This window comes from Chlorocebus sabaeus, chromosome 24 (assembly GCF_047675955.1).
Source record: "Chlorocebus sabaeus isolate Y175 chromosome 24, mChlSab1.0.hap1, whole genome shotgun sequence".
NCBI lineage: Eukaryota > Metazoa > Chordata > Mammalia > Primates > Cercopithecidae > Chlorocebus > Chlorocebus sabaeus.
The window spans coordinates 45,654,582-45,772,302 of record NC_132927.1 but is presented as its reverse complement, the minus strand read 5'-3'; the positions used below and the strand labels follow the sequence as shown (position 1 = coordinate 45,772,302).

The following is a 117,721-nucleotide window of genomic DNA, read 5'->3' as shown; positions in this document are numbered from 1 at the left end:
TGCCTTAGCCTTTCAACAAATCCATTAGTATGGAAGGCAGCTTTCTAACAAGGTAGGTGCATCCCCATCTGTATGTACTGCATCATCTCTGCTGTATAATCTTTATTCTCACATTCATTGTCTGTTTAATCAAGCACTGATTGGCATCCACTTGCAAATGCTGCGTCTCCTATGCCTGATGAAAAAGAATTTTCAGTGGGTCAAACCTCACCTAATTTCATGAAAACGCAAGTCAACAGCCAAATTAAAAGAGGAAACAGAGAACAAACTGACAAAGAACAAACCCCCAAGACTCTCAGAATTGAGGGAGAACAGTAGGTTTATTGTACTGATCGCCACTTGTTCATTCATTCAAGAAACACTTACTGCAAGCACCCACTATGCACAGGGTACTATACTAAGTGCAACAGACAAGTCTTCGTCTTCATGCAGTCTGCAATCCAATTGGAGTACAGAAAAGCACAGGTCATTCCAATGCAACCCTGATTCAAGGTAAAAGCAGGGAAGTACAGGCACTCAGGGAACCTCTAAGGGGGCCCCTCATCCAGTGGCTAGGGATATGGGTGGAGAATCTCAAGGAAGCTCCTGGCATTGTCTCCCTTGAATTGCATCCATTTGTCCAATCCATCCCTGACAGGATTCCTCTGTCTGCAGGGTTAACAAGCTCGGCATGCCTCTGTCTTGAATGCGTGCCCCCTTTTAGAGCCGGGGAACCAGGGCTAGGACTGGGGTTGGAGTCAGCGCCTTCCAGGAGAGGCCCATCTTGCCTCAACAGAGCCTCACTCATTCATTCATTCATTCATTCATTCATTCATTCATTAGCAAACACTTACTGACCACGTCTTCTGTACCAAGCTCTGGCAGGCCAGCCGTGACAGGACAGATACTTTTTCCTCAGGGAGCTGGGGCACTCTTTTGGGCACCATGCCTCTTTTTCTTTATTTACTTCAGCTCATTGAAAAATGTTATTTAAATCTCACAGCACCCCTAAGAAGTAGTTATTATTACCGCTGCTTTGCTGGTGAGGGGACCGAGTTTCAGAAAGTTCGAGTAACTAGCTACAGGTTGCCCAGCTAGGAAGAGAAAGGCTACAACTCTAGGTTAGACTCCCAGCCTCTTCTCTTTCTCCTCTGCCGGGCAGACAGAATCCTGGGCTGGGAAGGGGCCTTCTGACAGCAGCTTTCTCTGTGTTGTTGATAAATATCTGTGGATCCTTCTCGGCAGCATGACTGCCATCCTCCCTCAGGCCTGGTGATGGCAGCAAGGCCATGCGCTGCATGGCCCCCACAAGCAGAGGGCACCGGCCGAGGACTGTCTCCGCAGCCTGCATCTTTTCTGCTCCACGAGGCAGGCCCAGGGAGCCCTAAATCCTGTCAGGCAGGGATGCAGACAAGGGTGGGACAGCTATGCTCTGAAGACCCCAAACAGAACCACTCTTCCTGCCTCATAACCTTCCCTCCCGGCCCCAATATTCAGAAGGTTTTCAAAGCCTTGTTGGAACATCAAGTCCCCTGTGGAACTCACTTTCCTTTCTTCACAAGGTAAAAGCAAGTGCCATGAAACAAGGTTTCAAAGCCAGACCAGCAGTCTTCCACTCAGGAACTAAGTGGGTGCCGGGACTCCCCAGCCTCCTCTCTCTGGTTAACTTCCCACCATTTCAGGCCACCATGTCTGAGCTGAAAAGTCTTGCCCTGATGGCTGGAGAAAGTCCTGACCAGCTGGAAAATTCAAAACTTTAGGGGCTAGCAGCTCTGGCCTGCCCAGGGTCGCATAAACATAACCCCAGGATTCCCAGACTGTTTCCAGTGTACAAGGCCTGACGACGGAAATTTTCCTCTTTGATCTGCCCCCACATCATACCCATTTTTCGGCTGAGAACAGTGAGGCTCAGGATGCCTAAGTGGTTGGCTGAAAGTCTCCCAGCTCAGAAATAGCTGGGCCAGGCTGGGCGCAGTGGCTTACGCCTGTAATCCCAGTACTTTGGGAGGCCAAGTTGGGCGGATCACGAGGTCAGGAGATCGAGACCATCCTGGCTAACACAGTGAAACTCCGTCTCTACTAAAAAATACAAAAATTTAGCCGGGCGTGGTGGCGGATGCCTGTAGTCCCAGCTACTCAGGAGGCTGAGGTAGGAGAATGGCGTGAACCTGGGAGGCAGAGCTTGCGATGAGCTGAGATCATGCCACTGCACTCCAGCCTGGGCAACAGAGCGAGACTCCGTCTCTAAATAAAGAAAGAAAAGAAATAGCTGGGCCAGAGCTACAGCAATTATTCTCTTACTGTAAGGCTGAACTCTCCTCTCCATCCCTGCTGTCCAACACAGAAAAGCAGCCAAGAAATAACTGAGATGGACACATTAGGTTATAATAATTTTAAATAAGCCTCACTGCTTAATGAGCATGCAGAGATCCAGGCACTTGGTGGAAGCTGTGGGGTTCCACAAAGCACCCTGGAGTCTCCACCTCAAGTGGACAAAGCCACAAGGCAGGGTACACACGGGTCTGAACAAGCACAAGATGTTTGAGGACAAATAAGGCACAGCAGAGAACCTTGAGGCCAGAGGGACATTGGGAACAAACAGTCCTGGCCAGGAGGCAGGAAGAAAACAGGCCATGCTGGTCATAGCCCTGGGCCCTGAGCCAGCTCAGTCAGGGGGCTCACCCTCCCCAGCCCCAGAGAAGATGCCTGGCCCCAGGCAGACCATTCGCAATCGCCTCCAGAGCTGCGTCACAGGACATTGTATTCTCGGGTCTACCGTGTTCTGTACTCCCAATTTCCTGCCCTGTGACTTTATTATTTATTTATTTATTTATTTAGAGATGGAGTCCCCTTCTGTCACCCAGGCTGGAGTGCAGTGGTGTGATTTCAGTTCACTGCAATCTCTGCCTCCTGGGTTCAAGTGATTTTCCTGCCTCAGCCTCCTGAGTAGCTGGGATTATAGGTGCGCGCCACCATGCCTGGCTAATTATTGTTTTTTTAGTAGAGACAGGGTTTTGCCATCCATGCCAGGCTGGTCTTGAACTCCTGAACTCAGGTGATCCACACACCTCAGCCTCCCAAAGTGCTGGGATTACAGGCATGAGCCACTGCACCGGGCCCCCTGTGACTTTAGGTGCTTCGGCCTCTCATCCTGTTTCTACATCTGCAAAATGATGACTGTGGAAACAACCTTGGCCCACCCTACCTCTGTTCTAAGAATCAGCCATGTAAGGATATGGGATGTGGGGACAAGAGCTCTCAGCCTGTTAGAGCTTTGCACAGGGCCTCAGTGTCCTCAAGTGCAACATGGGGATAACAGCACATACACGTCGATGTTCTATGAATATACAAACAGATGCGTGAAAGGCAATAAGGAGCAGCAAGGAGCATGGACCCTGGATCAGACTTCATAATTTTAAATCCTGGCCCTCCATCCTGCTAGATGGGCAATCTTGGGCAGATAGTTAACTTCTCTGGGCTTTAATATCTAGTTTGTAAATGGGGTGGTATTGAAAATACCTGTCTGATAGAGTTGTAAAGATCAAAAAAGATAAAACGTGTGTCTCAGTGTTTGGTCAGTGACTGACAGGACCAGTTATAAATGTCATTGAATGGAGTACTCATAGAAAGGACTTTGCCATGTAACTCATGGTAAAATGTATGCCCATCCTGCAGACTGGAGGATGCAGCACCGATTCCTTGATTAATCGATCTTCTGAGGCAGAAGCTCTTCTAGAATGAAGTCAGCCATATGTGGCTGGTATTGGGGAAGAAATTCATAAATCATGCAAAGCGAGCCTGGCACGTGGCAGCTGGTTCAGTGGCAACCCTCAGCCCAGCCCAGTGCCCACTCTCCCTCCGCCTCAGAGGGATCCATCACTGCCCAGAGCTCTGTGGCAGGCATTTTGCTTAGCAGAGGCAAGGCCCGCAGCACCCAGCTCTCTGAGCCTTCTGCACCACGTGCTAACATGTGGCCCCCATCAGGGAACCAGAACCCATCTCAGTCACCAAAACAGTGGCTCTCAAACCTGAGCATGCATCGGAATCCCCGGGAGGCTTGTTAAACTCAGAGGGCTGGCCTTACCCCCAGAGTTTCTGATTCAGTAGGTCTAAGTGGGGCCCAACGGTTTGCATTTCATTTCTTTCCTTTTGTATTTTTTCTTTTCTTTTTCTTTCCTCTCCCTCCTCCTCCTCCTCCTCCCTCCTCCTCCTCTTCTTCTTCTTCCTCCACCTCCTGGGTTCAAGGGATTCTCCTGCCCCAACCTCCCAAATAGCTGGGACTACAGGCACTTGGCACCATGCCTGGCTAATTTTTGTATTTTTAGTAGAGACGCGGTTTCACCATGTTGGCCAGGCTGCTCTTGAACTCCTGGCCCCAAGTGATCCATCTGCCTCAGTCTCCCAACCAGCCTCTTTTTTTTCTTTTCTTTTTGAGATAGGGTCTCGCTCTGCTGCCCAAGCTGGAAGTGCAGTGCTGCAATCATAACTCACTGCAGCCTCAATCTTCTGGGATCAAGTGATCCTCTCACCTCAGCCTTCTGAGTAGCTGGGACTACAGGCAGGCACCACCACACCTGGCTAATTTTTAAATTTATAGTATAGATGAGGTCTCACTATTTTGCCCAGGCTGGTTTCAAACTTCTGAGCTCAAGTGGTCCTCCCACCTTGGCCTCCCAAAGTGCTGGGATTATAGGCAAGAATCACTGTGCCTGCTGGCCAAGAGTTTGCATTTCTTTCTTTCTTTTCTCTCTCTCTTTTTTTTTTTTTTCCGAGACGGATTCTCACTCTGTCGTCTGGGCTGGAGTGCAATGGCACAATCTCAGCTCACTGCAACCTCTGCCTCCTGGGTTCAAGCGATTCTCCTGCCTGAGCCTCCTGAGTAGCTGGGACTACAGGTATGTGCCACTACACCCGGATAATTTTTTGTATTTTTAGTAGAGACGAGGTTTCACCGTGTTAGCCAGGAAGGTCTCGATCTCCTGATCTTGTGATTGCCTGCCTCGGCCTCCCAAAGTGCTGGGATTACAGGCGTGAGCCATCGTGCAAGGCCAAGAGTTTGCATTTCTCATAAGTTCCCAGCTGAAGGGGCTGGTCTGTGGGACCATTGACAGATGCTCCTGTGGGAGTGAGTTTAAACCTAGCTGTTTATCCTTGGGCAAATTTCTTCTCTCAACTGAGCCTCCCCTCCTCATACATAAAGTGAGTGTATCAGAACCTACCTCGTTGGGGTGCCTATGGTAGCCTTACTACGATTCTGGGTACCCAAAAAGTGCTCAATCTGTGTCAGTCCTCAGCATCACCAACATGTTGAGACAACTAATGAATAGGGAGGGTGGAGTTGTGACGATATCAAACTTGTAAGAAGTGAGAGGAGGCCGGGCGCGGTGGCTCACGCCTGTAATCCCAGCACTTTGGGAGGCTGAGGCGGGCAGATCACAAGGTCAGGAGATCAAGACCACGGTGAAACCCCGTCTCTACTAAAAATACAAAAATGAGCCGGGCGCGGTGGCGGGCGCCTGTAGTCCCAGCTACTCGGGAGGCTGAGGCAGAAGAATGGTGTGAACCTGGGAGGCGGAGCTTTCAGTGAGCCAGGATCGCGCCACTGCACTCCAGTCTGGGCGACAGAGCGAGACTCCGTCTCAAAAAAAAAAAAAAAAAGAAGTGAGAGGAAAAATGGACAAATCTATATTCCGTGCTTTCTGTATGCAATGTACTAATTCCTAAATGCCAAAATGCTTTATCATTAAAAGACAAAACAAAAACCCAGTTAGAATGCTTTATCTTTAATTAATTCATTCAGGAAACAAACATTTGCTGTAAGTCTGAGAAGCAGGCTCTGTGCTATAGCAGTGGGAGGTATGAAGCTGGAGCAGGCATGGTTCCTGTCAGCAAGGAGCCACAATCTAACAGAAAAAAGAGGATGAGACGAGAGAAGACGGGAACATGCCACAGCGTACGGAGGAAGGTGATGACAGGCTGGGAAGGAACACTCAGCACCCTGAAGAAGCAAGCTGGAGAGGTTCTTTTCAGACAGGTGGGGGACCAGGAAGGGGTTCCTTGTGGAACCAGCATTTATTTGTCTGGAATGGGTAGCATTTAACCCATGGAGTTAACAAAGTATGAGGCAGAAGAAACAGCAAAAGCACAAACAAGAGAAAGCAGAAAGCAACTTCACACTACATGACTCAGGTCAGTTTGGCTGACTGTAGGGTGAGGAAGAGAGAGTGGGAGCTGAGGTTGGCCTGGCTGTCTGCTGTCAGGCATTGGATAGTTGTGACCATCAGTGGTTCACGGGGTCCTCTGAGAGCATTCCACGTCCTTTGTGGGGCAGGTGTTCAGCACACCACTGTGGGCTTGATGATGGGCGTGATGATGATGCACAGGTGTGAGAGCTTGCGTGGTCTAGGAGGGGGAACCCCCAGGAGCTCTAAGCACTGCCAAAGCCAGCTCAGCTTCCCAGCATCCTTCAGAAGGAGAAGTCAGTCCCAAGCCCCCACCTGATGGCTGCAGGACCAAGGCCACACCGCACACCCAAGAGAAAGCCTCCAGTGCCACTCTGCTGCTCCACCTGCTGTCCCCACAAATTACTGTGACCTGATTTAACCTTAGCATCCCCCCACTCTCCCACCCCCATGGAGACCAAGGCTCTGGAAGGCAGAGTCATCTTGGGCGAGGGGCAGCCCCTGCCCTTGTGAGCAACCTGGGGCTCTGCAGCTGCCCGACAGAGTTGTGGGACCTGAAGTCCACCCATGGGGAGAGCCGCAAGCCTCCTGCCATGCTGAGAGCAGTCTCTGACTCAAAATGTGGGGAGGGGCCCAGAGACCTCATTGAAGTGGCCCTACAGTAACTGTCTCCAGAGACTCTTACCTCCTGGTTCTCCTGCCAGAGAGTCCCTCAGACTCTACCGCCATCCCTGGTTTCCCATCCAATTGAGGGTCTCCCAGCTGGGGACTTTCTCCACCACTGCTGGGCTCAGACCTTCAGGTCCAAGATGTGGTCCCTACATTCTTCTGGCTCCTGGGGAATTACAGTAAGGAGTACAAGGGTAGCCTTCTTTCCTCTTGACTTCTCCCTCTTGTGGTGAGTCCAGTGCTGAGTGCCAGGGTACTCAATCCGGGGCCCAGCTCTTCTTGACTCTCTCCTGCACAGCTGCCCCTCCCTGGGCCTCCAGCTCTCCTTCCTGGTGCATGGGAGTTGAAGACTTAAATGTGCAAATGCATCACTTGGGCCGCTCAATACAAACGCAGGAATTTTGAGCCTCCCAGTCTTGGTCACACCCAGGAGCATACAGGTCTACAATCCCTCCAGGGATACTGAGCAGGTTATCTGGACCACATCTTGAGACACATATTTGAAAGACAAATCGTTGAAAGACAGGCTTTGTTTTCAGATGGCTTGAGGGGATCAGAAGCAACCTGAGAGCATGGCAAAAACAAGTCTTTCCTGGATCACCTCCACTATGAGTATCGTTCTCTCCAGACAAGCCTCACTCATTCCCATGACGAGTCCCACCTTCCCGAAGGAAGAATACTGAGCCCTGGAGGAATGGTCCCTAGCTCAAGAAGCACAGGCTGTGTCTGTTGGGGTTGAAATGGCTCCCATAGCTTCCTTCTAGAATTCTCCTGTTGTGAAGGCTAGTCTACATCACCATGATGCTGCCTGCAGGGTAAAAAGCCCAGGCCACCCAGCAAGGTGCCACCTGAATTGCCAACTCTGCTAGTGTGGCCAGTGGACTTCACCGGACCTTATCCAGCCCAACCTTTATCCAGCCCTGAGGCAGACATTGCCTGGAATGTCATTTCAAGCTGTCCTGGAAGCATTGTCTTCTGGGAAGAGAGCACCAGCTCACTGACACCCTGCATGAGAGCTCCCTCTCCTTGCTCCCATAGCTCCTGCCTTCCCCTGCAGCTTTTATCATGTGGTATCACAGTTGCTGCTGATTGGTCCATCTCCTCTGCTAGAATATTCGTTCTCGAGGGCAGGGACCATTTCTGTCTTGTTTACATTTGTGTCATCCCCCCTAGCAAAGTGTTTGGCATGTAGCAGGCACTCAGAAAATGTTTATTAATAACAGTAATAACATTTTGATTAAGCATTTGGAAAGGGCCAGAGGCTTTGCGATCAGGCTTCACAAAAAAAATCCTTTAGGGCTATGAGTACCCCATTTAACAGGTAAAGAAATCAAGGCTGAGAGATGAAATAACTCATTCAAGAGCTTGGCCGGTGCGCGGTGGCTCACGCCTGTAATCCCAGCACTTTGGGAGGCTGAGGCGAGCGGATCACAAGGTCAGCAGATCGAGACCATCCTGGCTAATACGGTGAAACCCCGTCTCTACTAAAAAGACAAAAAAATTAGCCAGATGTGGTGGTGGGTGCCTGTAGTCCCAGCTACTCGGGAGGCTGAGGCAGGATAATGGCGTGAACCCGGGAGGTAGAGCTTGCAGTGAGTGGAGATTGCGCCACTACACTCCAGCCTGGGTGACAGAGTGAGACTCCCTCTCAAAAAAAAAAAAAAAAAAAAAAAAAAAAAGGAGCTCACAGCTGATAAATGGCAGAGTAGTGAGGGATCCAGATGACTGGGTATTTTTTTAAAATTTAATTGAATTTTTATTTATTTGTAGAGATAGGGTCTCGCTATGTTGCCCAGGTTGGTCTTGAACTCCTGGGTTCAAAGGACTCTCCCAACTCAGCCTCCTGAATAGCTGGGACTACAGGTGTGAGCCTCTGCGTCTGGCTTGAATGGGTCTTTAGAGTCCACGCCCCTAGTACACTCTTCTCCACGCTTCACAGGGCTGTATTCAGCAGGAGAAGGTGTCCTCAGATGGCTCTGGAGCCTCAGTCCAGGTCAGCTACTCAGCCCAGCTGCCAGGCCAGGAGAGAGTAGGCCCTCCCCTGCTCCATCTCCAGGTCTTTCCTAAGTGCCTGGCAGTGAAGACCTCTTCCCATTAGAGAAGCTGGCTGGGTCGCCCCCTCCTTCTGGAGGAGCACTGACTCAGACCATCACAGGGACACACAAATACCAAACACACTGAGAACATTGTTGGCAATGAAATTACAGACATTATAAATGCCAGCCTTTCCCTTCCAGGTTTCCTTTCCTGTTCCCTGGTGGGAGAGGACCACACCCCATGCAGTGCTGGGAGACACCCCCTGCAGGCCTTGGGGTGCTGGAACCCTGGGAGGACAGTCATATTGTCCAGGTTGTTTCTCCCAGCTGCAAATGGAGACAGCCTTCCTGAGGGGCCAGGGGGAAGAGCCCTTATAAAAACTGAAGCCAAGTCACAGAGGGCCAGGGATCCAGGAACTGCTCCCTGCTGTACAAATGGGAGTCTGGCCCTGGTGCAGAAGTCCCTCCTGCCGCCCCGCCCATAGGCTCTCGTCGGACTCTCCTGCCAGTGACTCAACTGTTAATACTGAGCCTGGGGCTTTTGCTGATTCCTCTGGGGGCTGGCTAAAGGCTGACAGCCTTAGCTCCCAGGAAAATAACTGGGTGGCACAGAAAATGGCCTTTGGGAGAGGTAGGTTTGGAGGAGAGAAGGCAAGAGGAGAGAGCCTGACTCAGGAGGAACAAGAACCAGAGCCCTCCAAGGCTGAGAGTGAAAATAGATGGAGAGTAGAAATGGGGCTCAGTACGCCAGGAGGGAGCCCTGAGTAGGCGGTGGGTGGTGGGCTGTGCTCCCTGAGAAGATGGAGGGATGGATGGGGAGATGGAGACTGCAGCCAGGGTCTTTTACGGTGACTTGCCTCCCAAGCCCAGACCAAGCTGGACATTGTAGCCAAGGCGTATTCTCTGCAGCCAGCGAGGGCTTTGCTCCAGGCTCTTCAGGCCCAGGGGTCAGAAGTTCTGGGTAACTCCAGATCAGCAGCCCTACGGCAAAGTGGGGCTGAGGGCAGAAATGGCTGTGTCCAGGAGAAGCTAGTGGTGTGCTGGCCTGCCAACCGCAGTTCATATGTGTGTCGTAGCAGCGTTTATTTTTACCTGGGTAGGTTCAGCTTCTGATCACAGACATGGTGGGGGTTTTCCATTGGTTCCCATGGGAACATCAGGCAGAGCATCTGCTACCCAATCACGCAAAGCTGGTCTGGTAAGACTCTTTTCAGAATTATTTTGCTGTTTTACCCAGGAAGTGTGTCCTGCCTGAATTTGTACCACTGCCTTCTTGTGTGGTAGAGCAGGGGAGGGCAGCTCCAAGGGGACAGGGCTGGCTCTCAGGGAAGGAGAGAGGGCTGGCTAAAGGCAAGCATGGCGGCAGGGCCATACCAATTTGGAGAAGCAATTTGCTGTCCAATTTGCCCCAAGTAGGATCCTGTGATGAGGCCACAGGTGCCTGGACTCCGCCCGACCTGAGCTGGTTCCTGGTTTTGGTCCAAGGCCTGCCCTGGCAGTAGGGCCACCTGTTGGCCCCCACCAACAGGAGCAGTCAGGAGTTCCTGGGGCACCACAGGGCATGGAGGCCGACGAGCAAGCTACCAGGTGCAGCAGAGGGCTAGACTTGAGCATGTACAGTTTCACTTTTACAGAAAGGAGGCCCTGACTTCCCCCACGCGGCAGGGGAGGGTGGTGCTGAAGGGCTAGGCCTGGAGGCAGAAAGGAAGGCGCTGGTGCGTGTGGACATGTAAGAAGTGGTTTTATTCCAGGTGTGTGTTTCATAAAGACGAGGTCCTCAAGGACAGCTAGTGGCACATGCTTTGGTCAAGAAGAGGAAAAGCAAAAACAGAATAGGGCTGAGTTGCCACAAAGGACTGGCTGATAAGTGCAGAGCCTGATCTGACCACAGCAAAGGAGAGACCCTTTTGAAGGCCCCCTGGCCAGCAGTCCTCTTACATTCAAGAGGAGAAGCCCCCACTCCCCAGCCCCAAAGGTCCATGCCCGAGTGTGGCCCAGGCCTTCTAGTCCATCCTCTGGGGAGAGGCCTTTGCCCTGGGCCCGGTTCTGTCCTAAGCTGTGGCTGGAGGCTTCCCAGATGAACAGGGGATCTGAGGCTGCACCTGGCTGTGGAAGAAACATCACGACAAAGGACGGGCAAAGCGTGGCCCTGGGGGCGAAGGGCCCTGCACTGGCAAGTCCAGGGGTGTGCACTCGGGCATGGGAGCGCTGCTGAGAGGACGCTGGTGAGAGTCAGGAGGCGAAACTGCTGGAGAGCCCTCCAGAGCAGGTGCTGCGGACCACAGACACTCGGCTGCTGACCCCAAGGGCCGCGTGGAGGGAGCAGGCGATGGCAGTTTGAGCACACCAGGGAGGAAGATTAGGGGGTGGCAGCTTGGGCAAGCAGTGGCTTCAATCCAGAGCAGAGGTTCAGGCCCCTTGGGGATCAGGGACCTCTTTTAGAAGCCATGGACTTTCCCCAGGAAAATGCATGTATGCACACACATGCAGTATTTTAGGGACAATTTCAGGAGATTCCTAGACCTTCTGGAATCCATGAACTCTACAGGTGTGTGGATCCTTGGCCTATGAAAGACAGGGGGCTCCTGTGGTAGGTATATCTGCCCCAGGCTGGTCTGCTTTGTAGGGGAGACCCCCAGGGTCCTGGTACCAACAATCCTTTGCCCAAGAGCCAGTGGGGCAAGGGAAGCAGGGCACAGGGATAGCAGGAGCAGTTCCAAGACTAGGCCATGGGGTAGATGTGTGAATGTGTTCTCAGCGGCTGTGAAAAGGAACTGGGAGTTCTCTACACAAACAGGAGCCACAGCCAGCCTCCCAGCCCAGTGCAATAGCTGACACTTCAAGAAAATCCCTCCTGTAGCGGGGAGGGGAATAAGGGTGATGTTGAGCCCTAATGACTTAGGGGCTGTTCATGGTCCAGAAAGGAGGTTCCCTTCTTTCCGACCACCCTGACCCATGATGCTGTATTGACAGAGGCCAAAATCTTTGAGAAAGCAGGAGTCAAAAATGACAAACAAGGCTGGGGCTACTCGGGGGTGTGTGTGGCTACCCGTCCTCTCAGTGGGTCCTGGCCGCAGGGACAGGGCACTAGCTGTTCCAAGAGAGAGGTCTCAGCCTGACACATGGCCAAACAGAAGCGGAGTCTGTTTAATAAACTATGCCCGAATCTTCCCCTAGAGATCCCTCTGCAGCCTTTTGCTAATGTGGGCACCCTCAGGCACAGGACCGGAGGCAGTGTCGGGCTCAGACCCCGGGGCTGGTAAAGTGTGGAAGGGACTGCGTCCTGGGTAAGAGACCTTGTTCTTTTGGTGCTTTGCTGCTCTTCCATCCATGTTCATTTGCAAATTACCCATCCTTTGCTGCCAAGATACCATCCGTCCCCACCCAACCCAGTGCCACCCTGGGCTTGGCATCTCTGACAGGTCACCAGGCTTCTCACCTCCTTCCTGTTCTTTACCTGCTCCTGCAGGCTGCCCCTCTCCCTTCAGCCTCTCCATCCACACTGCCCAATTCCCCCGGCCCTGCCTGCCCGCACAGCTGGGCCTCATGACCCAACAGACCCCTGTGTGGGCTTCTGTCCTTGCTCTCTCCAGGCAACGAGGGGAGAGACCACATACTATTGTCCTGGCCCCAAGAAGCGCCAAGGGAGAGGACAAAGAGCCAGGGGCACCTACTCAGTCTCTACCCAGCAACAGTCCAGCACCCTGACCATCTCCTCTCCCGGGGCACGGCCAGGACAGCACTGAGGGCATCGGGGCGTGCCCGCCTGCGCCCTCCTGGAACAAGCTTTGGAGAACGTGTGTTGTGGTGGGTATTTGCTGATGGTCCTGGCAGAAATGTGGGAGATGGGAACAGCCCGCTTTGCACTCCCCCACCCTAACCCCCTTCCAGTCCCAAAGTCTCATGCAAAAGGTACAGGAGGCCCCGGGGCTACCGTCATGTGTGTGGCAACAGCTGCCACTGCTGGGCCTGGGCGTCAGCCTGACACTTGCTGGTCACCAGCTGGGCAGGCTTCGTCTCCAGGCAGAGGCCACTGACTGAATGCTGGATGAAAGATCCTTTTCTCCTCCATTTCTAGGAGGAACGGAGATGGGTTAAGAGAGGAAGGAAAAAACAATGATTTAAAACAATAATGTTGTACTTTCATTTCACATGCATGTACTCAACCCTTGTATATAATTAGGACACATCCCCCTCCTTTTTTTTTTTAGGCATGATCTTGTTCTTGCAGTGGTGCCACCATAGCTCACTGCAGCCTCGAACTCCTGGGCTCAAGCAATCCTCTTGCCTCAGCCTCTGAGTAGCTAGGACGATACATGCACACCACCATACCCAGCTAATTTTTAATTTTTTGCAGAGACCGGGTCTCGCTATGTTGCCCAGGCTGGTCTAGATAGATCCACCTGTCTTGGCCTTCCAAAGCACTGGGATTACAGGCATGAGCTACCATGCCCAGTCATGCCCCTCATTTAAATCAGGCTGTGTATTCCTACGTAAGAGGCTGCCCCCATCCTATCCTAACACCAGCTTTAAGCCCTGCCCTTCCCAGCAGGGGTCTTGCTTCTGTAGTTTGCAGAAGTTCCTGTCCAGATCAGAGGAGGCAAAGTTCCTGTGTTTATTTACAATTTAGCTTGGTTGCCACGTGCAAATCTCCTTTTCTAGCTTCTGTGTAGTTATTGGGCCCAGTTTCTTACATGGCATCAGTTGCTGGGGCTGAGGATTTGCCCTCTGCTTTAGATGGGCTCTTGTTCTTCAGGTCACCATAGATCCTGCCTGGTCCCGACTTTTCTCCTATGGGGGTTTTCCCAGCAGCTCCCTGTAGGCACTCGAGCTTGTCAGTCCTGGCCTAGGTAAATCTTTTACTTCTGCAAACATGATTTCTTCTTCCTACAGTCCTAAGCTTCTGACCTGTGAGGCCAGTTATCTACACCCCGTAGTGGGAAGCTGCCTTCTTTGTAGGGATGAAGTGTGGGGCCAGCACGGTGGTGGGAGACTGGAGGTCTCGCATCAGAGTCATGCAGGGGCTCCTGGTCAGTGCCTTCACCTCCTGGTGCCTCCCCGTCCCCGGGTTTGACAAGGGGGAGAAGAGTTGCTCCTGTAGAACATTAGGGAAGTGCCTGGATGGAGGATGGAGTGTTGCTTGGAACATTTATGAGAAGGGATGAGAGGCAGAGACCTAGGTCTCAAGGCTCAGGGAAAAATAATAGTAAGATAGGTCCATTTTGGGTTTCTCTCCTATTTGCCTCCCATGCAACCACCTCCCCTCTTCCTTCTCCTCTCATTCACCGTGTCTTTGATTAGAGGCAGGAGTGCTCATGACCATGTGGAGGGAGCCCAGAGGGCTCTGAGGGCAGTGGGTGGACAGGGAGCAGCTGGGGGGAGAGAGATGAACCCACCTGGCTGCAGGGATAGGACTAGGGCTGCAGGGATAGGGCTAGGGCTGCAGGGATAGGGCTAGGGCTGCAGGGGGTTGTGCACATAGGGTGGAAGGCAGGTGCGGAGCCTGGGCTCCCAGTGGGAATGCAGGGATGTGAGGGGTAGGGCCAAGACTCAGTCTCTCTGGGCCCACATGGTCTCCGCAGGAAGCTTAAAGGTCAAGAGCCTTTGGATCCCCCCCTCCTATTTCTTCATGCTCTTCTAGTCCTTGACATTTACCTCACGTAGGCCAAACCTCCAGCAACGCCCAGCTGGAGAGAGTATGGCCATCCTCACCCCAGGGAGTCTTGGTGCTTAGTGCCACCTCAGCATCTAGCCTTCTGTAATATAGTGGCTCACTCCCTTCTTTCTCTTCCACTAAAGTGCAAATTCCCTGGGGGTCAAGGACCATGTCCTTTCATCCTTGTGGCCAACATGATCTGTACATTCTCTGGTACAAGGTAGGCACCCAACGTCATTTTGTTTTGTTTGTTTGTTTGTTTGTTTGAGACCAAGTCTCACTCTGTCGCCCAGGCTGGAGTGCAGTGACACGATCTCGGCTCACTGCAAGCTCCGCCTCCTGGGTTCAAGCGATTCTCCTCCCTCAGCCTCCTGAGTAGCTGGGATTACAGATGCGTGCTACCACGCCCGGCTAATTTTTGTGTTTTTAGTAGAGACGGGGTTTCACCATTTTGGTCAGGCTGGTCTCGAACTCCTGACCTCATGATCTGCCCACCTGAGCCTCCCAAAGTGCTGGGATTACAGGTGTGAGCCACCGCACCTGGCTGTCATTTTGTTTTAAGATGAATGAATGACTGAATCACCCAATCATTAGGAAGTGCTCCCTAAACAGCAAGATTCTCATTTTCACTATCAGTGCTATTAGGCACAATCTCAGGGTTTCCTGACTCTCCAGGCCGCTCAATTCTGGGCTTGTCTGAGAAACAATATCACATCACCCACTGTCCCATCTCCACATCTTGGTTCTTACAGATTCATTGTGAGGTAGGCAGGGGAGGGAGCCTCTTATTTTGTAAGTGAGGAGACTGAGTGAAGGGAGGGGGAGGGAAGACTGAGCTGGGGCCTGCTGACTCCATTACACCAGGTCTGAGGTACAGGAGCCTCTCGGATACAGGAAACCCAGCTAGCCTTGGAAACAGGACCAGCAGGGGACCAAGAAAGACGGCTGGATTCCAGAAGGCATTGGCAGTGGGATAGCTGCTCATCCTGTCCTCCTGGGAGAAGAGGGGCACAGGTACCCAGAGTGCCATCAGGAGCCTGGCAGGACTTGCAGGGGCAGAATGAATGGGGCCAGGGAGATTCCTACACACCCCATAGGCTGCGTCAGCACAAAGGGGGAAATGGGTGATTCAGCCCCAGAGGGGCAATTGAGTGGAGGTTTGCTCGGAGATAATTCCTCAGTGGGAGAGGGTGGGCGTGGGCTCAAGGATTTGCCCTCAGAGAGGTGGGTGCTCTAGATGCAGGGGACACTGCAACAGTGTGTGCCCACTGCAGGGCAGGGCCGAGGGTGGACTGCATCCCCCCACCATCCAAATGTGCTTCAAGTGTCCCACAGGTCCAGCAAGTGGGCTAGGCACACAGATCCTTCAGACACACACAGGCTAGAGGGAGAGGATGTGGCTGCTTTCCAGAATGGCACAGCAAACTGCTGTTCATCCTTTAAAAAACGTGCCGACTCAAGCAAAGAACGGGGGGTAGGTGGAAAACCCTGCAGGCCAAATCAGAGAGGGAGCACCCTCCTCACTGCCTGCACCGACGGAGGCGGGCACAGGGAGGGCTTCCGAGGAGGAGCGTGAGCAGGGGAAGCGCCGGAGCAGCCTCTGAGCCGTGGGTCCCATTCCCTGGGCGGCAAGGGAGCCCTCCAAGACAGGAAGGGGCAGCACAGAAGGGAGCTGGCTGGCTCTGGAAATCCAGCCTTTGGTTCCACTGTCACTGGTTGCTGTGTACCCTGAGCGAGTGACTTCACCTCTCTGTGCATCAGTTTCTTCCCTGACCCTGACCTGTCTCCCAGGATTAGTGGTGACAGTGTGGGTGAGAGTATCGGACGAATGGAAAAGGCAGTGCTCACGTGAGGCTGGTCATGCCAGCTTGGACATCACTGTGTCTGGATCTCAGTTTCCCTAGTCTGCCAGCAGTCAAGAAATACTTATTGAACATCTACTATGTGCTGGGTTAAGACTATGTGCCTAGAAGTCACACTGACCTGGGTCTGAATCCCAGCTCCACCCCTTCTCAGCAGTGTGATCCGACTTATATTCTTTAGATTCAGTGAGCCTCAACTTACTCACGTATAAAATGGAGGTAGTACTAGAACCCACGCCACTGGGTGGCTGGGAGGATTAGATGAGATGATCTATTTCAAATTTCTAGCACAGGCTGTCAGTAAAAGCTAACACTTATTTGAACTGTGGTGGTTGTCAGGAGCCAGGCATACAGTGTTAACAAGACAAGTGGTCCCTGCCTTCACGGAGCTCACAGCCTGGCAGGATGGCATTAAACGAATAATTACCCAAAGAAGTATTTCCTCATGGGCAGAATAATTGGCTTGACCTAGACGCTGACTTTGCTCCCCACCCTCCAGATCCTCCTCTGAAGGGCTTATTTGAGTCAACCAGGGGCTCCCCTGCCAAGGTCTGCCACCCTGAAGCACGGTCCCCTGGGGCTGCTGGGCCTCTGTGCTGCAGGCAAGGAGACTCACCTGCTTGCCTTCTCTAGGGTTGCACATCTGCAGTATGACCGGGGATCCGGGGGAAGACATTAAGGTGGAGGTGGCAGCCAGGCACTTCCCCTGCTGCTGGATGAGGTGGTCACTGAACAGCCACGCCTGCAAGGCAGGGAGCAGAAAGCCCAAGTCAAAAAGTACAGCGATGGGTGGGGAGATGGGAAGATAGGGAATAAATCAAACACACGGCATGTTTTTGTAAGATTTCTACAAATAATTGTAGGAGCTAGGGTGGTTGTATGGGTATTCACTGTACAATTCTTATTATTTTTCTATATGTTTGAATTTTTTGATAAAATATTGGGTTGGGGGAGCTTAGCTGGAGCTGGCCAGAGGGCAATCAGGGCTGTGCCAAGGGACTGTGGGGGATGAGAGAGAATGACAAGACATGGAACCAGGGCAGCCGAGAGCTGCTCCTCACTGGAGTCTCCATGACCTGCTTTAGTTTCGATGTGGGTGCAACACTCATATGTTGGACCCAGGTGTGCACAGGAGTCTTGAACATTGTCTGTCGCATGAGCTGAACCCAGCTGGATCTCAGGAGAGAACTGGGCACTATCTGGGCAGCACTTCTCCCTCGGCAAGCACAAAGCAGGTGGTGCACACGAGTGACAGGCTGGAAAGGGGATACGAATGTGTAGGACCAGAGTCTAGGGGCCCCTGGCAAAGTGGGTTTGTGTAAGGTGTAGACAGAGGAGGAGAATGAGTAGGGGGAAGTCCCTCACCCCACGCCTGGGCAATGTCCCCAGCTCTCTCCCACTCCCATTCCTACCTGAGGTCCTAAGCAGCTTACCTGGGCGGGCTGGGGGTTCTTGGCAGACCCTCTGCAGATCCCCATGCCAAGCAGGAAGTCACCAGCTGTGTTCTGGCCCTGAGATTCTAAGCAGTTCAGCCCCTGCTTAATGATGCCAGGGAGTGCTTCCTTCACAGGGATCCTGAGAGAAAAGACAGCAGTCAGGCTTGTTCTCTGCACCCCGAGGCTTACCTTCACCCTCTGCCAGACGCCAGCATCCCATCAGCTCCGGGAGCGCCGAGGTGTCTGAGGGAAGGGGCCTGGGAGCAGCCTGGCCAGCAGGGGAGGGGAGGAGCAGGAGTGGCCTCTGGGAAGGCTGGGCCTGGGCCCCAGGAATTCTTCCAAGTGGCTCTGGGAGCCTGTGCCCTGGAGGCTGGGCCTGAGACATAGAGGATGGGGGAGCCATGGGTGGAGCTCAGGCTGGAAAAACAGAGCCCCTCAGTCCAGAAAGAGGAAAGCCTCAGGAGAGCCTGGGGCCGAAATGTATGCTCAATAATCAATCCCAAAATGACAGGGAAGGGAGCGCTTTGAAGGGGCAAATTAAACACAAATATGAAAATGTGTTTAATCTCAGTAATGATTAAAGAGCTACATATCAGAGTCACCAATGTTTATTTACCGTGCATGTACATTTGTACACACACACACACACACACACACACACACACATTCTTAATGACAATGCCCAGTGTTGGAAACAGCTGTGAGATTGAATCTTCTCACACCTTCCTGGTAAGAGCGTTGATTAGCACAGCTTCTCAGGAGGGCAGTGTGCTATTACATCTCAAAGCCCTTAAAAATGCAAACACCTTTGACCAATATTGCCCCTTGTAGAAACATATCCTACAGAAATAATTATAAATGTTGTAAAAGATATTCATCTCAGAGTGGTTGATTATATTGAAAACACCAGAAATTTCTAGATATCTAACAACAGGAGCTGGGCTCTAAATAAATTTGGATTCATCCATAGGATGGAAAACTCTGTAGCCATTAAAAATGACTTATGGCTGGGCATGGTGGCTCACACCTGTAATCCCAGCACTTTGGAAGGCCAAAGCAGGAGGATCACTTGAGGCCACGAGTTCAAGACCAACCTGGGCAACACAGAAAGACCCCATCTCTACAAAAGTAAAAAAAAAAAAGTATCCAGGCACAGTGGCACATGACTGTAGTCCCAAGTACTTGTGGGGCTAAGGTTGGAGGGTCACTTGAGCACAGGTGGTTGACGCTGCAGTGAGCCATAATGCCACCACTGCACTTCAGTCTGGGCTTCAGAGTGAGACCCTGTCTCAAAGTACATAAATAAAATAAAATTTTAAAAAATAACTTTGTGAAATAATACTTGCTAGTATGGAAAAATGTTCACAGCACACTATTAAGTAAAACAGGCAAGTTTTAAAATATTATATTATTATTATTATTATTTTTATTTTTTAGATGGAGTCTCGCTCTGTCGCCCAGGCTGGAGTGCAGTGGCGCGATCTCAGCTCACTGCAAGCTCCGCCTTCCAGGTTCACACCATTCTTCTGACTCAGCCTCCTGAGTAGCTGGGACTACAGGTGCCTGCCACCACGCCTGGCTAATTTTTTTTGTATTTTTAGTAGAGACGGGGTTTCACTGTGTTAGCCGGGATGGTCTCAATCTCCTGACCTTGTGATCCACCCGCCTCAGCCTCCCAAAGTGCTGGGATTACAGGCATGAGCCACTGCACCCGGCCAAAATATTATATTATTAAAACACTGGTTTTAATAATATAAATCTGGCTGTCCTTCTTGGTCCCCTGCTGGTCCTGTTTCCAAGGCAAGCTGAGTTTCCTGTATCCAAGAGGCTCCTGTGTCTCAGACCTGGTGTGATGGAGTCAGCAGGCCCCAGCTCAGTCTTTCCTCCCTCTCCCTTCACTCAGTCTCCTCACTTATAAAATAAGGGGCTCCCTCCCCTGCCTGCCTCACATATGCACAGGAAAATAGGCTTACACACACACACACACACACACCTTATAGGTAATAAGCCTGAGGACGCTGCTGGCCCCAGCTGCTGCAGGCTTGCATACCTGAGTTCAGGTTATGTTCGTTCTTGGATTAAGGACTCATCAGGCCTGGGAGTTATGGGGAAGCAGGAGGGGTTACAGTCTAACTGTGTGCCTTCTCTGCCTCCTGTTACCTCTGTCGGTGAAATAATCTGGGCCTGGGGGGTTGGGCCATTATAATATGTTTGGCATTCTTTGATGTGGACATCTGTAGGATCTAGACCGAACCAGGTCTTCCTTCCTCAGGGCTGGCTAGAAGCCGCAAAGTTCCAGAACTGATCAGCTCACAAAAGGCTCAGAGAGACCCTTTCAATTCCTCTCCCACACCCCTGGCAGCAGCCTGTGCCTCTCCAGACTCCCTTTGGGAGGCCGTGCAACTTTCTAGCAGAGGTGGCAAACCGCCGACTGCCAAGCTGAACCTGGACCCTGGACATGGTCTGGCCTGCATAGCGTGGTGGTTGTTGCTTTTAATTAGTTGGCAATACTGAATGATTTTAAGGTTACATAGAAACCTTCAAATCTGAATCTAGCTTCTCTTGAAAAAACTGGAAGATCAGGCCACAAGGAGCTTGCATTCCAGCATGGCACTAATCCGCTGCGGTGAGTAGCTGCTGCCCCTCTGAGTGGGGCTTTTGCATCACAGTTTGCCACAGTCCCCACAACTCTCTATTGTCTCATCCCTACCCATTTGACTTATTGACATCACCTGCCTGACCACTGTAAGAATTTGTAAGAACCCTGCCACGTGCAAGCATGTTGAAGGGCAGGAGCTCCACACTCTCAGCCTCATCTAGGAGCAATGTGTTACATTTCCCTTCTCTGTAGCGACAAGACGGGTACTGAGACCTCTTTTATAACTGCTCAGGGGGAATACAGCACGAGGGCCAGGGGTTGTTCCAGACCTTGCTACTCCCCTGTTGCTTAGAGTGTTGTGCAAGCTGATCAGCTTTCAGAGGTGAGGTGGACACTGACCAAGGTTGGTAATGCCCAGTGATGCTTACGGAAGAAACCCTAGGCTTGGGAACAATCTCAAGATCAGATGCAGCTCCTAAGCTGTCACTGTGGTAGCAGTTGTGGAACAGCTGGGACAGCAGTCATCGCCACCCTTCCCCAGCTCCCCAGCAGTGACAGGCTAAGCTGTCCTGTTTGTCAGCAGCCCTCTAAACTCTGCATCCACTTTCTTCTCTATGGGTCTCTTCCCTGTACACAGGCTGCCATTAGGTCCATTCCCCAAGACACTACTTCTTTCTGTTAGAAAATTGACATACTGGTTTTGTTAGAAGAAGAATGCTTACTGCCATTTGCTTGGAATTACTGTCATGGATGTGCCATGTCTACTATGCAACTAGCACCCTCACGAACATGATGTGCTTGTGCAATGCACAGCCTGAACAACAGTTCCTGACAGTCCTAATGCAAGTAATAAATTAGCAGTTGCTGAGGCCAGCTGCAGAGCTCTAACCTGGAGAAGGGGCAGAGCCATGGCAGGCGTAGGAGAGCAAAAGCCTCTTCTTTCAGCCTCCTCAGTCTCCCCACTGACTGTTTGCAAGTGTAGGCAACTATTTAGGGACCCCCTGTTTGGAGGAAAGTCGGTTATCACTCAGGCCTATGGGTCCCCTTTCTAATCAACAAATTGATCCACTCCTGGCCCATCACCCTGGGAACTGGGGGTGAATAATCCAGCTAGGAATGAGGTCTGGGGTTTCCAATTTAGCAACAAAAAATTATTTTAACTTTCACACAGTGGCAGAACAAACAGAAGAAGACTGCTGCTCCTTTCGGCGTAGCTGGTTCATCTACTCTCCTGCCTTGTGATCGAGTCAGGTTTCTGAGAGTTATGAGACATTTCTTCCCCTTGGTCCTTGGGGGTGTCATCAGACCCTGTGGCAGGGCACTGGGGTTGGAGAGGAACGGCATTCCCAGGCCTCCCCCACTCTTCCCACAGGCTGCCCAGCTCGTGCCCTAGGACTGGAACTAGTGGGCTTCACCCAAATGTTGTATGAACACTGACACAGCATAAAGAAGTGACTGCTCTTTTTTCTTCAGCACCTCAGAAATGATGCATCTGAATGAGCACTGTCCCCTACAAGTGATCACTTCAGAAAGTTGCATTTTCATAAATTAATGTTCTTCCCATCACAGCTAGTGTCCAGGGAACTGGGGTTATCTAGGCCACTGACTTTCTCCCAGTGACACTGCCGTTGCTCACATTGTTCTGGGACTTCTTGGAAATTGCTCCCAGGGTCAGTTTAATCTCGTTCCTTTACAGTCATGCTGTATTTGGGACCTGGGATTATAATTATCTGGGTTAATCATCTAGCTTATTCACTGCACTTGGCTACAACTTAATGGTGGCTGTTGGCCAAAAATCAAACCTGTCCTCAAAGGGACAAAGATTTGCCTCTTTCAAGGATATGCAAGCTCTGAGGGGTGAAGAGTTCTGGAAAGCCGTGGCAGCGTCCTTGAGAGAAAACTGGCAGTGGTGGGAAACGTGCTCCCCAAGGTGACAGCTATAGAGGGAGCATGTGGCTTTTATACATGATTGAGGTGTACGGACTGTGCAATTTATTCCATTAAAAATATTTACTGAGTGTCCATTTTATGACAGGCACTGTTCCAGGTGCTGGAGATAAAGCAGTGAACAAGCAGATCAAAGCCTCCACCCTCATGGAACTTACAGGCAAGTTCAGGGAGCTACAACAAAATTGACCAGATAATGCTGATGATAATAACGGCTACAAGGAACATGAAGACGACGATGCTGGGGAGGGAGGTGGAGCTGCAAACTCAGAGTGTTCAGGGAAAGTCTCCCTGGGAAGAGGACGTTTGAGTCAAGACCTGAGGAAGGTGAGGAAATGAACCACGTGGATGTAACCAAGACACTGAAAAGGCCATCGTAGCTTATTGCCCACCGTCCTGCTGTGAGAGTGGACACATATTCCTGGGTAAGTACAGCCTGAGTGCACATACCATTTGCATTTTGTTTTCTCATTTGCCAGAGCAAACATTTCCCTGTGTTTTCTTCACAGTTTCTATGATTATAATATTAATGGGTGCACAATATTTGTTTAGATCTATGTATGGTGATTCACTGAACCCAACCCCTATTGTTGATTCTCTCTCTTTCTTTTCTTTTTCTTTTTCCTTCCCTTCCCTTCCCTTCCCTCCCCTCCCCTCCACTCTCCTTCCTTCCTTCCTTCCTTCCTTCCTTCCTTCCTTCCTTCCTTCCTTCCTTCCTTCCTTCCTTCCTTTCCTTCCTCCCTCCCTCCCTCCCTTCCTTCCTCCCTCCCTCTCCTCACCTCCCCTCACCTCCCCGCACCTTTCCTCTTCCTCACTCTAACACCTAGGCTGGAGTGCAGTGGCATAATCAGGGTTCACTGCAGCCCTACCTTTCGGGCTCAAGTGATCCTCCCACTCACAGGTGTGTCCCACCACACCTAGCTAATTTTTTGATTTTTAGTAGAGACAAAGTCTCATTATGTTGCCCAGGCTGGTCTCAAACTCCTGGACTCAAGCAATCCTCCTGCCTTGGCCTCTGAAAGTGCTGGAATTACAGGCATAACCCACTGTGCCTGGCGGTTTCTCATTTTTTCACGGCAGCTATTGATCTACTGGTCAACAGCTTCTGCTTTGGTTGCTTTATTTCCTTAGGATAAACTCCCAGAAGGGAGAGAACAGGGCTAAAGGGGACGAATGTCCTGCAGCCTTTGCTATGTAATGCAATGTTGTTTCCTAAGGGGATAATGTCCACTTCTAGGTCTGAGACCATTAAAAATTTGGTTCCCACCACACCTAATTTATAACTCCTAGTAATGCCCTCTCAGTTCCCCCAGAGCCTTCACAGGAAGATAAAACCTGGCAACTAGAAAGAGCCAGATCACCGGTGTTGAGGAGATCTAAGGGTGGGGTGGGGCCCAGGCTGCTGGCCCCAACCACCCCCCACCTGCCTGGGGGATGACAAGATGAGGGCTGCACTTACGTGAGCTCTGGGTAGACGTTCTCCAGGTACCAGCGGAAGGACTTGCAGTTCATCTTCTTCCTCTGCTCTATCCGCGTCGCCACACTGTAGGAGGAGGCAGGGCTCGGGATTTGGCCTGCCAGTGTGGAAGGCAGCCCCAGGGAGGACGCCAGAGGCCCGTCCCCCAACCCCAGGAGTCAGCCCCCTCTTCCCATCTGTCTCAGGCAGGCAAGGACGAGGAGCCTTCCAGCCTGCCATGTCCAGCCCTGGCCACTTGTCTGATGTCATTCTCTGACCTGCAAGCTCAAGTCAGGTCTCCTGCCTATTCCTCACTCCTTAAATTCCTGCCTGGAGCTCACCTTTCAGGGTGAGCACAGACCATACGGGACCACGTCTTTCTCTCAGCGTCTCACTCCTTGAGACCTCAGTTAGCAGACCATGAACTGGTCTTTATCTGTGCAGAGTTAACGAGAAGTACAGGAGAAAGGTCTAACAGCAGGAAGAGCAAGCTATAAACATCTTTCAGGTGTGCTGGCAAATAAAACCATTAGATGTGTCCTTGGGACACAGCCATCCTCACCTTCCTCAGGTACACCCACCACAATGGCCACTGCTTGACACCCTCGTCACCAGCTATCTGAGCCTCAGTGTCCTCTACATTCTTCTGGGGACACAACCACTCGTCTGAGAAGGCTTTTGTGAGAATCAAGCGAATTAAGGGTACATGAAGCACTTAGCACAGGGCAGGTGCTAAGTAAATGTTAGTTCCTCATTACAAGAAATATTTAGTGACATAACTTTTCTTTTTTCAATAAAAGTTAGATAGATATGAATAAATAGGGAGACGATTCCTTGATGATCATTAATTGTGTTTTCAAACTGTTCTGACCACAAGCTTAAGTAGGAGATAAATATCTTACATTGTAATCTAACATGCCCCATGTACAGTCGGCCCTCAGTATCTGTGGGTTCCGCATCCATGGATTCAACCAACCTTGGATCAGAAATACTCAGGAAAAAATTCCAGGCCAGGTACAGTGGCTCACGCCTGTAATTGCAGTACTTTGGGAGGCCAAGGTAGCCAGATTGCTTGAGATCAGGAGTTTAAGACCAGACTGGCCAACATGGTGAAACTCCATCTCTATTAAAAACACAAAAAATCAGCTGGGCATGGTGGCACATGCATGTAATCCCGGCTACTCTAGAGGATGAGGCAGGAGAATTGCTTGAACCCAGGAGGTGGAGGCTGCAGTGAGCCTAGATTGCGCCACTGCACTCTAGCCTGGGTGACAGAATGAGACTCCATCAAAAAAAAAAAAAAAATATTCCACAAGGTTCCAAAGCCAAACTTGAATTCACCATGCATTGAGTAGTACATTGAATCCACGCAAATGAAGTGATGTGTAGGCATTGTATTAGGTACTATAAATAATCTAGAGATGATTTAAAATATTCAGGAGGTTGTGCATAGGGTATCCAAATACTACACTATTTTATGTCAGAGGCTTGAGCATCTGTGGATTCTGGTATCCATGGGGGGTCCAGGAACCAATCCCTTGTGGATGCAGAGGGGCGACTGTACATGTGTAGGTACATGCATGCACACACATGCACCCACAACTGAAATAAGAGTTTCATAAGGACAATACTAACCCTTAACTGCAATCAACTCTCATTTTCTATCCTGCTCTGTACTAATCTAATCTATAGTGTTCTACTTCTCTCTCTCTCTTTTTAAATGCTGGTCACAACCCACTAAATTGATTTCACAACCCAGCTGCATTTTGAAAATGCTTAACTAGACCATAGTCACAACAGTCCGTGACAGGAAAATAGGCTAACAGATCTCAATTTTGAACGGGGGTGGAGGCAGAACCCCAGATGCTTTCTGCAGGCAGCCCCTTCCTAAGCACTCCCACAGATGCCTGTTTTCCTGCAGGCAGCTGTGGACGGGCAGCTCTTTTTCATAAGCGAGGCTTCTCTCCCCATGCGATTTCATGCTCCTCAAAGCCTAAGTCTTGTCTCTGCACTGCATTCCCTCCCAGGACCCAAAGAAGCCCATTAGAGTGGGAGCTCAGTGGCTGGGGAGGTTGTGGGCGGTTCCCTGGCGTACACACCACTTCGTATTTTGCTGGGGTTGTGCTAATGTGGGTAGAGAGAGTCAGACAGTGGAGTTGGAGGGGCCTACCTGCCGAAAGCCTTCCCGATGGCCGAGGGCCGGGCCTCATAGTAGTATTGCTTGTATTCATCCATCCACACTTCTGCAGTGCGCTTGGTGTTCCTAAAAGGAGAGGAAAGAGCAAAATAAGGTCACCAGGGAAGCCACAGGGTTAGCGGTCAGGGTCAAGATGAATTGATCCATGAATGCAGGGCAATGAGAATCTCAGGAGCAAGGTGACACTTGGATGGTACAGATGAGCACAATCCTTTCGGAAGACAGTCTGTCAGTACCCATCGACTTTGTAGGTATGCAGCTAGACTTGGGCAGCTGCTGCTCCAAACCCTGTACAAATAAGCATGAGCTCGACAAGGTGAAGAACCATCCACATGTACGAGGGTGCTCATGACAAGCCCTTCATCCTCCCCTGCCAACCTCCTCAGGACAGCAGACCATGGAGTGGTCTTCTAGGACACTACCCACTCTCCCTTGAGACTAGTGCACCCTGTAGCTGGGGATAGGGATGGACAGATGGTTGATCAAGTCAGGGTTGGGACACTGGCATCCATGACCAGCACTCGGGGCTCAATGAGTGGAGAGCATGGCTTAGTTGGCAATTTGGCCAATTTTCCGAGACTCACATGGATAAAGGAAGTCAAGCCAAGAGAGACCTGGTGGCAACTCCCATAACTTCATCCCTCCACCCCTGAAGGTACCTGCAATCCCAGGAGGTTACCAGAGGGGGCAAATGGGGAAACTGAGGCCCAAGAAGTGAGGTGGCTGCCCACAGTCACATAGCGATAACTGGCAGGGCTGGGGGCTTGGGCCTTGGTGTCCTGCTCCGAGTCCCGTGCTCCTTCCTCGGTGACCTACCTGATGTAGGTGAGGGCATTACCCTCAGGGAAGTTGTAGGGGTGTCGTTTCCTGAAGACATGGCCCACCCGGCTGCAGGGGACGATCTCCAGACTGCCACCACACATCCACACCCTGAAGGAGAGCTCTGCAGGAAATGGTAGCCGTCAGGAGGAGGAAGGGGGTCCTTGGCAAGTGAGGGTGGGAAGGGGCCGACTTCCCTTCCCTTTGGTGTCTCACTGGAGGTACATGCTGGGGTCGGGGTTCCTGGGTCTGCTCAAATTGAGTGCTTCCACTTCTTGCCAATGTTCCTGACTGCCCACTCTACGTGTGTATGTGCACACTCACACACACATATACACATGATCCCTGTGGCCCATTCCGGGAAGAGCAGTGGAAAAAGCTTGAAGGAACAGCAAGAACATAAATAGGAGGAAAACAACCGAACAGCAGCATCATTTCCAGGCTCTGTCTAGAAAGCCCCGGCCAGACATGAGCTAAGGAAAAACACATCTGCTCATCAGCCAGCTCTGTGCACCCGCGAGGTCGGAAAACCAGCCGCCAACCAAACCACAGGCTGCTCCAGCTGGCACCTCTTGGGCTGGCCCTAACGTCTCTCTTGGCCCAGCTGGTCTCCTTGTACAGGCTCTCACTGGCCCTCTTGAGCCATGCCTCCTTTTGACGGTGGCGATGGAGCTGAACCAGCTTTTGTGGATGACTGTGGTCCCCAGTGGTGTCGGGAGAGCAGTGGCCATCCTGCTGCCCAGAAGGGGACCTCAAAAGTTACCACTCTGATCTCCACTCACCAGTTGCCATTTATGGTAAGGACCCACCTTGACAGCTGGCTGAATCTCACATAATCTCTTTTGATTTCCTACCTTCCTTCATATTAACCCTATAGTGTCTTCCCACTCCTCAGTTGGCTGTAAGGACACTCATGGTCTCCAGCCAGGCCTGGGGGGTCTCACCTGGTGTAGCTGGTCAGGACCCTTCCAGTGACTAGCAAAGAGCAGAGTGGAGGAAGCAGGACTAAAGCCCCCCTCTGGCCAGCCTATGTGCACCAAGCAACATCCAGATGTGGTTCAGGGCCAGGACTGGACACTTGGCATACCTGGACCCACATGTAAGGATGGCTGTATCAATGGGCTTCCCTAGGTCTGCCTATAAACTGCCAGGCATCCGTCCCTTCTCCTGGTCAGAGCTCTGTGTTGGCCTCAGTAACTAAGGTTTAGAACTGGGGACAGTCCTGGGGGACAGAAGATCTGCATTCTGGTTCCATTTCTGCCATCCCAACTTTGTTATGCTAGTTAAGTCACTTCATCCCACTCAGCCCAGATTGTCTATAATATTATTAACTATTGTTATTATTATCAACAATGGTCATAACAACAGCAGTAACCATCCATTTATTGAGTACTTACTACACACCATGCTCTTTCTATCCAATGTCTAATTCTCACTACAACCATGTGAAGTCAGGACTATTACCCTTATTTTTTTAATGAAAACTTTGAAGCTCAAAGATGTTAAATAACCTCTCCAAGGTCACTCAAATATTCAGTTGCAGAAATGCAGCATCAAGTTCACACTGTGTCCAGCAAGCCACACAGCCAGATTCTTTAGCTCACTCAGCAAATTTTCATTATATGTCAGACACTGCTCTAGATTCCCTTGTACTCTAGCAGCGAAGCAGGGAGAAAGGAACTCCGTAAAATAAGGAGCAAAAAAATACAAGTAAACAAGAAAATGCATAAAAATGTAGCATATCGGCTGGGCGCAGTAGCTCACGTCTGTAATCTTAGCACTTTGGGAGGCTGAACGTGGCGGATTGCCGGAGCTCAGGAGTTCGAGACCAGCCTGGGCAACATGGTGAAACCCCGTCTCTACTAAAATACAAAAGAAATTATCCAGGTGTGGCAGCATGCACCTGTAGTCCCAGCCACTCGGGAGGCTGAGGCAGGAGAATTGTTTGGACCCGGGAAGCAGAGGTTTCAGTGAACTGAGATCACGCCACTGCACTCCAGCCTGGGCGACAGAGCGAGACTCCGTCTCTAAAAATAAATAAATAAAATGAAAAAAATAAAAATAGAAAATAAAATAAAATAAAATAAATAGAGCATATCAGATGGTAGTTAGGGCCATGGAGAAAAATGACCCAAGCTGGGAATTGAAGAGGGCCAGTGGATGGTGCTGGGGGAGGACTATGACTGTGTTTTAAATTCGGCTGATAAGGAGAGTTGTCACTGTAAAAGGGACATTTGAGCAAAGACCTGAAACAGGTGAGGGAGCAAGTCCTGTGGCTGGCAGGAGAAGAGCATTCCAGGCAGAGGAGCCGGCAAGGGCAGGTCCCTAGTGGCAAGAGCATAGCTGGCAGGTTCAAGGAGGCTGTGCTGGCGGGGGCGCGGTTGCTCACGCCTATAACCCCAGCACTTTGGGAGGCCGAGGCGGGCGGATCACTTGAGAGGTCAGGAGTTCGAGAGAAGCCTGGCCAACATGGTGAAACCCTGTCTCTACTACTAATACAAAAATTAGCCAGGCCTGGTGGTGTGTGCCTGTAATCCCAGCTTCTCAGGAGGCTGAGGCAGGAGAACCGCTTGAATCCGGGAGGCAGAGAGTGCAATAAGCTGAGATTGAGCCACTGCACTCCAGCCTGGGGAACAAGAGCAAGACTCCACCTAAAAAACAAAAAAAGAAAGGAGGCCGTGCAGCCCACGTGGAGTGAGGCAGGTGGGGTAAGTGGGAAGTGAGGGCAGGTGTGTGGCTGCAGGGACAGGCAGATACCTTAGGGCCTCGTAGCCAGTAAGGAGTTTGGGTTTTCCTCTGAGTGACATGAGAATCCTTGCAAGGTTTTGAGCACAGGAGCAACATAATTTATGTTTGAAAAGGATCCCCAACATGAATCCCAAAGTTTGCACATCTGCCAGCCACACTCAAGGTGGCCTCTGGGCTCCCGAGTTGGAATTCTTTGGGCACGAAAGAACACATCTTGGTGTGGGAATCTCCCTTCCTTCAATAAAGGAACAAAAGAAAAGCCTCAAACTCGCCAGCGACAGGAGTCTCACAGCTCAAAACCGGTCCCAGCAACTGAACGTCTGAGCACTGCAGCTAGCCTAGACATTTCTTTGAATTTCTTCTAAGAAACAAAACCCTCGCCAGAACCACTCTGTGGTTCACCTTTCAAGTTCTCCAACCACGGAGCCCTTGCCTCGGGCAGTTTGAAGTGAGCTATTTGATCATTCACTTGTTTCTCTGTCTCTAGCCTCAAAAGAAAAAGAAAAAGAAAAAGAAAAAAAGGCCTCTGGAGGCAGAGCAAGGAGACTGTGGGTTTCCCAGCTTTCCAAGTCTTCACAGGAAACTGGTTTTGCCAAAGCCCTTCAGGCCGAGATTGAGGACACAAAGCAGGTCACTTGGACCCAAAACACATGCAAGGGGTCAGAATGGAGGGGTCACTGCACCCCAGTTCCCAGAATTTACTCCTCCAAACCCTGCCTGGAAACAGCCTCCAAAACCAAGTTACAAAGCAGGGGGAGTCCCATGCCCATTCCCACTCCAGCTGGTTTTGATTCGGGATCAGGCCTGTTGCAAGCCCCCTCGCTGCTATTTTCCTGATCAGGGAGAAAGACTTAAAGAATCCCTGCTCCTCACATCTCAGAGACATAGACTGTGCCTTTGCCAACATCCCACAAACACATAAGTGGCTCTGGTAAAGGAGCTGCATATGCCCGTTACACGCGAAGTTTCCGGACTGCAATGTGGAAGGCAGCATCCGCCTCAGTCTTTCTACCTGTCAGATGGGTGAGACACCACCAGCCCTAGTTACTGCACAGAACACCTAGTCAGGAAGAAGAAGGAAGCAGTGGGACAGGGCTCTGTGAAGGGCTGGGTCCACCAAGAGGGCAAGAACAGGCCACCAAGTACATGCCCCTGCTCCTGGAGACCCCAGAATGGTGCTCCCCACCGCCCCCATCTCCACATCGCTGTTTGTGAGACTGCCCCTGAGGGCTGCACCACGGAGTTCCCTTCCTCAGGCCGACAGGGAGGCACCAGCAGGAGATGACGGGGTTGGGGTAGAGTGAGGGTGAGTGTTTAGCCCTGACATTCTCCACCTGGTGCCATGGGCTGGCTGCATGTGCTCCATGACCACAGCTCCATCGTGGGGTGCTCCCTTACCCTGTCTTTCAGACATCGGGGTGGTTACAGCTCCCAGAATTCACAGTCCTGCCCAGTGCTGCGCTGTCCCTGCAGTTCCCTCTATCCTGCCTGCACTGTGTAAATAAGGCCTTTAATAAACACGCACGTTGGGCGCACCTTCCATATTCTGCCAGGACCCTAACTGATGATGCTCGCCCTTATCTAACTTCCATCTCACATGCAACCCTGTTTTGCAAATGAAGGAACTGAGATTCAAAGAGTTGACTGGCTTGCCAGCCCACACATAATGGAGTCCAGAGTTTGGGCTCCGATCCCACTTGGTAACCCTTCCCTGGTACTCTGTGGTCCTAACACCATGAGCTGAGAAGCAAGTGTGTGAGGGCCCAGCCCCTCCAGCTCCCTACTGGAACAGTTCACCCCCACCTCTGTCTCCTTCGCTGCTGCTTCAGGGCAGGGAGGGGCAGCTTCCTGTGCCTTCTGAGTCTAGAGACCGCCTAATGACAGTGACCACCAGCACTGTGACCTGCCTTTAACTCATCACCTCATTTAGTGCTCATAACAACCTCTTGAGGAAAGTCAGACTTTAAAGGGCTTTAACTTGCCCAGGGCCAACAGCATGCAGGTGGTAGGGCCAGGGTTTGTACCCAGGCCATCTGACTCCATTACTTAGCATCTCACCACCACCCTCTACCACACACCTCCCAGCCTTGCTGGTAGGGAAGCAGCCACGTGTGTAACCTGTGGTCTGTGATACAGTTGTGTGTTCTTCCACACACATGTCCAGCCATGTGACCACGGGCTCCCCCAAATAGAACCTCTTTGTTTACTAGCTGTGTGGCTTAGGACAAATTGCTTAACTTCTCTGTGCCTTGGATTTTAAAATCAGTAAAATGGAGATCATGATACTTACCTCAGAGGGTCCTTGAGAGAATTAAATGACCTCATGTATGTGAAGTCCTTAGATCAGGTCCTCACGCATTGAAAGTGCTCTGTCAGAGTTAGCTATGGTTCTTACTGCTTCTGTTATTTTCACTGTCACTATTTCCCAACTCACCAAAATTCTCTCCTCCCCAGATGTCCATCTGGGCATCATACTTTCCCAGGTGGTTAAACCAGGACTTGTCAATCACAAAGATTCCTCCAGCTATGACAGGCGTCCTGGGAGCAAGGAGAGGGAAGAGGCAACACATGAGCTGGAGAAGCAAGGAGGCCCTTTAGATGGCCCCAGAACCCAAGACCGCCAGCCTCTAGATCCCTCCCTGCAGAGTCACTGGGGCAGGATGTCTGGCCAGCTCCCTGGCCCCCCACATCTGTTCCCATGGCCTCTGTCTGCCCTGTCCCTGCAGACAGGCTCTGAGGGCCCAGAACAGAATCGGCACTTGACAGTGCACCTCAGGAGCCCAAGCGACCGATGTAGCCTCTGAAGAGCCTCCCAGGCCCCAGACCCAGGGAAGGAAGGGGTCCCCCAGAGCCCACAGCAGCCCTGACCTTATGGGCCTAGTGGGGTCTGTCCGGGTCATCTTCTGCTCAAGAGGGATCTGCTCCCATTTGAAATGCAGGCTCCAGTCGAACCCTAAGGGACAGAGCAAGGTGAGGACAGAGCTCAGGGCAGAGCTGTGGGCTGCTGAGCCCCTTCACTCCACCACCCCTCGGAGTCTCCCCTGATCAGAGCCCTGGCTATTCGTGCAGTCCCTCCTTCATGCGGAATGAGCCAAGCCCCTCCTCTCAGGAAGTGTACCATCTACTGGGTAAGACAGAAACTACAAAGATAAATAAATCAATGGAGGCTATGTCTGCTGGGATGAAAGCACTAAAAAAAAAAAAAAAAAAAAAAAAAGGAGGAGTGCCTATACTATTAATATTATAGTTAGAATAGTCAGGAAAGGCTCTCTGGTGACTTTGGAGTAGAGACCTGAATGAAGGATAGGTCCATGCAGATACCTGGAAAAAGGGAATTTCAGGCAGGGGCAGCTGCCAGTGCCAAAGCCCTGAGGTGATTTCCCAAAGGGGAAATGCCTGGCTCCCTTCAGACTCCCACCCAGACTCGCGATCTAACTAATGGCTGGGTCCATATACTCGGAGTCCAGATCCCAAACGGGGAATCCGCTGTGCCCACTAGCTCCCAGCACCAGACTCTCTAGAGCAGCACAGCTCCATAGAACTCTCTGCAACGGTGAAATGTTCTATATCTGCATTGTCGAATACCGTAGCCACTAACTTCATGTAGCTACTGAGCCTTGAAATGTGGCTAGTACAGTTAAGGAACTGCCTTTTAAGTTTTATTTGATTTGAATTAATGTAAGTTTAAGTAGCCAAAGGTGGCTATTATCTACTGTACTGAATAACCTGGCACAGTCCAAAAGAAATATAATACAAGCCACAAATGTAAGCCAAATACGTAATTCAAATGTTCTAGTAATCACATCAGAAAAAGAATATATGAAATTAATTTGGATGAAATTTTTTAATGTAATATATCAAAAATATTGTCATTTCAACATGTAATCAATACAAAAAATTACTAATGAGGTATCTTACATTCTTTCACATTAAGTCTGGGAACCCTGATGGGTTTTCTATGCCCACAGCACTCTCAGTTCCAACTAGTCACTTTTCAAGACTAGTCACATTTCAAGAGCTCAACAGCCAAATGTGGCTGATAATTGCCATACACAGCACAGGTCTTGACCATCTCTGGGGCACACGTGTTAGGAAGTCATGCAAGGCCGAGGGATCCCCACTCCTCATCCTCAAGACAGCTGTCACATCATGGCCTTCTGCCAGGACTTGTGACCATGATCCCTAGGCTTGAAGCATTTGGGAAGAAAGTGTCAATATTTGGAGGGAGGGAAAGATGAGAGACTAGTCTGGCTCCGATACTGATTGAACCAGAAGCCTGCAACTGCCAGTGCTGCTCCTTTGTCCCCAGTCCCAGGGCTGCACCCAATCTCTCTTCATTTTCTCTTTGGAGGTGGTGGAAGGGGTATGCATGAGGCTCTCTGGCACAGCCAGAAAGAGCAGCAAGCAAGGGTTTTTGCCTGCCTAGCCTCACTTACCTCCTTTCATGTCTACAGCCCCATCCCTGGGAGTAGAACTCACCTCCACGAAGGTCAGCAGATGCTGCAAGGTAGGCAAAATTATCCAGACTGATGACATCAATGATGGGACTCACTACACGGGTGTGGTCCTAGGAGAGAGATGTGAGATGGTGTGAGGCCTGGGACTCCTCTGCAGAAAAAGGCCTAGCTGCCTGCTCTGGGGAGAAGGCCTCTCTGATACATGGGGCACTCAGCACTTCCTGCAGGGTATGCCCAGGGCCACCACTCAACCCTGGCAGGCTCCTGGCAGCTGTCCCACATCACCACACCCAAGCTCCTGGATGTTCCTATTTGGGTCCCATGTACTCTCCCAGCCTCTTCCTCACACATCATTTTGAGCCCTGCTAGAATCTCACCTACTCCATGAAGTCTTCCCTGACTGCTGCAGGCTGAAGGATTTTTTCCTCTTTTAAACTGCTCTTACAATGACAGCCTAGATGATTCCTGGGACAGTGACTCACTGTGCTGCCTGAGGTGGCTTTTCTATTTCTGGTCTGAACTGTTGTTTTATTAATATCATTTACCTTTGTATAATAGTTGTTTGAGTCTTCCCAACAGGACTACTAGCGGCTGGAGGGCAGGGGCTCCGTGGTCCCCACATAATCTGGGTGCTATCCCTTTCATACCACATCTACTGTTACAAGGTCAGACTCACCACTCCCCGCATCACCTCCCAGAACACAAATCCAAATCCAAAACCTTGAGGAATAATGTTGATTTTGCTGGTCTCTTTTTTTGGGTGGTAGATTACGTCATATACCACATGCAAAACTTCATCACCCTTCATGAGCCTTCTCGTCTTTCGCCCTCCATGGGGGACAGGGAACAGAGCCCCTTCTTTCTTCTCTTTCCCCACTCTGCTTTCGCCCCCCAAATCCTCTTGTCTGGAACTTGGAATCCAGCTCTATCCCTCAGTTCGCACCCTAGATCAAGATAACGGAAGCCTGAGATGGGGCTGAACAGCGGAGACCTTTGATGGTTTTTCAATGCTCTGTGGAGGGCCTCACCTCATCCTTTTTATAGACTTTTTTGTGCTGAGATATAAAATCACAGGTTTAAAGTGCACAATTGATGGTTTTTAGTATATTCACAAGATTATACAACTATCACCACTATCTTGTTCCAGAACATTCTCACCACCCCAATAAGAAACCCAATCTACTTGCTATTTCTATAGATTTGCTTATTCTGGACATTTCCTATGAATGGAATCATATAATGTATGGCTTTTCGTGATTGGCTTTCACTTCACATAGGTTTTCAAAGTTCATCCATATTGTAGCATGAATCAGTTCTTCATTTTGTTAATGACTGGATAATTCTGTTGTATGGATACATTACATTTTATTTACCCATTCATCAGTTGACAGGCATTTGGATTTTTCATACCTTTCAGTTATTCTGAATAGTGCTGCTCTGAAGTTACTGTGTGAGCATATGTTTTCATTTCTCTAGGGTATACACCTAGTAGCTCCACTGCTGGGTCATATGGTAACTAACTTATGTTCAAACTTTCGCGGAACTGCCAGACTGCCTTCCAACGTGGCTGCCCTACTTTACTTTCCTGCCAGCAATATATGAAGGCTCCTGATATGGTTTGGGTACTTATCCCACCCAAATCTCATGTTGAAATGTAATCCCAAGGTTGGAGATGGGGCCTAGTTGGGGGTGTCTGGGTCATGGGGGTGGATCGCTCATGGCTTGGTGTTGTCTTCCAGATAGTGAGTGAATTCTCATGAGATCTGGTTAGTTTAGAAGTATGTAGTACCTCCAGCCAACTCTCTCTTGCCCTCACTCTTGCCATGTGAGGTACCTACTCCCCCTTCATCTTCTGCCATGAATAAAGCTCCCTGAGACCTCCTCAGAAGCCAAGCAGGCGCCAGTGCCATGCTTGTACAATGTGAGCCACTTAAACCTCTTTTCCTTATAAGTTATCCAGTCTCAGGTATTTCCCTACAGCAGTGCAAGAATGGCCTGATACAGCTCCTATTTCTCCATGTCCTTGCCAGCACATGTTATTGTCCATCTTTTTGATTCTAGCCATCCTGGCAGGTATGAAGTGGCATCTCATTATGTGTTTGAGTTGCATTTCCCTAATGACTAATGATGCTGAGCATATTTTCCTAGGATTATTGGCCATTTCTATATCTTCCTTGGAAAAATGTCTACTCAAATCCTTCGCCAACTTTTTTTTTCTTGAGATGGAGTCTCGCTCAGTTGCCCAGGCTGGAGTCAGTGGTGTGATCTTGGCTCACTGCAACTTCTGCCTCTCAGGACCAGGTGATTCTCCCGCCTCAGCCTCCCAAGTAGGTGGGAGCACAGGCACCTGCCGTCATGCCCGGCTACTTCTTGTATTTTTGTAGAGATGGGGTTTCACCATGTTGACCAGGCTGGTCTTGAACTCCCGACCTCAGGTGATCTGCCTGCGCTGGCGTCCCGAAATGCTGGGATTACAGGGGTGAGCCACCACTCCAGGTCCCTTTGCCAAGTGTTAAATTGGGTTATTTGTCTTTTTATGGTCGGGTTGTAATCATCTCATCCTTTTCTGCCATCTGTCCAAAATCCTCCCCGTTCTGGAGAGCAGTAGGTATGTGGCAGGGGCCCTCCTACCCTCCCCTCTCTTTGAGAACAGCATCCTCTCCTCCCCCCTGCAAGGGCTTCCCAGCCTGAACAAAAGCTCTCCCAGCACAGGACCCTCACTCTCTCAGGAGAAAAACAACACCCATTTATAGTAGGAGCTTTGTAGCTCACCCAGGCTTTCATCCAATTTCATTCTCACAATAACCCAATGGGATAATTATTACAATTATCCCCATTTTCAGATGAGAAAACTCAATAAGGTGAAGTCACTCGGGGGAAGTAGACTATTTGGGCTTCCCACGATGCCTGCCCAGCTTCGAAGACTGTCCCACAGGCCTCGGTGCTGGGAATGTAGCGGCTGAGTCCCTAAGGACGCCCAGCTCCCCAGAGACGGTGGCTCACCTCCTTCACCCGCTGCAGCATGGGCGGCAGCCACTCGGTGTTCACTTCACAGTGACTATCCAGAAACGTGAGGACGGTAGCTGCAGCCACATCCGCCCCACGCACTCGGGACCGGATCAGCCCTGCAAGGGGAGTAGACAGGGCTCGGTGCAGGGACTGGGCCAACTGGCTTCCCACCTGTCCCCCAAAGTCCCAGGGCTCTCCTCCCCTTCAGGGGCTGAGGTTTCCTTGAGGTTTTCTGAGTTATTGTGATTAGATTTGTCTTTGTACTTCTGCTTGTTTCCTGCCTCCCTCCCTTGCTTCTTCTTATCCACCCATCAACCACCATCACTCCAGGGTCACACCCCGAGTGCCCTCTATGTGCTAGTCACTGTGTGGGCTCTAGGGACACACTGATGAACAGTCACAGTTTAGAGCATGGAAAGGGCAATAAAGTATAGTTTGATCCTAAAGGAGAACCGGAAAACAAAACTTTTTCCCATAAGAACCTGTGGGTGGTCCCCTCCAGCCATACCCCTATGTGTAGCATGGAGATAATCTTCGAGACTAAGATAGGCTGAAGTCTGCATGGCAGCCCCTTCCCTTCCCTTCAGCATGTTATTTAACCGCTCTGAGCCTCAGTTTTCTTATCTATAAGATGCAGAGAGATAATAATCCCTGACTGTCAGGATCAAACAAGACGACAGGGATAGAGCTTGTGCCTGGGGGACCCACACACGTCAGATTCTGTTCTTCTATGCCTGTCCCCCAACAGCATCACCAGCCTCATTTTGGGCAGCACTGTGCCCCGGGCTGGGACCCGCCTGGTCAGGAAGGAAGAGGCCCAGCTTCTCCTGCCCCTGCCAGAGTGGCCATGCAGCCCTGTGAGCTGTGGGAGGGAAGGACCTTACTCTTAGAGCTCTCAGTATAAGCAGCTCCTTGGAGACATTTCCCTAGTCATGCCTCTGCCCCACACTCTGCCTCTAGCTGCCTACCAGCCCGCCCTCCAGCCAAAAGCCCATCAGTCTCCACCCCAAACGTGTCTACAAAGCCTCTAGTCATACATTTACATTTATTGTTGTCAAATCCAGGGACAGCATATTCCCAGACCCGATGGTACCTACAGCCCAGTGGCTTGGGAAGCATTTAACTTTGGCCACTTCCATTCCGGTTTGAAGGTCTCCGTCACTGATATCCTTGTGGCCCCTTAGCCTGACTGGTCTTTCTTTCTCTCTCTTTTTTTTTTCCGAGACAGTGTCGCTCTGTCACCCAGGCTGGAGTGCAGTGGCGTAATCTTGACTCATTGCAATCTCTGCCTCCTGGGTTCAAGTGTTGAAGTGATTCTCCTGCCTCAGTCTCCTGAGTAGTTGGGGCTAGAGGCATGCACCACCACACCCAGATATTTTCGTATGTTTAGTAGAGACGGGGTTTTAGCACATTGGCCAGGCTGGTCTTGAACTCCTAACCTCAAGTGGCCTGCTCACCTCGGCCCCCCAAAGTGCTGGGATTATCTTAAACATATCTATCACATCCTTCTCTCACTCTAAAACCTTCAGTGGCTCCCTGCTACCTCTGCCTTATGAAGTCAATGCTTTCTTCTGGCTTCCAAGGTCTTCTATCATCTCAATTCACTCCACCCATTCCCCTTGCTGACCAGGCCTGGGGTCTCGCAGGAAGGGAGTATGAGTAGAGGGAGGTTAGGAGGCTGGCCTTTGGGTTGGGCCCCACAGGTTGGAACCATGGCTGCTCTATTCATCACCCTGGGCAAATCGCTGAAGCTCCTTAAACCCCAGTTCCCTCGTCTGTACAACGGGCACAATGGGCTTAGTACAAGGACTGAAAGTAACAAAATGGATGCCCGCAGGGGAGGAGCCCTCAGGAAAGGGGCTGTTAGTATTGCACATGCCCATACCCCTGACTGATGCCTTTGCTTGCAGAGTGCACAAGCCAGCATGCCCTCCCTTGCTACCCTTGACCTGTCTCATGACGCCCCCACACCCCATTGAGGCCCATTCCTCCACGGAAGCCTTCCCTGCTCACTCCAGCTCTCCTCCGATCTCCATGCTATTCATACACAACCACAACCAACCTGTGGCTGCAGTGGATTCTGACCCCTTGGCTATGTAGTAGCCCTCCGAGGGCAGGGACCACACTTCGTATTCCTTCGTGTCCCCTAGAGTGCCATGCTATAGTTGCTACTCCAAAACACATCTGGATTGGAAGTGAGGTCACATCTGCTTTATGCTTCTGGATTTTTCTGAATTTTTCTCAAAGCCTTTCCACACAGCCAGTCTCATGTAATCCTTACAATCACCTTGCAAGGCTGAAAGGGACTGTCTTATCCCATTTCTCAGGAGAGACAGCTAAGGCAGTCAGAGATGGGGCAACTTGCCTCCAGTTGTGCCTTGATGGGGCTGATCTGGGAAGCAGGAGAGTCTTCTGCAGAGCCTGGTCCCAGCCATCAGGAATGCAGCAGGGCCATGGTGGCTTGGTGTGCCACAGCACCAAGAGAGAGTGGGGAGGTGCAGAGGATGACACCAAGATGGGCCCTCGGCAGGAACCAGGGTGCAAGGACTCACCTTCTCGCCGGTCATTGCGCAGGCACTTGACCTTGGGGATCCTGGTCAGGAGTAGACAGTCTTCCGCTGAGGACGTAGAGAGGAAGGCAAGCTCATTTAGACATGGGCATCAGGCCACTAGTGGTTTGGCTCTCATGAAAATTGCCCCATACTAAGCCCAGGAAAGGGCTGGGGATGGGAATGGGGAAGGGGTATGGTCATCATTACTGGCCAAAGGGTTGCCCTGCCCCTCTCTCAGGCCGGATTGAAGAGTGCCTGTACCTACGGCAGTACTCCACTCCACCTCAGGGAGCACCAGAGAGCACGTTTGGAGGTGGTTACCAGCCCAGCTAGCATCTGCATTTGGCAGTTGTAATAATGAAGGATGCTGTTGAGTTTCTTTACTTTAAAAAAAAATATCATCTCACAAGTGTCCCATCCAAAGCAACACCCACCCTTCTTTCCCCTCCTTTGACACCAGGAAACAGGACCAGGGAAGGGTCCTAGAAAAGACAGGATCCCTGCCGGGGACAGAAAGGTGTCTGTGATGGTCAGGACAACCTCAGGGGTGCTTGCCTTGGTGTTCTGGGGAAACGGAGACGAGGGTGGAATGCAGGGCTGCAGAAAGGAAGGTGACTACTCACGATCTGAACTGAAGTCATCCACTAAAATGATCTCCTGGATCAAGTTGGCAGGAGTTCGGTTCAGGACACTAGAGTAGCAGTGGAAACAGAAAGAGCCTGGATTTAGGAACCACCTCCCATTTTTACCCCTCCCTGGGCCGTGGGACTCCCCAGCCGCCCAGCTCCAGGGCCAGCACCCTGGGCGCTCCTACCTGAATCCCATTCTTGTCTAAGTTCATTAAGGAAAAGGGGAGATGGGAGTTCAACTTGACCACAAGCCCAGGCTTAGCAGGAAGAATCCACCTCCAATCTGCCTCTCTCTGACACCGACAGACACTGCTGGGCTTCCATCACCCTCCTGAGGCCTCCTGTCTAGCCCGGCCTCCCTCAGCTCCTGACACCTACATTTCTGTCCTTGTCCTGGACACCTGACCTGGTGTTTGACTATCACATTCCTCTAACAGTTGGACTTCTGGGGTCTTCCTGGCCCTGATTCACCAGTTTCACCTTCTCAGAAGTACAGGACTCAGCCTCCAGCACCTGCTGAGCTTCATGCTGTCTGACCACAGCGCCCGATCCCAATATCCTCCCCTGCCAGCACCACTGAGATGACAGTCCTATGGCTGGACTTACCTCTTCACCGTGCGCAGCAGGGTGGAGCGGGCCTCATTGTGGAAGGTGATGATGACGCTGGTGGCTGGCAGGTCCGAGGAGTAGGACACAGACGGGCAGCTGAGCAGGGAGCAGAGGTCAGAGCCAGCCATGAGGCCATGCTCAGGGCAGGCCAAGGTTTTTCTTTGTCCAGTCTATTGCACCCGAGAATACTTCTGCGAGGCAGAGAAGGCACACCCAAAGCCGGGCCAGAGGCCCCGCCCCTCTACCCCCATGCTGTATCCCACACTGGCCCAGAGCCCAGATGCCACCCATCCTGGGGTCCTGGAAGGGAAGCAGCAGGTTGGGAGACCTTCCAAAGCCTGAGGGCTCTTTACCAGGGATCCAGAGCCCCCAGAGGGTACAGCACCAGGCCCCAGGATACAGCCCTGACCACACAGACAGAACTCTCTGTCCTATGATAGGGGGATATGCGAAAGGGAAAACACCTCCTTGTTTGTCCTGATACCCTGGAGCTTCTTCCTTCTCTCCTCCCACCTCAGGACATTTGGTAGCATCTGCAGAGGAATCACCCCTACCCTGGCTGCCAGGGAATTCCTCCCTCTCACTGCCCAATACTGACAGCCCTGCTGCAGACAATGGACTGGGGAGCAGTCTCGCTCTTCCGGGGGTCCTGGGTCCCCTGGAAGAAACAAGCCTCTGATAAGACACCAAAGGCCTATCCCGCCACCCCCTCCCTCCCCAGCCATCCATATACACCACATTTTCTGGCCTACTGGCTCCCTCTCCTCTAGAAAGGGAGTGAAAACAATTCATTCCTGCCAGACTTCATCCCTGTTGTTTCTGTGCATGCATTTATTTGCGCTCCTGGGGCGCTGGAAGGCGGCCTCCATTGCTGGTTTTCATAGCAATCTTCTTTATTACAATTGCTCTCTGACTATTCCAGCAGTGACCATTTTTTCATTATGGCATTCATTCTACTGACAGCAGCTTACAGCCCGAATTCCCAGGCCCGTTTCCTGCCCTGCAGAGCAGACCGGGTCAGACAGGCGGGAGTCCCACTAGCCTGGGACCCTCCTGGGGGAAATCTTGAGAGGCTGTGCAATAATTCTCCTAGAGAGGGGGTGTGGGGTAGTGGTGGCTGAGGGAAATTTGCCTTCTGCGCCTTGAGAAACCATGCTGCTCAAGGGCCTACGAATTGTGGGGGTGGGAGTGAGCTTGGCTGGCTGAGCTGGGGTGTGCTGGGAGCAGCAGATACCTCCTAAGTGTGTACCCTCCCAGTGCTAACCTCCAGGGCCCCAGTCCTCTGTCCTGATCCCCCAACCATCCGGTGCCCAGGAAGGAGGGAATCGGGACAGCGACGTCTCCCTGGAGGGGGCAAACCCACCCACACCCCATCTGAAGGGTGAACTTGACCTCCCCTCCCCACTGGCCCCCTCCAACCCTTTCCACCATGTATGCCTCTGGGATTGATGTATTGATGTCCCTGAGGATGGGGGTTTATCTGGCTCCCAGGAGCCAGGAGTCTCTAAAGGGGTTTGTCCCAGCCCTGAGTTTTGAGTTTGGAGCTGGTGGGGTTTTCTCTGTGATCCTCCTCGGGCTGTCGTATGTGGTTTATGTCCCTTTGCTTCCCTGGAGGGGGCTCTCTAGATTGAGGACTGGACCAGAAATGAACCTGACAATTTGGAGTCCAGCGGACACTACAGCCTGCAGGGCTGCAAGGAAGAGCAGCTCCTACCAGTGAACTGGCCCCATCATGGTGGGAGGCCTGCCCACCAAAGCCAGCACGTCCTTTGCTTCCCTACACATGTGCACACACATGCACACACACACACACACACACACTGTGAGCCACCTCAGCTTTCTTTTTTTCTTTTTTTTCTTTTTTGAGACGGAATCTTACTGTGGCACCCAGGCTAGAGTGCGGTACTGTGATCTTGGCTCACTGCAACCTCTGCCTCCTGGGTTCGAGAGATTCTCCTGCCTCAGCGTCCTGAGTAGCTGAGATTACAGGTGCCCACAACCACGCCCGGCTAATTTTTGTATTTTTAGTAGAGATGGGGTTTCACTATGATGGCCAGGCTGGTCTTGAACTCCTGACCTCAAATGATCCACCCGCCTCGGCCTCCCAAATTGCTGGGATTACAGGCGTGAGCCACCGTGCCCGGCCCACCTCAGCTTTCTGAGAGGGCCCGGCAGCAGCATATGGACCTCATCCACCCACCACTACCTTGGATTTAACGCGTCTCATTTAAAAATCTACGTAGCCCCCAGGGCAATTCCCCCTTTAAGTTTCTCAGTGAGCACCTGAGAAGGTTCACAGTCAGGTAAGCTGGAGGGTGAACAGAGATTACCCAGGACAGGCCCTCAATTTACAGATCGGGGCCAGCAGATCCTCCAGACCCTGCAACTAGGTCGGCCATGGCTAGGGCTGCCCACGAAAGGCCTCCAAGTGGAGCGACCTGGATGTAACCTCTTCTGTGGCACAGGCAGACAGGAGGGGACACTGCCCACGACTAGGCGAGAAAGAACTTCTGAGGCCCAGAAACGGCCAGCAGACCTGGTGTTGGCCTTGCCGCATACCAGGAGTACTGCCTTACTTGGCTGCATGAGTGGTTTCTGGAGGCTGACAGTGCTGGTGTTACAGGACAGCAAGGCTGAGGTCTGGGCCTCCTCCAGCCCTGTGTTCATCTCACCTTGCATGGGCTACCAAGCACCCTGGACTTCAGGCATGTGTCTGTGAGTGACAAGGAAGGTGCTAGAACCAGGCCCTCTCGTACCCTCACCTCACCTATACCCTTTGTGCTGTGGAGTAGCTGCTTCAGAATTAAAAGCAACCTTGATCCAAGTCATTGTTCCTACCTTCAAACCAGGACCAGATGGAGGCCCTGCCTAGCTCTGAGCACATAGCTGCAGGCACAGCGGTGGGTCAGCTCCAACAGTGCCCTGGTCATTCTGTGAGATGTCTGCATAGAGCGCAGAAGAGGGGCCCAACCTAGCCAGGGTTGGGAAGGAGCCTTCCATGGAAGGGAGGACAGTGAGCCAAGTGTCCTTGAAGAGAGCCAAGTAGCTCAAAGGGTAGGTGGGGCGGAGGACGTGCGTTTGGGCAGAGGAAACAGCACATGTGAAAGCAAGGAAGGAAGGAGGGAGGAGTCCGGGACTGCTGGACCATCAAGTGCTGGGGGAAAGGTGGGTAAGGCCAGGTCACGGGGAGGGGAGGGTGGTGCTTCAGCATCAGGAGCTCAGACTGTTCCTGCAGATGACAGCAGGAAGAGGAAAGACTGCAGATGGTGACTTTCATATTCTAGACAGAACACACAAAGGTCTAAACCTGGAGAGGGGCTAATGCCTTGCTTAAGGCCGGTCACTCACACTGAGCTGGGATGAGAGTGGAGGCTTCCTTGGTCCTGGTCTAAGGCCTCTCCCACCTCACTACACAGGGAGAACTAAGAACAAGACTGGGAAGCATTTCTGGGAGTTGCTGAGGAGGTGGGGCTGTGGTGCAGGAGGAAAGGTAGGTCAATGGGGTGGGGCACAGCACCCCACTGTTTGCAATGGGCAGGGCTGTGACTCTCTCCACTTTAGGCACCACCGGTAAGGCCCCAAGAGCGCCTGGCTCACCCACCCCCACGGACCTCCTTTGGTCCCCTCCCAGGTCACTTTTGCTGGGACGCCAGACTGAAGTGCCTCAGGGCCTCCTTGGCCCCAGCTGAGCAGTTTCCTTGGTCTTGGCAGGGCCTCAGTAGGTCAGATAAAAAAACAACAGAGGGTGAGTGTTTTTGAATGTCTAAATCACTGGACACAGTCTGAGGAAATCATCCTGATTCCTTAGATACATGTAAAATAAGACAAACTAAACAATGTTGGCCTTTTCTCAGACTTTCTTCCTCCACCGACACGATGGAGGCCGTACCTGTAATGGCGGGTGTCCCGGATGGGCCGGTCCGGGCTCAACTTGTCACTCTCCAGCTGGTTGAAAGCGTGCTGCCTGTAGGGGTCCTCTCCGGCCTTCAGCTGCTTGGCCGACAGGTAGGCCTTCTCATCAAAGCCTTTCGAGGGAGTTCCTGTCACCTGAGATGAAGGTCAGCGTCAGAGAGGACCACAGGCAGGAGGACCCCACTGCATGGCGAGCACTCAGCACACACCAGGCGGGAGCCAGCCGCGTGGCCTCATTTGTGCCAACTCTATGAGGAGGAGACCGTTATCTCCCCCATTGTACAGGTGAGAAAACTGAGGCTCAAGAGGCTTTTTTTCTTTTCTTTCTTTTTTTTTTTTGTTGACACAGGGTCTCATTCTGTCACCCAGGCTGGAGTGCAGATCTTGGCTCACTGCAACCTCCGCCTCCCAGGTTCAAGCGATTCTTCTGTCTCAGCTCCTGAGTAGCTGAGATTACATGTGTACACCACCACGCCTAGCTAATTTTCATAATTTTGGTAGAGATGGAGTTTCGTGGTGTTGGCTAGGTCGGCCTTGAACTCCTGACCTCAAGTGATCCGCCCGCCTCGGCCTCCCAAAGTGCTGGGATTACAGGCATGCACCACTGCACCCAGTCATCAAGAGGCTTCTTAAAAAGCATCCAGGGTCAGAGCTAGTAAGTCACAAGGTCTGGATTTAAACTGGTTATTCTGACTCCAAAGCCCATGCTCTTAACCAATGCTCTTGGTAGGATACGGGGAGGGTGAGTCCTGGAGTGCACTAGACCTCTAAGTCAAGGTGTCCTGAGGGGACTACAAACCAGAATGGACACTTCTAAGCACCTGCAGATTGACAGTCTCCTAGGGAGAAACCTGGGCCTAGCCTTGGGCTAGGCATTATATGAGGCACCAATCAGTAAAACACCAGGGCTTAGACAAGCTGCTACAGAAAGAACTACCTGTAAGGACAGCAAACCCCTGCAGGCTGAAGCCAGAGCTACCAGAACTCAAGTGCTCAGACAGTGGTGCATCTTCTCTGGGACTTTTGCTTGCTCCTGAAATGGCCCCCTGTAAGATCCACTGGTCCCCAGGCACTAAATACTGGGCAGTGATGGATGGTAGATGCCATCACCCGTCCCCTTCCTTCACGGCCACACCCTACCCTGTGCTCCCAGAGACCCCATCAACAGACACTGGGGAAGGACACATCTGAAATGCACGGATGGATGCACACACCTGACATCTCATTACTTGAACCAAACTGCTGGCTAGATATTCTCCAGAGTGCCATGAAATATCACCAACTGTGGGTACATCTCAACTCCAACTTTCCACCCAACCATCAGCCCTGGGCTGAAGCTGTAGCCCCAGAGGAAGCAGAAAGGAGGGTGAGAATTGCCCACTCACAAAACTCTTGCCTGAGGATGCTATCACAGGCTAGTCCTAGAGGGATGCTCCCAGCAAGGCAGCTGGACCTGTGGGGAGTGGACCGCTGTGTGGTATGACACTGGGACTATCACCAGCAGCTCAGGGTCTCTACGTTCCCCTGAGAGCCTAGCCCCCAAACTCACTGGACAGGCATGCCCAGGGTCCAGGGAGCTCTGATCTCTGGAACTGCTGCCACTCTGTAGCGATGCTACCTTCTCAGGTTGCCTCCTGTCCTAGGAGCCAGTTGGAGGCTCCCTGAGGGCAGAACAGTGAGGGAGATGTCCTCGTGTCCGCTGGGCCCACCCCATGCTAGACAAAGATGCTCATGATGGTAACACGGCTGTGGCGGCTGTGCTGGAATGTTGAGGTGGTGCCATGCCAGAGACTGAACAGATGTGGCAGAGCCCCCGGTGAACTCAAAATCCATTTCAGGAAAGACAGAAGGATGGAAGGAAGGAAGGAGGGAGAGAGGGAGAAAAGGATTGTTTTGGCTTGAGGATCGCCAGAAGGATCCAAGCCATCCAACTCTGAAAGTGAGAGTGAAAGGGAGAGTGATTCTTTGTGTCCTTCCCACCTGGGAGAGCAATGGAGGCCCTCTTCGCTCTGGGTCAGAGAAATGGAACGGAGCCTCCAGTTGATGGCGAAGGAGCTATAATTAAAGAAAAACTGCAGAGGGATGATTTGCTGAGGCTCCCAAAGGGAGAGTGTGCACTTCATTATCCTCCAGGTCAGCGGTGGGAAATAGCCATGTTTGTTTATTTAGGACTTACGGCCGCTCTGTGGGCTCAGGAAAGCTCTGAGTCCTCATCCTACACTCATTCATTGCCCAGTGAACACTGACAGTCACTCATCTACCAGGCACTGGGGCACCCTTCTGAATCACCTAAACATGCATTCATTTGTTTATGAACGCTTGCATTCACTCATCCATTCATTAATGCATTCATTCAACAAAGCTCCACCGAGCACTTCCTATGTGCCAGGAAGCAGAAGTAAGGTTTCTGAGATGGTTCCCCCTGCCCCAGCCTGCTGCCTTCCCCACCTCATTCAAGGCTTCCTCAGGGCCATGGAGACGGCTGTGGAAGAATGTCTGCTCAGGCCCAGGCTTCTCTAGAGAAGTTCCTCCCAAACCCTTGAAATTGAGTTACACATCCTCGAGATGCTATTGGAAAAGTCTGCTGTTCCCTTCCACGAGCCGTACTCTCTGGGTGGTCCAACTCCGCTCCGGGTGGCATCAGGGTTTGGGGTTTGACTCTTCACCTGTGAGACAGCTTGTGAGACAGGTATCATGGCCTTAGCTCCCAGAGGCCTTAGCTCTCCTTTCAGGATGACCCTGCTGTCCCTTGGGGTTGGAGCTGAAATGTCAGTGGCCCTGAGCCAGTGAAGTGGAGGGGATCCTGAGGAAGGGTAGGTTGTGGCTCCTGGCAATTCCATGACCTCTGAAGGGCTTTCATTTCCTCTCTCCTCAGCTCTCTCCGGCCTCAACCGGGTCACCACCCAGAGCTGTTCTACTTCTAATATGTAACCCCAGTTCCCATGCCCAGACCATAATCACTTCCTCCCAGCTCTTGAACTCCTCCTTTTGCCTTTAGTCCCATTCTTTGATCTTGAGACTTCAGGTCTTTGAATGTCCCATGGGTGTCCCTAACTTGGCATCTCAAAACAAATTCCCCACTTATCCCAAAGTTGCTGCTTCTCCTGCATTCCCTGTTGCAGAGATGGGCAGTTCCACCCAAGTCATGAATTCACCAAGTCATCCTTGATGCCCTCCCACGCTCCATAGCCTGATTCAACGTCTGCCCTGTGTATTCATAGGCAGTGTACTTAACACCACTGGTATTAACTCAGCAAACACTGATTGAAAACCTACTGTGTACATACACTGGGTAAAAGGCTGCGAATGTGGAAATAAACAAAAGGCAACATGACCCCTAGAACAGGAATCCAAGCATCTGGTCCCTTTCATGCCCCATCCCATGCCAGGCTTGGCCATGTCGGATCAGGAAGAAGAAACCTCCAACCCCAAGCTCAGAGCGGGGGCAGCTGGGGAACTGACCACAGAACCTCCCCCCACCCCAACTCCCACTGGAGCAGGAGTCTGCAGATGTCGTGTGACCAGTGGATGCTGTTTTCCTCTTCCCCTCTTCTAAAGGGGAACTGTGCTGCTGCTAGCCTGCATTCTGTCCACATTGCTCACTAAGCGCATATTGGCGAGGGAGTAAATGCATCATTTGGCACTTGGCTGCAGGACCATGAGGAGTTATATCTGGACCAGTTCAAGAGACTGGAGATCCTGGGCTTGGAGCCACTGGATGGGACTGGCTTGGCTGCCCTCTCTGGTGGGGGTGGTGAGAGTATTTTGGGTTGTTGGTGGAATTCTTATGTCAGGCAGGGGCACATGTCACATGACACTGACATCTGTGCTTTACTTCTCTTTCTTTTCCACTAGATGGTGAGCTCTTCCTCACGGGGCTCCCCGCACATGGCACATAGTAGGTACTCAGTAGGTGTTTGCTGCATCAAGGAATAGATGAGTAAATGAATGAATACCTAAATATTGTCCCTGCTCTCAAAGGACCTATAATCAACTGAAGAGAAAACAACAGCAAACAAATGGGACCCTGTGATACATCACGTGACCTTCAGTGCCCCCCTGACCCCCACCCCCACCTGCTGTCTCACAGACCACGAGCCCCCAAGCTCACAATGGCCTGAGGCACTCTCTGGGCAGGTGTCACCTTGCCGAGCTTGCTTTCACTATTGCCCCTTATGTGCTCTGCTCCAGCCACACTTTCTTTCTGTGAAAGGCTCTTCCGTGTGGTTTTCTCCTTCACCTCCTGCAGAGCCCTGCTCAAACCTCGCCTCCTCTGTGAGCCTTCCCCCACCACCATATGTAACTCTGTGATCCCAACCCAACCCTCACATTCCCTGCCCTCTCGCACTGTTTTACTTCTCCTATGGCACTCATCGCAATCTCACAGTCTATATGTGCTTGACTGATTTATTTTAGGTTTTTGGCTACTTCTCCTGATAAGATTATAAGCCTCACCAGGGCAGGGGTTTTCTGTTTTGTCCAATGCTGAATCCCAAAGCTTAGAGCAGAACCTTGGTGATTGTAGGCACTCAAAAACAATAGCTACTGAATACATTTGTGATCTCAAGCCTCTCCTTCCTCCTTTCCCCACCTGCACCCTTGGCCAAACACAACACTTGAAACTGAGGTGGGCCAAGCTGACATAGGGTAGTTTTTGCCCGTCTTAGAGATCTTCTTCCTCATTCATAGGCTCCTGGAAGGACTGTCATTCGCTGTCCCCTGCCCCACCAACACCCCAAGCACCACCACAAGGGTGAGCACAAGACCCTGGCTAGGCCAATCTTATTGCTGCACCTCTAGACACAGTGATTGGTTCAGGAGTGGTCATTTGATTTGATCTGGGTCAATCAGAATCTTCCCTGAGACTTTTCTATACAATGAACTTTTTTTTTGCCAGCACTGCCAAGCGTGCAAAATGAGAATCTTCTTGTCCATCACATGGAGAAACCTTGTCTGAAAAATTAACCAAGAAGAAACAATCAGAACCAGGAGATGTAAAGTATCTATCTACCTACCTACCTACATTTTTTTTTTAAACTAATTTGAGTTGGATGTTCTTCTCTAGTGACCAAAAGTTCAGAGATATCAGTCCTTCAGTTATTTCAATAAATAAAAATCATTCTCCACAAGTAAAAAGCAAAATCAAACCCAAATCTCAACAAGTGAGTCACTGACAACAATCACAGTCATTGGTGGCAACGTTCCATTCCAAAATATTGGCCCGTCTTTGGCATTTGGCCAGTGGCTTAAGTCCAGAGTTGGGTAGGGCATTCCCAGCCTTCCCCAGCAGGCAGGGCTGTGTTCAGGCTTTGAGACTGGGGGTTCCATCTGGACCATGGCTCCAGAAGCCCTGGTGTTGCCATGGTGAGGAAGGAAGGTTGGGGAGATGGTGAGTGACAGGCTGATGAGCCTCCCACATCCTTCCAGCCTCCCGCTGAGAGTTCTTGGCTGATGTTTAGACAGTTGCCTCCCTCCCCAGTCTTTGTACTTTTAGGGAGTGCCAAATCCAGCACTTCCGTGTCCAGTAGGTCAATCACATCTGAAATGGTTTAAGTTGAAATAATGACATTTTTCTATAAAATGGGAAGAATTACTATCTCAACTTGGACAGCTTTATTTTCAGTCTATCATTTCAATTAGACCTTGAAACTTCCCTGACTTGTTTCAGTTTTTTTTTTTCCCCAGCTTATTTTTTTGCTTATTGCTTCCTGCTAAATTTAGGAAACAAATAGCAAAGAAGAAGGTTTAAAATAAGAAAGGAAAATATTTTCCATGTCATTTTCATCAAAAACAGTTCAGTCCAAATCTCCAAGCCTTGTAAACTTTCTTTTAAAACATATACATAACCCTAAGTTTTAGATTTAAACAGCTCTGACTCATTTTAAATAATTGTTGCCCAGTGTTCTTTTACTGCCAGTAAAACAGGTGCCTGCTGGGTTTGCCTTTCACTACATTTCAATGAAACTGCAAGTGAAAAGGATCTGGCCCTATTTTATGGATGGCCCCTGACTTTTTTCCTGAGTCTACTATAAACCAAAAACACCTGGTGAATACAATGTGATTTCCAACTACTCCCCTCTCCCCTGGGAGTAAAATCTTACCTGATTCTCTGTACCAAGTTGAAAGACTGTCATTCATTATGAGAGCTGGGAAGCTAAATACACAATTCGACAACTCTGAGCTCAAGGTCTCAGGTTCCAGCTCTTCCAAATGAAAAGGAGGGTTCCACAGGGCCTCCCTGAGCCTGCCTCAGGAAGTAGCCAACCCCACTGGGCTGCCAGTGGTCTCATCCAACCAGGCAAGGTGCTGCGGGCTGAGTGGGGTATCAGGGGTCCCTCAGGAGTCTGCTCCAGACATGTCCCCATCTTCGGCTGCACATTGCCTCAAAAGTGGCAATTACTGTAGTGACTGGCCAGGGCTTTGAACTCTCATGGCCCTGGAGTAGCATGGCAGTTCTTACCACTCTCTGGCCTTGGAAAGTCACTTACCCTTTCTGAACATGTTTCTTCTTCATCTGGAGAATGGAAATTATCAAGAATGCAATGTATATAATGTGCTTTGCACAGTGCCTGGTACATGAATTATGATTAATTATTATTAACTAATGAATTATTATTAACTATTATTATAATATTATGTTATCTGCCTTTTGATCAGTAGTTCTCAACCTTGGCCACGCATTAGAATCACGTGGGAAGATGGCAAAAAGCCTGATGTCCAGGTCATACCCAAGACCAGCTAAACCAGAATCTCTGGAGGTGGGACGAAAGCAGCAGATGTTTCTAAAGCCCTCCAGGCAGTTCCAGTGTGATACCAAGTTGAGAGCTGCTGCTTTATACAAACTCATGATGGTGAGGGGCTAATCATGGGCTGGTGAAATCATAGGATCTTGGAACTACAAGGGACCTTAAAGGCTGTCTCCTCTGACCCCGTTCCCAGGAAGGCTAACTGTGAGTCTGGTTTTTGGCCTCTGTTTGTATTGACCAGAAACTTCACCATCAGCAGAGCCAACTGAAACTCAGCTAGAGCCACTATGGTTACTATGGAAATCCACTACCTTGCAACACTTCTGTCCCACAGGCCTGGGAGGCCCTAGTTTAGTTACATATCCAGAACACGAGATGGGAGCTACCTGGGGAAACCCACGTAAGGCCTCCAGTTAGATTTCCCAACACATTCTAATACGACTCCTCCAGCGGTACTGAGGACTGCAAAGCTTTCCAACACTAGTGGTTTCACTGAGAAAGAGTTCCTGTGACCTTATGAGTGCTTGTGGTTCCAGTGATCTCACCAAGAAAGTGGAGGGAGGCCCATTGCTTATTCCCCTAGGGATCTGAGCCAACCAGCGTCCTCTACCTAAGGCTGGGCCAAGGCAGCAGGCCCGCCATTCCAGGCAGTCTCTGCTCAGACCCCAGGGTCCCCTCCAGGTCCACCAGGCTTCCCATGTCTCCATTTCCCACACTCTGCCCAGCCCAGAGGCCATCTGGGGATGGAGGGAGTGTGAGGCTGGTCCATGCCAGAGATATGTGATGCTCAGCTCGCACCTGCTTATCAGTTTCGCCAGTGGAAGTCGAGCATCCCTGGGTCTGTGAGAGGTACAAAAGCCTTGCCTGATCCTTCCAGCCACAGCTGCTGTAGCCCAGGGTGTGAGGGAAGACTGGGTGTCTTCAACAGGAATCAGCTGATGCTGACGGCTCGTTGAGGCTCTACTGTGCAGTGGGTGCTATGCCAAGGGCTTATTTCTATCTCCAAATGCTCCTCTTTTCCTTATTTTACAGAGGTGGAAACTGAGGCCTAAAGAGGTACAATAGTATGCCCAAGGTCAAATAGCTGCTGAGTGGCTTAGCCGGGACCAAAATTGAGGCTGTCTGGCCACAGAGCCTAAGCACAAAGCCTTCTCTGTGTGTCTTCAGACCAGCGCGTGGCTCAGATGTCCTTGGCATCCCCCCTTGCCAATACTGAGTCCTGAGCTCCAAAGCAGGCCGGCCTCTGGTGCCCGGCATACAGCTGGGTCCTGACAAGCTCAGGCTGGAGGTCACTTCCCTCCTTGGCTCAAGAATCAGGGCATCAGCTCGTGGCTCAGATAGGGACTTGCCCAGTGCTATCACTTCTTGGCCTGGACATGCGCTTCTCAACCATGGCTCAAAAGAACATGGAAAAACAGAAAAATACAAGAGTTTGTGTACTCAGACCAAATCAGCACACCACCAGATTTCCTGGGTCCTCTCCGCCAGCGACACTCTCAGGGTCCTGATGACCCTCAGCAGCAGTCACATCTAATGGGAGACAGTCGTTCTTGCTCAGGGTACCAGTCCCCTAAACAACCTGGTCCTGCTCTGTGGCTGAGGAAAAGGACATGAGCAGCATGAATTGCTAAGACAGGACAACCTCAAGGCAACTGAGGCCCCAGTAAACACCCTCTGGGCCAACATGGGGTTCAGGTCGGTGCCACTTCAGCTGTAGTCACAAGCGTAAAGCGTCAAGGTCTGCATGCCATCATTGTACTTCAGCTATTTCACAGTCAGTATCTATTGAACACGGACTGATCACACTTGAAGTTAAAAAAAATTTTTTTTACAGATGGGGTCTTGCTCTGTTGCCCAGCCCGGAGTGCAGTGGCACGATTCTAGCTCATTGCAACCTCCAACTCCTAGGTTCAAGTGATCTTCCTACCTCAGTCTCCCATAGTAGCAGGACTATATATATTATAGATAGATAGATAGATAGATAGATAGATAGATAGATAGATAGATAATTTTATTATTATTTTTTTTTATTTTTAGAAACAGGATCTTGCTATGTTACCCCAGGTGGGTCTCAAATTCCTGGCCTCAAGTCATCCTCCTGCTTGGCCTCCCAAAGTGCTAGGATTATAGGCATGAGCCACCCCAACATATTAAGGGGGGGAAAAGTAATAATGGGCCATATAACATATAGAACACTTACAGTGTGACTATTGCAAAGATGGTGACACCCTTCTGCACCACTGACTGAGGTCGGGACCAGTGGGGCCAGGATCCAGTTCAACACATTAGAACTCAGCAAGGCTTTGATTGCCAGCTGAGTGTCTCAGTTTATAACACTTTTCAGAAGAGAGAGCCAAAAACAGAGTAGTGGTCGATGTGGCACATTATTGGCACTGTGGGTCAAATTTAGAAATATATTACCTGTGGTTTGTGACTTGTAATTAATTGGTTAGGCTATACTCTCACAATAATGTACACCAATAGGACACAGCATGACAAAGGCAGATTTTTTGAGTCAGATTAAACATAAGGAAAAGGGAGAGGGGAAGGAGAACTTGGGAAAAAATCAGCCTGCCTCTCATGTGACTTTCTTTGAGGCTCTGCTGTGGTTCGAATACGTCCCCTCCAAAATTCCTGTTGAAACTTAATCCCCATTGTCGTGGTATTAAGAAGTAAGGCCTTTTGGGAAGTGATTAAGTCAGAAAGACTCCGCCCTCATGAATGGATTATGCCTTTATAAAAGACGCTTCAGAGAGAGTTCACACCTTTACGCCCTGTCACCTTCTGCCATGTGAGGACACAGCATTCGTCCCCTCTGGAATACACAGCAACAAGGTACCATCTTGGAAACAGAGAGAACAGCCCTCAACAGACACCAAACCTGCTGGTGCCTTGATCTTGGGTTTCCAGCCTCCGAAACTGTGAGAAATCAATTTCTGTTGTTTATAAGCCACCCCGTCTATGATATTCTGTTACAGCAGCACAAAGAAAGGACCGCTGCTGGAGCAGGTATGACCTGTCCCCTCAATAGGACCATGCCCCTGGACTGCCTCTACCCCTGTAGCCCAGTATTTTATCAATGCACAAAGTACCATAATTTTGGAAAGAGGGATAATACTATTTATTACAGTTTTGTTGATTTATTGAGCTAGGGTCTCATTCTGTCACCCAGGCTGGAGTGCAGTGGTGCCATCATAGCTCACCGCAGCCTCAACTTCCTAGGCTCAAGTGATCCTCCTGCCTCAGCCTCCCAAAGTCTTGAGGTTACAGGTGTGAGCCACCGCATCCAGCCCTAAATTTTTTTAGACAGAAAAAACCCTTTTGATTACTTCTGGGATACCACAAGGGCAGTTTTATTCCACTAGAAAACAGACACAAATGTTCCAATCATAGCACATTTTAGATGCATGTGCAGGGATCAATAGAAATGGGGCATTTATTGCAATTTTGCACAGTACACTGAACCATATTTTGTTAGTAAAAACAACAGTTTCATGTATTGTAATGTGATAGAAATAAACCACTGATTAGGTATGTTTGTCCATGTTTCCCTTTATGGCCACCCACCCTGTAGTTAAACAGACCTTAAAGGGAAGACACAGCTCATGCTTGAAAAAGGTTCAGTGACGTAAAGACATACATTCTCCTTGACTTAATCTATGAATTTAATGCAACTCGGATAAAATAACAACTGTGTTGGGGGAAGGGAGGTTCAGCTGGAAGAGTTTAAACATGAGAGAACAATTAGAGAAAATCTGAAAAAAACTACCTACCAGGTTTTAATACATACCATAAGACTACAGATGCTATTCATATAATAGTATCCTGTATCTATAGGATATAGATATATATCCTATATAGTAGCATATAGTAGAATACTACTATACTAGTAGTACCGGCAGTCTTATAGCATGTCTAACTAGTATAAGGCCAAACAGATCAATAGAGGAGAGATCAGAAATAGACCCAAATACACGTGGAGGATTGGCGTAAGATACATTAGTACTTCAAATGGCAGCGGGGAGGGAGAGCTTTGCCATTCAGTGAATGACATTAGGAAAAGTGACTAGGCAATGTGGAAATCAGTAAAGCTGGACTAATTTCTTCAACCAAAATAAATTTCAGGTAGCTCAAATATTTAAACTGAAAAAGAAACTTAAAAATATAAAGAAAAAAATTGGTCACTTTTCATTTATTTTCAATCTTGGCCATAAAGCCCGTATGTCATAAAATAAAGCACTATGCAAAGACTTAACATTTTTATATGTCAAAAATGTCATAAAATCAAAATACAAACATTACATTGGGAAAAAATATTAAATAAAAATATGACAAAGAACTAACTTCTTTAATACACAAAGAGCTCTTATTAATCAATAAGAAATGAACCAATACTTAAAAAGGAATGTAAGCTTAAAGGATATGAAGAAGTTCATAGAAAAATGTGTGGCTGGGTAGTGTCTCATGCCCATAATCCCAGCACTTTGGGAGGCCAAGGCAGGAGGATCACTTGAGGCCAAGAGTTCAAGACCAGTCTGGGCAACATAGCAAGACCTCATCTCTATAAACACAAAAAAATAATAAAAATAATCCAGGTATGATGGTGCATGCTATAGTCCCAGCTACTCAGGAGGTTGAAGCAGGAGGATCACTGGAGCCCAGGAATTCAAGGTTGCAATGAGCTATGATCGTACCACTGCACTCCAGCTTGGGTGACAGAGTGAGACCCTGTCTCAAAAAAAAAAAAAAAAAAAAAAGAAAAGAAAGAAAGGAAAAAGAAAGAAAAATGAAATGTAGGTGGCACATCTCAAGAGGTCATGAAAGCTTTGTGCCCCTTTCGCCATATCTTGCCTTATGCATTTCTTCCATCTGGCTTTTCTGAGTTACATCCTTTTATAATAAACATAAGTACATGTTAAAAAAGGAAAAAAAATAAAAATAAAATGCAAATGGCCATTAATAAATGAAAAGATGTTCAACTTCATTAATGACTAAATAAAAATGCAAATTAAAGCAAGACATATCTGGTTGATTCTGGTTGAATACAGAAAACAAAAGTCAAAAACTAAACTGAGACATAATGTCTTGCTAATTCATCTGGCAAAGTTCAAGAATAATTATTAATGCTCAGTATTTTGACAGTTCGAACAAATAGAAGCTTTTATACATTGGTGAATGATACATTGGTATAACCATGGTGGAAGGCTATTTGTCAACATCAGCATTTAAAAATCTCACTCTTTGACTTAGCAGAAGTTTCATTTTTAGGCAAAAATACATTTGATTTCCTGAGACAATTCCAGTGTACATTCCTATGCTGTCTGTGGAGCCCTTCTGAATGAGCACTTGTCTTGGTTTAGGCAATAGATTATATGATCACCTTATATTTCTAGGCATTAACCCTACAATTAAACTCATGTAAATGTGTGAAATGTACAAATATATTAATTGCTGCATTATTTTTAATAAAAATGGTGGAAATAGATGTCTATCAGTAGACAACTGATTAAACTATAGTTTATCCTTATACTAGAATTCTAAAGGAGTGTTAGAAGGAAAAAGTTAAGTATATACAGTATGATTCATTTTATATACTTTATAAACATATACATGTGTAAATGCACAGGTATACCTGGAAAAATACGCAGGAAACCGCTCAACAGTAGTCATCTCTGGAAAATGGCAGGGGGGTGAGATAGAAAACTGAAGAATTGGCCAGGCGTGGTGGCTCATTCCAGTAATTCCAGCACTTTGGGAGGCCGAGGCAGGCGGATCAGGAGGTCAGGAGATCGAGACCATCCTGGCTAACATGGTGAAACCCCGTCTCTACTAAAAATACAAAAAAATTAGCCGGGCGTGGTGCCGGGCGCCTGTAGTCCCAGCTACTCGGGAGGCTGAGGCAGGAGAATGGCGTGAACCCGGGAGGCGGAGCTTGTAGTGAGCCGAGATGGCACCACTGCACTCCGGCCTGGGCGACGCAGCAAGACTCCATCTCAAAAAAAATAAATAAATAAGTAAATAAATAAAAAAGAAAACTGAAGCATTTAACCGTTTCCTTCATATATGTCAGGTTTTTTTTTTTTTTTTTAAATATAAATAAGGATTTTTGTTTGTTTGTTTTTGAGACGGAGTCTCACTTTGTCGCCCAGGCTGGAGTGCAGTGGCGCGATCTCGGCTCACTGCAAGCTCCACCTCCCGGGCTCACGCCATTCTCCTGCCTCAGCCTCCCGAGCAGCTGGGACTACAGGCGCCCGCCACCACGCCCGGCTAATTTTTTTGTATTTTTAGTAGAGACGGGTTTTCACCGTGTTAGCCAGGATGGTCTCGATCTCCTGACCTCCTGATCCGCCCGCCTCGGCCTCCCAAAGTGCTGCAACTACAGGCGCCCGCCACCTCGCCTGGCTAATTTTTTTGTACTTTTAGTAGAGACAGGGTTTCACCGTGTGTTAGCCAGGATGGTCTCATCTCCTGACCTCGTGATCCGCCCACCTCGGCCTCCCAAAGTGCTGGGATTACAGGCGTGAGCCACTGCGCCCTGCCAGGATTTATTTTTTATAATAAAATTTTTAAGAAACAGGTGAACCTTAATTCTTCTCTACCTAAGATAAAGGATTGAGCTAATTACTGTCATCATTATCATTATCATCCTCAGAGTGAAACTCAGGGATAAATACATTGATGAAAAGTAAGCCCCTCCTCAGCTGTAACATCTGAGGGCCGAGGTACATCCGGAGTAGCTTAGTCCCGATGGACAGGAAGGAGAGGAAAGTGGAGGAGGGAGGGGAGCAGGACATGGAGGCTGAACTGCAGTGTCAGGGCGGGAGGTGCTTTTGCAGGTGAATTCATCATTCATGTGATGGTTGGCAACCCAACTTGACTTTGCCTAATATCTCCCCAAAGCACAAGCCTAACAACTGAAAACAGGGTGGACTGGGGGTGGGGGCCGAGAAACCAAGCCTTTCCTCACCTGTACTGCAGACATCAACCACAGAACACTCCCAAGAGGCTGGTACTTAGGTACTTAGGCACTTAGGCACATGGGCAATTGGTGCCATTTCCTTTTCCATCTTGACCATTAAAAGCACTTTGGGAGGCCGAGGCGGGCGGATCACGAGGTCAGGAGATGGAGACCATGCTGGCTAGCACGGTGAAACTCCGTCTCTACTAAACAATACAAAAAATTAGCCGGTTGCGGTGGCGGGCGCCTGTAGTCCCAGCTACTCCGGAGGCTGAGGCAGGAGAATAGCGAGAACCCGGGAGGCGGAGCTTGCAGTGAGCTGAGATCGCGCCACTGCGCTTCAGCCTGGGCGACAGAGCGAGACTCCCTCTCAAACAAACAAACACAAAAACAAACAAAAAAACCCATCTTTTTCTAAAGTGCCTGGTGTTGAGTGCTTAACTTAGTCACTTAGTTGAAGGGGGCAGGCAGGGCAAGGAGAGCTGAAAAGGGATATCAGTCAAGTTCCTCCAGCTAGACCACAGCCACTCCACAGCGGCAGTCGAGTTAACCTCTGAGTGAAGCAGTTTCCACAGCTGCGAAAAGAAGGTAATGGTACTTCCTCGGGGTGTCAAGCACCTCGGGTCATGGGAGGCCGTCACTAAATGACTGTATAAAAGGAGGGGGTTCAGCAAGATGATCTCTGAGTCTTCTTCCACCTCAAATATCAAATGAGCCGGAACAATACCCACTCATCCTATCATTGTTCAATACATATTTATTGCAGATCATGGAGCAAATGCCGAAACAGTGAGGACCAGGTCTCTGGACAAGCCAGCTGAAGAGCTGAGAGCTTCTTTGTGACCTGTCACTTTGCTTGGCACACAGTAGCTGCTCGAGGTATGTTTGTCACGTGAAAAAGTGTGTTCATTGTGCCCCAGAGACCTAGGCTTCACAGGAGCTGAAGGAGTTTCAGTAGTTCTGATTAGGTGTCACTAAAATGGGACTTGCTCCCTTGGGGATCTCGAGCTTTGGACAGGAGATAAAAATACAAAGGATTCTAGAACAGAGGAGCCCCAGGAGATGAGCTACCCAGTGAGTTCCACAGGTGGTTCCTGCCAAGTGCGTGAGCTAGGCAGATGCGCACGCTAGCTGTAGGTCTGGGAGGGACAGAGATGTGTGTTTTATTGAGGTCGAAGGGTCCTCTGTGAGGAATGACATTATTGCAGGTTAATGGTGGATAGTGCTTTTCTTCCTTACTTAATATCTTTGAATACTGCATTAAATTGTTTTTAAGCCACCGGAATGGTTATTAAATTAGTACCCTTTTGGAAAACAGTCTGGCAGTAAATTTCTAGTGCTTTATCCTTTGGCACATGGCCTCTTCTGTTTCATTCTGTCCATTACCTTCCCCTAGGCATGGCAGGGTGCCCCAAATCTCCCATCTACCCAGAAGATTTCAATTTAACCTTTGGAAAGTACAAGCGACATGTGTAAATGTCCTTTACCCAGGACATTTACCTAGGCCCTCTTTTTTTTTTTTACCTTTTTTTATTTACCTTTTTTTTTTTTTTACCTTTTTTTTACCTTTACCTAGGCCCCCTCACCCAGGATTCCTATTTTAATCATGATTCAACTTATAGACAAACATTAGGCAGAAAGATGTTCACGATGGTCTTACGAGAAAGAAAATTTGAAAATAATCTAAATGTTAACAGCAGGAAAAAGAGTAAATAAATTACGTTCTCTCAACTGAATATTTAGCAATGATTTACAATATTTGATACAGGCTGTGGGGAAGTAGGTACTCTTTAATACATTATTAGTGGGAGTATAAACTGGTACAAATCTTTTAGAGATAAATTTAACAATATAATCAAAAGTTTAAAAAAAAGTATGCACGTGATTCAATTATAGGGATTTTCCTAAGGAAATGATTAAAATTTGGTTTCACTTATAATAGCAAAAGATTGTAGGAAAAAACCCTAGTTCCAACCGTAGGGAATTGGTTCAGTAAGTTATTATGTAACAACAAACAGCCAAATTAATTTTGAAAAGGAAAAATGAAGCTGGAGGCATCACACTTCCTGATTTCAAAATGTATTTTGATGACCTACAGTCATCAAACAACAGTATGGAATTGGCATAGACACAAAGAGACCACTGGAACAGAATAGATACCCCAATAAACCCATGCATATATGGTCAACTGATGTCCGACAAGGGTGCCAAGAATACACACTGATGAAAGGATAGTCTCTTCTACAAATAGTGCTGGGAAAACATGATATCCACACGCAAAATAATGGAATTGGACCCCTGTCTTATACCATACAGAAAAATCAACTAAAAATGGATTAAAGACAGATATAAGACTGGAAACTGTAAAACTCCTAGAAGAAAACATAGGGGAAAATCTTCATGCCATTTGTCTTGTAATGATTTCATGGACGTGACATCAAAAACACAGGCAACAGAAACAAAAATAAACAAAGCCAGACTGAATCAAACTAAAAAAGCTTCTGCACAGCAAGGTACACAATCAACAGAGTGAAAAGACTGAGAGAAAATATTTGCAAAACATATTTCTTATAAGAGGTTAATTTCCAAAGAAATATAAGGAACTCCTACAACTCAACAGTTAAAAAAAAAAACAAAAAAAAACAAAAAAAAACAAAAAAAACTAGTAACTTGATTTAAAAATTGAGCTCAGAACTTGAATAGACATTTCTCCAAAGAATATACACAAACAGCCAACAGGTATATGAAAAAATGCTCAGTATCACTAATCATCGAGAAATGCATATCAAAACCACAATAAAATACTTCTCAGGGCTGGGTGTGGTGGCTCACACATGTAATCCCAGCACTTTGAGAGGCCGAGGCAGGTGGATCACCTGAGGTCAGAAGTTCAAGACCAGCCTGGCCAACATGGTGACATCCCATCTCTACTAAAAATACAAAATCAGCCAGGCATGGTGGCACATGTCTGTAATCACAGCTACTTGGGAGGCTGAGGCAGGAGAATCACTTGAACCAGGGAGGCAGAGGTTTCAGTGAGCTGAGATCACACCACTGCACTCCAGTCTAGGCAAGAGTATGAGACTTTGTCTCAAAAAAAAAAAGAAAAAAAAAAAAGATACTTGTCAGGATGGTTATTATTAAAACAAAAACAAAAAACAAAAAACAAGAAAGACAAGTATTGGTGAGGATGTGGAGAAACTGGAACTCCTGCATGCTGTTGGTGGGCATGTGAAATGGCGCGGCTGCTACAGAAACAGTATGGATGGAAGCTCTTTAAAAAAAAATAAGAATAGAACTTCCATAACATCCAGCAAGACCACTCTGGGTATTTATCCAAAAGAATTGAAATCAAGACTTTGAAGGGATATTAGCACTCCTGTGTTCAATGCAGCATTGTTCACAATAGCCAAGATGCGGGAACAATCCAAATGTCCATGACAGATGAACAGATAAAGAAAATGTGGTAGATGCATACAATGAAACTATTCAGACTTCAGAAAGAAGGAAATCCTGCCATTTGCAATAATGTGGATGAACCTTGGGGACACTATGCCAAGGGAAATAAGCCAGTCCCAGAAAGACAAATACTGCATGATTCCACTTATATGAAGTATCTAAAATATAATGATGTCAAATTCATAGACATCAAAATGTCAGATTCATGGTTGCCAGGGGCTATTGGGAAGAGGTGTAGAGGAAACAGGGAATTACTAATCAACAGCTATGAAGTTTCAGCCAAGCAAAATGAATGAGCTCTAGAGTCTGCTGTACAACATCGTCCCTGTAGTCAATGATATTGGATTGTACACTTCAAAATTTGCTAAGAAGGTAGGTCTCATGTTATGTGTTCTTACTGCAATAATACAAAAGAAAAAAGAAAAAAACTACATATGGAATTAAAAGGCCTACATTTCTCACTCATTGACATATGATCTATTAGAAGTTATTTACATTTTCTGAATCTCCATCTCTTCATTTATAAAATTAAACCATAATAGAACCTGGACTGAACTCTCCAACTCTGTCAAGAGGGCAGAAATTTACTGTTGGCCTTTACTGGTCTGTTTTATATTTCAAAAGAATATTGGGTGTTGCAAATTGGAACTGAAAGGGTAAACTTATTAAACCTGTGATTGGTTGGTGTTTTCCTGTCATTTTAACAGACTAAATTTGTAGTGGGCAAATGGGAAAATACTTGTACAATTTAAAAATGTCATCATTAAATATGAGCTGATCCCTGACCCCCACCCCTAAAAAGAGCCTGGAAAAAAAGTGATGGAAGACTCCTTAAATAGAACGTACTGCAGTTACAAAAATGATGCAGAAATCAACATTTTTTAACATGGAAAGATGTTCACTAGACATAGTTAAATGGGAAAAAATAAGCTACAAATTAATATGTGCATTTTGATCCCATTTTTGTTTATCTGGATGTTCTCATTTATCTTGCTGAATAATTATACCTCTGAAATCAAGAAAAAATAATAATAATAATATTAGCTATAAAAGCTCGGTAGCAGTACAAAAAAACGCTTGCACAATAAAGGGAGGAAAGGGCAGGATAAAATTGTATACACTGTGTGATTGCAGTTATGTAAAAATTACGGACCTTGACAAGAAGGGTATACTGAAAACTAAAAACTGTGATTTGTTAGGATGGGAAGATTATGGGTGATTTTCCATCCTTTCGGTTGTTACTATGTTTATGTAATTGTTATTTTTTTTTCAGATCTTTTCAGACTTTTTCCTCTGTAGCCTCTCCTCTCCTTGGAATGGTTGTCTTTATGGTAAGTAAGGCTGCTTACTAAATATAACGCATTCCATGGGCCTAGTGTACAGCTTACTGTTACTTTCATGGAGAAAGGATGGTCTCTGCAACACATGGTTGGAGCTGACTTTCCCTGGGTGAAGTCTCTGCCATCTCTACCCTATTTCTTATCAGCCCTGATCCCTGACCCCAAGCAGCAGATGCTGTTGGGCTAACCAGCCCCTCCCTTTGGGTTCTTCAGCACCTTCAGGCCCCCACCCATTTTGGCTATCTTGGATCCCACCTGAAGACTCAGGACCTTGCTGGGGCAGAAAGGCAAGCAAATGTGAACCACTAACAATGGGTCAGGGTGCCCTCACACACAGCTGTGGAAGGTACATTTCTTTGAAGAAAACAACTTGGCAAATGCATCAAAAGCCTTTAAAATGTTCACAACCTCTGGTCTAGTAATTTTGATTCTAGGGTGTTATAAAATAATAAATAATGAAGATGTAGGTACAAAGACACAGGCTTAATATTTTTTATAATAGTAAGATATTAGAAATAATCTAAATGTCCAATAATGGGAGAGTGGTTACATTATGGCATATCATAAGGTTGCCATGTAAAATACAGGATACCCAGTTAAATTAAAATTTCAGATAAGCAACAAATAATTTTTTTGGTATAATTATGTCTCAAATATTGCTATAAGATACATTTATTCTAAAAAATTATTCTTTTTTATAGTATTTGTTTATCTAAAATTCAAATTGGGATATAGTTATACTAAAAATTTTTTCATTTTTATCTGAAACTCTAATTTATCTGGATGTCTTGTATTTTCATGTGCTAAATCTGGTCACCCTATACATCCATATGATGGAATATAATATAGCCATTAAAATTCATATTTTTAGCACAGTAGCTTTCAAATTGTGTTCCTTCTCTTCCTGCGCTTTAACTAGAATGTCTCACCTTTTATCTCTTTTATATTTTAGACTTCTGTGCGAGATTTGGTTTAAAAATAAGAGTTCCATTACTAAACAAAGTTTGAAAAACACTGTTTTAGAAAACTAACAACAGGAAACTGCTCATAAAATAGATACTACATAGATAAAAATCATGTTAAAATCAGTATGATTCTAGGTTTGTGTGTACATGCACATACACACACACAGAGAATGAGAGACAGCCATCAGACACACTGGAAAAATCTTTTTTTTAAAAAAAAAAGTTATTATTTCTGGGTGTTGGAATTATAGGTGATTTTTGGAAGATTTCCAGAAGATTTTTTTCAAGTTTTCTTCAATGAATAAATGCATTCACATTTTGAAAAAGAATCACTATTAAAAATATCTACCTTCTCAGATGACATTAATACTTTAACATCATTAATTCTCTGTATCTGTGATTATTAAATCAGGGAGTTATGAACGCTCTGGGGATCTAATGAAATCTGTATCCTATTCTCAGAAGGCAGATTCACACAAAACTTTGCATACAGCCCCCCAAGCTAAACTTCTTGTTAAGAATCTGTCTTGAGATTCTGTTTTCTTTTTGTTTGTTTGTTTGTTTGTTTTAGATGAGGTCTCACTGTTACCCAAGCTGGCACCATCTTGGCTCACTGCAACCTCTGCCTCTTGGGTTCAAGCGATTCTCCTGCCTCAGCCTCCTGAGTAGCTGGGACTACAGGCACACACCACCATGTCCAGCTAATTTTTTTGTACTTTTTGGAGAGATCAGGTTTCACCATGTTGCCCTGGCTGGTCTCAAACTCCTGAGCTCAAATCATCCACCTGCCTTTGCCTCCCAAAGTGCTGGGATTACAGGAGTGAGTCACCACGCCTGGCGCCTCCCTAGATTTTTGATTCTAGAATGCAATTACTTAACTCTGCCTGTTTATAAAGCTACATACTCCGGGCTGGGTACAGTAGTTCACGCCTGTAATCCCAGCACTTGGGAGGCTGAGGCAGGCGAGTCTCTTGAGATCACCCTGGCCAACATCGTGAAAACCCGTCTCTACTGAAAATACAAGAATTAGCCAGATGTGGTGGCATGCACCTGTAATCCCAGCTATTAGGGAGGCTGAGGCAGGAGCATGACTTGAACCCAGGAGGTGGAGGTTGCAGTGAGCAGAGATGGCACCACGGCAATACTCTGTCCCTGAGGCAATGGTTCTTAAGCTTTTCTGGGGGATGTGGGGAATGGTGATCGCACACCTGCTGAGACCCTGTTAAAAGCTATGGACTCTTTCCTCAGGAAAAAAGCACACATAAACACATAAACTCGCACGCAGTTGCAGGTGGTTTCAGAGGCTCACAAACCCCTGAGGTCCATGCTTGGAGTCCAGATTCAGAATCCCTGGCGCAATCCCAAGCCTTTGGCACTCCCTGGAGCCCTGAAATGCCCAACTTCCTTTTGGGCCAAACTGGTTAAACGTGAATTTTGAAAAAAGAAACAAAGCTAGGGATAGAATTAGCTCAGCACTCCCAGGGGGCTGCCTCACAGCAAGCACTTTTAAAGTGTGTGTGAGAGAATACGATGCAGAGGAAGAATTTCTTGTACTCTGAGTACCGCTGAAAAGCATTCAATTTGGGAGGGCTCCACGGACAGGAAGAAGAGCCAGAAGGTAAATCCCAAGTTGGTACCTCTTACTTCCTATGTCCCATGCCTTTGGGATGGGGCGGGGAGGGGAGTGTGGGGGTAGGAACAGCAGTCTTACTTTAATTCTGAGTTGGATGTCCTCTGGCTTTGAAAGATCTCTCAAGCAGCTGTACCCAGAACCAAACCCCAAGACCTCTACCAACTGTCATGGCAAAGGGGACTGCTAGGACCTGGGAGGAGGGCCTGCAGGAGGGGTGGGTGATTTGGCAGTAGCTCTCCAGAGGTTAAATGGGCACACCCTAAGTGAAACGGAAGATTCTGCAGATGACTCAAATCAACATTTAAAACCATTCCTGCAGGCTTCAAACATCACCCCAGACCCTGATAGGCAAGAGCAAGCATGGTTTTCTGAGGTCAGAGAATGCTGCCTGGGCTCCCTAGGGGGCAGCAGCTCTTAGAGGTGGCCCTGGCAGCAGCAGAAGCAGCACCAGCCACAGCCCCAGTGACAGCAAGGACAGGAGTGGCATCACCCCCGTGTTGATGCTGCTCAGTGTTTCCATTTCTGGGTCTGCATATTTGTGTGAATATGTGAGTGTGCTTATGTGTGTACACAGGCACAAGCTTTGCTGTGGACAGGGATGTGTCTGTGTGTATCAGAGCATATGCGTGTGTGCGGGTGTAGCACACACATACTTTCAATACAAAAGTTCTTCAAGGCGGCACAGAGGGGTTCACCCAGTGGTTAGAGATTTGCTTATTTTGGAATTGACTTTTTTTTCAAGTTTCAGAGCCATTTGTGGGGAAAGCAGGCAGCACCCTAGGAAACATCCCTTCCTAAAATGTGCATACACATGTGCCAAATGCAGCCACTGAGAGGCTAGGGAAGAGAGGCCTGGCGCTCTGGGGCCTCGTCCCTTCATCCTGCTTCTGAGGCTGCTCGAACTCTTGCAACATCTCAGAGTCGCTCCATCAGACCCTGTAACACGGAAGCCTTGGTGTCTTAGAAGGAGATAGGGACAGAATCTGTGGGAAGCCTCCACTGTAGCCTGACAGTTCCATGGTGAAGATGAGGTTCCCAGCAGCCAGCCCAGGGGAGTGACAGTCACAGGCCTCCCAGAGACCTGGCCCAGGAGATTCCTCAACACGCTTTTTGGAGGCTTTATGAAACAGAAGCGTAGCTAGGGCTCTGGGAGGCAGAAAGACTGGGTTTGAGTCTCAGTTCCCCACAATGGGCAAGATGTATCATTCACTCAGCCTCCACCTCTGCACCTGCAAAATGGAGACAATGACAGAACCTCTTCCTTAAGGATATTAGGAAGACTCAAGGTAATGCCTCCACAGTACACTGCTCAGCACTCCCCACCCCACCTTACGGATGAGGCTGCCCTGGCTCTGGAGCACCCTTGGAGGTCAGCCACAGCCTTTGCTGCAACACCATCGCAGGGGAGCATCTCCCTCTGCGCCATCCCGTGTGCCTTGTACGTATGCATTCCAAAGTGCTGCCGAACAAACCTGCTGCACGTAAACCTCCATCTCAGAGTCAGCTTCCTGGGAACCTAAGACTTGAGGTGAGATCCCTTAGGGAGCAAATGAAGCGAGAACAGCCTTGACAAGCAATTTTGGAGGAACAGTAGGGACAAAAACCTCCCTGGAGTGGATTCAAGAAAGAACGAAAGGAGAGAAACAGCACAGCAAGTGTAGGCAACTCTTTCCAGGAGTTTTGCTGTTTTACTAGGAGCACAGAGATGCAGAAACAGCAAGCCATTTCCCCAGGGCTACTGCACGTGCTGAAATCAGGCCCTAGATATGGACACCTGTCCCGTCTGCCTCAGTCTCAACTGCACACAGATGTTTCTTAGCAGTTTTCAGCAGAAGAACTGCTCTGATACAAGCTAGTTCATTCCAGCTGGGAGCAGAAGTACAAGGCCTCAGCCTTGGGTGATGTCCAGAGCTGAGTGTCGGGACCTCTGAAGACACAGGAGGCAGCTCCCTCTTGGCTGCGCCTACCTCTGCAGGACAAAAGCCTCCAGCTCTTGGGTAAAGGCAGATGCCTGGCCTCCCCCGACTCCAACTCTCTTCAGTCACACACCCCTGCCCACAGCTCCAGCACCACAGAAGATACCCAGTAAAGCCACTAGCAACCTTCCCACTAGGCCCCCAGATCTGGCTTATTAAATTGTCTCCTGTCACAAGGACCACTTACTTACAACAGCTGTTGCTGTGGCAACCAGGCAGTCAGCCTTCCGCTCCAGCTAACAGCCATGAACCTCCTGCTGACTACTTGGCTTAGGCAACTGCAGAAGATGCCCCCAGAGTGTCTGTGAGGCTGGAACACGGTGGAGGACGTGGGAAGTGTGGGACAGGGAACGGGAGGCTGTGCAGTGCAGAGATTTGGAATTGTTCTGTCATTCCCTACCAACAGGTTGGAAGAGCTATGAGATGACTCCTGCCAGAGGGGTTCCCACACCTCGCGATGCAGGCCACTTCTCCAGCAACACCTCCTTACCCACTCCACTCCCCCTCTACAAGCTGAGGGAGGGAGGGCCCTCCAGGGACAGAGAGAGGGCCACACACAGCTAGGACAGAATCCTGCCAGTGCAGGTGAAGGGCGCTGGGCACTCACCAGCCCTGAGAAAGAGGGGGGCATCAGGAACTGGCATTGGCGGGCCCCAATGTTGCTGTTGAGAGGCTGTAACTCCTCTGCCCTCCTGACTCTTCCTGAGAGAGGGGCTGCTTTCTTTAACCAGTCCTGAATGTCTCTAATCTGAATTTGTAGCTGAGTGACTAGAGATTTTGAAGTTGCATAGATGAGTGTTCAAACCTTAGTTCTTTCACTTGCTACCTGTTTAACACAAGGCAAATTACTTAACCTCTCTGAGCCTGTTTTTGTAGCTGTAAAATAGAGATGAGTACAGTACTGACCAACAAAGAGTTTCAAGGATTAATTGAGGTAGAGCACATAAAGTATGTAAGATACAGTGCCTGGCACATAATAAGCTCTCAGTAAGTCAGTACTATTATTGCTATTACTGCTATTGTTATCATCACTGATGATTATGTCACTAGAAGAGCTAGAGGCTGAACACATAATTGAGAGAAGAACTGAGAATGATAAAAGCAAACCTCAGCATATGATCTACAATATGGTATTATTTTTGTTTTAAAAAAATGTTAACAGTGGATATCTCTAAGTGACAGTGTTATGTTTTTCTTTGTAGTTTGTTTTTTCAGCTTTTCTGAACACATAATACTAACGTAATTAGAAAAAAATACTCTTAAAGGTTGAGGATGAGCATTAAAAGTGAGTTAAATACTGAAAACCACGAACTGGTACACTTTAATGGGTGAATTGTATAGTATGTGAATCATGCTTCATTAAAGCTGTTATTTTAAAAAGCCTTAAAACATGAGTCAAGGTGTACAAGAATAGCCCATTCAAAAATTCTTAACATAAAAATGTATAAACTAAAGCAAAGAAAGTAAAAGAAAGAAAGAAAATGAGGCAAAAGCTGAAAAACAGAACTATTATGTAACAGTTAAAAGGTTCGATAACTCACTCTATTGGTGAGGCAATAGGAAATCAAGAACTTGCAAGTGTGTACAGCTGCTGGGAGTGTCAACTGATACAACTGCCAAAGAGGGCAAATCAGTGAAAATTACAAATGCTACAAATGGACATACTCTCTCACCCAGCAATTCCTTTTTAGGAAATGTATCCTAGAGATGTTTTGCATGATAAATGACGTATGTACAAGGCAATGAACCACAGCATTGCCTGTTAAGAGTAAAAGACTGGAAATAGGCCGGGCGCGGTGGCTCACGCCTGTAATCCCAGCACTTTGGGAGGCTGAGGCGAGCGGATCACAAGGTCAGGATATCGAGATCATCCTGGGTAACACGGTGAAACCCCGTCTCTACTAAAAAAACAAAAACAAAAACAAAAACAAAAAAAGACTGGAAATAGTCCAAATGTCCATCAGTAGGTGGCTGATTGAATAAGTTATGGTATAGCTACACAATGAAATAATATGTAGCTATAAAATGTAAATAAAAGAATGAGGAAGCTGTCTTCTGATATGGAAAGATTTCCAAGCTATACTATTAAGTGAAAAAGAAATCAAGGTGCAAAACAGTATATGTAATATGCTACCTTTTGTATAAAAGGTGAGAAAAGACATCTATCTATCTATCTATCTATCTATTATCTATCTATCTATCTATCTAGTTTTATTTTGTGTTGAGACAGGGTCTGGCTCTGCCACACAGGCTGGAGTGCAGTGGTGTGATCTTGGCTCACTGCAACCTCTGTCTCCCAGGTCCAAGCAATCCTCTCACCTCAGCCTCCTGAGTAGCTAGGACTACAAGTGTGTGCCACCATGCCAGGCTAATTTTTATATTTTTTGTAGAGGTGTGGTTTTGCCATGTTACCCAGGCTGGTCTTGAACTCCTGAATTTAAGTAATCTGCCCACCTCAGCTTCCCAAAGTGCTGGGATTACAGGCATGAGCCAACACACCTGACCAAGACTATATATTTATATTTTCTTGCATGTGTGATATGGTTTGGTTCTGTGTTCCCACCCAAATCTCATGTTGAATTGTAATCCCCAGTGTTGGAGATGGGGCCTGGAGGGAGGTGATCGGATCATGGGGGAGATTTCTTACAAATAGTTTAACACCATCCCCCTTTGTGCTGTTCTCATAATAGTGAGTTCTCATGAGATCTGGTTGTTTAAAAGTGTGTAGCACCTCCTCCCTCTTCTCTCTTCCTCCTATGCTGGCCATGTGAAGTGGCACACACCACCTTTACCTTCTCCCATGAGTGGAAGTTTCCTGAGGCCTCTCCAGAAGCAGAAGCCTTTATGCTTCCTGTACAGCCTGGAGAACCGAGAGCCAGTGAAACCTCTTTTCTTTATACATTACCTAACATCAGGTATTTCTTTACAGCAATCCAAGAATGGACTGGTAATAATATGCATAAAGAAATTCTGGAAGTTTCCATGGACAAAACAGTGGTTGGAGGGAAGTGAGAACTGAGCAGATGGGGGATAGGACTTTCCAGAGTGAAAGGAATACCTTCTTATACTCCTTGGACTTAGAACCTGATTAATATATTACCTATGAGAAATTAAATACTCCAAAAAAAACGAGTGGTTTCAACGAAAGAACAATAGCAAAATGTTAATGTTAATTTTTTTTTTTTTTTTTTTTTTTTTGAGACGGAATCTTGCTCTGATGCCCAGGGTGGAGTGTAGTGGTGTGATCTTGGCTCACTGCAACCTCCCACTCCTGTGTTCAAGCAATTCTCCTGCCTCAGTCTCCCATGTAGCTGGGACTACAGGCACGTGCCACCATACCTGGCTAATTTTTGTATTTTTAGTAGAGACAGGGTTTTGCTCTGTTGGCCAGGCTGGTCTTGAACTCCTGACCTCAGGTGATCCGCCCACCTTGGCCTCCCAGAGTGCTAGGATTACAGGCGTTAGCCATCGTGCCCAGCCTAATTTTTTTTTTTTTCTTTTTTTTGAGACAGAGTCTCAATTTCACTTTGCCCCTCAGGCTGAAGTGCAGGGGCACAGTCTCAGCTCACTGCAGTCTCAACCACCCCAGCTCAAGTGATCCTCCTGCCTCAGCCTCCCAAGTAGTTGGTATTACAGGCATGCACCACCACACCCAGCTAATTTCTGTATTTTTGGTAGAGGTGGGGTTTCACCATGTTGCCCAGGCTGGTCTCAAACTCCTGAGCTCAAGCAATCCACCCGCCTCAGCCTCCCAAAGTGCTAGGATTACAGGCGTGAGCCATGGCACCCAGCCAATGTTAAATGTTGAGGTGGTTGATGGGCCCGTGGGGGTTCATTGTATGTTTAAATTTTTTCATAATAGATTACTAAAATTTTAAAAGGTATTCATAAAGATCAAAAGGTGGAAAAAATCCAAATGTCTATCATCTGGTGAATGAAAAAATATGAGGCATATCCATACCATGGAATGTTATTCATCAATAAAAATGAACAGACTACTAATATAAACTACACCACGGGTGAACCTCAAAAATATCATGTGAGCCAGCGTACTGTCTCAGCTCCTTGGAAAGCTGAAGCAGGAGGATCCCTTGAGCCTAGGAGTTCAAATCCAGTCTGGGCAACAAAATGAGACCCCCACCTCTTTAAAAGTAAATACACATAAAAAAAATCAGGTAACGTGAAAGAAGCTAGTCACAAAAGACTGCATATTGTAGGTTGCATTTATATAAAATGTCTCCCCTAAAAAGCAAATCCATAGAGACAGAGAGTAAATTAGTAGTTCCCTACGGCTGGGGGTGGGAAGGGGAAGTGACTGTATATGGGCATGCGGGATCCTTTTGGGATAACAGAAACGTTCCAAACTTGATTATGGTGATAGTTGCACAAGTGTAAATTTAGTACAAGTCCTCGAATTGCAGTTAGAACTAGTGAATTTTTTGGTATGTAAATTATTGTACCTCAGTAAAGTGGCTTTTTAAAAAGGTAAAAGAGGGCTGGGCGCGGTGGGTCATGCCTGTAATCCAGCACTTTGGGAGGCCGAAGCGGATAGATCATTTGAGGTCAGGAGTTCAAGACCAGCCTGACCAACATGAAACCCTATCTCTACTAAAAAATACAAAAATTGGCCAGACACAGTGGCATGCACCTGTAATCCCAGCTACTTGGGAGGCTGAGGCAGGAGAATTGCTTGAACCCAGGGGGTGGAGGTTGCAGTGAGCCGAGATCGCGCCATTGCACTCCAGCCTGGGTAACAGAGTGAGATGGGAGGCCAAGGGGGTGGATCACAAGGTCAGGAGTTCAAGACCATACTGGCCAACGTGGTCAAACCGTCTCTACTAAAAATACAAAAATTAGCCAGGCATGGTGGTGCACGCCTGTAGTCCCAAGTACTCAGGAGGCTGAGGCAGGAGAATCGCTTGAACCAGGGAGACAGAGGTTGCAGTGAGCCAAGATCATGCCACTACACTCCTGCCTGGTGACAGAGCAAGACTCCGTCTCAAAAAAAAAAAAAAAAAAAAAAAAAAAAACAGTGTGGGTTCTGGCATTGGCCTCACTGGGTGAAAATGGCAGCTCTCCCAGTGTAGCTGCTCCTTTATCTTCCTGTTCCCTTATCAGTAACATGGTCCTGGGAATAACGAATGTTTACTATAAAGCCAGGCATTGGTTCCAGCACTTTACATATATTAATGCGCTTAAGCCTCATAACTTTCCTATGATCATTGTCATTTTACAAATAAGAAAACTGGGCACAGAGAGGTTAAGTGACTTGCCCACAGTCACACAGCTAGCAGGCAATAGGGCAAGCAGTAGCCAGATTTTAAGGGCCAAATGCTTAACCACCATACTGCACCGCCTCACAATGACATCACCTATTTCAGGTTGTTATGAGAATTAAATAAAAACAATGAATACAAAGTACTTGACATACAATAAGTGCTCAATAAATGCTAGTCAGGGAGGAAACTACTACTTAACTGACTCAAATGGCTTGAATTGGTCCAGTTGTATTTTGAAGTGATTGGGGAGAAAAAAGCCAAGCCTGTTTAAGAGGTAGTCTGTCTGAAAGAAAAGTGCTTAAATCTACAGAGCCTCTGTAAAGAAATCCCTTTTCTATCTGGTTTAGATGTGAAGGGGTGGAGTAAGAAGTCAGTGCAGTTCCTTCTGCACCTGGGTTTCTTTGCAGCAGTGAGGCGGTGTGCTGAGGAGTTTAAAGCCCAGGCTGTGGGGCAGGACAGAACAGCGTTTGGTCCTGGCCCCTCTACCAATATGGCCATCTGATCAGTGACAAGATACTTCATTTCTGTTCAGTCTCAGCCTCCTTGTCTGTAAAATGGGTTGGGGAAAAAAAAAACCTGCTTGGAGGTTGCAAGGATGATATATTGTAATGTGTGCAGAGTGCTCAGCGTAGGCCATGGCACATATTGAGGGATTAACAAGTTCAGTCAATGATCTTCCACCTAATTTTCTTGTCACCACAGATGCATTTCTCATTACAGCTCATTAAGGAAGTGTAGCACTTTGTCGAGGAAGGTTAACGAAAGGTCTTGTGCTCTCAGCACTGTGATCTGACTCTCCACACTGGGAAAAGGCTGCCCAATGGGCCAACCCTGTCATCATCCTGGAGGGACGACAGGAACTTTAGCCCCTGAGTACTGCAAATCAAACTGGTAGGGGGAAGCCACCATCACTAGACTAACGAGAAAAGGATGAGGTGCTTTAAGTAGATCTGTGAGTTTGGTATAAGAAAGGTTATTGTGGGTAGAAGGGAATGATTCTCCATCTCCCCAGAGAATGGAGAAAGAGCCACTGGCTCTAGACTGGGGCAGGAGGTTGGCTAGGTTAGCCTTAAAGGACTTTCCATGGGCCATTAAACCGGCCAACGGTATGGAAGGAGACGCGCCTTGGTGTCATTAGGACGGAGATGCGCTCAGGAGCAGTCAGCTGTGCTCCTTCCCCGGGGCTCTGGGATGGCACTCCCATTCCCTGCCCTGCCTGCGTTGGCCTCAGGCTCCTCTCCTAGAAGGAGCAGGGCCCAGCAGAGGCAGCAGCATTAAGCAGCTGACTCACCTTTTCCCCTCTGTCTCAGGGCAGAGTTCATAATGGGAAACAAAGATGTGGTCCAGCATGCTAGCTAAGAGCACTAAATTGGGAATGAGGGGACCTGGACGGGAGTCCCGGCTCTGCCACTCACCAGCTGTGTGACCTTGTACAAAGTACTTCACCTCTCTGTGCCCATTTCCTCTGTGCCCCAGGTCCTACCCCACATGGATATGGGGAGAGGAAAATGGCTTAGCATGCCTGGGGACAGAGTTAATGCTCCATAATTAGCAGCTACTGTTAAGCTTGTGTTGAAATTAAGACAAAGCCACCCACAGGTCCCCTTTCCCACCTGAGGTTCTTGTCTTGAGGAAGGACTCAGGATGCCATCAGGCCTGTGCCCAGGAGGGGTATCTGAACCCCTCCCAAGTTAGCAGTGCCTGTGGGGTCACACCCATTACAGGGCTTGGGGTGCCTACTATAGTAATGACCGTGGTTCCTTCTGCTTTTATGGCACTGAACAGTTTGCAAAGCAATTTCACATGCTTGCTCAGTTGAGCTCTTATCTAATAAGCCTGTGAGCATTCTCATGGTAGCCATTTTACAGATGAAGAAATGGGGGCAGTCCAGGGAGGCGACACAGCCAGTGAAGAAGGACTGAGGTCCAGGGGGTAGAACTCCCGTTCCACATGACTTCGAGCCCTTCCTGGCAGAGGTGAGGACTGTCTTTCCCCACCCCACTCACTCTCCTCCTAAGTGCCTGTGCCTGGTGGTCGGTGAGGGCAGCAGAGAGGCCTGGCAGGCTGGCTGAAGGTCAGGGCTTGGCGCATGTCTGTGGAAGAAGGTGCCTTTCCCACTGTTCTGACCAAGAGCAGGGTGGGTGGGGACAGACCCTGCCCTCACGGGGTTGTGTCCTTGTCAAGTCAGCTGTATGAATAGCTGGTCTACTGGGAGCCACCCAGCCTAGAAACTCGGAAAGTCAGAGCCAAGTCTCCCTCTTATCTAATAAGCGGGGCGGGGGGGGCGCTTATTAGATAAGAGTTTTGGGGACAAACTTCAAATGTTCCCACATAAAATTTTATTTTACTTTATTTTTTGAGACAGGGTTTCATTCTGTTACCCAGGCTGGAGTGCAGTGACGTGATCTCGGCTCACTGCAACCTCTGCCTCCTAGGCTCAAGCAATCCTCCTGCTTCAGTCTCCCAAGTTAGCTGGAACTACAGGTATATGCCACTATGCCCAGTTAACTTTTAAAAATTTGTCATAGAAATGGGGTTTTACTATGTTGCCCAGGCTGGTTTTGAACTCCTGGCCTCAAGCAATTCTCCTGCCTTGGCCTCCCAAACTGTTGGGATTATAAGCGTGAACCACCATGCCCAGCCTGGAAGAAGTATACTTGACACTTGAGCTTCAAACCCTGTCTCCTGTCCAGTGGGCTGCCGCACCCCAGAACCATGTCTCTCAAGGGAGCTCTGTGGGTCCTGAAGCTTCAGGGAACCTTCTCTGGTGATGTTACTGTCTTCTAACACAGTTTAACTCTTGTCAGTCATGGAACCTGGATGGAAGGTTTTGGCACTTAATTCTTCCCATTTAAGGCTGAAATAGCATTTCCATTCTCCACCCTCATTTTCGAGGGCTGGTAATTTTCTGAGACCATTACCATTTGGGCTGAGATGGTTCCAAGCCCAGAGGTGAAGTACACGAGTTATTTTCCTAAGCCAGTCTGAATTCTGGGAGGCACTTTCAAGAGTCACATTCTTAACGTGAATCTTTCAATCACTCTCTGCCATAGTATCTTGGGGTCAATGAGAGTCTTACTGTTTTTGCAACCTTTTCAACTGCTTTTGTCAGTTTAAAACCATCAACAGTGAAACCGAAGGGCAAAGCCCCTGCCAACATCTTGTCTCAGCTTCTCTGCAGGGGCACCAAACACAGATAATTCTGGGAGTCTGTCCCTGCTGTGCTGTTCCCAGCCGCAGGCAGCCTGGGTTCAATTCTGATGTCTTGGGATAGCTTTTTCTTCCCCCGCCTTCCTGTTTGCTTGCAAGGCCATCCAAGATGTTGGTTTCCTGAGGCAAAGGGTCTTTCTCCTGGGAACACTATATTCGGTAAAACAACAGCTGCCTCCTAGGAACCTTGCAAAGATCTGGCAAGATTGTGTGGGTCAAAGTGCAAACTTGACAGCATCTCCAAATTGCAGTTCCGGTGAGAAAGATGAATACGTGGCGTGCGACAATAACTACCACCGTGGCACTGTCTCTTGCTTTTTAAAATCTTACACATTAGATCATTGATATTGACCAACAAAGCATAGTTCATATGAAATTCATTAACAAAAATAACTCAGAACAGGCCGGGTGTGGTGGCTCATGCCTATAATCCTAGCACTTTGGGAGGCTGAGGCGAGTGGATCGCCTGAGCTCAGGAGTAGGAGGCTACCCTGGGCAACACAGTGAAACCCCGTCTCTATTAAAATACAACAACAACAAAAAAAGTAGCCGGGCCTGGTGGTGGGCGCCTGTAGTCCCAACTATTCAGGAAGTCGAGGCATGAGAATTGCGAGAACTGCTTGAAGCTGGGAGGTGGAGGTTGCAGTGAGACCGTGCCACTGCACTCCAGCCTGGGTGACAGAGTGAGACTCTGTCTCCAAATAAATAAATAACTCCGAACAACGTCTACAATGGGTTCTGGGGACAGCATTTGTTTTGGGAAGCCTAGTATCCATTTCCTCTTCCTAAGAGCACCCGGGTTTCATTCCAGGGAATTGCCTCTTGTTTCTGAGGGTAACCTCACCAGGAGGGTGAATCCAGGAGTCTGGCCCACTACCACTATCACCACCATGGAAGCTGGGGCAGTCCTTGCAGGCCCCTGTGGAGACTGCCCACTTCTTCCCACCAAAGGGCAACCACAGGACATAGGCCGAGTCAACAAGACCCTCTCAAGCCTTAGGCCTGAGACCAGCAACTGAGATTTGTAGAGTCTGAACCTTCCAGTGAGCTGAAGCCTTCAGAAGTTTTGACCACAGAGACCTTCTGAAGCATTCTGGTTTCCAGTCTCCCCTGCATCACATTCCCTGATGACTTGTTAGTTGTGTAAACTTAAAACCAGAGACTTCAAAATGGAATCACTGAGCCTCATACAAGTTCAAGTGTTACATGATGACTTCCACATGGATCTGCCACTCTCAAGACTCTCCAGCACCTCAGCATCCCTCAGAGGCCCCAGAAGGGCAAACAATGAGATTTCTATTTGACTGAGTGTGGTGACCCATGTCTATAATCCTAGCACTTTGGGAGGCGAGGTAGGAGGATGGCTTTAGGACAGGCGTTAGAGACCAGCCTGGGCAACAGGGCGAGACCCTGTCTCTACAAAAAATTAAAAAATTCGCCAGGCACGGGAGTGTGTGCCTATAGTCCTAGCTACTCAGGAGGCTGAGGCAGGAGGATCACTTGAGCTCAGGAGGTTGAGGCTGCAGTGAGCTGTGATCACACAACTACACTCCAGCCTGGGTGGCAGAGTGAGACCTCGTCTCTGAAAAAAAAGAAGAAAAAAACCTCTATCCACTCGCTAGGATGACAGACTATGCCACTATCAGACCCAAATATGGCCCTGGTCCACATGTGGCTTCTCTCATTCTCCAGGCGTTGGCTTTTCCAGACCTCATATTGAGTTTTTGAAGTTTCTGACACTGTGGAAACTATTTTCCAATCTACAGAGTCCTGGGTTGATTGAAACCGACTGGAAGTTCTGATGCTTGAGGAGATAGCCTAGGAAGGGCCCATTAATTTCATTTTCTCTGAGTAATTCCAGGTGGTAAACTAGTGAGGTCTGGGGCTGCAACTCACCAGGACAGGCTAGGTGCTCAGTCAATGCAAAATGAATGAAGGAAACGTGGCCAGCCTGCCGGGTGTTGGGGAAGCATGGGGGCCGGGGTTACTGGTGGGAGAGCCGCTGTTTTACATGGGCCTCCTGTGTCAGCGGGGGTCGGGTTTGGTAGCATCCCCACTAAAATTCATTCACCACCAATTGCATCAGAGGTTTCTTTGCTGTGGGCTGTCAGCCTGTTCCAACTGCCTTCTGGTTTGCCTTAATGCAGAACAAGTGCCCTGTGGCTTTTTAAAGAGGCAGCAGAGGGTAGTGGGAAGAGTCCTGCCGGGATGCTGGAAGCCAGGAGGCCTGGATTCCAGCCCTAGTCTGTCCAAACAAGCTGTGCAACTTTAAACAAATGATACTCTCTCCTGACCTTCACTTCCTCCCCTGTAAATTAGGCCACCAGGCGGCTGTCCAGGTCACTTCCTAGATTTGACTGGCCCTTCTTTCAGTCCCTGCTGGAAAGCAGTGCACAAAGAATTAAGCTAGGCAGTGGCAGACACTGTTAGTTTGCTTTGGACTTGGAGGGTCACTGATCCCAAGAAACACGTTCAGTTCTTAGCACTTCAGTTTTTGAGGACTTGAGAAGCTTGAGGGAGAATTCAGAGCTCCTGGTGCTATGGAGGGTTTTCTCTGAGTCCTCAGAATTTGTCACCAAATACCCAGATGAGGATCAAGAGGAGAATTTTCTACAGGTTTTAAGTCCTGCAGTTGGGATTTTTGGTTAGCATATCTCACTCAGAGGCAGCTGCATCATTTCCAAGCTGTGTTTTCACCTCAAATCTGAACACAAGAGGCAGTGTGGTCCAGGAGAAAGAAGTGCGGGTAGGAAAGGTGGGCTCTGTGTTGGCTGTGCTGGCCAGCAGATGGCTGTTTGCCTTTGGACATGTCACTTAACCTCTCTGGAGGTTGGACTTGATTTCTGTTCACTTATTATGTATTCCCTGGAGCATTAGTCACAGGGAGACAAAAATCCAGAGACGTGTAAGGGAGGGAGCAGGTACCCCTCCCACTTCCAGTGAGGGAGCTCAGGCTACCGGAGCAGTTGTAATTGCTATATTGCACCAAAAGGGAAACACTGTGTGCTGCTCAGTTCTGTTTGCTAAAAAGAAAGATTACCCATCCGCCAGGAGAGAAACGCTTCTTTCTTGCACTGAATTCTACAATTCACTCATCCTTGCATTTAGCCAGTAAAGGCTTACTGAGCATCTGGCTAGGCCACTGTGCTGGGCCTGCAACAACAACCAGACCTGAGGCTCTTGTGCCCAGGGAACCAACAGGGATTTTATCTCTGGGATGTATTTCACACATGGAGATACAATGATGTCAATGGCAATTGTACAAAAGATGCTCAAAGGGGCCCTATGAAAGTGAAGGTTGTGATGCAGAGTTGTAATTGCACAAAGATGGACCAACAGTGGGCAGAGCCACAAACCATGGTGAGGTGTGTGGGGACTTGATCTGGAAAACCAGGAATGGTGAGTGACTCATATGTCTTGGGAAGTCTCTTGATTCGCTGATGGGAGCTACACTGGTCAAGAAGACGCAGAGTGTTCTGTGGCAGGCCTGGGGCAGAAGGGTCCTATGTTTTTGACTGGAAAAAGGGCAAATCGTGTGGAGATGCCAGTCAAGACCTGTCTGCTCACACTCCCTTTCATTTTTATTAAAACATTTATATTTTATTATAAAATTTTTCAAACATTGAGGTTGAAAGAGTTGTATAGTGAACATCCATCTGGATTCCACTGTTAACATTTTGCTATATTTGCTTGATCATACAACTCTCCTCTATCCACCCTTTCATCTGTCAATCAACCCATCTTGATTTTTTGGTGCACTTCAAAGGAAGCTGTAGATCTCAGTATATTTCACTTAAACACTTCGCATGCATATTATTAAGTAGGAGTTATAATATGTGTGTGTAAAATGAACAAATCTTAAGAGTGTCTTTGGCCAGGCACGGTGGCTCATGCCTGTAATCCCAGCCCTTTGAGAGGCCGAGGCAGGCGGATTGCCTTATGTCAGGAGTTTGAGACCCCTGACATGGTGAAACCCCATCTCTACTAAAAATACAAAAATTAGCCAGGCGTGGTGGCAGGTGCCTGTAATCCCAGCTACTCCAGAGGCTGAGGCAGGAGAATCACTTGAAACCTGGGAGCCAGAGGTTGCAGTGAGCTGAGATCACGCCATTGCACTCCAGCCTGAGCTACAAGAGTGAGACTTTGTCTCAAAAAAAAAAAAAAAAAAAAAAAAAAGAGTGCCTTTGGATGAATTTTGGTAAGTGCATACACCTGCGTAGTCCAAATCCCTACCAAGAAATGGAGCAGTAATATCACTCCAGAAAGTTCCCTCATCTATCCCTTCTTAAAGGATTCTGCACTTGTCCCCCATGCCCTACTCTTTGCTGTCCTACCCTATGAGTTCTGTGCCCTGTGGTTCTGAGTACCTGGCCACAGTGAGTTGCCCAGGCTGGGCACCTGACCCAAAGGCAACCCAGCCAGGTGCTGGTTAAAGAGCGATCTTTACCCTCTTTGGCCTGGTTCAGCAGGGTAGGCCACAGCCACCAGAGGCTCTTTCGAGAAGTGGGAAACTGGTTGCACTGGGGCGGGTGCGGGAGTCAGACCAGGATGCTGAGCTGAGGGGCCATGAGGCAGATCTGGGTTGGGGTCACTATGATTGCATGCCATGTGCCAGCAGAAGTGTGGAAAAGCCAGGGCTAGTGAGGGGTAGGGGGTGTGTACCCAGAAGATGAAGAGACTCTGTGTGAGAGATGGCACCGTCCCTGAGGGACAGATGGAGATGGGGGCTCAGCTTCCTCCCCTTTCAACGGCAGTTCCAGTTCTCTGGTGTCCTCACAAAACCCTCTTTCTCTGAGGGTCAAACAGGCCCTTCCTCCATGTGACTGCCACAGCCCCAGCTACAGTGGTGCCTACAATGGCAATGTAGACGACGGTACATTGTGCAGGTGCAAAATTGACAGTGTGGCATGAAAATTAAAGTATCTTTCTTAAATGGAAGTCATCCTACTTCCATGTGTGGTTTATCGGCACGACCTCACTGCTCCTGGAAGATGACAATAATGACAACAATAATGATGAGAAAGGCACACAGGATACTACACATTTCAGAGGTGTAATCTCATTTGATCCTCCCAACAATCCTATTCCCACAGCAGGCACTTTTATAGTCCCTGTATTAGTCCATTCTCATGCTGCTATAAAGAACTGCCCAAGACTGGGTAACATAAAGGAAAGAAGTTTAATTGACTCACAGTTGTGCATGGCTGGGGAGGCCTCAGGAAACTTACAATCATGGCAGAAGGGGAAGCAAACACATCCTTCACATGGTGGCAGGAGAGAGAAGTGCCAAGCGAAGGTGGTCAAAAGCCCCTTATAAAACCATTGGATCTCATGAGAACTCTCTCGCTATCAAGAGAATAGCATGGGGGAACCACCACCATGATTCAATTACCTCCCAGCTGGCCCCTCCCACGACACATGAAGATTATGGGAACTACAATTCAAGAAGAGATTTGGGTGAGGACACAGCCAAACCATATCAGTCCCCATCTTGCGACTGAGGAAACAGAACAGAGGTATACTTTGCCCAAGTTCACACAGCTAGTAAGTTGTGGAACAAGAATTCACCATATTATGAAGTGCAAGTCACAGCATTTTCCTGAATGAGAGGCTCCTGTACCTAAGCGGGTGTTCAGTGGAGGCCCCAGAGTCCTGCCGAGGGTGGGTGGCAAGTTTTCCGCCCAGGAGCATTATTTGTCATGAGTGAGCAGCCACGTGTAAAACCCTCCTGGCTCTGGTTCCCCAATGTCACCTTCGTCTGCACACGCCACACAGGGTGAGTTAACTGGAAGTTACAGTCCCGAAGCTGACCCGCTGCTGGGAGCTCCTGTGTGCAGCTCCTGAGACAGGTGCATTGATCTCTCTCTCCTTGCTGCTGCTGATGGGCCCACTTGACTCTGGAGTCTGGAGGGTGGCAGGATGGCCTGGCTGCTGGCATTGAGGTGGTGCCTCTGCTTCCTTGTGCCTGAAGAGCAGGCATCCCCTTCTCGAGGAACTGCAGCAGGTGTTTGGGGGAAGATAAGGAGGATGTCCAGCCCTGAGAAGTCGAGTCTAGTCTCAGGAGAGGGTCAAAGATTGTACAGCAGGGCAAGTGTGAGCACCAAAAGGCAGGAATCCATTTTTCCAAATCAGGATGGGTAAGGATGTGCCACATCATTCTTAAGCACACCCTCTCCTGGTATTTATCCACACCTCTGTTATCACCAGTTCCCACCTTACTGTAAGCAACTTGAAGACAGGAGCCAGAATGTTGCTCTTGTTCATCTTTGATTTGCCAGTCCCTTGTACAGTTCCTGATACATAGTAGGTGCATAATGAATATATCTTAAATGAATGAATACATGACACAGGGAAGCTGAGAAAGCAGAGGGATAATAATACCAACAAAATGAACGCAGCACTTACTAAGTGTTGGGCACCATTCTAACAGCACCACTTAGAGTAAATAATCAAATCTTCTTAACTACCCTGTGATGTAGGTATGAGGCATAGAGAGGTTAAGTAACTTGCCTGAGGTCACACAGCTAGTAAGTGGTAGAGCTAAATTTGAACCCAGACAGCTAGATTCCAGCATTGGTGGTCTTCGTCCTTGTGATGACTACCATCCTATCTTTCCTACCTTGGAAAAGCTCCCTGGCACATTACGCAAAGCTCCTCACCAGCCTGAGCCCAAGAGTCAGGACTTGTAATAGGCCAAGTGTGGCCATGGCAGACAAACCAACATCCTAGCAACCACGACATGGGTGATGCAGACTATGAAGGGCCAAGTGAGCAAAGAAACTGCAGCCATATCAATACTGGCCAGCCTCCCTCCGATTCAGGCAACATTTACTGTGTGCCCACCAAGTGCCAGGCACTGTCCAGGCCCTGAGGCAGCTAAACAGGTGCACTCCCTGATGTGCTCAAGGAACTCAGGTGAATGACATTAATGATCCATCATCTGTGATGTGCTTGTTCTGTTCCAAGATGTACTAATGTGTGCACAGTGTCTCTTTTCATGTAATTCTGTGACCATAATCATGCTTATTTTATTGATGAAGAAACCAAGTCTGAGAAGAGTGAGATCACTTGCTCCATGGTAAATGCACAAATTTACAGGTGTCTGCATGGCAGGGGCTGATCTGGTGGTACAGAAGTGAACACCACAGATGGCCTTGCCCCTCATGGGCTGTAATGCTAGTGGAAGAGGTGGGATGGAGAGCAGTAAAGAACACATAAAAATCATTTTGGTCAGGCGCGGTGGCTCACGCCTGTAATCCCAGCTTGGGAGACAAAGGTGGGAGAATCACTTGAGGTCAGGAGTTTGAGACCAGCCTGGCCAACATGGTGAAGCCCCGTCTCTACCAAAAATACAAAAATTAGCCGGGTGTGGTGGTGTGCACCTGTAATCCTAGCTACTCAGGAGGCTGAGGCAGCAGTATTGCTTGAACCCGGGAGGCGGAGGTTGCAGTGAGCCAAGATAGCACCACTGCACTCCAGCCTGGGCAACAGGGGGAGACTCTGTCTCAAATAAATAAATAGAACAAATTCTTAAGCCTGCACTTAGAGTAGATACACGGCTCACGTTCACATTATCTTTATAAAAGGGAACCCTACAAAAATCATTTCCAAGGGTGATCACCATGGGGAAGGCAATACAGCAAGGTACAGGCTGGAGAGGATTGGGGAGAGGAGCCAACCTTGGTCAGATCCGAGGAGCTGGGGGTGTTGTATTGTAGGCAGAGAGGATGACCTATGCAAAGGGCCCAGGGCAGGACAACTTGAGGTCCTGTTGGTCCTGTTGGAAAGAAAGGAGGGCAGTGTGGAAGAAGCACAGTGAGTGGAGGGAACAATAGGAGATGAGGAAAGTCAGGGACTCAAATCCAGATCTGGTTGACTCCAGGCCTGTGCACTCCAGTGCCACTCAACACGGTGTCCACGCAGGCAGCGTGCAAGGGAACTATGCAAGGAATCGCCTCCAGGGGACGCGGGTGGTCCCAGGTTACAAGCCCCTCTGAAAGTGATGAAATCTCACCATGCAACTTGAGTTGTCTTCACATAAAGAAAACAAAGTCCAGCTAGTGCAGACATCCTCTTCATCAAGTCTGACGTTTCTCATAGGTTCTTTGGGACAAACCCCACAACGAAACATATGAAAATTCATAATCCTAACACTTAGTCTTTGAAGTGCTCTGTGCATGCAAATACCAGCAGGAGGCAATTTCAAAATGAGTGTTGTTTCTTTAATGACCATCATGGTTACTTGGGGTTTAGACAGGCCCTGGGGACAGTCTCAGCTCCTGCCCAGCGCCCATCCTCGGGCAGAGGACTGTGTTTGGAGTAATGGGAGACTGTATTGGGTCCTTCAATACAGGCTTGTAAAATATTAGGTCTCAGAATTGGCACATGCCTGTGTGCTGGGATGGAGAAAGGCTGACGTCAGAGTTCTTTAACAAGCCACTTCTCGCTGGGGTCACGTGAGCACATGAAACCCAGGAATGGAGGGTTCGGCTGGTGTCATGACTACATAGGGATGCAGCCTCCAGCCCTGCTGGCAACAAAGGAGAGAGATTTCCACCACCAGGCTCACAGAACATTGAAAGCGGGGAGGGCAGACAAGCAGAGCACTGGGTCCACCAGCTTTGCAATCGTCCCTCTTTTCCTCTCATCCTTTTCCTCCATCCCAATCGAGGGTTCTTTGGGGGCTTTGAGTGGGACCCTGCATACCTAACAAGGTCTGGAGCTGAATGAGGTCCTCCTCCTGTTTAATATGCCTGTGTGGTTAGGAACCCAGAAGCCTGCTCTATATCCTAGCACTGTGACTGATTAGCTGTCACACCCTCTCTGAGTCTCAGTTTTTTCATCTGCAAAATGGAGATACTGACAGTTCCTAGTTCACTGCATTAAATCAGAGAATGTGTCAAGCTTTTTGCTCTGGGTGTGACGCACAGTAGGCCCTGTAGGTTCAATCATTGCAGAGTCCCCAAGTGCTCACCATGGACCAGGCACTGTGGAGGTCAAGTACAATCACAGACTCTGTCCACTGGGTATACAAGGAACAGCTAACGAAAAGCAATGTGCAGCACAGTTGGGTTGGTGCACAGCAGCTGCTGCCCTGGTCTTGGGCGTTGCTGTGGGCATGTGGTGAAGACTCCGTGTTTTTATTAGCCATGAGCAGTTTGGCCACCTTTGCAATTCATTGCAGCGAAGGCAGTGGGGGCTCCCCTAAGGGCTGTAACCTCAGTTTCTTCCCCAAGGGGAGGAAAGGGAAGAGAAGACATCATGAAACTGATGGAGCCAGGCCCTCTCAGGGAGCTGTACAACCTGGAGGTAAAGAGCCTTTGGGCCCTAGAGTTGCCCTCTGGATTCTAATCTGGCTGTTCCCCGAATCTGGCACCAACTCTGGGACCTTGGGCAAGTGACTCAACTTCTATGAGCCTCATCCAGTCAACAATGTTCATTGTACACTTTCTAGGCGTGGGCACTGTGCTGGATGCCTCAGCTCCCTTATCCAGCAAAAAATGGTAAGAAAAAGGTATGGTGATTCCTCAACAAATTAAAAATAGAATTACCATATGATCCAGGAATTCCACTTCTGCATATACACCCAAAAGAACCGAAAGCAGTGTCTTGCACAGATATTTGTACACCGTGTTTGCAGCACCGTTATTTACATTAGCCAAAAGGTTGAAGCAGCCCAGGAGGTTCACTGATGGATGAATGGATAAACAAAATACAGTATAGACATACATAGGAGTATTTATTATTCAGCCTTAAAAAAAGGAAATTCTGACACACACTACAACATGGATGAACACTGAGGACACTACGCTAAATGAAACGAGCCATCACAAAAGACACCACTTACAGGATTCCACTTATATGAGGTACCTAGAGTAGTGACGGTCATAGAGACAGAAAGTAGGATAGTGGCCTCCCAGGGCTAGGGAGAAGGGAGATGGGGAGTTAGTGTTGAATGGGCATGGAGCTCGAGTTTGGGAAGATGAAAGAGCTCTGTAGATGAATGGCAGTGATGGTCACACCACAATGTGAATGTCTTTAATGCCACTGAATTGTACATTTAAAAATGGTTAAGATGGTAAAGTTTATCTTATATTTATTTTACTACAATACAAAATTTTAAAAATAAGAAAAATAAATCAATACTAGGCACCATTATTTCTGTTGCATAGGGAGGGGGGGCGCCCCTGGGAACATGAGTAGGTTATTCTAGGCTGGACTCTCCTGTAGTCTGTGTGGCTTGGGAACAGAATAAATACCAGCTTCAGGGTGAAGCTTCAGTCTCTTCCCCCAACAGCCCAGTCTTATTTCTCGGCCTAGTCCCCCTCCATTCAGGCCATGACCCCATGAGATGACCCTACAAGATGTAATTGGGGTTACTACGCCAAGCCTTTGCTTAGGCCACACCCCTTACCTGATGTTCCTTCCCGTGTCCACCAAGCATGTGCTCATCTTCAAAGATTCAGCCCTTAGTGAAGCTGACCAAGACTGTGCTATACTCGGCATACGCCCTGCCATGGCCCCTACAGCCCTTCCCACACTCACTCGGTCCCTTACAGGGCTGAGCAACTTGAGGGCAGTAACTGGATCTTACTCATCCTTGTAAACCAGCTTCTAGCTTAGTGCTTGTTGCACACAAGAAAATCAATGCTGTTTTAGTGGAGATGTACGTAACATTTATTGAACACACTTACTATGGACAGTGTTCTGAGATTTACAAAAGATTGACTCATCTCAACGACTGTAAAAGGTAGTGCTATTGTTACCTTCAGGGTAATGCAAGTGAGGCACTCACCTCAGGTGCAAATGTAAAGGGACCCCCAAAAACTCAGTAATTAAGTACATAATGTTTTAATGAAGTATTTTTAGAAATAAAAATTAATTCAAAAAATTCTTAATGAACAAAATATTAAAATTTAAGATAAATGGCCAGGCGTGGTGGCTCACGCTTGTAATCTCAGCACTTTGGGAGGCCAAGGTGGGCGGATCACCTGAGGTCAGGGGTTCAAGACCAGCCTGACCAACATGGTGAAACCCTGTCTCTACTAAAAATACAAAAATTAGCCAGGCGTGGTGGTGGGCGCCTGTAACCCCAGGTACTCGGGAGGCTGAGGCAGGAGAATCACTTGAACCCAGGAAGTGGAGGTTGCAGTGAGCCAAGATCGCGCCATTGTACTCCAGCCTGGGCAGCAAGAGCAAGACTTTGTCTCAAAAAAAAAAAAAAAAAAATTAAGATAAAGACAGAATTTGGCTCTGTGCATAGATAATTCGCCTCACCCTAATTCCAACCCTGTCGGATCCTGTCTTTATTTGAAATTTGATATTTTGTTCAACAATTCATTTCGAGGTATTTATCTAAGGAATTAATCAAGGCTATGTGCAAAGATTGCCTTCAGGAATGCTCATTGTGTTGTTTATAACAGTGAAACACTGGACAACATATTTGGTTAGACCATATGAAACTGCCAATTTGACAATTTTTTACCTAAAATACAACGTCATATAGTCCAACCTAATCTAAACATTCATCATTTATGAACTGTGATTATATAGCCTATGGAACAGTAGACAACAATGAAATCCCAGACAGCCATTTAAAAATATTTGAAAGAAGAGTATGATACAGAAGAGTATTCATGATATAGTGTTAAATAAAAAGAACAAGTTACAAACAGTATGGAACCTATAATTTCCTTTTTAAAAAAATCAATCAAAAAAGATCTGAATCAATTATTTGCCAAAACATTAATAGCAGTAACCCTGAATGATAGGATTTGGGGTGATTTTTATTTCCTTCCTTTTGATTTCCTGTCTTGTATATTAAACACATATTATGTCTAAAGGGACAGAACATGACCAGTGTGGTGGCTCACACCCGTAATGCTAGCAGTTTGGGGGGCCAAAGTGGAAGGCCTGCTTGAGCCCAGGAGTTCAAGACCAGCCTAGGCAACATAGTGAGACCCCGTCTTTCCAAAAAATTTAAAAATTAGCTGGGCATGGTGGTGTGCACCTGTAGTCCTAGCTACAGGCTGAGGGTGAGGTGGGTGGATTGCTTGAGCCCAGGAGTTGGAGGTTAGTAAGCTTTGATAGCACCATAGCACTCCAGCCTGGGTGACAGAGGGAGGCCTTGTCTCTTAAAAAAAAAAAAAAGGAGAAAATATAATAATAAAGGCTTTTTGTCTTTGACCTCATACCTTTCTATCAAAAGGATTGTCATTTGTCCTTTGTGAAGACACACCCAATTTTGACTATTCAGCCCTTTTACAGATTGGCCTTCAGGTCCTGGGATCTCGTCTCTCTTGCCTTGGCTCTCAGCAGGGAAGTCCTTTCTCCATGACCAGTGCCTTCAACGACAGTCCATCAGGGTTGATCTTCAGGTTCAGAAGAATCAAGAATCACTTTGATTGTCCTCCAGGTAGGTGACCACAGTGCCACATGGGTGACAGGCTTGAGGGAACAGGAATTTTGCCTTCAGTCCTCCACTGCATCCTCCTTCTCAACCTTCATACAGCTGAGATCCAGCAACCTAAGTCACAAACTTTTTCTTTCCTTTTACTTTAAACATGTTTTAAAATTAGAGGTTTTTTTTTTATTCCAGAAAGGACAGAGACAAAGAATACAATTACTTGCACTGCCACCAGAATTAACAACTGTTTCTATTTTGTTAGATTTGCTTCAAGCTTCTTTTTTTTTTTTTTTAGACGGAGTCACTCTGTCGCCCAGGCTGGAGTGCAGTGGTGTGATCTCGGCTCACTGCAACCTCCACCTCCTAGGTACAAGCGATTCTCCTGCCTCAGCCTACTGAGTAGCTGAGATTACAGGCACCCACCACCACACCCAGCTAATTTTTGTATTTTTGGCAGATACAGGGTTTCACCATGTTGGCCAGGATGGTCTTGATCTCTTGACCTTGTGATCCACCCACCTCGGACTCCCAAAGTGCTGGGATTACAGGCGTGAGCCACCGTGCCCGGCTTTCAAGCTTCTTTCTTATAAAAAAAAAACCACAGCAAACAAACAAAACTACAAAAACAACAGAAACAAAACATTACAGATAAAGTCCCACTCTCTTTTGATCCTCTCTCCCGTCTCTCTCCAGGACACTCACTGTCATAGTGTGCTGTGTATCTTCTTTGGTCCTCTTTTTTTTTCTTTTTTTGGAAATAGGTGATATGGTTTGGCTGTGTCCCCACCCAAATCTCACCTTCAATTGTATCTCCCAGAATTCCCACATGTTGTGGGAGGGACCCAATGGGAGGTACCTGAATCAGTGTGGGTAACTGAATCATCTTTCCTGTGCTATTCTTGTGATATTGGTCTCACAAGAGCTGATGGATTTATCAGGGGTCTCCACTTTTGCTTCCTCCTCATTCTCTCTTGCCACCGCCTTTCATCCTCTGCCATGATTGTGAGGCTTCCCCAGCCACGTAGAACTGTAAGTCCAAATAAACCTCTTTCTTTTGTAAACTGCCCAGTCTCGGGTATGTCTTTATTAGCAACGTGAAAACAGACTAATACAACATGTCTCACTTTATAGCTCAGTCTGGAGTGCAGTGGCATGATCATAGCTCACTGCAGCCTCATGACCTCCCAGACTCAAGCAATCTTCCCACTTCAGCCTCCAGAGTAGCTGGGACTACTCTGGTGCATGCCTCCATGCCTGGTTAATGAAAAACAAATTTTTGTAGAGACAGAGGCTTACTATGATACCCAAGCTGGTCTCAAACTTCTGAGCTCAAGCAATCCTCCTGCCTCAGTCTCCCCAAGTGCTGGGATTACAGGCATGAGCAACTGTGCCTGGCCAGTTCCACTTTTATACTTTGAGATGTTTATGTGCGTGCGTGCACACACACACACACACACACAGACACACCCAAGGACTATATACGGAACTGTTTTGTATTATTTTAATTTACATAAATGGTATCATACTAAATAATCAATTCTGCAATGCAGTTCTTTTCCCCCCAACATCATATTTTTTAGCTCCATTCATACTGATATATATACTGATCGATTTCATTTATTTTACTCCTGCAAGGTACTCCAGCCCAAGTGGGTGGTCCCACTTCCTTTGCATGGAGCTCTCTAGGGTATAATAAATAACACCAAGAATTTCCCTGACCTCAGAGGTTCTAATTTGGAGAGCCTAAGCCAACTGCAGGGGCTCTCCCCAGGCTGCATCCTTCTACTCCCTAACACCTTCCAAACTCTGCCCCTGTCCCTCTATCTTCCCACAGCTATGGCAGCTGCTACGGTCACCCCTTCCTCACTCCAATCCTCTGTCTGACCCATGAGTACCTCTCTGCCCTCTGAGGCTCCCCATCCGGACTTGAAGGTACAAGGGAATTAGGATCCTTCGCAGAATCTGTTTTCCCCTTGTAAGCTGTGGGTGGTGGGTATCCTGACAAGTAGGTGTGTCCACAGATTTGAAGCCGGGCAGTCCTGGTAGAATCCTGGCTCTGTTGGCAAGTAACCTGCCATCTCTGAGTCAGGTTCTGATGTGTAAAATGAGGACAGTAATAATCAGCTCGAGGCCTGCTGTGCTGGTCAAGGGGGAAAGTACCAGAACAAACCGGACAGTCAAAAAGTGCTTCTATCCCTGCTGTCTTCTGATCTATTATCAAACCAGCAGCCGCAGCAATCTCTCAAAATCATATTACTCTTCTGTTTATGAGATTTCCAAGACTACATTCACACATATACAAGGCTCTGCAATATTTGCCTTGGTCTCCCAGATTGCTTACTCAGGAGGAAGCCAACCACCATACTATGAAGACACACAAGGAGGCCTGTGGAGACCCACGTGAAGAACTGAGGTCTTCTGCCAACAGCGAACGCCAACTTGCCAATCATATGAGAGAAACACCTTCAATCCTTTAGATAACGACAGCCCTGGCTGACATCTGTTTGCAACCACATGAGAAAACCCAGAACAATTTAGCCAAGCCACTCCCAAATTCCTTGACCCAATGAGAGAGAATAAATAATTATTGTTTTAAGTCATTAAGTTTTGGGGTGATTTGTTACACAGAATTAGGTAACTAATACACAAATTAACAAACAAAAACTTATAGTACAAATTTGTATATTAATTTGTATAACAATTTGTATTTGTATACTCCATCACCAAAAAAAAAATGCTTATACAGCATTTACTATGAGTTAGGCACAATTCCAAACTCTAGATGGGAATTAACTCAATCTTCAGAGTAACCCTCTAAAATGAGGATTACTAGTATCCCCATTTTACAGACGAGAAGCCAGAGGCACAGAATGCTTAAGTAACTTGCTAGTAAGTGGCAGAACTAGAACCCCGACACTTTGGCTCCAATGTCTATGGCTCCAATGTCCACTATGCTATGCTGCATCCTGAACAAAGCCATCATCAGAAATTTAGCACCAAGAAGCAGGACATGTTCTCAAATCCACAGCTCCTGTTTTTAAGCGAAGAAGAGGAAAGACAGAAAAAGAGCCAACCCCTCCCATTTCTCCCAGACCCTGCAGATTCCTACTCTTCTTCGGTTTATGGCTCTAACGATGTCCTATGTTGCCAGTAAGCTGACCGCGGACCAGAGCCAAGCTCACCTTCACCAAGTAGGTGAAGGGGGTATTGAGATTTTCCTGACAGGAATGCTTACTAAAATGTCACACATCTCCTTAGCTAGGATTCTGGCCCAAGGAGATGAGAATGTGTCTTCTGCACATGTTCTGGCTCAATGTAAGCCTCATCCCTGCTTCTTCAAAGTGGCCGATGTCTTAAAGCATATCAGATCTCTAAAGTGGAGAAAAATCACTCCAAGAAGACATCCTCACCTAATGCAGGATTAGTAAATACAAAGTGCATGTCCTAGGGTCCCTTTCCAAGCCCTATACAGACATGGCTAATCGATCATAGCCTCTTTCCCGCTCGGCCTGGAGGCAGCTCCAGAATCCTCATCACAGTGCTCCAGGCTGCCACTTCCACAGGTTCTGAGTTGGCATTAGAGCTGAGACCTACTTGTCATTCTGGCTCTAACAGGACAAAGACAAAACACCAAAAGCAACAGACTGGAACTAATCCCTCTACCTTCCAGGGGAGTAAAAGGCTTCTCGCCTCCACTGCTCCTGCCCCTCCTCCAAAACCCATTTTCATCACAGCAAGAGTTTAGAAGGGATTTCTAAAAGAGAAGACACTGCAAAAAATATTGACCTTGTTTTTAATGATGATATGAGGACTAGGGCCCATGCTGGGAGGTATCCCATGCTCACGGATAATGGTGAATTAGGAACCAATAGCTCAGCAGCAGTTGGACTGGAAAGATCTAATCCTGAAGTCAAGGTAAACTAGGATGCACAGCCAGATTCTTCATTTTATATACGGTCATGCATTCCTTATCCATTCTGAGAAATGCGTAATTAGGCAAGTTCATCACTGTGCAAATGTCAGAGTGCACTTACACAAACCTAGATGGTATATATAACCTCCAGCACAACTAGGCTATATGGGATACCCTGTTGCTCCTAGGCTACAAACCTGGATAGCATGTTACTGTCCTGAATGGCAGGCAACGGTAACACAGTAAGTATTTGCATATCTGTAGGTATCTAAACCTAGAAAAAGTAGAGTAAAAATACAGTACAGAAGACAAAAAATGGTAGACTTGTACAGGCCACATACCATGAATGGAGCTTGCAGGACTGGGAATTGCTGTGGGTGAGTCAGTGAGTCCGTGATGAGTGAATGGGAAGGCCTAGGATGTTACACGACTGTAGACTTTATAAACACTGTGTATGTAGTCTACACTAAATTGATTTTTTGAAATAAAAGTTAATCGTGCTGCAACATTACAATGGCTATAGGGTCAGTAGGTGAGGACTACTGCAGTTCCATTATAATCTCATGGGACTACTGTCGTGTATGTAGTCCATGGTTGACTAAAACATCGTTGCAGCACATGACTGTATAACCTTCCTTGGACAATCTCCTAGCACTTTTTGATTATTTATTTATTTATTTATTTATTTATTTGAGATGGAGTCTCACTCTGTTGCCCAGGTTGGAATGCAGTGGTGCGATCTTGGCTCACTGCAAGCTCCACCTCCCAGGTTCAAGCAATTCTTGTGACTCCCCTTCCTGAGCAGCTGGGATTACAAGTGCATGCCACCAGGCCCGGTTAATATTTTTGTAGAGATGGGGCTTCCCCATGTTAGCCAGCCTGGTCTTGAACTCCTGACCTCAGATGATCTGCCCTCCTTGGCCTCCCAAAGTGCTAGGATTACAGGTATGAGCCACAGCACCTGGTCCCTCCTAGCACTTAAGAGAGGGCATATGCATGAATGTGAGTGCCAGCACTGCCCAGTGGAAATAGACTGCAAGTTGTGTATGCAAGTTAAAATTTTCTAGTAGCCACATAACATACAAAGAAACAGATGAAGTTAACTTGAATAATATGTTACTTCACCTAATATATCCAATTATCGTTTCAATATGTAAAAAATACTGGCAGGGCATTTTAGTTCTTTTTCTAAGTCTTTGAAATCCGGTATCTATTTTACAGCAGATTTCAATTCAGATACTACATTTTCAGTACAGATACTTGATCTGTATTGAGATTTCACAAAAATTCAGTTGAAAATACAGATTCCACACACCGAAGTTCTAAACATTCCCAAATATTTTCCGACAGCTAAAATGAGAGTTGTTTCAAAACTTAAATCAATGAGAATCAAAATGAAAAGTTCAGTTCCTCAGTTGCACTAACCACATTCCAAGCACTCGGTGGCCACCTATGGCTGGCGACCACTGCATTGGTGAGCACAGTCTGGACCCTGTGTCGGGGAGGGCTCCCCCCAGCCTTGGGCAGATGCCAGCCTCCCATTGGAGCTCCTGTGACTCGGCTTGGTTTCGGGGATCCCAGGGACTGGCTCCTCTGAGCACTCTTTCAGACCTGTCACCTTATGCCCAGTTTTCCTCTCTGCCAGGGATCTTTCTTGGGATCTCTGGTTGGCCTGCCCTCAGCTTTGCCCCAGCACTGGCCTTCGGATCTCCAAGCTCCACAGGCCTTGAGCTAGCCCATCCTTACCTCGCTGTGAGTCCCAGCCCCAGAGCCCTGGCCCTGGTGTGGTTCAGGCACCCTGCATTGTCTGGAAGAGGTAGTTGGGTGATGTTGTGTTCTCTGGTATACAAAAGAACAAAAAACAAAAAACTGGAGTCGGCAATCTTGGGGTGCATCCAGCGATGCGCCATTTCCCATTGTTGTTTTGGGAGAAGGCCCCTGCTGTGTTCATGCCCCTACAAGGCACCACCAAGACTGCACTCACACATCACCGTGGGTAGCCTCTGCTTTCCACTTGGAGAAGCGCTTCGGCCTGCTGCTCCCTTGCCTTCCCTGGTCCTTGCGGTGTGTTTACCCTGACCTTTGGTTCTCCTCCTTCATCCGGCCTCCAGGTTGGTGCAGTATTTGTGGGGGCTGTGCTCAGTCCTGACTGCTTCGCCCCTTCAAACCACCAGATCCCCAGCAAGCCATCACTAGGCGATCACACGTTCTTTCTCCCTGAGCCCCAGGCTGCGCTTCCCCCCATCCCTGGGATAATACCCCAGGCCTCCCACACTCCCTGCATTTCCCTATCCAGTGAGAACTTCCACAGGGAGGGGAAAAGATGACTTCCAAGCAAATAATCAGGTCACAGACGTGTGAGGCGTCAGAAGCGGAGCCCCCTGGAGCGGACCGCTCACCTGGCAACTTTGGAAGGCAACTCGGGTTGCCTCAGTGGGCTGTGGCAGCCCAAGGCCAGTTTCCCTTACTTGACATGAAAGACCTTGAAGTAACAGAAGCCCTCCCCTACAGTTTGTTTAAAGAAGCTACAGGCAGAGCTGCTGTGAGAAGATGGAGAGATGAAAATCTGAACTTTGACAAGCAGCATCTCACAGGGTGCGACCGCCAGGGGATTGGGAATTGTGTGTGACCCAAACCACAGAAAAAAGGTGCCTGCAGCTTGCCAGAGACACACGACGCTGTGTCATACCAGTCACCTGGGCACTGGGGGAGCCACTGAACCTCAGAGGACACACCTCAGACGGCCCGGCAGAGCTGTCTGCCTCCTGAGGGCAGCCCCTTTTATCCATTGCCTGCCCAAAAAACAGCTGCACAGTGCCCACTCCCACCCAGAGTGACTACCCGCCCCACACGAGTGCCTGCTCTGTGTCTCAGGGAAGGCCCCGGAAAAATTCAGCCTGCAGGGGGTCTGCTTGAACAGAGGAAAAGCTGTGGGGAGCAGCAGGGATTCCAAGTTCCTGCATTGCCAGAAAAGAATTTCCAGAGTCCCAACTGTACCAGAAGAGAACACCACGAACCAGACAAGGAGACAAAGGTGGGTTTGACCAGGTACCACCATTCAGAGGAATTCTCCATCCCACACAAAACTCTCCCTCCAGACAGAGTCCTCCCCAGCCTGCCCCACTCCAATATTTCAACAAGGCCTCCATTATCTTTTCCCTTTTACATCGCTTAGGGCACCAGCACCCTCCACCAGCCTCACATCACCCACTACGCCCCCCACACATACATCATACACACACACACCCACACACACCCTACATACACAGAAACCCCACATCTCACACACCACACATATACACAAACCTCACACATCACACACACCCTACATACACACAAACTCTACATCACACACACCACACACACACACACAAACCCCACACTATATACACACCACACATACCATACACCCACACACACACAACATATAACACACATACATACAAACCCCACAAATCACACCCACACACTACATACACACAAACCTCACATCACACACACCACACACACACAAACCCCACACACCACACACACACTACATACACACAACCTCACATCAAACACACAAACTCCATACATCATATACACACCACACATACCACACACACACCCCACACACACAACATATAACACACATACATACAAACCCCACAAATCACACCCACACACTACATACACACAAACCTCACATCACACACACCACACACACACTACATACACACAAACCTCACATTAAACACACAAACTCCATACATCATATACACACCACACATACCACACACACACCCCACACACACAACATATAACACACATACATACAAACCCCACAAATCACACCCACACACTACATACACACAAACCTCACATCACACACACCATACACACACTACATACACACAAACCTCACGTCACACATACCACACACACACAAACCCCACACACCACACAATACACTACATACACACAAACTTCACATCAAACACACCACACACACAAACCCCACACACCACACAACACACTACATACACACAAACCTCACATCCAACACACAAACCCAATACATCATATACACACCACACATACCACACACACTCACACATACAACATATAACACACATACATACAAACCCCACAAATCACACCCACACACTACATACACACAAACCTCACATCACACACACCACACACACACAAACCCCACACATCAAATACCACACACAACCACATACTACATACACAAACACAAACCCCACACATCACACACACCAGACATACCACACATACACATACCACACACACACACTACACCACACACACACACAAGCCCCATATATCACACACACATCACACGTTCCACACATACCCATACAACACAACATACACACTACACATACCACAAACACCACACACCACACACCACACATACCACACACAACACACATTGATCCCACATTATAAGGAGATGAAGTGTTCCAAGACACAGAACATTTTCCAACGAACCTACACTTACCTCCTTAAGAACCAACACTTTTATACACACACATATCCCGGAAGGGAAAAAAGTCTTAAAAAAAGAAAAAAGAACCAACACTAACAACTAAATTTGAGCATCTTGCTGGAAAATTTTCTGAAATGAATGACACAGTTCCCTGATTTACCAAGCCTGTGCACCGAGTGGAATTTATCACTTCCTGATGATTCAGGGATGGATTTCTGAGCCTATCTTTACCACAGGCTGCAAGGCCTAATGGTCTGGCCTCTACTGTGGGCACTTTTCCTCTTGCTCCAGCTACCCCTCTAAGCACACACTCTCCGGGGATGGCGCCCTGGCCTAGGCTGTCTGGAACACTATCTCCCTAGAGGTCCGCATGGCTCACGCTCTCTGCATGCCAATGCCATCTCCAATGAAGTCTTACCAGAGGCCTTTCCTGGCCATCCTTCTGCCATCTTTCTGCCCCCTTATGCTGCTTTACTTTCGTAGTATTTGCCACCACCTAATATATCTTTCTCTGTTTATTTTCTGCCTCTCCCCGCTAGAATATGAGCCCCTTGAGAACTTGGATTTTACCCGTTGTTATTTCCAGGCCTGTAACAGTCCTAGAACATAGTACATGCTCAGTTAATAATTGTCAAGAGAATGAATAGATGCTGCCTTCAGCATTCTGATCTTGTGTGTATGTGGAGGCAGGAGGGGCCAGGGCCACTCCTACCTCACACAGCCCTTCCTGGCTAGGCCTTTGCTGTCAGCTGTCACTTCTCGGTGTGTCAGCAGCTCCTAGCAATTCCCTCATCTTGCTTCATCCAATCTACTATATTTGTAACCTAGGAAAACTGAAAGTTGCCAGGAGATGACCAACCCCCTGAACTACTGAAATCAATTGTTATAAACAATGTTAATTTCCAGACTGTGGCCTATGGGCGATTCCATGCCTGTCTTCTGAGTAAAGTCCATGGGTGTTGTGGCTACTTATGCTCTGCAAAGGGGTCTTTGTAGCTTCCTTCTGGTCTTCCGAGATTGTTGAGATATCTGAAGTCTACTTGTAGACACTTCTGTATACATGCCTGTGTGTTCTCAGACACACTCACAAATATCTTAGGCTTCTAGTACAGCAGGCAGGGAGCTGCGTAGCTCCATCAGACCATGTTTCAAGGGAAGAGAAAGGGGAAGGAGGAGGGCCAGTTTATTCCTTAAGAGAATTTAAAGGTTACAGCCCTTCTCAACACATGTGGTCGAGGTCTCTGTACACCTCACCCTCTGGTCTTAGTCTCCTTAATTCAAGCACTATCAGGACTTAAGCCCTGGCTGAAGGCCACCTCACTTTTGTGTGAGAAGTTCAACAAAGTCCAAGATGATTTCAGCTGATAGGGACCTCCGACATCCTATAGTTCAACCCTCACCTGACAGATGAGGAAACTACAGTCCACAGAGTGGAAGTGACTCACCTAAGGAAACACAGTCCCTTGAGGGCAGGGCTGAGCCTAGAAGTGGGATCCCTTGGCCTTCATTCACATCCTCTCTCCATTCCCTCTCTCCATCCCCTGCTGACAGCCAACATCTGTTTCCATCCTGAGCCACTCCATTCTGCCTGGCCCATCTAGGGGCCTAGGAAAATCCTGCAACAGCACAATTCACATGAAGGCATGTCACCCGCCTTTAACTCTGAGACAATGTTGTCCCTGCTCTACAGAGAGCCACACCTCACTTTGTGAAACAGCAAGAAAGAGGAGCTGGTGTTCCTCAGCGAAGTTATTCCTAATGGGTCTGGAAAAGTGGGAAGGCGGCACCTGGGCAGACCTGCCTCAATGCCGCCTCAAATTTTGCCTGAGCCTTATCTTCCCTACATAATATGATCGACAAGCTTCTTCCAGTCACCCCCCTCTTTCCCAAAGTACCTCTGGCCTGCCACTCCTGTCTGGTGTGAAATGTTCACAAAAGTCCCCTGGGTGACCATACTGTCTCTAGCCAGATACAGTTCAAGGGTGCAGCTGAAGTTTAGGGGTGTGGGGAGACAGGCAGGCCAGGGCTGTGGCTTCTCCATAAGCACACAGTTCAGGGGCACTGCCAGCCAGCGCCGCCCCAGGCAGCAACAGTCAGGGCCCTCGGAGACAGGACAGGTAACCTGGAAATCACACCTGGGTTGGATTGGGAAAATAGAAGTGGAATATGGGAAGGTCAGACTCAAGGTGCCTCCACCAGGCAGAAACATGTATGCAGGCCTCAGTCCTGGGAGAGGAAAGATGCTAAAGACCAGTGCCTCCAACTTTGCAGCTTTGCCTCTGACCAGCCTTGGCTTCCTCTCTCTGTCCTTGCTTGGCAGCTCCAAAGGAACAGGGCAGAGAGGAGTACAGCAGAAGTTATGCATTTCTGGTCATTACCCTGTCCTGGGCTGGCCTCAGTGCATGGGGCCCGCCTATTTCCCAGGGTGCAGGGCTCTTGCTGTGCAATAATTGGGCCCTATTTCATGACAGAGAGTCTTTTTTCTCCCTTTCCCGCTGCTGTTGGGTGCACTTAAGGGCCAACGGGGAGCGTGGAGAGAAACCCTGGCCGGCCTTTGGACTGCTCCGATGTTGGATGGTTCTGTGAGAATGTTTTCCTTCTGCTGCAAAGAAATTTCTCTCCCTGCATCTTTCACCTCCTGGCTCCAATTCTATTCCTTGGAACCCTACAGAATAATTCAAATAAAGTCTCTTGCCTTTTCTGAAAGTTGGCTCAATGCTAAGTTTTGATGGGGAGTGAGAAGTGTGAGATGTGGTTAAGAAGGTTATACTTTGATTTTGGAGTCAAGAGTGATCTTAAACAGTCATCAAATACGTTTTTAAAACAATTATCTTTGTTGGTTTGAACACTGTCATGTCAATGGGTGCTTATTACAGAAAATATGGGGGTAAAAACCCAAAAGATGGAAGGAGGGATTGCCCATGATCCTGCCTCCCTACTGCCAACATTTTGTTCTGTATGGTTTTTGCATTTTTTTCCCCAACAAATGTTTGTGGAGTGAATACAAAGCAAGGTGCTGATTCAGGTGCCCCAGAAAAGATGCACTGATAGACCAGGCTTGGATCTTGCCCAGAAGATGCTCCAGGGGAAGGAAGACATGAGCCCGGGCTTTGGAGTCAGAAACACCTAGTGTCAGGCACACTTACTAGTTGTCAGAGCATGAGTAAGTGTGTTTACTCGTGTGAGAACTGAACAATGGCACCTACCTCATTAGGTTGTTGAGGGGATTCAGAGAGGTAAGCTTGTAAAACACACAGCATCCAGGTCTCCAATGAATGTTGTCACCATCAACATAACAGAGTATACAGTGACTATGGAGGCTAGACAGGTAAGCTTTCAGAGAAGAGGGACTAAACCACTTGACACCATTTTCAGAGTGGGCTACACACAGTCGGTGACCATACCAGGCAAGCACACTGATTAACTGAACCGAATTTACTGCCCAAGTATAATCAGCGTTGACTCATGTCTGAAAGCTTGGCTCCTCTGCTTCTCTCCATGTCTGTTTAGCCTCCTGTGTCTTTGCTTTACTGTTCATGGGGAAAGTGCTTAAGGTCTCCTCAAGAAGCAGACAGGGTATAAATCTTCAATCTTGTAACTGTAATGACGACTTGGCTATAGGCTCCCCTCTAACCTCAGGGAAGCTTCCTCCACTACAGTGAGACAGTCCCGTGGGCAACTCAGCCTGGTCCTGGTCTACCAGTGTCCCCCTACCTCTACCTTAAATGGCATTTCCAGGCCTAAGGGTTTCCTCTGCCTGCAGAGAGGACAAACACAGCCACCAGGGAAGGAAGCCATGCTCCCAAACCTCTTGGAGCAGCGGGTGGGGGGGGAAATGCTGTTACAGCACAGAAGTAGAAGACCTGCAGAAGAATGAGCAGCACCCTAAAACTAGTCCTGCGCCCTTGGATCTCTGGCCTTCCAGGAAGATAACTCTCGGGCTGGCAGCCAAGAGTTACCAACAAAGACCTCCCCACCCCCAGTCTTTGTTGCCTCTGGGCTGGCCCCGTGTCCCAGAGGTAGGTCTCTAAATGGCCCAGGAACAGACCCCATTGACAGGAAATCAGGCCCTTTGTATCTGAACATTTTTGGCAGGGCACGGTGGCTCATGCCTGTAATCCCAGCACTTTGGGAGGCCAAGGTGGGAGGATCCCCTTGAGTCCAGGAGTTTGAGACCAGCCTGAACAACATGGAAAGACGCTGTCTCTACAAAAATTATAAAAATTAGCCAGGTGTGGTGGCACACACTTGTAGTCCTAGCTATTCAGGATGCTGAGCAGGGGAATCGCTTAAGCCCAGAAGGTTTCAGTGAATCATGACTGTGCCCCACGGCACTCTGGCCTAGGTGACAGAGTGAGACCCTGTGTCCAAAAAAAAAAAAGAAAAAAAAAAGAAAAGAGGAAAAAAAGAAAAGAAAAAAATCCGAACATTTTGACAAAGGGAATTGTGGGTGTTTGTGCTTCTTCCTCCTCACTGTCTTTCTCGAGTGTGGTACCTAAACCAATTAAATACGAAATCACTTTCTGTTATTATATTTAGGCAAATCATATTCCCACAGTTCCAAAATGCACACATTATAAATAAAATATAAATTCTTCTAGATCTTATTAAAGCATCTGCTCTCTGAGAACACTACCAGAAAAGCCATCATTTGCATCCCCTTCTGCTAGGTAAGCGGGGGCTTCCTACAAGGCCCCAAGAGTTCCTGTGGGAACTTCCCCTGACAGGAGCATGTCCCTCCATAAGCAGAAACTTCACAACACCTTTCAGGAGAACTCCCTTAAAGCCATGTATTTACATCTAGAAATGGAGCTATCATCTGCTTATCTCAGGATCAACAAACCTTGCAAATCATTTAACTCATCTTCAGCAGACAAAATAACCAAGGTCCAGAGATGTTAAGTATTGTGTCCATGGTCATTCAGCAGTATCCCAATTTCAGGCTAAGAAACTCCAGTTTAAGGAAATTCTTGCCTAAGTCTTTCACAATTCTAAATAGGAGACTGTTGACGCAAATGAGTGCACCTATACCGAAAATGAATAGTCTTTTTAAAAATTGTAAAGTGAAATTCCATGTAACACCTTAGCCTCCCACCCATGCCTGTTAGCGAACTGGCATATGGAAAACCTAAGTCCCAAACCAAAACAACCACAAATGTTCTTCCCAACTGTGAGGACTGAAGACTCAAGGCCAGCTGTGTCTGCCCTGCCTCCCAGTTTGGCTGCGGTCCTGTCCCAGTGTGCATCAGTGTAGACTCAAGGGGATGTCCCCAGATCTACTGCCTCGCCCATCAAGTACGGCATAGAAAAATCACAAACCTTGCCACATCGTAAGCAGCCATATAGGGATGGAATCAGTATCTCCCTTTAGCTTTACAGATTCCATAGCCAAATTTTTCACATCAAAATTGGTGACACATGGGCTGACAGCAGGACAGAATATTAAAAATCAAGACCTCCTTGAGAAATCTGGCCATACAGTTGCCATGCCAACACCCTATAATGCCAAATAGGCATCGCCAAGGTCCAGAAGCAACTTGGCTGGCTTCGAATAGTCCAGACATTGTGAAAGCAGAGCTGCCTCCAGGTCCAGGCGCTTCTGCAGACCCTCCCTTTCCCAGCTCAGCTCTCGGACTCCCCAAGGGAGTGATGATGACGCCTGTCTGAATTTGCCAGCCTCTGACAGCAGGGCTAGCCACATCATTCTCTAAGAATCTGAAAATCCACATGCAGCGCCCTGGCCCAACTAGACAGATAAATGTTTCTGAATAAGTAGTTACCACAAACTGCAGGGAGAAAGTAAATCCTCAGCTGCACCTGCCCCTTTTAAGTTGAATAAAGGGTTCAATGCCTGCAGAAGCTTGAACATACATCCCCCTACCTCCTTACTTAGAGCCAGGTTACAGTTGATAATAAAATATTAAGGTGATATGAATACAATTTAATAATATTAAGGGGATGTGAAGCATTGACTGCTCCCAGAAATGGGTGAGAATCCTATTTCACTCCTTTAAGAAGCCTTGCTGTGCACTTCGGGAGGCTGAGGCGAATAGATCACATGAGGTCAGGAGTTCAAGACCAGCCTGGGCAACATGATGAAACTCTGTCTCTACTAAAACTACAAAAATTAGCTGAGAGTGGTGGCGCATGCCTGTAGTCCCAGCAGCTCAAGAGGCTGAGGCATGAGAATCGCTTGAACCCGGGAGGTGGAGGTTACAGTAAGCAAAGATCATGCCACCTCACTCCAGCCTGGGTGACAGAGTGAGACTCCATCTCAAAAAATAAAAGAAGTCTTGCTGTGTGCATCAATGCAAGGAGCTTCCAGCATAGTTCCTGCATGCGTTACTTACATTCAGCTGTGAATCACACGGAAGTGAAATAACTGGAAGAGAGGAGTACAATGATACAATGCAAGGCAGTTGTCAAAAGTGCTGCATGACTAGGGGGTCAGTGCTGGTGGAACAGGCATCTAAAGCTTAAGAACAAAGAGGGAGCTGGCTGTGCCCCTAAGTGGCCACAGAAGGCTCTGCCACTCCCAGGGACTTCCATCCTCCCTTTCTTCCTGCACCTTCACTTCCCAGCTCCCAAGTATCTCCCTGATACTCCTTCATACTTTAAACTTAGCTTCCCGCTCTGAGACCTTTTCTTACCTGCAGCAAGTCAAACCCTGTGGGAATAAGCATGGACAAGAGGATATTTACTGGTGATTCTCATGACCTCCAATTCCCAACCCTCAAAATCAGCGTTGAATCCTTCCAGCAGGTCCCCTACACCATTCTGGGACTCTTGAGAAATGTGAGCAGCCCTCCCAGTGGATCTTGCAGGACTCTGGAAGGAGCGGGAGAGAGGTGCATGGGCCAGGTCAGGGTTCACGTTCCGGGTTCCGAAGCAGAGGCTCTGAGCAGCAGTCCCCTGTGCTCTCTTCCTTCTTCTCCTCCCTGCCCAGCCTCTTTCTCCTCCCCTTCCAACTCAGACCCTCCTCCCATCACCTCACCAGAAAGAGGGACACAGTACTAGGGCTGTTCCTGTCACAGAGTATGAATGTGGCAGCTTAGGCTCCTGGGGAGGAAGCTCCCTGGGGTCTGGAGGCCACTGCTGGTTTGGACAGTTCCAGCTCCAACCTGTCCCTCTGCTCAGATCATAACACTCTGGGGTCTCAGCACAGGAGGCTTCTCCTCATCAGCTTTTTGTCCTGGGAGGACAGCCCAGAAGGGAACAGTGCACCTAATCAGGCTTGCCCCCAGAGAATTCACCCAGACTGGTAACTAGGACAAAACCCACAACCTCACCCCCCCCACCCCCCAGGTCTCCTCAGGCAAAGCCCTGAAATAATGGTTCCTTTGCAGGGGACTCGGAATCTGGGGCAGGATGGGAATATGAGGGGACACTCTCCAATGAACTTCCTGATATTCCTGGGGTTCAGATCCGCGTCTGGATGCGTTTCTCGGATTCGGCTCCACACAAGCCTCAGCCCTCCGGACCGTGCACCTCCCCTGCAGAGCTCCTCACGCCCCCACCCCCAGGCCCAGATCCTTCCTTGTCGGAATCGCCACGCTCTCTCACTCCCTTACCCCCGCCCCACTCGGCTCTCCCCTTCCTGGTCCTCATCCGGCCAGGCTGCCCCGCCCTGGTAGGTCCCGAGGGTCGCCCGAGGCTCCCGCCCACCCACCGCCCCCGTCTGGAAGAATGCGCCCGCTCGAGCGCGCTCTCGGCGGGTGCCAAAGCCTCCCGCCTCAACAGGTGCCCCTGCCTGACCACACACAGCTCTGTCACCTGGGGCTCGGACGGAGACAGCGACAGGATCGCCCCCTGCAGGGCGGCTGCGGCTCCGCACGCCCCCGCCCCGGTCCCCAGAGCGCCAAGGGCCCCCGCAGCCCCGCCGCCGCCCCCGCTGTGCCACACCGCCTTTGTTTCCCCGCCCGCTTAGATGTCGCGAGGCTGACTTCATGCAAGGATATCGCCAAGCTCGGGCGCTGACACTGCCCGCCCACCCGTGGTGGCAGACCCTAATGTTGGGAGTGAGGGACGCGTACAGTGAGAGACCTCTCCCCAACCCAGAGAACTCTAGGGGAGCTGAGTGTCCGCGCCGAAGAAGCGGGTTCAAGTTGACCCGGGCTCAGAAGGGGGCTCGAAGCTAGGCGCAGCGCCTAGAGAGCCTTCCCTACGCACGCCCCCACCCGATGTCCTTTGCCCCCAGAAGGCTGGAGAGGGGCTGCGCACTGCCACCTACGCGCTCGGCTGCGAGTGGCTCCCACAGCCCGCTCGCTGCGCGCTGGGCCCGGCAGCCTTCCGGGGCACACGAGGCTCCTGCAGCCCCCAGACCCCCGGCCCCGGCAGCGCAGAGCCGGGAAAGCCGCCACGTTCCCAGCCGCGCGCGCACGCCGGGCCCACCAAACTTGCAGCACTTTCTCCCAGCCCCCACCCTCTGTCACCCTCCCTTAGTCGGTGCGCCCCAGCCCCGCCGCCCGGCAGAGGTTGCCATAACAACGGGCAGGAATGCTCCAACATATACAAAGCCGGCCCGGCGCAGCGGGCACTCAGCCCCTGGCCGGGCCCCGCGCCCCCGGCCGCCGCGCAGGGGCTGGACGCGCGCCGCGGCTCCCTAGCCGGCAGCCCGACGCTCGGGGCGTACTCACAATGAGCGGGATGGTGCGGTCCTCGCGGAGCTGCTCCGGCCTCCCGCCGGCCCTCTGCGCGCCCCGGCCGCCTGAGGATGCTGCGTGGGCTCGGTTGTCCTGCCATAAGTAGTAGAAAGTGCCCAGGATCCAGGCTACGGTCAGGATGGCGATGGCATTGGCGCGGATCTTCCTCATGGTGGGCAGACGGGCGCCCCGGGTGGGGGCCGGGGCCGGCGTGCTCTCGGGGCCGGGGCGGGGGCGCTCGCAGCCCCAGCTGTTTGTTTTCGCTCGCGCCTAGCTGCTCAGTCCTGCAGAGCAGAAAAAGGAGAGAGGTGGCGGGGGGGCGGGGGGGTGATAGGGAGAGACAGGATCGCGGAGCGATCCTCACGGTCCTAATGCCCTTCAGCCCCGAGCGCGCGCGTCCCCCGGGCGCCCATTCATTCGCGCGCAGGGCCGGCCCCGCGCTCCAGCCGCCGCCGGCTGACCCACCCGGCCACTGCGCACTGGGAGAGGAGCGCGCCGGGTGGGAAGCGGCGCGGGCCTTCCTCCCGCGCCCGGGAACCCGGCGAGACAGACGCCCGCGGCGGAATGGCGACTGGCCAGAGCCAGCCTCGGCTCCCACCGCTAGATGACCGAACGCCCGGCAGCTGCCCCCGCGCGGCCCTGGTCGGTCCTGCCTACCCACACCCACCCCCGGACCGAGCGGCCCTGAGTCACCGACTGGAGACGCGCGACCCCCGACCTGGGCCCGCGCCGCGGAGCTGCAGTTCCGGGCTGCGCTCTGGCGCGGGATTCAAGGTGTGTTCGGCGAGTCCTTGGGTAGGGGCGGCTGGGCGGGGGAGAGTCCTGAGTTTGTACTGGAATCTGCAGCCAAGATTAGCCAGACAGGGCCCGCCCAGAAGAGGGATTGGAAGCTAGTGCACTTGACATTCGAGGAGAGCGAAGGGGAAACGACGCTGCCTCACAACCAGTGCTAGGAGAGTAGGGGTACAGCCATTCCACATTTTTCATTGGCCTGGGGCTCCCGGATTTCACGATGCTTCCCCCTATCCTGCCTCATAGACCCTGGACAACCCTGAAATATCATCGTCAGCATTATTTCATCGGAAAGAAGGGAAGCAAGAGAGGCCGGATGATTCTCCCAAGGCCACACGGCTAATTAGTGGGCAGAGCCCAGTCTGGAAGCCATCTCTCCATCTGACACCTTTCGACAAAGTGCAAAACGTGGTGGTGAGAGACGAGGACACAGACACTGCGATTCCGCTCCAGCCCTAGAGGCACTGAGAATCAGGCGTGAACTACTCTTCAGGCAGAAAGCAAGTGACTTAGATGAGTTTTAGGAGACTAGCACAGTGTCGGGCACAGAGCGCTCAATGAATAGATGTGTAACAACAAAGTAGGGATCCAACAGAGGAAGAAATAATTTATTGTAAGGTGGTCTTTGGGAAAGCTCCCAGAAAGGTGGATGAATCACTTAAGAGGCAAGGAAGGGGGAGGTGAGGAAAGGGGAGGGAATGCAGGAATAGGCCTTGCAAAGATCCAGAGGATGGAAGAGCTTGATGTGTTCAAGAGAGAGAGCTGCAGGGCGTTGCAGGAGGCCTAGGATTTGATGGGAGTTGAGGTTGGCCAGACTGGGTGAGTCTGAACTCAGGAGGTCCTTGAATGCCGGGGCAGAGTTGGTAAGGAGTCTGCTTCCTGCTGGCACTGCTGGACACCATGGCTTCTCCGAAGACCCACATAGGGTCCAGCCTCTAAATGAAGCCACCTGGGGAATCAGGCAAACTGAGGTCACAGCATCATGCCCCCCACAAGCATCCCATGAGCACCACCCTGACAGATAGAAGTAAAATCAGGTGGCTTTTCTCCATTTCTCCAGCACTTGACACTAAACTGCACACATAATAGATGCTCAATACATTTCTGTTGAGGTGAAGAAACCCCTAGTTGGGTTTTTGCTGCGGAAAACCCAGAGTCATCGCTGCAATACGATATCCTCACTCAGAAGACTAGTTATGGACACTTAGATAAGTCCAAAAGTGACCCAAGCGGGAATGGGCCTAGAAAGAAGAGAATGCACAAAAGAGGGCCCCAAAAGGGTCTACACAAGTAGCAGGGAGTTTCAGGCATAAGGTGTGGCAGTCACAAGCAACAGGGGCAGGGGTGTGGAGACACCAGATGCTCTCCCAGGTGGTGTCTCTCCCCTGGGGAGTTTAATAAGACTGCGCCAGGGGCCAGGGCTCGTTTGCATAGATGGAGAAAACCACTGCCAAGCCACTATCTGGTTTCTGCAGGAATCATGGGGCAGATCCAGTGGTCATGCCATCTGTGGGAGGCCAGGAAAGACCTTGCTCCTTGGTAATTAGGCTCCACAGGCCTCTCAGGTCAACCAAGAAAATGTAAGGGAACTACCTGCTCTCCTGGTGCCCCCATTTTCGCACATCTCTCAGGTGAGCCAGGTAAAAGACTTGGGGAGTAGCTCTGTTGTCATAGGCTGCTCCCCTCATCCCAGCCTGGTGTGTGCATATCTAGTTGCCTTTGGATGTGGGATCCGAAGACATCATATCACCTATCACCTCCTGGTGAAAGGCTCCAAACTCACCCCTCGGCATGGGGATGAAGCTGGACCATGCTGACTGAAACCAGGCGGATGGGGCTTCTAGTGACTCCAAAAGGAAGGCTCCATGGGGAGAAGGAGGGAGGGGAAGGATGGGCTAGAATGTGGCAGGGTTTCTCACATCTCACCACTTACTGCCCAGGGCTCAGTGGTGAGGATGCTATATTTCTGCCCCAAATGGTCACTCTTGGTAGTTCTGTCCCTGACAGAAGGTTTCCTTGGTCCCCACCACCAGAAAGACTGCACAGAAGTGAAGTGTAGCCTCTCTAGATGACTTTACCACAGCTCTTCCTTAGTTGGGCACTTCCCTGGGGGATGACAGGGGTGGGGTGGGGGTAAGACAGCAAGTAATTACCGTGCTCATTTGACTTACAGGAATTCCACATAGACAGAGGTGGAGTAATGTGCCTGAAGCCATAGGCACTCTGGCAGAGCTAGAGACCAGGAATTGCCACCTTGGCTATAGTCTGTGGTCTTTGTTTCAGATTCTAATCCCAAGTGGGTGCAGAACTGGCCCTCCCTGGGATAGGTTTCAATGCTCAGAAATGACCATGAGTATTGTTTCCTTTCTGGTACTAGGAATGGATTCCAGCAGCATCATAGAATCAAAGCAATACCTAAGGAATTCACTGTTCCTTCACATACTTTGAACTTTGAAAACAAAAGTCATCATAATAGCTACAGTTTACTCAGTACCTACCAGATGCCAGTCACTGTGCCACCACTTCACCTATACTGTCTCTAAAGCCCATACAACCCTGAGCTAAGGATGATCATATCCCCAACTGCAGACGATGACACTGAAGCCCAAAGGCTACTCAACTTGCCTGGAATTCTACAGCAAATAAGTGGTGAAGCTCAGTTTAAGTCCCGTGCCATTTTCAACGCTTGTGTCTGGGTATGAGTGCAGGGCTTCTGACGCCACTGGGAAATCTGCAGTGTGGTCTGAATTTCTGTATGCAGGAGCCTCACTTCCCCTGCCCACAGTTCTCCGTTTTCTCATCCATAAAAGGAGGGATACGAGATGTCCTGGGGGAAGCAGGGGTCCCACCAACTGTGCCACTTAGAACTTGCATTTCCTCCCTTTCAGGATTTCTCTTAGGCACAGGATTTCTCTTAGGCACATTGTTTTAAAGCTGTCAAAGCCAGCACTCAGGGTAAGCTGGGCAAAGTTCCACAAGCCCCTGGGGCTCCCAGATGCCCCAGGGAGCTCTCCGCCTCCGCCTCCGCCTCCGTGCCTTTGGTGTGGGGGTTGTAGAGGAGTGGATAACCGAGGGGGAAAGGGTACAGCTCAGTGTAAGGCCCTGGCTCTGGAGCTGGACAACCTGAATTTGAATGCTGATCCTGTCACAAATTAAGAGAGTGGCTTAGGCAAATTCTTAACCTCAGTTTCCTCAACTGCAAAATGGGGCACTGACAGCTCTTACCTCACAACTTTGTTGGGAAAGATAGGATGAAATAAAGTCATATAAAATCCAGTGCCTAGTAAGCACCCCAGTCCCCTGGGGCTCTTTCCCGCAGGCTGTTGCTGGCTGCTGGAGGTGAAAGGGGCCTCCTGAAAGGGATTGCTCACTATTGCTGCCAAGAACAGATCTGACTGATCCTCTTTGGCCATGGCTAATGTCCAGCATTCATAGACTGTCCTGCCCGTGGGTGGGTGGCTGCCTCTTCCAGAGCCTCTGCTGAGCAGGCTGGAGGCAAGGCAGGGGACAGGCACAGAGCAGGGCCCCAGCCTCCCATTCATTACCTTTGAGATGCTGGGCCAGCTCAGAAGCTCTTGCTCTGTTTGCAGCAGTAGGGCCCAGAAGGTAGGGAAGGGACCTAACTGGATACCCTCACAGGCCCATATCTGCTCTAAGCAGGAAAGAAGGCAGGGATGGTGGACAGAATGTATGTTACCATGCAACAGGCAATGTGCTGACACAGGATCTCAGAATACTCACAACGACCCTGTGAAGAAGGCACAATCATCCCCTTTCCACAGGGGAGGATACTGATGCCCACGGAGGTGCCAGCATAAAGTGGAGCATGCGCTGCCCACTGCCAGCTGAGCACACTCAATGCACCCATCGTCTCTAAGGAAAAGATATTTATAAGGTGAGTTTCTACAAACCATTATATATGGAGGAAACGACTGAGCTCTTTGAAAGGAACTTGGCAGCTTTCTTATTGTCAATCTTCCTCCTCCTATTTATCTGATAACCCTGGTTTATTACTTATTAGTTTCTGCCACTGGAGTATGTGTTCCAAGAGGACTGGGGTTCTTGTATATTTTGTTTACCACTGTTTCCCCGGTGCTTATAGTAGTGGCAAATAGTACATGCTTGTTAGTGTGCAGTATTTGGTTTTTTGTTTGTGTGTTTGTCTAAAGCCCTTGGAATGCGATCTCATAGGTATCTGTTGATGGAAGGAGGGGAGAGGAAGAGGGAGGGAGGAGAAAAGGCAGGGTAGCTTTATGAAAAATGCACTTCTCTCTTAAGCCAAGCACTTGAGAAGTGAGTACAGGACTAGAGCACAGACAAAGCGGGTGACTCATCTAGGACCAGGACGGACCAGTGTAGTGAGTCCCCTGCCAGTGCTTCCTCCCCAAGTCATGGAGCCAGGGCCAAGCCCTCCTGCCCCAGGATGAGTGGGGAGAGAAAGTCCTTTGTGGTCCCATCAGAAGTAGCAGAAGGAATGACCCCAATTCTGGTGGACAACTGCAAGAACCATAAATGTTACTAGGGATCATGAAATAACCCAGGTGTTGCATTTGAGAATAATAGCATTGCAGAGGCTGCAGGCTAATTAGAAATGTGTCAAATGATTTTCATTAACAAGCAAGGAATTTGTACAAAGGAGAAATACATAAATAAAACCACTCCTCAGCAGAACTGATCCCAGAGGCAGAGCCCTTTCCAAGGCCTCTCTGACCTTCCCGTCTCCACTACCTTCTTCTGAGCCCCTTCCCCTTCTCCGTAGCCTCTGCAGAGCTGAGTGGCCAAGGTCCTCAGATCAGACTACGTGACCCAAGAGGCCAGGTTAGTGCCTGCCACATGCCTGTCTCTCCCTTGAATGGGAACTCCTCTGAGCAGAGCCTGGCAGCCTCCTTTTATGTATCATGAGTTTCTAGCACAGTGTTGGGCATCTTGGCAGCACTCACTAAATATCTAGGCAGAGTAAATGAATGAATGAATATTGAGGGTGGCAGCTGCTGCTACTCCCCATTCTGTCCCATGAAAATGCCAAATAGCCCACTCAGACTGTAAAGCCAGTGCCTGGTTGCCCATTGGTGTGGAATTTTCACTCCCTTCCTTTCCTTTCCTTCTTGAACACCTACCAGGCAATTCTAGGTACTGGGGATACAAAAATTAATAGAATCTGGTTGTAGCCTCTGAAGAGTCCAGTAATTGACAATGGGGAAATAAACACAGATAATCACAAGATGAGTCCGGGTGTGGTGGCTCGTGCCTGTAATCCCAGCACTTTGGGAGGCCAAGGCAGGAGGAATGCTTGAGACCAGGAGTTCGAGACCAGCCTGGGTGACATAGTGAACTCTCATCTCCACTAAAAATTTAAAAATTATCTGGGCATGGTGGTGCATGCCTGTAGTCTTAGCTATTCACGAGGGTTAGTTGGGAGGATAGCTTGAGCCTAGGAGTTTGAGGTTGCAGTGAGCTATGATCATGCCACTGTGCTCCAGCCTGGGTGACAGACCAAGACCCTGCCTCAGAAGAAAAAAAAAAATCACAAGATGATATAATAGAGCTCCACAGAAGTACAGATTAGAGCAGTAACACTGAAGCAGAAGAGAAAGAGGGTAAGATTTGGTGGTGCGTTGGAGGTGGATTGAGAGAAAGGATTTGAGAATAGCATGTAAGTTTCTTGCTTAGGAGACTAGTGCTTTGGTGTAATGTAACCATTAACTGAAATGGGGAATATAGGATGAGGAGCCAATTGGGGAGGTGTGTTCAGTGAACTTGAGTTCTCTGTGGTTGGTCCAGGAAGGCATCTATAAATCCAGATCTGGAGCTCAGGGAGACTAGATGGCACCAGTCAGGTAGAGATGAGAAAGCCAGAAACACAGCTGGGGCGAATATGTTGCTGGGTGGCTGCCTATGTACCCAGCACCTAGGCATGGCAGAAAGGCCATGTTGTCAGAGATGAGGGCTTCCGGATGCCTCGTGTGCAGATGGAGAGACAGAAAACTGGCATTTTTTTCTGCCTCTGTCAAATGCCTTAATTCAAGTCCCTGGACCCAGGTTCTTAGGAATACTCATTGCTTTATCGGGAATCTCATCTGGTACATATCAGGATGGACCCCTTGACCTAGGGTTTGAATAAGATTTGGCTCAATATCAAAAAGGTCAGGTGACAAGACCAAAGAGAATTTGAAGAGAGATCCATGGTCCTGGTCCTGCATTTCCCTCAGTCTAATGGTGCTTATAATTGATATCTCCATTTTCCTTGTGAAACTGGGAAGTAGAAATTAAAGCAATGTTCCCAGGATTGGTACATATTTTGAAGCTCTCAGCAAGGCTGAAAATATCCATCGATATATTTTGAAGTGTAATTTCTACTCCCTTACCAGTCAAAATAATTGAACGGGAAGAAAAAGCTGTTAATGCAGGAGGCATATAACATCAGATCCACATTGCCTGGAAATTTACCATTTCAAAGCAATTGAAGGCTTTTACAGCCAATGTTTACAGTCCTACATGTCCCCTTCTCACTGAAGCCACCCTCTGAAGCCATCAAAAGGCCCATCAGTCTGGCTTGGACACTGAAATTGCTCACAGTGTCTGGAGCTGATGCCAAAACAGGGAGGATTTTAAAATATCATCCTGCCATTTTATCAGCATGTAAATCTTATGGCGTTTCCTCCTGGTAGGTGGTAGGAAACAGCTGGGGCTGTCTGTCAGTGCTCATGGAGCCAGTGGTGGCAGAGCTCCATGGTGGCATGGCCAGGCACATCCTCCCCACGCACAGCTTGTCTTCTTAGTTGTCTAGTCTAAGTTGACATTTCTCCCTTTCGCCCAACAAGAAAATACCTGCCCAGTGACAGTAAGCCAGAGGGCTGCAGGTTTTTTGGCAGAGGGATGGCGCTATGCTGCCTCTCACAGCCTCTGCCTGGACCCTGAATCTCAGCCTGGAGCCCAGCAGGATAGACAGACAATAGACTTTGCCGGCAGTCATCTTCTGTCTTCTGCCAGTACTTGTGTATGGGTGGGTGGGTGGGTGCATGTGTGCGCATGCTCTGTTTTCTATTGGAATTTGACTTCGGGCTTTTCCTGGAATTACTAATTTCTTTTCTCCTATTTGTGTCCACCAGAGGAAATTTCTAAATCCATGTCTGATCATTTGTCTTTCCTTCCACCTCTGAATCATCACTTATCTTTACAAAGACCACTACCTAAAGATGGAGCACTCAGTATTTTCTTGGGCAACTGGGACAATTGGGAGTTGGGAAACCTGGGTTTTAGAAATTATACTTCAGAATGTATCGATGAATATCTTCAGCTTTGCTGAGAGCTTCAAAATATATACCAATCCCAGGAACATTGCTTTAATGTCCACTTTAGTAGCTGATGTGCTGTCAGCTAGCACGGTGACCCTGAAAAAGTCACTTATCTGGGCCTCTTCCTCATGTTTATACGGAGGGCTTTGGGAAAAAAAAAAAAAAAAAAAAAACCGAAGAAAGAAGAGAGGAGGGGAGGGGAGGGGAAGGCAGGAGAGGGGAGGGGATGGGAAGGGAGGCGAGGGGAGGGGAGAGGAGAGGAGAGGTACTTGGAAGGTCCTTTCAAGTGCTAGCATTTTAGAATTCTATTTACTTGTTTTAATGTTTTAAACCATCCCCTGCCTCAGCAAGAATAATGGGCAATCAACTAGGATACAATTTTCTTTATTATCATTTGATTTCCCCCCCCACATCTTACACACACACACACACACACACACACATCCCAACAACTTAAAATAGTCCATTTGATCAAGAATCTGGGAACTTCTGGATTACAGCAGACTAAAAAAGGAGAAACTGGAAGAATGTACAAGAAATTGGTACATCCGGGGATGCCTCTGAGGAGGGGAATTTGAGGGGAACAGGAGTAGGAGAGAGACCTTCATTGTATACCCTTTTGTGCCTTTTCAATTTTTTTACCTCTTTACCTCAAATTTTTTTCCAGCAAGAAAAAAGTTTTCCTTCCTCTTTCTTCTACCACATGTCTCTCTGCAGCTCAGTGCCTAGGGGAAGAGGAGCCAGTGACTGAGCTGGACTCACACACTGGAAGCTGCCTTCACACCAGGCCCTCCCTAAGGCAAACACCACTCTCTAGCCAGGCTGGCCAACAGCCTTGCTCCCCTGGCTTCCCCGTGGGCCTGGAGGGGTTCTGTGGGTGCACACCCACTGCTGGCTACCCCTGCCACCGGCACTTATCTGAGCTGTCAAGCTGTGTAGGGACTCCATTCAGAGTGCTCCAGTAAGGGGCCGGCCCCATAGCTCCAGCACCAGATGGGCAAAGAGGCCTAAGAATTCAGCAAAGGGGGAAATACATCCAGCCTTAAATTCTCCAGGCTGTGCCATCCCCTTTCAAAGGCAGACTGCCTTGTTTGTTTTCTACTACTAATATAACATGAGGACAGGCTCATAAAAAAGAATAAAAGGGCAAGAGATGAGTAGGAGACAGGGTCCTCACAGATTCCTTTGCTCCTGGCCTCATCCCCAAACTGCTTGCCTCCATGTGGCAGAGCTGGGCTGCAGGGTCTCTGGCAGGGTCCCACTGCCCTGGTCTCCCCAGTGCTGGCTCCTCATCAGCTTTCCCTCATGACATCCAGCCTCCATCTGACTTTCCTTTTCTGATTCTAACCTTGAATGGGTGCTGGCCCATCGCTTGTGTGTCCTACTTGGCACTGCCACACAGCCAAGAAATAGCTGTCATCACTGAGGTCTGCTTCGCAGTCTGGAGCTCTCCCTCTCCCCAAAACCGAGATTGTTCGAGGTAGGAGCCTCTAGCCTCCATTCACTTTCCCCACACCCTACCTCTTTCCGGAATCAACACAGCCAATCCCCTCTTAGTAAGTAAAAAATATTCACGTCCTTCCTTTGTATGACCCCTTACTGGGAAACCAGAGATCATGATGCTTAGGTTTTGTAAGTGGTCTCCGTGATAGGGTGGGAAGAGGTCACATTGGTCCTCTGAAGTCCTCTCTCTGCTAAAAGATACTCTTCTGAAAACGACTTTACGTGCTGCCTATGCTCAATCTGGGGTGTTCTGGCTGTACTTTAGCACTGACTGCTGACCTCACATTGCAGGCCCCAATGTTTGCAACTGCAATGAGCAGACTCTCCTGCCTGTCCAACTGCACACAGGCCCAGATGGGGCTGGACTGTCCCCTAGCAGGCCACGGGAAGGTGGAGGCAAGAAGATAATCGAGAAGCCATGAGAGTCAGACAAGCAGCAGCAGATGGGGATGTGCACTGGGTGGAGTGAACAAATAGCACGAGGAAAATCAGCTTTGCGGACAGAAAAAGCCAAGTGGAAAGTGTAATAAATACTAAAACCAGAAAAGCCTGAAGAGAGTCCATCTAGGGAGCAGCAGGAGGATGGCTAACATCACTGGAGTTTAGGTCGGAGGGGAGGACAGCAGGAGGGGCCAGGGTGGTCAGTATTCCGGGGGCTAGGGGCAAGAGAAATGGCACAACGTAAATCTCGGGAAGGGTCACTCACCTTCCAAGCTGTTGGATTCATTGGCTGCCACGAGCAGAATCTATTTAAAACACACCAGGCATTTTGCCTCGTTCTGTCTCCCTGCCCAGAAAAGGCTGGAGCCGAAGGCTGAGGGAAGGATTCCAGCATCAGGACCCTGAATGGATGACATGGCTGAGACCATGAAGATCCCTGCCCCATCCTGAATGACCCACACTTACATCCCCACCCCTACCCAAGCTGCCAGGCCACTAAACTCCTTGCATATCGAACACAGTCCCAAAGGCAGCTTGTGGTATCCATTTCCACTGGGAAAGACTCAATGGCTTCCTTCATCCTGTCTTCAAACTTGTCAGAAAGCAGATACTGGCTCAAATCTGATAGCTGCTCTTAAGGGCACACTCAAAGGGCACTCCCTGACCAGTGGGAATATTCTTAATGATGACTGAGAGGCCTTGGGTGTTAAGACTATGGCAAGACCAAGGAGCAAGCATGAAAGGGCACCAAGGGTAAAATGGCCCTAGGGAAACTATACGGGACTTGAATTGGAAAACACCAAGAGCCTTGCTCCTTTCTCTGAACTGTGTATCTTTGGGAAGTTCTAATTTGGAGAAGATCTGACTCCTTATCCACCTGCCACAGAGAAAGTATTAATAAAATATAAGGCTAGGGTCTAGGAGAAGTGGCCCAGGAAAGCCATCTATGCAAATTTTGTTTCCTTCCTACTTGAGAGGGTTGGGGATGAGAGGTCCACCCTTCCCTGGCTCATAAGCCCATGAGTTGTGTAAAACCTGTTCAAGAAGGCAGAATATAAGCCCTCTTCTGCATGAGATTCATATTCTTGAAAGAATTAGTGTATAAATCAAATTTTACCTACCAGAGAAGCTGGCTTTTCAAACTAAATTGGGAGTCAATCCTATGTTTAAATAGAAGGATGGCTTGTGAAGGTGAATAACCATCCTAGGTCACATTTGCAAACTGGGAACTCTGAATGTCTGACTTGGATGGTGGGGCAGGGGGTTCTGTCTAGAGATTAATCTATAGTTTGCTTCTAGGTTGCAACTAAGTATTATTTTAAAACAAACAGAAGACTGAGTTTTAAAAAAAAAACATTTTTAATGAAAAATTTCAATTTTATATATATATATATATATATATATATATATATATAGAGAGAGAGAGAGAGAGAGAGAGAGGGCCCAATATACACAGCTTCAGTGATTCTCAACCCATGGCCAATCCTGTGAGAAACATGGACTTTTGAACCAGCTGACAGATACAGAGGATGAACTTCATGGTACAGAACAAAAAGAATTAGTCCTACTGAGGCTGCAGTATCCAAAACGTTTCTGTATAAATGCCCTAGAGTCTAAAGTATGAAACAAAGGGGTGGAGAATATTATTCGTTCACGACAAATAAGAAACCTGGGAATTAAAACACAAAACAAAACCGCACATACATACAATCTCTCTGAAGGATACAAATTAATAGTAACACTGGTTGCTTTCAAGGAGGGCAGAAAGACTGGAGCGATTTTCCTTTCATTATATGTTTTTTAAAAATTTCATACTATGTGTACGTTTTACCTATTTTTAAAAATCAACGTATTAAAATCAAACATGAAGCTTTGCAATAACCAAATCCACTAGATGTGACAAAAGGGAAA

The 117,721-nt window shown here is 48.7% G+C and overlaps 1 protein-coding gene across 2 annotated transcripts; it reads right to left on the bottom strand.

Annotated features, from left to right (window-relative positions):
* Window positions 1–8,019: 8,019 nt before the first annotated feature.
* Window positions 8,020–106,084, bottom strand: GALNT16 (polypeptide N-acetylgalactosaminyltransferase 16). 2 transcript variants are annotated; one of them, XM_007987109.3, is made up of 16 exons: window positions 105,774–106,084; window positions 44,732–44,889; window positions 40,840–40,938; window positions 40,228–40,295; window positions 39,605–39,670; window positions 37,047–37,168; window positions 34,066–34,153; window positions 32,455–32,539; window positions 32,021–32,124; window positions 26,836–26,962; window positions 25,993–26,085; window positions 23,826–23,909; window positions 17,818–17,959; window positions 17,001–17,126; window positions 12,801–12,940; window positions 8,020–8,314 (listed from the first exon to the last, which is right to left on the bottom strand). In XM_007987109.3, exons 1-15 carry the CDS (start codon window positions 105,948–105,950, stop codon window positions 12,803–12,805), a joined length of 1,677 nt encoding a protein of 558 aa, XP_007985300.1. In that variant the 5' UTR covers window positions 105,951–106,084; the 3' UTR covers window positions 8,020–8,314; window positions 12,801–12,802. The 2 variants fall into 2 exon arrangements, with proteins under 2 accessions (XP_007985300.1, XP_072867211.1); XM_073011110.1 differs by having other exon boundaries at window positions 8,020–8,311.
* Between the last annotated feature and the right edge of the window lie 11,637 nt (window positions 106,085–117,721).

Excerpts from the sequence above, each read along its gene's own strand:
- GALNT16 (XM_007987109.3), bottom strand. The coding sequence starts at position 105,950 with ATGAGGAAGATCCGCGCCAATGCCATCGCCATCCTGACCGTAGCCTGG. Across the intron at positions 32,125-32,454 it reads GACCCCACTAGGCCCATAAG|GACGCCTGTCATAGCTGGAG; the intron begins GTCAGGGCTGCT and ends CCTTGCTCCCAG. Across the intron at positions 26,963-32,020 it reads CTGGGGAGGAGAGAATTTTG|AGCTCTCCTTCAGGGTGTGG; the intron begins GTGAGTTGGGAA and ends CATTTCCTGCAG.